Below are 144,179 nucleotides of genomic sequence, written 5' to 3'. Positions count from 1 at the left end.
GCCCTGCCCCAGGCCCCCGGCACTGCTGCCCGCAGCAGAGCCAAACCAGGGCACGGGGGTTACTGACAGGGCTTTAGCAGCGGGAAGAATTAGCAGAGAAGCTTTCGTGGCCTTGGATCTTAATGAGATTCATTTCCAAAAAAGCCCAGGGTCTCATTGCAGTTTCCAAGCAGAAAGGGATCACCTGAGGACTTTGAAAGGGAAAGAAGAGGTACTTCATTAACACTACAAGAGCAGAGCTCGGCAGGAAGGGAGAGCGGAGAGTTGAGCCCAGGCCACGCGCATAGCAGGGCAGCATTTTGCTCCATCTGTGGTATGGAGGTTCGAGTATGCTGGATTCCAGGTTAAAGGAATACACACTTATGTATATTCTCCTATAAGCAAGAGAGATGCCACTTAAAGGTCACGCTGAAACTGGCCTCTCTGTGATTCCCTAGGAATAAAATAGGATTTGCGGCTATAGTTATTAGAGAAAAAAATACCAGAATTGCTGTTTAGGCTGCACATAGCCTGGGATCTGGTTTCAGGGGCTTTGCAGGGACATTCCATGCCACTTCCAAGGACTTGTTAAAAAATACTTCATACCAGCAGAGTTCTGTGGTATTTTTTTCCAGCTAGTCCTGCAGGCTACCATGGGGAAATTCACTAGCAGGATTTCTGTAGGACTCTGACTCACACAGGAACTTTTATTACTGCTTTTAAATATTTGACTGCCTTTTGGCTGCTGGCAGAAAAGTTATTAAATGTTTTACCAGACGTGGCCAGAAATTCTTTATAAAAACATCTTGGCCTGGCATAAAGCATATGTCTCTACTTATCTCCGCAGCATGTGCTCAAAGCTTTCACATGTCCCCTGGCAGTGGAGGAAACTTGGGACCTTCATGTTTCTAGGCTGTGAATAAACAGAGCATCCAATGTCCTGTGCTCGTGTGAGTAAATCTTCTGGTATGCAAATAGTCCTTCTGCAATAAGCAAGATATTCAAATTTGCAGGACTGAAGAGGCTGGGGCCCCAGTACAGACTCTAGGTTATGGTTCATATGCACAGTTCTGTGGCCTGATCCTACCAGGATCCATCTACTCAGCCACTCCACCCGTACGCAAGGGATTAAATTGAGTGAGGAGTTATTACTCTTGCAAGTAGTCCTGTTAATGTTACTAGGTCGGGTGACATTTTCAGTACTACATGACACATTTTTTCTTTCCTCAAAGCCCTTTCCCCTCCATCATTGTTTTTTCTCCCTTCATCTTCCTCACACAAATTAAGATGAAACAAAGAAAAAGCATCCCACAAACCAGAGCAGAGATGAATTCTGTCCCAGTGCTGCATGGAAGAAAACAGGAATAAAATCACTGCCTGTTTCTGCTTTCACAACAGCAGTAAATCAGGACGTTCTGCTAAAGGGGCTGTTCACCAGAAGTACTTGTGCCTGTATTTTGTTGCTCTACTCCCTGATTATTTTGCCATGTGATACAGTGATCAAAAGCAGTGGGTTATCCCTAAAAGTGCCTGCTGCTTACCTGCTTAGATAGCTGTGCTTCAGGAAAGTAATAAATACAGCTTCAACTTCTCTGCATCCCCCTGCGGGCATCCTGGAGCTGAACACACCTGTAGTGGTGATAAACGCAAGTGGGTAAGTGGAAGGAGAGAGGATCTGCGTGTCAGGGGCAGAGCAGGCTGGAAGCAGCCCCATTCCTACTGCATGGAGTGGCGGCATGCCCAGACTGTCCTCCACTTTACAGGGGTTACTTCTAAAAGAACGACGTCTGGTACTGCTAACCACCTAACCTCGGCAGCTCAGATTTGCTGGAGATTTCATGCTCAGGCAGCCAGGCTGCTCTGGGCTCCTTCCTATTCTGGCACCAGTGCTGGAGTGGAGCAGCTTGGAGCTAGCTCAGGGCTGTCCCCGCAGGCTTCGCTGTAGGCAAATCTCGTGTGTTACACAGCTGTCGGTGAGGCTGAACTCTGGTGTAATGCAGAGGAGGTTCAGGCCCAGCCTCTGATCTTCACCATTTCACTGCAGATTAACCTCAAATTCCCACATGTCAGTGGCTTCTGCTTGGGTGCAGATGGCAGGATGGGGCCCCACTGGGCTGGTGGTGCAGAATGACTATTTGAGGATTCCAAAAGGCTCACAGATGCCCTCCTGGGTGCGAACCCTCCCTGCTCCCAGCCACGCGTGTGCACCGCACCGCCCCACGCCGTCACCAGCCGCATCCAAACCATCGCTCTTCGCACTTGCGCGTTATCGCTAACACCCACGCAGGCCCACTGGGAGGGAGCCGCGAGCCCCGCCGCATCCATCTACCGAAACCTGAGGAGCAGGACGGGTTTGGTTTGCAGGCTGTTTCCTCCCACAGGTCCGAAAGTGCCCTGAGCAGCCCTGCATGTCCCGGGGAGCCAGGCAGGGCAGAGCCCGGCATTAGCAAGGGCCGCTGGTGCCCTCTGTTGTCACAAAAAAATATAGGAGCTGCTGGGAGCACGAGTGGGACGTGCCACCCAGGACGGGGTGCAGGGCACCCACCTTTTTGGGCTGCAGGTGGTGGAACAGGGCTGAGCCTGGCAGCTCCCAGGGAACAGCCCGGGCTGACTGCAATTAGAGCTCAATGGGTTTAGCTTTACATGTGGGCACCCACATAGGGCAAGAATGGCTGCTTCTCACTCAACTCCATCTCCTAAGGGATCTGCTGCATCAGCCAGGGGATCTCAGAGCATCCCAGGATATTGTTTCTACCTTCCTAAACAGTTACAGGGATGCATCTGAAACAGTTCACGGAAATCACATCCGGGTTTCCCAACTAAATAGTACATGTGCAAAAGAATCCTCTTTTTCTTTAAAAAAGGAGCGCAGCATTGCGGCGGGTGCGGGCTGATGCCTCAATACGTGCAGTAGCACTGAGTAATCTCTGCTGAGAAAACAGTTCAGCCCCTGCTGCCCAGCTCAGTGACAAGCTGCCAATTCACACATTGCTTTTCACAATGCAAAAATACCAGCATGTTCCAGCGCCAGCTGCTCTGAGCATCTCCCTGGTCTGGGCCCAGGATCATACCAAGTACTTGTGGGGCTGTAAGTTCCCTGCTAAGGGAACCTCACCCACAGTCCTGGTGCTGCTCTGTCCCTCCCACCTTCATCCTGCAAGCCAGGCCACCAGCCAGAGGGACAGGCAGCACTTTCCTGGGCTGGTTGTGGGATTTCAGAGTGCCTTCCTTGTCACCCACATCTCAGTGCACTTGTTCATCATCAGCTGAAGCTGGTGCCACCATCTGCTGGGTGAGACTGCAGTAGGGAGAGGACTGGCAGGCAAATCAGGTTTGAGTTAGGGTGATGGGGCCAAGTCTGAGTTCAGCTACTCAAACAGCAGGGTGTCTTTGTGTCAAAGGTACTGAAATTTCCAACACAGGGGGCTACAAGGGGGTGAACGTGCCTAGAAAACCTCATCTTAAATATGTGGCTTCTGATTTTCTTATGGTCCTGGCCCAGAGACCCACAGTTTGGGCTCTGCAGCCTGTGGCCCCAAAAGACACATCTGACAATCCAGCTTACAGCGCAACTTCCCCCCATCCTCTTGAGGAGCAGCATGCCTTGCACCAGCCTCCAAGCAACAGCAGAACCCCGGGCATCACTCAAGAACAAGGTTTTGGGCTCCATGAAGCTGGTTTGCAGCCTCCCACCCCATTCCCAGGTATAGCAGGCAGCTTGCATTCCCTATTTACCTACTAACAGAGGCCCAGCCCTGCTAAACAGACATCCATGTGTCTTGGAGAGTCCTCAGGCTCAGGCGCATTTCAAGGCTTGCAGACAATATGATGATACAGCCGTGACCTTAAAAATTAAATATGAGAACAGGGTCTTAACTGGAGTAGACAGATTTGACTCTATTCAGAGCAGAACCGACATTGGTAAGAAGTGGCTGGTTTCCACCTCCACAGCAATGGTCAGCTGTAATTTGTGTGCACATCACAAGGCAGCAATAGTTAATTATTATTTTAATACTAATTTATTTAGCACCTATCACAAAAAAATCTCCTTATAGTCTATAAACGTTTGTGTAATTAAGTCTTAACATTAACTGTTATTGGAGATAAAAGAAAAAATGCTACCTGGTCAACTCAGTATAAATTTTACTCTTTGTGAATTATCTCGGGAGAGATGCAATTTCTCCATAATTGTTATTAAAAATAGTTGCAACAATTGCAGCCTCTGATTGCTTGTTAACATCCTGCTAATAACACAGCTCAGGAGTTTCAGATGTAGCAATTATGTGCTGTATTTCTGTAGTTTAGGAATGGTATTAACGACATACAGGAAATCTCTCCTAAAAATTGCATTGCTTCCTTCAAACACTCCTGCCTCCAAAGACCTCATCCTGAATATCTGTGGGAATTACAGGCTAAGGAGTGACAGTCACAGCTGAGGCAACTCACCAAGCCCTGAGAATGAGTATCAATCAAATACAGGGCAGTGCTGTGCCTTGAGCACAGATGACCCTCCCTAGAAGTCAGAGTCTTATCTGAGAGGGCTACAGGACTCAGTTTTTCACCAAAGGCAAGTTTTTCACACAGGCTGTCTTAAATTCTGCATCATTGCCCAAGCGTTCAGTCACACAGCAGAAATGCAAGGTAACACAGCGATCTGCCCTGTTCCCTGGGTTCTCACCAGAGTCTCCGAGAGCAGACCTTACGCTTGTCGTGCCAGCTGCTAGACTGGACCCCAGCCCTGCCAGGTGCTCCCTGCAGACAGAGCCTTTCTGCACGGGCGGCACTGCTCGCAGCGGAGGCAAGCACTGTCAGCCTGTACAGCCTGCCTTAGGAACTCCTAGATCAGCACAGTCTATTTTATTTAACAATCCCATTTCCTTTTCCTGAATTTCTGGAAAGAGCCTGGCATGGCTCCAGGTTTTTCTCTCTAAAGTGCAGCCTACACATGGAAATAAAAACATTTAGAAAGGGATTGGCCATGCTAATCGGCTGAACACCTCCAGCAGTGCCGACACGCTCAAGGAGCGGAAAGAGGCGTGGAGCTTCACACCTTCTCCTGTAACCGCAAAGACAGTCTGTTTCCAGCGCGAGGTATGTTTGCTTGTGTGTTGTCTCTCCCAGATGCCTCTATCGGTCCATATGGATCCCCTGCGGGGCTGCGGGCAGGGACCGCCTGGGCTCCCAGGCCAGACAGAGCTGCACACACACAGAGGGATAACGAGGTTTAGGAAGGATCGATTTCATGACAAACCCCGTGTAGGAGCACAGCACGCGCAGTGCTCTGCCCACTGTAGACCACACAGATACGCAGAACTCCTTGCAGTGGCCCCAATATCATTTAGACCAGGTAAATGCTAATATAATAAATAACAAGTAGCTTAATTGCATTGTGGAAATGGGGGCCCTGATCCTGTAACAAAATCCTTGTGGACACCCCCATGCATCTGCGTAAACCAGGTAGGACCATGCAAACTGCTACAAGGACGCTGTTGTGGTGTTACAGTAACATCTTCAGGATGTTTGTGGCTCCATCTGGATCCGTATCCCCTGAAAGTGCATTGAAAGTGTGTCCTCCAAAGGGCTCATCCATTGCAATAATTTACAGAGGAAAGATGACAGAGGAAAGCAAAACCCTGGCTAGAACAGTGCAAAGAAGGACCCAGAGTTGCACTTTCATGGTCAAGGTTACTCTCTGTAGTTTGTTTGGACTTTCAGGGTCTGAGGATCTGGGACTGTTCAGCCTGGAAAAAAGAAGGCTCAGGGGCATCTTATCAATGTGTATAAATACCTGCTGTGAGGGTATAAAGAAGACGGACCCAGGCTCTTCTCAACGATGCCCACTGAAAAGACAAGAGGCAATTGCACAAATTAAAACACAGGTTCCACTTAAACATAAGAAAGTACATTTTTACCGTGAGGTTGGCCAGACACTGTAATAGGTTGCCCAGAGAGGTTGTGGAGTCTCCATCATTGGAGATGTTCAAAACCCAACGGGACACAGTACTGGGTAACCTGCCCTAGCTGACTGTGCTTTGAGCAGGCGGTTGGAATAGACAATCTCCAGAAGTACCTCTAATCTCAACCATCCTGTGATTCCATGAGTAGAGATTAAAATTATAATTAATAGAAAATAAAAATATCACAAAAAATTGGAAGAAGCTGTTGAATGAGACATGCCACAGGTACTTTGATGGATGTTTAAGTGAAATGTTCTTGGCTTATAGATGTTACAATATAACTGTGCTGTGCTTTTGTGTCCCAAAAGCCAAACAGGGACCAAAGGGAAGCGAAAAAAAGGAAGCTTGTAGTCATCAAGCAGAGGGCTTTCACCTCTCAGGCTGCTTTCCTTCTGAATGGGACAGTCAGGCCAAGCCATTGCTAAACATATATTTTTAGGATGATGATCCTGAAAATTGTATTTTTCAAAATAAAATTTCATTTTACAAGAAATCACGTACTTCTTTCAAAGTAACATGCTAAATATAGCCTTTGGCCAGTGCAGTTTATTCTGTTTGACCCTGCATTTCTCCTGGAAGGTAGGATTTATATGAAAACTCAACATTTTTGTGGGCTTTTAGATTCACAGGTTAAACACACAGTAAAAACAGATATCTCCCCATTGCAGGTAGAGAAAAGCACAGAATTCTTGGCATTTTAATCACCCCATGAAGATCAATGGATGATTTTATGCTTTTTCGTGGAGAAGGACAGGACAGGGGAAAAAAAAAAAAATCACATATATCGATTCCTAGGCATCAGTGAAATGAATAATAGGGTGAAATGTCCTACGTAAGTTCTTTGCAGGTCTTGTGAAAGCTGCCTGCCAAGGAAATGTAGATGTGCATGTAGGTTGTGATTATGCTAAAGAGGCACTAAATTAGTACATTACATGCCCCATTTAGCACTACTGTGCAAAATCTGAGAGTGCTAATACATTTTGTTTCTAGGGTCAAGAATCATTAAAGAATGGATTCATGGTCATTCATTAGCCAGGAAATTAAAGTTTGACAGCTGCTTTTCAGTTCTGATTTCTCTTAAATGGCAGTATTATATTAGAAGGCTTTTTTTTTTTTTTAAACCTTCCAGGCTGTAGAATGGTGAGCGTCATCCCTAAAGCACAGTATCCCCAAGTCATCCAGCCAGACTCACGTTTTAAGAGTGCTGTACGGCTTTGGGGATTATTTACAGGGGCTGAAAATGTTGCTATTTGCTACTGAGAATGGTTTCTTGCTTAGCTATATGGTTGTAAAAGATCTGGGTTTGGAGTAGCAACTCCGCTTCTGCTAGGTTTGCATTACAAAGGAATCACACATTGTGCAAGCAGAAACAAGGCCCTGCGGTCCTGTGTGGGCCACCAGTCCCAGGAGAGCAAATGGAAGTTACACGTGCATATTTAGAGAGAATGAACCCGTTCAATAAAACAAAAGGAGCAAGTAAACAAACGGTCCTCTCAACTCTCAGCAGGGCTCAAGGTAGGAGAAACCCTGCTTGCCCACTAAGGTAGGCACGTAACACAGGGCTCAGGGAAAGTCCTTAGTAACCCTGACAAATTTCCTTGGATTAGGGTCTCCATTCTGCAAAAGCCTCTGCACGTGAGAAGCCTCCCTGAGCTCAATGGTACAACTCATGTGAATACACACCATGTTGCAGACACAAGTGCTTGCCAAACCATCATCCAGCTGACAAAACGCATAGTCCAAGGGAGAGATTAGCTGACACTCGATATGGCTTTGTTCCCCACTCTGTATCAGCAGCCACTGCAACTATATAAGCAGAGACATTCCCCTTTTCTGTTTTCCAGTTTGCTCCTACTAAATTTATATCAACAACAGGAAGGATCTTGTTTGCCCAACACAATAGCCATCCTAATGAGAGCCAGGTTTTACACCTCCATAGCATTGTTCTTCCTGACACGCCTCAAAGCATTTCATACACTACAGCCAATATTTGAGCATCCTAACTGTCCTACGGAGCTAACCCTGATTTCCCGTGTGAGTGCAACTAGTTACATGCTGATCTCTCTGAAGAACTGGTACCTCTCTCTGTAAAAAAGCAGTACTGAAATAGCAGCTTTGCATGGGAGAAAAGCTTAAGGAGGGAGGGGAAAAAAAAAAAAAAAGATACTCTCAGGGAAAAAAAAAAAAAAAAAGAGAGAGGGAGAAAAAAGAGAAAACCCAGCAGCCTGGAGCCTTCTATTGATCAGAGCCCATGGGCTGCCTTTGATTAATAATCTCAGCATCAATACCACAACTGATGTAATACCCAAATATGTTGCATTAAAAATACCAACATCCAATTGGATTGATCTGGTTATTTGTACTACAAGAGACACTCAGACCCAGTCAGAAGAATAGTGCTATGACTGACTGTATTACTAAATAGGAAAACTTAGAAAAAAGTTATTTCACATTCCACTCACCACAAAACACTGTCCCTCCCAAGCAGGCTAGCAAATAACCCCCTAAACTTACTAAGTGCATCTGAAAAACTAGGACACTTACAGAGCAGAAACAGACTAAATCCAATAATTTATTCATTAGAAATTATTTCCTCTTTTATAAATTGGTATAATCGAAAGGCCATAATTTATAGTGATAAAGCATTGCTCAGTTCTAAAGATCCTGTGCTCTTTGATAAATTTATGCTGAGTGTGTTTCCCTTTTGCTGAAATGTTGCTGTCCCCAGAGAGCAGAGCAGCAGACATGGAGCACTACCAGCCTGACTTTGGGTTTAAGTGCTTTACCCAGTCCTGTCTTGGAGGTCTTCTGCACCAGAACGACCTGCCTCTACCCTCAAGGATTATTCAGATGCCCTAATACGCCTTGCTGTGACTGTGCTCCCAGCCCCAGGGGTGACAAGGTGTAGAAGCTGGGCCTCGAGCATGGTCTAGTTAGAAGGAGCTGAGTAGGGATCCTGCCTCTGTGTGATGTGATCCCGGGGTACCTTCAGTGCGTACTTCAGAGCCTTCATGGTGTGCAATGTTTCTTGGACCCCATGAATATATTTCCACAAAATGCAGCTGAATGGTCTGTCATAACCAAGTGACTCCAGGAGCTGCAGCCCTCCTGAGAACGCACAAGTACCCAGAAAACGCGCAAATATCCAGATCCTCAAACAAAACCACAGAGAGCTGCTGACATGCAGCTTTAGTGCTGGCAGCCTAGACGCTGCTTTTTCAGTCCCTGCTCAACACAGTTGTACTTGCTGGTACAATCACAACTGAGCAGAGATGGGGACCCAGACAGCCCCTGCTGTGCTGGGACCAGCCCGCAGAGCCCCACAGTCGGATATGGGCATGTTGTGCCCTCTCCTGTTGCTGCTTTCTGCCGCTAGCCCCATCACGGCCATCTCACTCTGACAGCATCTCCGGGCCATGTCTTACAACACTGGCAATTATTCTTTCACCAGGCTGCGAAAAACCAACTCTAATTAATGTCTTCTGGAGAAACCCCCTCCCTGTCACCCTAGAAAAGATGCTGCAGGAGGCAGATGTGCAAGCCCAAGCCAGCGGGGCGGAGAGGAGGGTGCTTGAAAATGCTCCATGAGTCTCCTGGGCCGAGCGTTATCTCCTGTTTCCTTTGAGATCCCACAAGAGACGGCCTTCCCAAAGCAACCTCTGAGGTGGCCCGTTCGGCTTTTGTCTCCCTCAGCAAAAAAATTTCTGCCCCAGCGGCTCCGAACAAGGCTTCCATTAACTCCGTCCCCGCGAGGGCAGCACGTGGGACAAAAAGCCCAACACTGCGTCCCGGCCCTCAGACAAGCCTGGAAACAAACGTTGCAGGAATTTGTCAGAATAAAATCACCCGCTCGGTGTCACCGCATACATTTACCTACCTCAGCGCCTATTCATGGCCCTTCCAAAAGGGCAATATTAACAGAGAGAGATCGGACACCATCTCTATAGCAACACCACCCCGGAAAAATTACTGTTGCCCCAGCAAAGGGAATCCCTATTTTAGGAGCCCCACCAAGTCCAGGGGTTAGTCCTGATTTTAAAAACAATTCCCCTTCGACTTACTTTTGTTCCTTGCAATGAAAACATTTAAGCAACAAGAGAGCGGCAACCTGAGCAGAAGGAGGGCGATCAGAGGATGCCTGGTGCGGAAGGGATGTAGCAGACCTGCAGTGTGCAGCGCTACAACACGCACGCCTGTCCATGAAGTAAATCACCAGCCTGCTGCTCGGGGACCTCGCAGGCAGGGAGAGCTTTTCTGGTGCTATTAGACTTGCAGCAAATCCCATGGCACAAAAGTTATCTGGATGCTTCACCTGAAAACTAGGATGAAAAGCGTAGATAAGAGTTCCAGTTTTCGTTAAATCAATAATCACCTCTTTCCCCTCCAAAAAAGTTCTTGAAATTAAATAAAGTGCCTTTAAATAGTGGTGAAAAGAAAGGCGAGAAGAGCAAAGAAAGCTGTTAGAGACCATAAACTGCAGGAGGAAAGCAGGACTCATTGAAATGAGAGCTTGATACCGCAGAGGATATTAAAGTCAATCTAGCCAAAGATCCTATAACTCTTTAAATCAAGGGGGCAGATCTGCTGTATGTGGGGTAGAAATGAATGAGTATTTAAGTATGCCTCAAATTAGATGAGTACAACGCCCCAGTTTGTGCATACAGAGATGTGAGCCTGAGAGCAGTGGCTGGGTGACTAATGGGAACAAGCATGAGAAACGGTGTCATTTGGGGAAATCAGCCCACGCAGCCTCCATGCAGGGTTTATACATTGCAGAGCCAGCAGCAACTCCATCTGCATGCTTTTTATGCTAGTGGCATATTCCAACCTTTAGTCTCTGGTAATGCTTTCAGTGTTGGAAAGCATTCCAAACACTTGGAAGTTTGGGTCTCAGGTGATGAATTTCTAAATTTAGTATGCAAGAAGCAGTTCTGGAAGGCAGGTGGTCCAGCAGCCTTGCAGACACTTCCACTTCATGATTCTTGACAATTTATGACATTGATCTGCATTAAAACTAAAGGAGAAAGCTTGAAATAGCCCCATAATTATGCTGCAGGGAAGCCTTAGATGACCTTCCATTAACACCTGCTCTGCACTAAATGCTGAGCATCAATTTACACTAAGATGAAAACTGGGCTTGTAGCTATGTTTAATATGACAGAGTGCTCAGCACTGCACTGCTATCCTGGCTGCAGATTTGTCCACCTGCACACCAATATCCTAGTGAAGATATCCTGAGTGATGGGAAAGGGTCAACAAGCTCTGCTGGAGGGGTGTTTGGGTGGACATCTGGAGGAAAGACGCTGAAGTGCACATCTGAGCTGTGGCTTCATACAATGACTTTTTCCCACTGAAGTAAAGACTTCCAGATCTAGAACTATCATAACCTACTTGTGGCTAATCTGCCTGTCCAAGCTCCAGCTGGAAAGTAAACTTGTCCAACTGAAATACTGCTGGAAAGGTTAATGCTTAGCAAATGAGTTTAAGTCCTGGGAAGGCAGGAGCTAAGTCAGTTCAGATAAGTAAGGGGAAGTCTACTTCTAAGATACATTTGTACAGTTATATTTCAAGTATGCCTGCAAATAATATGTACTGTGGGATGGCTTCAACAAGTAGAAAAGATACATTGTAATATATTTGCACTTGATGGGTTCACTATTGACAGCATGCAGAGGTGCCTTCTCTCCTCTGTGGCTCCTTACGCTCACAGATACACCAGATTCCTCGCTCTGCTTGCTCCTCTACCCTTCCCAGGGCTCTGGGCTCCCCCAGCTCCATAGCACTCGGCCCAGCATCAGCAAGAAGCTCCTTGCCTGGAGCTCTGGGACCCCCAGGGAGAGACAATGGAACAGGTAGAAAAACACTGCAGTAGAAAACCCCACTGCATGGCTCCTAAGACCTCATATCCATGGCCAACGCACAATCACAGTTCATAACAGCAAACAGCCCCCTCCAGATACCGGCCAAAAACTTTTAAAGATCAGTACGGTCCTAAGACATGCTCCTTTCTTGGTCTCTGTTTCTGCCCTGCCAGATTTACTGGATAACCTTCTCTGTCTGCGAAGTGATTCTCTCAGTCCCAATGGTAAGAAATATTTAGAGGCTGATGCTGCATGTGATAAACAGCACAACCCTTGGCAACAGCAAGCCAGACCCTTCCCCTCAGCTGTGACTGCAGCTTCTCCTTATTAAGGTCTTTATGTCATTAAGTGGCCCCACTGGGAACAGCAGAAAGCACAACTGGGAACATTAATGAAGATCTACAGCATTACAAGAAAAAGCTCAATGAATCAATGCCTTGTGCCTTATTCCCATGGCTGTGACCTGTCCCCATTAGTAAGAGGAGAGGGTTTGAAACGGGAGAGACCTCCCCTTCTCCTCTTTCTCCCTTGAGAGGTCTGCACCACTCAGCACAGATAGCTGCTTGCAGGCAACAAAGGTGATTCTGGCTGACTTGTTGCCCTCATGCATCCCTTGTGTCAGTCCTCACCCTAATGGTGCAGACACCAGCAGCTGGGACCAACACTGGCTCTGTCACACATCTCTTCTGTCAGCTGGCGGCAGCTATGTTCACTACGAAAGCAAACACCCACCTTCTCTTGTGACAAAAATGAGCCATCAGGTGGGCACCAGGGCTCAGAAGTGCAACCAGAAGGAAATATGAAGCAGAAAGCGAGGATTAGGAGATTTTAGGCTGCTTTAAAAACACCCGAAAAGCATGCATAAGACACCGGCTTGCACAGATGAGAAGCAGCTCTTACCTCCAGAAATGAAGATCTGAGGCACATGTTCAAAGTGTTCCATAGGAACCCAGGTGCATGGCTGGGGGATTAGGAAAGGGCTTTACACCTGCCCACATTCACTCACAGCTGGGTTCATACACCGATCAAATAGCTCCAGCAGCGGGAAGGACTGGGCCAAGGAAGGGGTCAGGGGGATGAAGCTTCATGACTCTTGCAAGGTGATTAAGACAGACCCACATCAGACACAGCCACGAGCAGTCATGCTCTGCAACTGGCACCAGCATCTCTTGTCCGGGTCCCCTGTCCTGCTGCATAGCTCTAGGGAATGAGGACTGCTTGAGAGGTTCCTGCACCAATACTCTGAGGGCAAGGACTGTCTGCGGGAACAGACCTATGCTTTTCTGCACTGAGTCACACCATAGGCACATATGGGTTTCTATCTGCAGCAATAAAGATTGGTGAAAAACTTGGAAACTTGATCACATTTTGCCCATCTTTCATTTATGTGCTTAGCAAATAAACTGGCAACCCTCAATTGCTCAGTTATGTTAAATTCTATACTTAGGGTCATTCAGCCACAGGGTAGGGAGGTACATGCATGTACCTATCCATGGCACAAAAGCAGCTCCAAGGCTGTCTGCAGGGAGTTATTCTGCTACACAGGCCCTGGTTTTCCCTTTTCTTCTTAGTACCTAGTATTGTATTTTTCCCCTGAGAGTAGTGGCAAGGACTATATGAAATGAAATAATTTTGCATTTCTTTGCAAGGGATTTTTTTTGTAGGGACAAGAGTCCCCTCTCCACCAATGGTAATATGAGAGCTCATAGTTCATGTAGGACAGCACTGAGGAGACACAGCAGTAATAAGGCTTATACAGAGGGTAGATCAAAGCGGCTGTGGACATTTAGACCTTCCTTGGCAGGAATCTTTATGGCATACTTGACACAGGTCCCAGGACATTGATAATGATGCTCACACTGGTACCAGTCAATCCCATACACCTTTCCCCAAGATCCTGCTTTCTTGCAAAAAGGATTACCAATAACAGTTGCCTGTGGCAAGGAAGAAACAAAAATTATGGATTTGTCTGAGCTCCCTATGAATGTATGTCAGGCAGTCACAGCCACCCCCTCCTAGGCCTGCTATGCTTTTGATAGCAAAAAAAAAGGGGAGCTGGGCTACGTGGCTTCCTTGTGAGCCTGCTTACCCCGCCACAGCAAGGTAACAATTTACCTGTGAAAACACTTAACACTTCCCCACCTTGCCTTTCCTTAGGCACAAACCACAGCTCCCGCTCTGTCCAAACCCTTCTCCTCCTCACCAGCCCATCAGTGCCCCTTAGTCCTCCAGGCTTCTCCTCCTGGCCCCCACGGGTGACCAGCACCATGGATTCAGCCTTGATATGGGCAGGATGTGCTCCTGCAACTTGACTCAGTGTTACTGACATGGTGGCTATGTCTGTTCCTCACAAGAGAGCTTTCCCCAAGTAATCTGTGGGGCGACTAGCACAGCCAGTATCAGGAAGCTGCAGCTAGGGACTGTCTGGTACCACACAAATATTTATCCAAGTGTCTGTGATGGGCTTGTCCTGGCCTTGCCACCAGGCCATTTAACCTCAGGGATTTAAGACCTTAGAGAGTATCGGCCTGCCAGTACCTTCCCCTCGGATGGAAAATCCCAGAACAAGACAGTGCAAAGCAACCCCCTTCAGCAGCCAGCAGCTCCCGATCCAGGAGGGCTACAAATCTCCCTGGAAGGAGAGGACATAGGGGCTTAATCTGTTTTGGCCTCTCTGCTGAAAAGCACTATGAAAGAGCCTGTTGGCAACAGCTCATGCCAAAATGTGCCTTTAATACCACTACAGTGACCAGTGCTGTTAGCAGTGGTCCCCCTGCCCCTTCATAAACACTTCGAGAACAAAGTGCAATGCCGGGTCCAGGAGCCCAGCTCCAGCTCATGCTGCCTCATTATCTTCTCAGCCTTGTTTAGTCTTTGTCTCTAATGTAGATGGTAAACTCTCAGGGGCAGTGACCATGACTTAGTTCACTGAGTGCCAGACAACTGCTGGAGCTCAGTTAATGATGAGACAACTCCCATAGGCCCATTGTCTTAAGAGGGAGTTTTGGCTAAGTGAAGACTTCAGGGATTTGCCCAATAATAAGTCAGCAATGCAGGATGCACTTAAAGACACACTCAATGTGCCTTTGCAGCAACATCCTTGGGAAGTGAGCATTTGTACTCCAGAGCAGAACTGCGAGGAAGTCTAATATTAATTAGGAAGCAAACTCAAGGGCCCTGAATAGGCCCTTGTAACAAAAGATCTTTTATTGAATAACTGTAGAGGAGTGCAATGCCAAAGTTTTCATGCCAAAGTAACAATAAACAAACTGCAATTAATGCCTTTAAGACCAGTCTGTAAATTCAATCTTAGCTTAAACAAAACAAGCAGCTTCTAAAAACATCTTTTAAAAACTGTAGGAGGAAAAAAGAATGAATATAAACTTAAATAAAATACACAGGTTGATTCAACCTGTTTCAGCTGATAAACGGCGTGGTACTTGTTCTGCACTAAAGTGACACTTGACCTCTATATATCTTCTTAATGAAGTCAGCAGAGAAAGACACCCAGTGAGCCTTTGTAACACTGCAAGCGAGTTGCAAGCTGGGCTTCACTAATGGGAGCTGTCACTTGGTTTTTTCCAGGTCACAAACTAAGAAGAGCAATTAAATCAAATTGGAGGCTGTACAGATTGGAGCAAGCCTCAATAGACCAGGTACCTAAATCATTAAAGACATAGTTCTTTTCCATGATAAATTGTTGAGGAGAGTGAAACATGCTGCTGGTCATTAATCTAGGCTAATCAGCTTGAAAGCTGGGTTGTTTTATTTAGTAATTAACTGGTTATTTGAAAAAAATGATACATGGCCTATAGAGCTGCCATCCAGCAGATAATAATGCAGAGCAGTGGGGAATCTCTTGAGGGCAATTCATGCCTTTTCAATTATAGCCATTGGCAAGCTCTGAAAAATGGCTCTAGGTTTGTATTGACACATAGTAAAGAAACACACTCCAATGAACATAGCAGGCATCTTGTTGCATGCTGGTAATTGCTCTGGCCTGCCCCTTACACAAACTGCACTAAAGCAAACCAAAGATTTTGGACATGTCCTTCTTCCCATCCCTTGGATTTAGAGTTAGTGTTTGTCAGACTCTTCTGCTGGAATTGAGGAAGAGACCTGCTGTGTGTCAGTGCTCAGGTCTGCAATAAAGGGGGTCCCAGCATACTCTTTCACAGGCAGGGGCTGCATCTCCCCACACTGGTGGAGAGTAACCAGTTTGGACTTCTCCAGAAGTGCTCCGTGGGATCCCCAACTGGCTGAGACCGAATGGAGTCTAAGCAAAGAAGCTGAAGCCTATCTCCTGGGAACCTGCTGAGCAGGGACACCAGTTGATCAATTCCTGCTGTCCCACATGTTTATTGATGCACAAAATACACAAGACTGGCTGTCTATCTTTGTGCTGCAGCAAAATCAGAGTGAGAGAGTCTCTTTGCAAGAACATACTGTAGGAATGGTGTGGTAATGCTCTGAGAGGAACTAGCCAGTCCCATCTGCCACATCAGTGAAAGGTCAGTGTCTCTCGGACCCAGCCGCAGCTATGACAGGTTTTTTTTCACACTCAGCTCTTCCAGCCATTTAGCACAGGGGCACCTAACTTCTTTGCTCTAGACATGGATGTATAAACAGCTTTCCTTTCGTGACTGCGACAAGTCTTTTAGCCTCACCAACAATTGCTTCCAGGTGTGCACAAAAAGCCACTCCAATGCAAGGATCATGTAAGTGAACCACATGTCCCCAGAATGGATTTTTGTCCTTTGTATTTACAAAGGACAGGAGAGAGGTTAAAATTCTGCTGGAAAAAGGCCTCTGGACATAGAAGAAAACTCCATTAAGTTATACTGAATACATAGCCAAGAGCTCTGGCTCAGAAAGGTCCTGAACCACGAGTTGCTGGCAGACCACACCAGAGTATCATGCACACTTGTCCTGTTTTTCACTCTACCCTAGGCATATGCTGCTGGCAAATGTTGGAGACAGGATACTGGGCTACCCGGACCAGTGGTCTGATGCAGCACGACTGCTCTTTTGTTGGGCCTGTTCTCTCTCTCAAGATTCAGAAGAAAAGAAATGTATGGCTGACACAGCAACAATAAGAATCCAGGCTGGAGGGAAGGGCAGTACCATTAGAAGGCAGGTAAGCACTGTGCAGATGGATGGGCTTGTTGCTCAGTCACTCCATCTAACCAACTGTACTTCAAAAAGTATTTCCTCTTTTGAGAGCCTTTCATGGACATTTTGGAGGCAGGAGGAGAAAAGAAAGAGCCTGTTCAACGGGGCAGGAAGCAGCATCCACCATGCAGAAGCAGCATCCTCCATGCACACAAAGCTTGCAAATACAAGCCACGCAGGGTTATTAAACCTGGTCGTGGGGGTCAGGAGAGCCCCAGAGCCAGCAGCATCCCACAGAGCAAGCAAAGCAAGCTCCAGCCAGCTTAAAAAAGCACCCGTTAATGAAAAACTTTACCAGGAAAGCAGATCACATCAAGGCCACACAGAAGCCTCAGATCCTTTAAGCTGCACTTTGAAGACCAGTGGTGACAGACCGACAGATAAAGGCAAGGTCACAGGCCATCAAGACCCCCTCCAACATACCGTGCAGCTGAGTTGGAAAAAAGAAGAAAAATCATTGTTGCTATTTGACTAAACATTATAAACTAAAAATAGCTGAATATCTCTGATTAGGAGAATTCCAAGGGCTTACAATCCTTGCCACTTGGGGTCCAATTTTTCTCTCTTTTATTATGGGCATTAGTTTTTGGACAATACCAGGGCTACAGAGGGCATATGTTAAGTTAGTCTAAGCCTGCACCACACGAACCTTTGCACCCTGTATGCTACTTTGTCAAATATTTCTGTCTCCAAATGAGCTGTAAAGGTTGCAGTTTTTCTGGCAGCAGCCAGCACAGCTCCCATTAACACGTTTCACAAGTATAATTTTCAACAGTATTAATAATTGTCCTCATAAAAGTCCATGAGAGGAACTTAATGGACTAGACTGTTTTTATTTCCATGAAATTCCTGCTCTTTTAAAAGCTCTCCATGCCTGGATTTAATATTTCTACTTTCAGACCTCAACCGTTTCCAGGCATAAACTTTCTTACTTCAGTTGTGCTAGTGCTAAATGAAAAGCAAAGTGTTCTAAAGTTCTGCCACACCCCACAAATTGGGTTGAAAAAGTCAAAGATGAAAGGGGTGCACCTGCCAGTCACCCTCAGTTGACCAGGCTGGGACTCTGGGGAATCCTTAGCTCTAAGCAAGGATTTTTTGACGGCACCAAAGACCTCATCAGCCTTTGGGAATGCCCACTGCAGGGTCTATCCCACAAGGGGTGGCAATCGGCCGGATATGGCCACAACAGACGTAAAACCATGATCCAGTTCCAGACCAGGATCTTGGGCCTGGGGTCAGGTAGTAGAGGAACAGCAGCCAGGATTGCTGAGCTCCATTTGCATGTTTGGCTCATTCAGCCACTCCTAGTTTCCATCAGCAAAGCAGGGTACTATCTCTGCAGGCACAGAATGCTCTGATCATTGAAAAGCAATGGCACAAAGTATTCTGGCTGAAGCTGGGAGAGTCTGCTTAGAAACCCAGCTTCAATACCTTTGTTTAGGCAAGGAGGGAACAGAATTACTAACCTCTAAGTTCAACATTCAGCCATATTTAACACTCTGGGGAAACACATCCAATTCATGACAGCTCCTAATTCAGCAGATGAAAGGCAGAATGAGATCTCAGTGCTGAAGCTACAGCACAAACTTCATAAAGTAGGGTGGTAATGTTTATCAGTGACTGTAATAAGCTTAGCAAACTTACCTGGTGACAAGATCCATCCCAGAGGATTGTTAAATCAGCCCTCAATGTTTCTTTATTGCCGGTCTCTTTTAGCCCAGCCGGAAGTCAGAAGTTTGGTGCAGTTGATCACAGTGACCCATTCTGGTCTTACCACCTAGAAACACCAAGCAGTAGGAATTGAAACACTTGTAACAAACTGCTTACAAGCAGGTAATGGATTTTTATTTGTTCCCTGATGTTGTCTTGGGTAATTTAGAGACATTATAAGAAAATAAGGAAGAAATCTAAGATGTAAAAATACTTTTCTTTATGAAGTATTTATCTTGCACTGGAAAATGGCCTTGTAAAAACAAACAAACAAGAAAAAGCACAAAACCTGGGACTGACTCAAATACTTCACGCCACAGATCACTGAACTCCTTTGATTTCCAGTGTCAGTGGAAACAAACAGCAGGAAAAACTTCACTTAATTCAGAGGACATCCACCCAAGCAGTATCAAGGAACCTTGAAAATCCAAGATTAACACTGAGGGAAAAAAACAAGATGATCAGTGGTGTGCCTCTGAATCTCTCTCCTGTTGACCAAGCGAACACCTCACCTCAGGTGTATCTTAGACATAAAAGGTCCGCTTTCAGCTTATTATAAATGAAACTGAAGTGTGTTATCTTGAAAATGTTTGCTTGAAAAGTTATACAGCTAGCTGGCCAACCCTTTTCTCTTTATTACCACCTAAACCCCTCAGTTTTCCATGTGGGTGTTTGATTGGGACAATCTTTTCTGAGTTAATTCTGCCCTTGTTCTTCATTAAGAGTAACTGCAAGCAAACTTCACAGCACTGTAGAATCACGGTGTTGACCAAGCAAAACATAACTACCAGGAATGACATTCTGGAGGACCCGAAAACCTGAATACTGGCAAAATTACTAAATAGAAGAGGAATTCCACAAACACTTGGGAATTTACGCCATAGTTCTCCCAAAAGGTTTTTGACTTAGACTTTGCACACCTCCTCAGTTCCCTGTCATCTAACACGATGCGAATCCAAGGGGATCCTTTTGTTTCTTGACTCTAAATTAAGCCTTACATACAGGAAAGCTATTTCCAGAAGGACTCAGAGAAAGGGGATTTCAGACACAGCATACTTCAACAGTGAGGCATTTCCAGAGAAAAAGGCCCTACCAAAGCACTGGTTTTAGAATTCTAATAAGCAAAAAAGCCACCCTTGTATTTCTCATCACCCACGTGGGTTTGCACAATTAAAACACAATAGTTTCTTCCAGGGCTTTGTTGAGGTCCGGAATAGCCCTATGTAAGTGTGCAGTGTGGCATGCCGTGCCTATTCTCTTCTCTCTGCAGGTCTGTCTGTCCAAGGCAGCTCCTCTGCTCCATGCAAACCTGTTTCTCCCTGGCTGTTGGAAAGGAGTTGTGGTTTTACTTTGCTGCGCTTAAGCAGTGTTTCTGATAATGTCTAGGATCAGGTGTTGGTAAACTCCAGGAAATACTTAGTTCAGGTCACACTGGAGCCTTTGTTCAGTATTTCCTTAAAGCAGAAGGCAATTTTCACATTAGCATTTATTGTAAAATTATCAGGTCCAAAGAACCTAACAAATTCTGGAAAAAACCTCCTGTGATACATTTTGGAGGTCCATGAATGAATATTTTTGATAGAGAAAATGTCTTATTCAGAGATTTCTAGCTACTACTCATTCTAAAATCAACTGTGCAGGTAACAACCAGTGCAGCAAACAGTTCCAGGCTGAATGCTTACAATACACTCTGAATATGGTTTAATGCACATTTCCACTTTCTCTGAGGTGGAGTTGATGGAGGCTGCTTACAGTAAATACTGCATGGTTCTTCTCCATTATAAATTCCTGATTATCAGTGGGTGAAACAACATTACCAACATGTAACTGTTCATGATAAAGTTTCTTATGCTAGTTGGCTGATCCCAGATGATTTAATTGTTGCTGTTGAATATAAAGTGAAAATGGTGAGAATCTCTAGAGCTTCGTTACTTAGGAACTGGACTTCAGATTTATTAGGAGATAAGTCTAGTTCTCATATTTTCTTAACAAAAAATTGCCCTTTTTGGGGTTAAGAGACAGTTTTGGATTATTTTGAAGAATATATTTGAAGCCATCAGTTTCTGAAGGACCAGAGATAATGAACTGATGCAGTCAATATGGGTAATCCCAGGTTGTCGTATACATATATGCAGTGCCAGAGGAGGCCACACACTAAACATTTCAAATAAATAGACTAGTATTTTAAATGGCAACATAAAATGTCATCAACTTTGTTTTATAACAGCACTCAGCTGTCCATCTGTACAGGAATGCTAGTTTGTTACCATGCAAAAAGTCCTACTCCAAAGCCTCAACAGGGTGGTGGGCTGCTGCCTGCTGTGTTTGGTCTGATGAGCTCCTGCTAGCAGGGAAGCTGGAAGATGCTGCCTCACACAGAGTCCAAATTGTTCATTAGGAGGCTGCCATTCCCTTGCCCACAGGAACTCACTACTGCCTCCTCCTGAAGCACCAGGCTGTCCTTTCCTCCCATTGCTTCCTTCACCTGAATAGCCCACAAGGTCTGGCTGAGCCTTTCTGCTTCCTTCAGAAGGGAAGCCAGGATTTACAAGTTACTTGCAAGCCTCATTCCTAGTGTAGAGTGCATAGGGATGTATGTAATCTCAAAGCAAAAATTACATGAGCTGAGCTTATTGTATAAAAAGGGATAGTATTAGCTTTGAACATGTGAAAAACCCAGACACCTGAACTGGGTAGCTGGCTGGGAAATCAGCTTCTGCTGTACACAGAAGCTTTGGCTGGCTCAGACAGAACAACTGCCACTTCTGCCATCCGCATTTGCAGGTAGATGCAAAAATACTGCAGCTTTACAGGATGGACAGGCTCTTCTCTCTCATAGGGCTGATGGCTGCTAACTTTCTTTGTCCATTTCACAGCTATTGCTAAAAAAAAAAAAAAAAAAAAAAAAAAAAAAAAAAAAAGAATGCTTGCTTTTGCAACATTAAGAAACAGGTCTGACTTCTCCCTCCTGGGATTTCAGTCAAGGCTAGCACAGTGAAGGCCTTGTTCTCCCCTGGAAGTTCAAGACAGTTTTGTTAAGGGGAAATAGAGGCTTCAGCAGCTGCTTTTTGGTAAAAGGAACCTTATAGACAATAGGTGAATCATCCCCAAAAGCAGTCACTTGACATCAGCCACAAAAGCTTCCAGCCTCATGATCAACGAGCCCCTCTGAACTAATACAGGAAGAATTACGATGGTATTTTCCTGAAGCATGGAGCTTTGCCTCTCCCTTTTTGCTGGGAACACAATTACAATCCCATCTCCCACTCTCTTCAGCTCTGAATTACCCAAGACAAGTCTGCAACATAGCAAAATGTGAACAGAGATCATAGGACTTGTCCCATCTCAGCACCTGGTGGTGAAATCCATGCTGGCTTCTTCCTTTTTTTTTTTTTGTGTCCTTAGACTTCTTTTTAGCATGTGACTCCATTAACCTCAAAGGCAAAGCTGTTGTTTTTTTCTGAGACACAAAGGAAAAGGAAGCACCATTAGTTCAACCCAAAAAGGCAATAAACACCACATGCTATACCTATTTGTGTATCCACTAAGGGTATAAAAAGCTGTAGATTAATTTTTGAATACATCTGTGGAGGGGACCAATCCTGCAAGCTGGTGAGCACCCAGTCTACAGAAGCACTGTCCCATTGTCTGCAAAGGCTCTCTTGCAGATTCACCTCCTAACAGTGTTTGGGTTAATGTTTCATATGTAATATCGCAACTGCAGGTGTGCTGCTAGACACTTTTCAAACAGATTCATTGTGATTTAGGTTCTCTACCATTTTAGCTTGCAAACGGGCCTAAATAAAGATTCCATGCAGTTCACATGCAAAACAAACTGTAGGTGAAAGCGGAGATGTGAAGCAACGGAAAGGCAGACCTGCTTTAATATTCACCCTTGACCTATGTATGAAATAAATAACAAAGCTCTAGTGAACACAGACCAAAGGTAGCATGGAAAAAAAGTCTTTGTTAATGACACCATTCTTCTGGGGCATGTCCCCACTGAATCGCACACAGCTGAATTACTCCAGTCTGATCCAGACCGATGACTGACGTTAGCAAACGAGTGAGCCAGAGATGCTAGTGAGGCAGAAGGGAGAAACCGTGTATTGAAACTATGGAGGCTGGGACTCAAATGACCCTGGACCTTCACAGAAGTCATGGGGAGGTTTAATTTTGGAGAGGACAAGGAAGAGGCAAGGTGCAGTGCTCTGCTCAGGTAACAGAATACACGCGATGGAAGTTTTTTTTCTCAGCTGCTTTTTGGCTCATAACCATTTTGTCTCTTCTAACGTGCTGTCATGGAAAAGAAAGAACTGATAGGCTTGCAACATAGCATTTCCCTTCTAGAGGGACTAGCATTCATTGTACTAACCCACAGGCATTTTTTTCTGCCAAGTATTATTCTTCACTTTCAGACTCTTGAAGCCTAGCCTGGACTCCTCAACATAGACCTACAGCATAATAAAGGAGGGTGGTACAGATAGCTTTCCAAAAGAGAAGAGAGCTCCTTCAACAGCAGCCATGCCATCGCCCTCCAGTGTTTTCAGGAAGAGAGTGGCTTGTTTCAATATCAGTTTGAAGTAACCATGGCAGAGACAGGATGTTTGGTTTCAGAGAGCAGGCAGTAAGTTTATATTGTCAGAGCAAACACTTGGGACTCCAAATCACAACATCCCTTGTTGTTTACAGAGTGTGTTATGCCAGAATCGAAGGCGAAGATGCTCTTCACAGTAACAAAAGAGGACAATGCCATTATCCTGCAATTGTCAACAGTGTTACAGTGCTGAAGACTTTAGTTCAATATTTGCCAAGCAGTAAAATGAGCAACGCCTGTCAGTTTGTTGACCTAGATGCATCAGTTACTAGAAAAACTATATTGAGCAGACAGCAGTTCAGTTTCAATTGTTTGGGACCAAATTCCAGCCACAGAACTAAGTGCTATCGAGTTACATTCAGATTAACAAGAAAACTGTTGAAATCTTGTTTGGATGCTGTCACCAGGACACAGCAAACAAGCATCCTTATGTTGAGACACTTTCAAACCCAGGGTAACAAGTTTTGTCAGAGCCAGGCACTACAACTCTTGCAGACTGAAATTCCAAGGGCGATTTAAAATGCTGTAAACATCCTTCCTGGAAAGGCTGAAAACATTAAAAAACCAAAAGTGACCTTCATCTTAATGCAGAATGATCACTGTGGCTTCATTGGCAGATGCTCTGCAAGCTTTAGGCTACAGCAAATGTTGGCACAGTGGTACATTTGTACCAAGCCATACTTTTGTTCAGTCACCTGTGTCTCAGCGCAGCCAGAAAGGCTTCAGCTGGCTATCTCTGCTGGGAAGGCTGATGGACCTGGGAAAGCGCCTGCCCCTGCCTTACACCAGGGCAGATAAAGGGAGGATTAGTACTCCAGTTGCACCCAGTCCTGGGTAAGTGGCACAGACTCTAGACTGACGGCCGCCTAAATGTCCTTCCCTTGCATTCAGTGCGAAACCTCCCACTGCCAAATGACTTTATTACAGATCTGCAGCTGCAATCCGTGTACAGGAGAATGACAAGCCAGTGGAATGGGCTTGTGCTAGATCACAGGACAGAGAGAACAGTACTGACACTAACATTTCTGCAGAGAAAAAGCATGCAACAACACTGAGTTAAAGCAAAAATCAAGCATGTCCTCCTCTGTTTACTGCAGGCACTGTTTCAGGCCTCAAAGGGCTGACAACACTCAGGCTTCAGCTAAAGAGCCGACAATCATCCCTACTGTACGACGCTGAACATGCAACTTCATGCCTGCAGGTGAAGTCTGTCAGAATCAGGACAGGATCAGCATTCATGAGAATCCCTCTTCACCCACACCACAGTAAAAGAGTGAGACAATTTTGCAAAAGCTTGATTCGTGAAACCTGCTATAGACCGTGCCTTTGTGCTTCACTTGGGAAAAGCTGGCAAAATACTTTTCCCCTTCTTGCCCAAGGAATCTACCTTTCACAGAGCATCCCCTGCCACTCACTCTCTTGTAACAGAGTCCTGCATCAATCACATACTGTGACTGCTTAGAACTGCGTGGACTTTACATACTGGGTATTTTCTAACTAGCAAGCACACCGTAACAGGCATGACAAATACCTAGTATATTAAAGACAGAGGCCCACCAGTTGGCTTCAACCCATGCTTTCCTAAGACAATGCACATATGTCACAGAGATTCCTCTCCAGCTTATCCAAGCTCTCAGAAAGGCTTTTCTTTATGTTTTAAAAGAGGCCTCGGATACTAAGATACCATTCTGCTTTCTTAAGTAATGTCACAAGACTTCTGGTTTGGCCACACAGTCGCTCTTTAGAGATGAAAAGGAGAGTCCGTGCTTCTGCCTGGGACAAGTAGCAAAAACACTGCAATCTTTTTTATAAAGAATGGAGGGGAAAAAAGAGGAGAGAAAAAAAGATCAGGAACTGAGTTCAGTCACTCTGGGAACCCAGCCTTTATGTACTGTTTACCAAAAGGATGAGCTGGGGAAAGGGGTGAGGGGCAAATGTGTGCATTAGGTCTCACCTGCTGATTCTCAGGAGTCATGAATATTCTTATAATCCCCGTCTCTTGGCCCAACAGGCTACAAGCCTTTTCACCACAAAGCTCGATTTCAGCAAGGATCCGGGAGTTGCTCTAAGCTTCGGCAAGTGGTATAATATTCCCTTGTTTCCACATGAAAACAGCCTCTTGCCACAATGTTTCTTCTCTGTTACTCATCTACTAATAGCATTTATCTTTCAGACTAGATTAGATACTTAAATAAATTCTGTTCTGGGCTATGCAGAGAGACCAGTCAGCATGTTTTTTTCATTGCATACATATGCATGCATAGTATATATATTGAGATACAGGTATAGTTATATAAAGCATGCTACACACTGGTAGCTAAAATCAGGACAACAGAAACAAAACTGAAAAGGGACATGAGCAGTAGTGTGAATTACACCATATATTTTTCAAGCCAGACGGCACTATTGTAAGCATCTAATCTGACCTTCAGCACATCACAGGCCAGAGAATGTCACCTGGTGTGGGCATAATTTACATGCCAATAGGGCAGAGGAGGCCAGAGAAGGAGTTTGTGCTGGCAGGAAAAGCAAACAGGGTGTGTAAAAACATGTAACAAAGCAGTGTAGAGAGATAAACCTTCACGAGATAACCTCTGGCTAGCTGTACTTCCATAAGCTTGTTGAATTCTCATTTTCAGGCACCGGGCAATGGAAAATTATTTTCTTTTACTGAAAAGGAAATGTTATCTCCTCCAGCTGAACGGATGGACTACGCATAAACTGACAGGAGGGAAAAAAGGCCCTTTTAAACAGGAAGCTCTTATTTTCCTTATGGCAAGAGTATCCAGTGGCAACCAATCTTGGGCCATGAAACAAACATTTAATAGCTTAAAAAAAGCTTCTTTGCAAAAAGATCTAATTGATCAGAGCTGCCAGATAAAAGTCAAGATAAAAATTAATCTTTTGTCCACTGGTTAGAGCAGAGGTACTACATGATAAGAACAAAAGGGATAGCATTGCCTTCCTGGTTATTGGTGGGGAACTTTTAAAAATGTTATTTATATATTTTTGTGAAGGGCCTTATACAGTTAACATTCATGCTGGTCCTGCTTGTGAGAAAGTTGGAAAGGCCTCACACAAAGCTATACATCATCAGTACTGGAACCTGTGAAAGTATAAAGCATTTTAGCAAGAAATCCAGGGGGTGGGGCAGGGAAGCTATTCTATTTGGATGAAATATTTAGTCCATAATTAGTCCTAAACTACAAAATAATTTGCACATGCAAATAGCTTTCAGGTTAGGTGGATTTGAGATTACAACTGTTAGATAAGCTCATCTTCCACCCGAGATATACAAACATACCACAGAGGAATCACAAATGAAGCATGAACAGGGTTTGTTTGGGGGATGCCCTGAATCTGTGCAGAATGTGGAAGTTTGCTTTTCAAGCCTAATACTATGTATTTCATAACATGTCATTATTAATGTAGTTCTATAAGTACATGCAGAAAATACATTAATATGCATAGGCATCAATGTGATAGACAATATCCCTTATGTCTGTACATTCAAGTTACAGTCCAACAACATCAAATCACTAACATATCTACATTTTTTTAAGGCAACACCCTTACCTGGGGTATGACAATCCTCTTTCATTCCCTTTATGTCTGTGTCTCATACCAACTCTGAGGCCTGATGTTCTTGCAGATTTGTCCCAGTGTCTGACTTGGCTTGTCGAAGCCTTCTGTAAAGCATACACGCAACACAAAGTGATAAGCCAAAATGATAAACAGGCCTCTCACTAGATTACTACTGGGCTAAGTAGATGGAGATTGCTGTGCATCTCCCATTTTCCTCCCAGGTGTATGCTGCTGTGGCAGTTCAAGTTACCCAGAACATTTCTCTTCAGCAGAACACCTCCATGAATACCGAGAGTGAAATAATGTAGATCGGTTCCTGTTGTGGTTTACTTACGATTCTACACTTCAGACAACGCAAACTTATTGCTGTGTACAATTAAGACTTGGAGGGAGTAATATTTTTGTGTTATGTTTGATACCTTAGGAATCCATTACTCGGGACGTACGAATGACGCTCCAGACATCATGGCATTGACAGCGCAGAGGACAAACTTACAACTATGCAGGATAGCTATGGTGGTATTCCCACCTCACATTTTGCTACCGGTCACATTCCTCCAGCCTTCCTTCTACAAAAGAATCTTCAAGGATGCACAGCTCTGGCAACTCTGGCATGAAAGGTCTCATCGCTCCTAAGATTCAGTCCTGGTATGCAGGGAACCATTGCTTTTCTTACCATCAAAACACACAATCCAAGATCAATCCCTAAACAAACCAACATGACTCTTCAAACCTAAGAAGTTCTCTGCCAATTTCAGGCATAGGTCTGAAAAACTCCTTTGCAATCCATTGTTGTTAGTGTATGCTGTACTCAGTTTTTGCCTCAGCCTCAACATCTTCCCAACTAAAACATGTAAAGCTGGGCTGTTCAAAGGTCGTTCTTTGTTTGCTTCTTGCCTGCTCTTAAGACAGACATTTCAAGGCATGACAGAGTATATGCACACTGGGGGGGGGGGAGGTGGGGGTGGAAGGGAAAAGGTGTCCAGGTGTTTAAGCAATGCCAAATGGGAAAGAATTCCAATTCACTGCTTTCTCCTTTAATCTACCAACTCCAAGGGACCAAGCGTGTCATGACTTGTACCCAGAACACTTTCCGCTCGGGTGAGTTCAGACAAGGTCTGCATTAACTCCCCAACCTGCAAGAAAATTATTTGAAACAAAAGGTTCAGATATGTCCCTTTCCCTCCAACAAGCCTGGAAACAAATGGTACAGGAATGAGGTCAGAAAGGAATCATCCGCCTACCATACCGCTGAATTCATTTACCTACCTCAGAGCCCATTCAAGGAAAGGGGTGGGATGGGGAACAAGGGATGATATAAAGCAGAATGAAGCTCTGGGGTCGCTCGCTACATTACAAGATTTGACAGGCCTTTGCCAGCCTTCAGCTTCTTTGTGTCTTTCACATAATAGAGAAACACAAACTGAGCAGCCTGTGGTCTGGGGGTTGCACTATTAGACAGAGCAAACCCTTTGCAAATGCTAATAGTATTGTAGCATCCTGTCAGGCAGCAACACAAAAAAGGATGTTGATTTTCACATGAACCAGAACAGACTCATTGTAACGAAGGTTGCAATGAATGTTCCATCTCTAAACATCAAAAGCCATAGGCAATTGGCTTGTGGAGATGAGGCAAAATACTGCTTCAAATGTTCTTAAATATAGGGGGCATACTGTTACCTTAATGCTTATTTCATGAGGCCAGCAAAGAGAGAACAGTTGCTTGAAATGGAAGTGAAAATGATCTTTGGTTATGATTTCTGCAGTGAAATAATTTCTAGATCTAAAGAGGCTTTTGTTGTGCAATCTACTGTTTTCCAGCAGTCTGGAAGAGATGCTTCTTTATGAAATATGAATATGCAGAGTCAGTTAAGGGTAGGTTATGTAATTTCCAAATGGTAAGGTTGATAGTAATAGAGAACAAACAGGATGTGCTTATCCTTCGCAGTTCTAAGGATGTGGCAGCTGTCAGGCTTGTCCAGTGATGCCCAGCTCTTTTTTGAAAAAAAGTCTCTCAAATATTGAAGAGGATACAACACTTAAACTATTTCTGTTATAAAATTTATTATAAAATACCCTTTTAATCCAAACTTCACATCTTCCCATATATTAGGAATGGTATAATCCAAGTTGTTAATAAACGCACCACTCTGATGAACCTTCAAAAAGTTAATTGTTGTCCTTGCCAGTTGTCACTACCACGGATAGGTCAGAAATCTGTTTTAAAATCAGAATGTGAAATCACCAGACAGGTTAGGACGCACTGCTCTGGAAGCCCTCTTAGATCCTACAGACTTCCAACAGCAGCAAATGAACAGCCTTCTATCAGTGTTCTGCAACACAAACACACAACCATTTGTAGCTATGAACAGTAAGCAGCTTTTCAGCAGAAATGGCCAGAAATACTTCTGGAATTGGCTCTAGAACAGCTCCCAGACCCTATTCCAGAATCAGTTGCACAGCCAATGGCAGGCTCATTTCATCTCCAGAACCATCCTAAAACCCCATCAAGAGTCAATTTGAGAAACACTACAATAGCTGCTAGACTGAACTCTCAGCTTTATTGCCACAATCACTTCTAGAGCCATTTCTGGAAACATTTCGCCACTGACCGATGGCACCAACTCAAGAACACTTATCTAGAGTCAGTTTCAGAAACACTTCTAGAACAGTTTATGAGGTTGGCTCTAGAGTTGTTTCACAAACTATTCCAGAAGCACCTTCAGAACTATTTCCTGAATCACTTCTACAGCCAAACCTAAAATCATACCTGTGATTTTTAGCATTTCTTACAGAACAACAGCTTGGATAATTTCACCTTCTGATGTGCCACAGCACTGAGGTGATGGCAGATGCAAGCAAGATTTGTGTATGCAAAAATCTGCATGGGTTTTCTATTCCAGCACCGTAGCATAAATAATCATTACAATCTCTGTATCCTTTCAGCTTCTTCCCTTTGTTTCTGTATAGTATTTTACACTGAAAAATTCTGGATGACAGCCTTGCTCTGTAAAAGGTCTGTGATCACAGCCATATAGAACATATACCACTTTTGTCAAAGTACAGTGTAAGTGTTAAGAGTTACCAGACTACATAGGACCTATCTTGCAAGGGCTTTACAATGCATTTCATTTATCTTACTGAACAAAAACTAGCAAGTGATTGGTCATGGTCTTAAATATTTCTGCAAGGGAAGATGGATTAGTGAACCAATTACAAAATAGAACAGGATCCAATAGCTCTAAACTGACATAAAAAATAAAATAATCAAGTACCTTGGAGATCACTGCAAGTCACTGCAAGGGCATCATACCAAGTAAAGTGATAGAATCCTCCAAGAATTAAGATTGCTTGAAATCTTCATGTCAAGATGAAAGTAGTTTTTTTTTTTTTCTTTAAGCCAATTATTAAGCTCTATAGAAAAATGTATTTATTTCCATTATGCAGGTGATCAGAGAGTGTTCATAAAACATCTCCTAGCCTGGAAGTCAAGCATCAAGAACCATGTGGGTACACAAGACAGCAGTAACTGGAAATACAGTAGTTCAGGCTAGCATAGTAGTTTGCAATCAGAACTGTAGTCAAACCTCTACTTTCTCTCCAGGCTTTGGAAATGGGCAGGTTTCTACTTCTCAGTCAATGCAGTTCTCTAGTCAAATGCTTCCTGAGGAAATTAAAGTAAAAAGAAAATATGGGAAGCTAGTTTATTAGCTGCTGTTTTTTCAGATAGCCATACATACTAAGTTCTTGTGAGGTACCCCAATATCTGAGTAATCTTCACCACTGTACATCCCATCTGTGTGAGGAAGCATGACTGGAACATTTCCTAAAGCACCTCAAGACCTAGAAACACATTCCAAATAGTCAAAGAAAACTCACACCGCAACTCCGCAAAAACACAGAGGTATCATCACAGACTGAGTTCATATGGCACCACTTCCACTGACATAAAAATATCCCACAGACATCTTGAGGACCAAATCCCACCAAGAACAAAGAGTTCTAACTGACTCAAGGGGCCCTGGGTCAGGCTTAGAGATCCCATATTTCAACATTTCTCAGCTGAAGTGATGAAATCTCTTGCATCTTTTTTAATGCAATTGTTAAGAGTTACTAAGTTACATTTAAGATACACAAAAATTAAATTCTCTAAACTTTACCTTTGGAAATACACCATAACTCAGTTCAGGTTCAAAATATACTCAGTCAAAAAATTGATTAATATATTCTTGATGGTGAAATAGAACACACCAGCATGTTTGTAATAACTAAGAACTTCACTTGACATTTTCACCCTCTAACTTAACTATGCTTGCTTTTGACACTTTTATACATTTCCACATTTTTCATCTCTCTCATGGTCTCATAACTTAGGATGACGTTACTAGTAGCCACTCAGAAGGAATAATTCTTGACATTTGAAAAAGCACCATTTGTACCTTCTTCATGAAGAAGCAACAGAAAAACCCTTGGCCATTAATATTTAAGCCTTGGCTCAAACATCTCATTTCATGAAAAACAGAAATAACTTATCATATCTACATGACAGTAAAGAACATGCTTTGGAAATGAAATATCCATTTATGGAATAATTTATACTTGCATTTGCTGATCCCCTCCCTAATCTCAAAAAGCCACAGAAATTACAGATTAGTCTTTGCTCCTTAAAATAAATTGCTTTATGCAGAATCTGAAGGTAGTATATGTAATACAGAAAAATACTCTGAACTTGTGCAAAACTGTTTGGAATAACATACTTTTCAGTATCACATTAATTTTAGAGACAGTTCAAATGATTGTGTTTACTATCTAAAAATTGTAATAGTCGGCACATCCTTCTTATGCTGCTTAACATAACTACTAATAGCACTTTTTAAGCCTATTTTTACTTCTGTTAAGTGACGCTAACTTAGTAGTGAGATAAGCATAACTTGCCGTAACTCTCAACTTAACATAAAATTCTATCAAAACAGCATAAAATTACCTGTTACATATTTGTTAAGACCATTTTTGGTTAGTTTAATCATGAAATCAAGTTAATGTAGAGTTATAATTCTTCACTGATCCTAACATGCCCATGTCTGCATTTAAGCTTTGTAGAGCAAATGTGCAGCACCTTCAATACCACAGTTTTACAGTGAATATTTTTTTTTCAATTGATTTTGTAAGATTTTTCTTCATCTAAAAGAAAAATAAGGAAAAAAGATATATTCTGGAATTCATGGGTTGGTAAGCTGACTACTCTATAATTCTCAAATCCATTGTCCCAGTAAGCATGTTTATTTTAAATGCACCTGAAACTAACACTCCATAACCAGGCTTCATTTATACTTTGAATATCAGTTCATTATCTAAACTTGCAGAGAGATAAACTCTCAACATAATGATTTTTCATAAGACATCTTTGTCTAAATGTATTACGCAAACAGTAAGGTAATCATTAATTTATATAGTAAAAGATAACACTTGGTACAGTGACTTGGTGCTGACACAGCACTTCTGAATCAGACATTTTAATATCATTAACAGTATACTTTTTCACAATTTAACAAATGAGAAAAAGAAGGCCAAAGTGACTTCTGAATTAGGTGCAATAGCACTGCCTTCAAAACCCACATTTTATTATTCCTTCAGTTACATTTTTATTCAATAAATACCTAGTTTTCATGGAATACAACATGCTAAGTCTTAGATGAGCAGCACAGAGAAGTTGGAAGTAAAACTATAGGAACATCACACTAAAAGAGATGAACACTGGGCCACTGGATGCGACATTTTGCAACATTTACATTACGCAGAAGTTTCAAACAGTGATCTCTAGGTAAATGCAAAAATTCTTTTTGCTGTTGTTTTTTGGGGGTGTGTGTGTTTGGTTTTTTACAAAGAGGAATTTAACAGAAATACAGACATATTTCACTTGCTATACAACCTAAGGACTCTGCCTTCAGAATTGTGCAAGCTTACATTTCTGAAGTTATCTTCAGAGAATGATGATGATGATATAAGCCAAAACATTCAGTTAGATCACCTTGAAATATTTAACCTCTCAACACCATTTTATGAATAACTCCACTTTTTGTCCACTTGACTAAATAATTTTTCTGAACATTTGGGGAACATCTTACCAAATTTTGTATTGTTTCCTCTGAGAGCAAACAGAAATAGTGTCTGCTGGAAAATGTTCAGATTCCTCTCTTAATTGCCATGCATCAAAATCAACAGCCTTTTCAAAATGGAAAAATAAATTTTTCAATGTACATAATCAGACAACTGCAAAACAAACTGTTTCAGGCCTAACATCTTCTTCCACAGAAGTATTCAGAAGTGTGTCCAGATCATTTGTGGCAAAGTGTGGGCAGAAAAATATGGTGGTGATTAATCACCAGGCACCTATGATACAGAGCCTATATCATGCTTAAATTTGTCAGAAGTGACATTTCTATGGCAAAACTGAAAGGCAGTAAAAGAAAGACTACTTACTATTTTTACTATACTGAATGATAGAAATCAAGCGGGTGTGGAAGGACCTTGTGCATAACACTTATAAAAGCAATTTTGGTCTTACAGTAGCTGTTAGAAAAATGAAATTAATTATATTTTTCCTTTTTTAGTTAAGGAGGTTGGACAAGTTGGACAGAGTATCTTTCTACATTTCACACATACTCAATCAGGTTACTTTGTACCTATGGTGAAGGGAGGAGCTAACAAGGAAATCACAGTCTGTGCAACCCCAGAAATGAAATGTCATCGGCTATGATTCAATAGTAACAACATATATTAGGAAAGAACGGGTAAAAGGAGCAGCTGTTGACATTATTTCCTGAGCCAAACCTTTTCAGGTGTCAGTGAACAGCGGTCTGTACTTTCACTTGAAAGCACTACAGGAATTGCTTGGATGATGTCTCTCAAGAGTTTAAGAGTTTAACAAAATCCACAACTTCCTCTCAAGAGCTCAATAGCATGCTTTTAAATCTGTACCAGAGTGATCAGAGAATGCTTCAACACAAAGCATAACAAATATAAATGGCATTACTTAGAAGGGCATTTTAATGTACATACAAATACTAAAACTTTATGTCAAACTCCCAGGATCATTTGCAGGCAAGAGAATGATAACAGATAAAATCATTTTATGAATCTGATCCAGCTCTACCATACAAGACAGATGACAAAAATAAGAGCTTTTTTTCCTGAAAGGAAAAAAAAAAGCCACCTTAAATGTACAACTTCATCGAACTCCCAAGCTATCTCATTGACACACAAGTCAGATTCTTCTGTCATGTCCATGTAGCTTCAAAAATTAAAAGAGCAGGTGGATTTTAACTGAACTTCTCAATCCCATGAGACATTATTTTCTTTCTCCTCCAACATTTCAGGATGCTCTCCAAAAGATAAGAAAGAGAATGGGACACAAAAGCCATTTCTATTCAGTCGTCTTTGTGCAATGTATCCTGGAAAAGGGTGCATTCTTGTGTAAGTTGCTGTTGAAACAAAAAGGAGATTATTTTAAAATGTGTGCAAATATATGACAGCACTTAGGCTTATGTTTTTGAGAATTAATATAGAAGAAATGAATTTGGAAATTATCTGCATGCAAATATTTTTGCTAACAGTACACAGAGCCTTTAAGGGGAAAAAAAAAAACAAAACCGGAAAACAAACCAAAGTGCTTTTATAGACAAGAAAAGTGTTCTCTTAATTTTGATTCCAGTTAGTTATGCCTTCTTTCTCTTAACACAGATAAAAATAATGAACTGAGAGTAATCAGATAGCCTACAGTGTTTCACAATATCTGAATAACTAGCCAGTAATTGTATTTCTACTAAGTTTCATATCTGCTTGTGGCATAAAAGCTGAAACTATAGTTCTGCAGATTAGAAGCAAGAAGCAGCAGTAGCCAGGCACTGGAATAAAACAAAAAGGAATTTTCACAAAGTCTGTATGAAAACATATGCATCTAAAATAGATGGATAATAATTTTGTACTGAACAATGAGAAAATCATAGCAATCTTTTTATTATCTAAACATGATTACCTGCTTGAACAGTCTACTTTTCCTGATGGAGGGCTTCTATGAAGGCTTCAAGTTTTTCCTGGATTTCCCGAACTTTTTCTGGAGGAATTAAAAACATCAGCGTTCAAATACCTACTACTTAATTGAGGACATGCCCAGAAAGGGAAAAAAAAACCCCAAACAAAAAACCAAACCTGCAAACATGAACAAAAACTAATGCTGTCATCAATATTACCCTATGCATTTATTTTCTTAATTACTAAGATTTAGAACATTTTTCTGTATCAGAAGAAATGAAACCCTGTCCCATTTGAAGAACTTCTACAAACATATTTTATGATTATCATGCTAATTTAATAATTAAAAAATTTATCAAAGCAATCCAATACTAGAAATCTTGTATTTCAAAAACCTGAAATTTCCATTAGATCATGCACAGCAGAACTACTGTACACCTGTTACATATAGGGAGTTGTTGTCTTTTAAATAATGCCCACTAATCCCTTTCTCTTTTAACCAAATATCCTCATTCTCCACAGCAAGTGTCACAAACACTACTAATCATTCTAAAAAGAGTTGAAAGCTAGTGCCCTTTCAGCAGGGAGAATTTCAGGGAACCAAATGTCACTATTCAAGACACCTATTCAAAAGGGCACGCACAATGTTAAGAATGTTTAAAACTTGCACTTTATTTCCTTGCATTTCAATAGTAACCAGATGGATGTGGGCAGAATCTTATTTCATATAAATACTAAAGCTGGGAGTTTATTTCTCTACAAAAACACGACTTGAACACAACTACAAATAGTTACTGAAAATGAAAAGGCAACATTGATTGGAAAAAATTCAGGGGTTTAAGCATTTTTCCACTCTTTTCTCAATTCCATACAACACTTGTCATGGTATAACCTATTTGATTTATTCAATTGCTTATGAAGCAAGACTTAGAACATAGCTGGAATCCAAAGCCTGCAAGATTTCCTGTCTTTCTCTCACCACTTCCTCATTTGAAGCTCCTTCTGTGTGTGATTATAGCCATGAGAAACACACACTTCAGAATATGAAGGAACAGGGGAGAGCAGTAGGACAGACAACAATAAGTTAGATAAGCATAAACATGGACAAAATTTTCTTTTTTCAAGCTAAAAATACTATTGGATTAAAGCTGTATGTTCCCTTGTATGACATATAAGGTTTGACTTTTTTTTTTTTTTTTTTTTTTTTTTTTTTTACATCTTTTATTAATGTTTTCTTCTCTTTAGCAATACCATGTTATAAACTTGCTTTGCTGAGTTGAAATAGCAGCAAACCAGGAAGAAAAATAAAACTATCAGCCTTAAATGGGATACATAAGCATGAGTTGAGAAAAAAAACAAATAACCTCCAAAGAGAATGCTCTAAGAAAGTACCTAAGGGAACTAAAAGTTTCATTCAGTAACAAAGTGACAATCCCACTGACAGTTATGAAATCCATTTTAGAGTAACTCTAATAATAATGATAATAACAATAATAAAATCTCAACAAAACCCTGTAGTCCTGTTCTAAGAGAAGTAGAGAATTTTAGTTAGTATTTGAAATAAAATATGGAAAATATCCTGCATGAGGATGAAGAAATCTCAAACATATCTTTATCATGCAATTCTTAGGTGACGAAGGGCAAGCCACTTATATTTTCAACACTTCAGTGTCCCCTTCCCCAGTGGTGCTTATCTACAAACACTATACTATACTATAAGTACAGTGAGGCTGAATCACACTCTGGGTCCTAAAGAGAACACCAAAGAACTTTCTTGAATTTCAGCTGATTTTGTTTTTTTAAAGTACATTGATATTAAATTAAGATTACAGTCAGTGTGAGGGCAGAAGCTGTATCTTGGAAGTTAAGAAACAGCAGTACCTGATTTTTACAAGGAAAAAAACCCCAACCCTCAATTCAGTTCAGCAGAGAATCTTTGAAAGCTTCCAATGAAAAAAAGTAGTCCCATGATCACTTCTCCTTACTAAGCACATTCAAAGCGTTTTCATTACTATCTTTTTAAATAAAAAAGAATATGTATTGTTTGCATGTCAGTATATAAACCTCTTTGTGTAATGAAAACATTAATTCTATGGCATTTATTTAGGCAACTACTTAGCTCTGCTTCCAATACTGATGCTCTGTGTATGTTTACAAAATTAGCCTTTGAAATAATGTCCTATTATCTTGGACAGAGTTGACATACTTTTGGAAATTATTAATCCTGGACCTCACTCTCCAAATTGAGCAGCAGTTGCCAGTGATAACTGGAGATTAGATCTCATGACCCAGAAGATCTCTTCATGTTGTGCTTTCAATAGCTTTATTTTTTATATGGATTTTTTTTTTAATTGCTACATGCTTTCCCTAAGTATGTTCTGTATATTGATCAAGCCATTAGACTCAGTGAAAGCAGGCAGATTTAGCTGTATTAAATGCAAACACTTTCCCTCCTCAACCTCTTGCTAATGAAATATTCCAGTCCTGAAAATTAATCGCATCAGCAAAAATCTATAATTATTATTTCATCCTTAAAAAAAGGTTTGTGCCAACAAAAATCGATTTTAATTTTCTGATTAGGGCATATTAAAATAACAGGATAGCAAATATGTATTCCACCAGAATATACTGAATCAGCTGTGTTTGCTCAGAGAACAGACATACTAAAATTGACTCCATATTATGAGCACTTTATTAGTTTTTATACTTAGACTGAATTGAAATGATTGCTTAACTGTAATAATTATGAGGTCTTGAGGTAATTTAATATTTTGAAAAAACATGCTGCCTATTCTTAAAAAAGAACAGTTACAATGACTGCCAAAGAGCTGCAATTATTCATGCTATGCCCTGTATTCTTAGCAGTAGTAAAGCCTTTTGCAGCAGCAGACCCCAGCCAACTTTTAACATTTTCCCACAAGTCCATTCTGTAGCATAGAGAAGCAGTCTGCTACATTGGTTTACTTTTTGAATAGGCTAATGGCAGAGTTATGTATTTACACAACACTAATCTTAATAAACCAGTAAATATCAATGCTCAGGCAGAACTCTTCTAATGAGTGCAAGTGCAGGGTCTGCAATTCTGGGATAACTGCCCATAGTTTCAACAGCACCATGTGACATTGCATTTGGAACAATTAATTGTTACAATTCAAGAGTCAGATGTTACCCATCTTTATTTGGGGAAGTTCTCTCCTCTGTGAAATGTACAAGCTGTGTACCCACATTTGCAGGGTTTTGATTGACACCTAGATCAAAATACTAGTGACTTACACTTGTAAGTTATAGTACATTTTGTTTTGAGGAACGTTTATCAATGTGCCAAACCCAGAACATCATTTGGGTTTCAGGTAAGAATACTTAATATATAAGTAAATTAAGGGATAGACAAAGATGACCTGTTGCTCTTTCTAGGTTTTGTGATACTGTGTTTTAAAATGTACAAGTAAGCCACAGATTAAAAGCATTCAGCTTGCTAGCAAATTATTTTTCTAACAGGCTGAACTACCCCAGCACTGTTATACAATGCTCCAATATCACAGAAGGCTGTTGAAGTACTATACTCTTATTATACAGTACTGCAGAATTTTAAATACACACTATCGCTTAAACTGGATTCTAGAAAGACAGCGTGGTCTTTGGAAGTTTAATGCAGACCTGAAGTTACAAATACATAATTCTTCCAGCATCGGCTAAACACTGATGAAAAATCAAATGAAATCATTGAAGACTTACTGTAACTAAACCCTTGTTTCCATCTTTAGAATAGTAAAATTCACAGGCCTAGGGGCAATGAATGGCTATTCTACTTCCCATTTACCCCGTGTTTACCTAAAAGATAAGCTGGTTCATACATCAACTCATTATGCCTCTTGATCTGGTCATGAATATTCCCATAATCCTCCCTCCATATCCCATAAAACTTCACTGACAGAATGAGGAAATTCTTTATTCAGACGTCTTGAGGTGCTCATTTATGCTCAGTCTCTCCTTATCTCCATATGAAATGATATTGCTACCTACTCATTTTCTTTTCATTAATCCTGTGATCCTAAATCTAAAAGGCTCAAAACCAGACTAATTGATCAGTAATGAGGATTTGGATACACTGTGAACACAGAAAGATGCAGCCACAGATAAAGTTTGGTTTTACTAATATCATAAGCTGTTCAGAAGGGAAACCCCTGAAATATTCAGTCTTACAAGGAGTGCTTGCTTGCTGATTGCTGCCTCAGGTAGCTGAGCTGACCTACTAATTAACAGTGCAGAAGCTGGGGAATCACTGCTAAAATGAAATAGCTAAAGTTATCAAACGAATCTCCTGATGTAAGGCCAAATAATCTCAAAATAATATTAAACACAAATTACAAAAGCAAAGTACATTACTGATTTATTTCAACCATGCTCTAAGTAGCAAGAAAAAGTTTTCTAGGTATTTTCCAACTGCATTAATTGGTTTAATAAAAGATGTGGCCTCTGCCCACAAAGCCTGTCTTGCTTATGCTTCTGAAGATAAATGAATTTTGAGACATTCAAATCATACATACTTACCTGTAAAAACCCCAATGGTTTTAGCACAGAATTTTAAAGACGTTAATGTCTGTCTGTGCCACAACAGGGAGAAAACTGCATGAATGTTTTAGACAAATCAGAAAGCTTTCCCTTCACCTGTTTACGAGTTTGCCCATAGGACATCAAATTTCAGTTGCAGCATCAAGAAAAATTGTAAAAATCTTTCTGGACACAGATCCATCTTTATTTTGAACTTTGATGAAACTTATAGCATGAAATAACCACGATAAAAATGTGTTAATACCTCATTATAAATCCTCCTGTTCTACATTAAAGTGATTTCTACCTCCAACTAATGTTTACATGGCTTTGATACTTGAAAGCTCAGGGTTGTTACTCCTTTTGCTCTGGATTGTGCTTAGACTTTAGTCCCCTCTTTTTTTTTTTCTTCCTTCCTTTCTTAATCCTTTCCTTGCCTATAAACATTCTTACTGCTTGCTGTGCTACTTCTATGTTCTGGTTAATTAACCATAGAGGCAGAAATGTTGAATTTACTGCTGTGAATGCATCATCTTTCCTCTAGTAAAAAGGAAAGCCCAGTCTGTAGTCAGATTTCATCAGAATGCCCAGAAGCACACCATTAAAAACTGGAAATGTTGATCCACAGTTTCCTATTGAAAGTCAAATTTAAGCTTCGGGCTACCTAAGACACAAACCCCATAGCTTTATATGACCCCCAGTGAACAGTCAGGTGGGGAAGGGGGGGGGGGGGGGGGCGGGGATCACCTCTTTGGAGTTCAGCCTTTTGTACCACATTCCTCGATTTTCTAATGGCCATGCAAAAGCTTTACTTCTTGTTGAAATAGTATGAGGCGGCACGCTCCCAGCCACTCCAAATAATGCCCCAGAAAGCAGACTTTCCACCCACAGTTACAAGACCTGCATCAACATGCTTTCTCATGTCTCACACAACCACAGCCTAACAGCTACTATAATTTACTGATCATTGCAAGGTCATGTCCTGCTGAATTTTAGAAAATCCTTTGAAACTACCCATCACATTTTTTGCCAGTTTCCCCTTGTTCACATACCATATTTTCCTCTGGATGAGGCCAAGAGGAAAGCTAAGGTTTTTTTTTTTTTGGGGGGGGGGGGGGGGGGGGAGAAGGCAAAACCACCCAGGCTGCCCTTAAAGAGACAGAATATCATTTATCAGCTGCAAAGACAGATTTATAAGTAGAGGGCCCCCTCTGTTCCTTTAAGGCTGCAAAACAGATGGGAAGTGAATGGACAGTCAAAGGGTCAAGAAAACACATGGGAGGTACTGCTTGTCTGCTGTATGTATGTTCCCAGCATAAGAAAGAGGTCAAGATTGTAACTGCATGGCTGGGTGCTGGAAAGGCCTTTCTTTAAGCTGCTACAAAGACAAACGCTTTTCCTCATCCTGCTGTCAAACTGCTATAAATATTGGTTTGTCAAGAGTTTCAGCAGCTAAAAGTTTTTTAAAAAAGGCTGAGCAGGAGGATGAATCATGTGAATGATTCTTAAACAATTAGCTCATTAGTGTAATAAAAGCACTGCAGAACCCTAAAAAGTTTAAGTGGAATTTATAATAGTTCATGTAGTAAATCCATGAATCATTAAAAATATACAGCCTTTAAAATGCAAGCTTGCAGAAAATAGCTAGCATATTCTTTAGTTACTAGTAATTAGACTGAATGAAGATGCTAACTGATGCTATATCGTAGTTGCTTTTCTTTATTTTTTAGAAAACGTTTCATATATGTATTGCAATCTATAATGAGATTTGAATTTGCAGCCAGTTTAATTTTGTTCTTTCTATAAATTCTGACTTCAAAGCATACTCACTGGAATGGGATAATTATGATACAAAAATGTTGTAAATACATTTGTAAGTCAGGCTTCCCTGCTCAGATATATAAAGCTAGACATCCACTATTATATTCACCAGTTACTGACAACTTTTCTACTTGCCTTAAATCCCTTTGCCATCCTAAGATAAAAGGTATTTTAATCTGAGCAACCTCCAGAATACCTGTACTCCAGTTATCAGTTTCAGAAAGACAATGAGAAGGACAGTGACCCACTCTAACCATCCAAGTGCATCAGGTGAGATGCTTTCATTATTAGAGAAGATAGTATTTCAGTGTCCTCTCAGGAATATTTATTTTAAACCCTAGAACAAGACAAGACACTAAACATACTATTTTAATTTCACTATTAAAACATCCAAGGGTAAGTCAACATATCAGTTTCATGGATATGAGTTCATCAACAACTGCCTGCTGGTGAACTGCTTGAAAAGCCAGGAGAAAATGTCAAGGAGCCTGTTTCTTACAGAGACACATATATAGTGTTCATTTTTTCTTTTCCCTGTTGTAGGTGAATCTACCTCTAAAACAGGAAGAGATCACCTCCAGATTGTATATTTAGCCTGCTGTAGAAACATAATAAAAATCTTAGTCTTAAGAAGTCATTTTAGACAGAAAAAAAAAAAAAAAAAAAATCAGAGCTGTCACCACTGAAGTCACTTTTGTTGGAAGTAATTATGAATCCCTGCATATCATAGCTGAGCAAAGCTACCAGCTGCCTGTACAAAACAGTATCACCTTTATTTCAGACTTAAGATAACCAGGCAGTAGTAGATGAGAGCTTGTCTGAAAACACTTCAGCTATTTTTACAAGGTATTGAGCATCGGAACGTTATTTTAGCATTACTAACAATGCTTTTTAGCACCAGAAACAGGAATTGTGCATTGCGCTGATGAAACTGTAGCTTACTAAACAATCAATGTCTTGATCTATAGCTGCTTCAGATTCACAAGCAAGACCTCTGCAGCTTAATGAAACAGCTTTGGCAACTCATTTACCCCTCCTCAGTTAAACAGAACAGAAGTTGACTGTATTTCTTGGAGCTGTCCCTGGGGCTCCTCAGGCTGGCAAGCACGAAATCTTCCTGTCTCTGACAGAGCATATGAGAACTGAGCTATGGGGCTGAAGCAAAACTGACAACTATGTAGACTACTGACTTTATACAAGATATGTTTCTATGGGCTATTACACATCAGCCTCGCCTGTCTACAGAAAAGAAACTAAGTATTACCAAATCATGATGTGAAGTCACAAACAAGTATATGTTTCTATATTGTCATTAAGGTTAGCTTAATGTACAAATTATTATTAACCTATATTAAGCTGCAAGTTTATGAGAGTCACAGTGTCTGCAATAGCAAGGTAGGACAGAGCACCTCTCAGTCCTCTGTCTCTATCTTAGATTTTTAATTAAAACTGTTCTAATAACCCAATCTTTTAACAGAATTTAGCTGTCCTGCTTACTGGACAGCTAGAAGGAGCTTAGTAGCAAATGACAAGGCAACCTCATAAAACAGACTGACGTCTTGAATCAGACTTACGGACACAGAAAGATTTAATTTAAAAATAAAAACTGTTAAGCTAGAATGAATCAGAACATGATGATGCTCATTATTTTGGGTGGAAATAGCGAAAAGTATAGAGGCAAACCAGAAATATTACCCAATGATTCATCCAGTGATGTAAAAAAAAAAAAAAACAACTTAACTTTTTCTTATGCAGAAAGGACATATACAGCTATAAAGGTCAATTACTTATGTAAGGTCTACTGTAACCTTAAGGCTATAAAACTGTAAAGAGACTTTAACATAAGAAATAACTGATATATGTTGGTTTTCCACCCAAAATAAAGCATACTCAGCAGTTAGCTAGATAATAAAATAATATGCTATCAGGACTATTTAGGTGAAAGGGTCTCTAAAATATGATGTCAGAAAATGAAATGGTGATGAGAAAGTTTTAGATCATAGTAAGTTTCTGGCTATCAAAAATGAAGTTCAAGTCATCATGCTCTGAAGAAAAACAGGTTGTTCTATTATTTTTTCTTAGTTTGTTATCATTCGCTAGCTGAAAAGATTTCCCTCCCTTTTGTTTTTATATAGACTTCCAAATTAGAAGCAAAGTGGAGTCCACTACAACATTAACAATGTGCAATATACACGACACTGACTTCTCCAGCTTTTGGAAATGTGAATATTACACTCCACAGTTCTATGCTAGTTCAAAACAAATACATACATTGGTCAGTTTAAAAGTTTGCATTTATACAAATAGTAACCTGTCCATGATAAGTACTTATTTAAATTTTGATTAATAGGTACCCTCATAAGCAACCAGTACTAAAAAGAAAATAGCATCCAATTAGATGTTTTGATCCTTGCATCATTAAGGAAATTTTAGGAAAAAAGTAAATTTGGCAGACAACACCAGAATGACCCTCGAGTACAAGAGACATAGGTCTAGGGTAAGATTAACAGGCATTAAATATGTCATTACTCATGTAGCAGTTTATCATTGTTTTTCAATGTCAACCTTAAGTGATAGGCTTCTCTTAGTCAGTGACAAATGTGCTGAACTTTGTAAGGATCCATTTTAGAACCTGGACATCAGTGCCTAACTCTTCATCAATAACTTTAAGAAATCACAGCAGACAGACTTTGGTCATCTGGGATTCTTAAGTTAAGTAAACCATCACTCTATCACAGGAGGTTTACAAGTGATGTATGTTCTCCCTTGAGGATTACTTCCCTCTCTGAGAAGATGAAGCTTTTTAAAGCACGTTCTGCCATGACACAAAGCAGGAACTACCTTATCTGCACTTTGACACAGACCGTCCTACACATTCTTCTGGTTTTAATTCATTAGTTTTGTGCAGCTGCCCCAAAACTCAGAGAGGGGAAAAAACCACCCCAAAAGCCTCCCTATAAACATTCAACCAGTGTCTTTCATGTCAAAGCACACTTGCTTGGGTTAATTTCATAAATTATCTACATGGAATTAAAAATATGGCAATCATGCAAAAATCATTAATTTGCACTCTAAGAAAGTACCAGAAAGTTAGCAAATCTACTAAAAATAATGGAATGCATTGCTGATGACTTGCTCATGTTCAAAGGTAGGGGAAATTGAAGACACAGCTGCACAGACTGATTCCAAGCCCATTGGCCACTGACTTCCTGCACCAGGGAGCACCAGGACCTCTACAGAGCTCAAAGGGAGCACAGGAGTCAGACTGCCACCAGCACAAGCTTGAACTCATTAGACACAGACAGCCCACACGACCACTTTATTTGACTGATTGAGATTTGGGCAGAAATGAATGTGCTCTAAATGACAACCAGCCTCTGATAAGATGCAGGCTATATTAATGTCCTGGGGGAAGCTGCTGGCAGGGGACTGTGAAGAGAGCAGCTACCCTGGCACATGCTTAGCAGAAGTCGGAGATATGTTTGGTGATTCTCAGGGGAAAGGGCTGCTCTGCTTCTGTCTGGTTAGAAGGCCACAACATTTCCTGGTGTAACATTCTGCCAACTCAGGATCAGACTAGCTCCTCACTGCTATGACCGACTGAAAGGCGCAAAGCAAGACTACTGTCGCTTCTGTGAATTGTCTCACAACTATGAAGTGATTATATTTTTACTTAGGTAGCTTCTAAAACTCCAATATTTAAGCATCATGGAAGAAATGACAGCACAAAATAACAGTAATTCTGCAGATTCTAATAAAATTACTCCTCCTTTTGCATTTCCTAGGATGCTTTCCTCTTTCCCATGTCTGTCTCTGAGCAGCAGAGCCGACATCTGGGCTCTACATTCAAATATCTTCAAAATTATACCTTTTTTTCTTTATCTTGTAAACACTGAAAACGATGTTGGTTCTGAACAAGCACCTTAAGGATTGATTTAAGGACTACGAACCACTGCCTTTTGAGCTGTTTTGTCTGCCTCTGGTTTCTACAGGAAAATTACCCAAGATCTGCTTATTTGAGAGATCTTTCCCACTACAGCTGAGCTTTACCCCCTATGAAATGTTGTGACCTTTTAAAAGAGTTGAAGCTCATAATAGAAGAGAAAATGGAACCAAAGGCTTTAGAAAGCCAAGTCAAAGCATGATTTTAAGGAGCACATGTAATCAGCAATGTCATGTAGGACAGAGGTCAAATCAAAATAGTGTTGACAGTCACCTCAAGGGACTGAAATTTAATTAGGCTACAGTAATGACCACAATATAGGATTAGTTTCACACAACATTTTTATTCTGCTGCTAACAGCAATGAAAGAAAAAAAAAAAAAAGTAACCACAGAGCAAGTCATTATCTGCAAAGTACTGCTCACAGATTTTATCCCCAACTTTGCATAAATGGGTAACAAAAAAGGAGACTTGCTTGGATTTAAATCAGTTTGTTACATACAACAGACATGACAGAGTCCACTCAGCTTAGCCAAATACACATCACAGGAATTCCAGATCCTGAGTCAGCAACTTGCATATGGAAGTACCAACCTTAGCTAACATTAGCTTTCCAACTCCATTAAAACTGCAAGTTTATTATACGCATATATGATATTAAATAATTCATGCTCAAAGTTTGCAAAAGGTTTATATTCAACACTAATGGATTCAACAGAAGAGAAAAAGTTAAGAATTTAATGCAGTGACTTTAAAGCAATGACTTTAGATACAAAACTTGAAAATATTTTACTGTAACACTGGTTTATTTAGTTTTTCTATGTTTTAGTCTTTAGAAGAAAATAATTAAGTTCTGCAAACTGTTATATTTCATACCTTACAAATGTATGACAGAATTTAAACAAATGGCCCTAAGCTATCTTTTCTTCATGTGAGGGCTCACTCCTCAAAAGTTTCAAAAAGCTTTTGTGCAGAATGAAGCCTCAGCTAGCCCACGACACCTGTACAGGTGTCAATATCACTGACAAATGAACTTGGAGGCTGACCCCTTCACATTCATACCTAGTAATTTCAGGATCAAGTTTCCACAGGCATTCCGCAAGTCCCTTCCCACCTCCTGCCAATGACTCTCCCTGTGTAAATGCACGTGGTTTTACTTATAATTTGGTGAAGCTCTGGGTTTTCTTCTCCTTTCTTAACTTGTGAGGGAACAGGATACTGGATGAATAGTATGCTGACCTAGGAAAGATGCTTTGCTTGTACTACACTTGTATGTGTTTATCCTGTGCACATAAAAGATGCCTTTGCAACATTCATAGTTTAGCTGTTTAAAAGGAATAAAGGAGAAGAAATAAGTGAAGACAGAGCATATGTATTTCTTTGGAGTCTGTGAAATTTCATCTCTAGTGAAGTCAATGGCAAAGCTCCTGCTGACTGCCTGAAGCTAGGATTCACCATAAGTATTCAATGTACATGTGCACCACCTAGCATGTTTTAAATGCTACTGCATTATGGATATATGTAGCTTAGGTTTAGGATAAGACACTGGAGGATCCCATTTCCTTTCCAAAATGGTTAAAGCATTCAGTTCATAATAGTTTTTCAGTAACAAAGCTTACTAAACTAATACTTTCCATACAGTTGCTAATGAGGAATGTGTAACAGATAAAGTGACCACCCCTTACAATCTTCATAAATTATATGTCCTACAAGCAAACAAAAAAACCCAGAGTAGAAAACAAGAGGGACAAGGCTAGGCAAGTGCTTCTTCCTCCCAGAAGAAAAAACCTAACATCCAAGAAACCAATACCAACTGCCTAAGCCATGCACATGCATCAAAAAAGTGAGAAAAAGTAACCAGAGACAGGAGGCTCGGCACCAGCTCTGCTACATGCTCATCCTCCCCACTCCTCCTATAAAGGCCATTCATTGCCATCTTGTGTTGGAAAGTTGTATGGCAACTTAATTACTGTACAAAGTTCACAATATTGAGGAAGTTTGCTTTGGCCCTTTATATAAAAAAGAGCAAGTCCAGCAGAGTGGAATTCTGGAAACAATTAGGTAGTTCTGGGAAGCCTTTCACTAGGAGCTCAACATTAAAAAGAATTGCCATGTTAAAAAGTAGCCTACAGAAAGTTAAGATTTATCCACATGCTACCAATTTTGCATAGAACTATAGAGTATTTCTGCTGAAATTACTACTCTATCATTTGTGTTAAAAATAAAAAAGCAGAAAAGATATTATTTATGTTGAAATCAAATTCTTTCACCTATGTATTAATTTTTTCCAGAAAAAAAAAAAAGCATTACCCTATAGTGAAAAACATAATTAAAAAGATATAGTTCTAGGGAAGGTGTGACTTCAAAGAATTGTATTTTATAAACAATCAACCCACTTAAGCATTGCCATCAAAAATGCCAGCAGTTTTACCATTTCAACAAATTTTGCAGAAAGCCCCCAACACTTTAAAATACATTTAAAATTTAAAATCTTTTAGTAAGTTCAGAGGCAGCCTGCATGAATGTTCAATGTCAGCCACTTCAGAAAAGTTAAACATGAATACAGGAGAAAACAGTATGAGGTAGTAAATACTAGAAAAGATTACTGATAGAATTAAAGGATATACACTGACTGATCCATCTTCTAAGGTATTACAGAAATGAAGACTAATGAATATTTTAAAAAAAGAGAAAGTGGAAAAGCTTTGTGTATAGCTACACACACTTGCGCGTAACACAGCTGTAGGCATTTGGAGGGACTGACTTGCCACCATTAGAGACTAGATTCTCCCTCCAGCCACAAGCAGTGCCTTAAAGCCTGCAATACAAACAGGGCAGTCCTTAAAAGAGGCATTTTTATGAGTGGAAATTCTCCTTTTAAAATATTGTTTACCATTGTACTTTTAGCTCCCTCTACCCCATTTTACTTCTTACAGAGCCTAGCACATCGTATATTTAAGATACTGATTTAACTAAGCATATAGTAAAATACTAAGTTATGTGGAATATAAGTTTCAGATAAAAATATTTTGTCCTTCAGCAATGAGTACAATCAAGATGCATGTGCTAACTGGAAAGTAAATGTAATTCTTCCTGTTGCTGATGAGGCTATCCAAGATAGGGTGAAAGATCTGGGTATGTTCTTCAACTGACAGGCAACTTAGGTAAAGAACTTCAATACACACAATGCACCAGAATTGCGAGGGAATGTCCTGGTTTTGGCTGGGATAGAGTTAATTTTCTTTCTAGTAGCTGGTATAGTGTTATGTTTTGGATTTAGTGTGAGAAGAATGTTGGTAACAGACTGATGTTTTCAGTTGTTGCTAAGCAGTGTTTATACTAATTCAAGGATTTTTCAGCTTCTCATGTCCAGCCAGCAAGAAGGCTGGAGGGGCACAAGAAGTTGGGAGGGGACACAGCCAGGGCAGCTGACCCAAACTGGCCAGAGGGATATTCCATACCACGTGACATCATGTCTAGTATATAAAACTGGGGGGACTTGGCCTGGGGGTGATCACTGCTCAGGAACTAACTGGGCATCAGTCAGTGAGTGGTGAGCAATTGCATTGTGCATCATCACTTGTTTTGTATATTCCAATGCTTTTATTATTATTGTCATTTTATTATTATCATTATTAGTTTCTTTCTTTCTGTTCTATTAAACTGTTCTTATCTCAACCCACAAGTTTTACTTTTTTCCTTCTGATTCTCTCCCCCATCCCACTGGGAGGGGGGCAGTGAGGGAGCGGCTATGTGGTGCTTAGTTACTGGCTGGGGTTAAGCCATGACAGGGAGGTTGTAAACAACCACATTAAAGTAGGTTCCTACCAATTGCTGAATATGCCTGAAGTATCCAGTTAGACATTTAAGAGACAGACAGCAGTTTCCTCTTGTTTCTGCATCCTCAGCAAAACAGTAAATATCTCAACTGTACCTACAGTTTAAAAACATGGCAGGGAAAATGACTAGGCTGATGGGCTCTGAACTGGCTGTTACTTCTCATGGAGTCCTAGCAGATAGTCCAGTGCAGCCATCAGCTCATTGCTCAGCAGCAGGCAAAACCCAAAATGGACTACAAGGAATTACTGCAAAAAGAAGAGATTAAAATGCAGAAAGCATCATAATGCAACTGTATAAATCCATAACGCAGATACATTTTGAATATTGTATGCAGTTCTGCTCTTTCATCTCAAAAAAAGTTTAGTAGAACTAAAAAAGGGGAAAAGAGTGGCAAGGCTGATTGAAGCTATGAAACAATGTCCATACAAGGAGCAACTACACAGATGAGAATTTTTGAACCCAGGAAAAAGAAGCACAAGTGCAGGTAGCACAAACATCTATGATGGCATGAGTGGTACAAAAAATGAATACAGAAAGATTACTGAATGTTTTTCACAGTGCAAGAACTAAGGAGAACCAAATGAAACTAGCAGGTGGCTCAAAAACAAACAAAAGGAAGTACTTTTTCACACAATGTGTAGTTAAAACTCTGGAACTAATTGCCACAGGATGTTGCAGATGCCAAAGTTTACATGAGTTCAAAAGCAATTAAGAGAAATAAACAGGAGAAAAAAAAAAATCCATGAATGGCTATTAATCACAAATATATTACCTCAGGATTAGGAAATCCTGGAACCACAGATTGTTAGATGCTGAGAGAGCATACCAGGCAAGTACTACTGTATGCTTAACTTGTTCTTTTGCTGTTCCCTAAGTATCCACGCCTGCTCATTGCCAGAGACAGGACACTGGGATACACGGACCACGGGCCTCTTTCAATGAGAGGTACAGAATACAGGTATTCTTATGGATTGATTGGATTTTAGGGCATTTTAGAAGTCACTTTTTCCAAGTCAGCTATTCATCTTCTGCTCTGCCCCTTTTTGTATCTTACGAAAAGACATTTCTTCCAGATGGTCTCTAGTCCTAGGGCTTCTTTATTTCCATCTTTGTAATTGTTCACTGGTACAAGTATCATGATGATGCTTATGATAAGGAGTACATTTACATTACATTTAAAGCCCTTTTTTTGAAGAAAAAGGAACCTTTGGTACATTATAAAATATGTAATTTGTTAGAAACCGTTCAAAAGATCTGTTTACGCTCTTTAAAATACCTAGAATAAGAGAAGCAAACACTGAGAAGCAGCAAGACTCAGGGCCTAAAGGTCATCAAGGAACATTCATATACAGGGTTAAAATACCATTCAAGGCTGTAGAACACAGATAACAAAACCTGCTCAAATAAGTTTTGAGTCTTATATGAGCTCTCATTATGAGACTAGGTCACCCCATGTTAGAAACAGTTTGACATTAACCAGTATCCTGAACAAACAATAAAACATTTCCAGTGCTTCAGCATTAAAAGGCTGATGTAACAGAAGTGAGACAGTGTTGCTGTATCATCAGCATCAAGAGGAAGTGTCTCAACCTCAGGGTATATAAATAATTTAGATTTGCAAGTACAGTTTCGAATCAGGAAGTAAATCCCAGCCTCATATTTACCAATTTAGACTGGAAACTAAAAGACCATTTGTAACCATCAGAGGAATGACATCCTGGAACATGTTTTCAGTATGAATAGTGAGCCCCAACAAGTTAACTGATTTAAAGATGAAGCTCAAGATATGCGAATGAGCTGGGTTATATAAACGCAGCTGCCTGAATCGGAGAGAGACTGGACTTCATGATTCAGGAGATCCATTCCATTCCTAATTAAAATACAAATACTTTATGAATGGATGTTGTGGGAGTCAGGATTTTTTTTCCTTAAGCAGAGTCCTGATCATCACTAAATGCTGTAAGAAGGAAATTACTTGTATAGCTATCTGAAAGTTCAATGCCCTATGCTATCAAAGTCTGTCTCAGGAGTATAAAAAACCCTGCACCACAGAAAAGCACTCTATTCACTAAGGGAAAGGCAAAGAAATCCCTTTTTCCTGTCATTTGCCCATAAAAATTATAACCACTTAGCAATAAAAGCATGCAGAGAGAACATCGTTGATTTGACTACACAACTAAGCAGTGGTAGTACCCATAGGCACAATAAAACAGAACATGTCATCATACATCATTTTGTACTGAGTAACAACTATTTCCTTAGAATAATGTGTGTGGGATCTGTGACCTCCTGAATCTGAAGAAATACAGTGCAGTGACAGTGTTTTCACTACATAGTAATTTATGAAATGCATACTACAAACTTGAAGCATATATCCTAATACACAGATACCTAGGATTATAAACACACAGATGGGCTGCTCTTACAGCTTTAGTCTTAGTTTGCAAAGTAACAACCCCAGCTGTCACTGCTGTGAAATGGGAGGTTATTCCTGATGCTGGTGAGAAGCAAAACTGACAATGCAAAAATTCCAAGTTGATTTCAGTGCAAAATAAAGACAGATTATCTCAAACATTATGTATTTGCTAGTGTTCCTTTACTTTGTTTTGAAACATGAAGTATTTAAGGATAAATCAAAATCACCAAAGTTTTACTCTATACCAGTATTTGCTCAAGAAAAAAATTAACATCTTGCATCAAAGCAAGAAAGCAAGCAGCACTGCTCACTAATAAAAAGAGATAACTTCCTCATTAAATACCTGTGTCCCACTATGCAGGCTACCACTAGTTTTACCTCAACATATATATGGAGAGAGGAAAAAGCCTTATTTTGTAAAACCAATTCCACCCACCCTATAAGAATGGCTACGTGAAGGTTGATACAGGGTTTCAAAAGGAACACAGGATGTTTGGAGAGAATTATGAACCTATCATAAAAATTATATAGTCACACCAGCTGTTTCACAGACCAGTCAAAAAACCCAGACAATATGCCCTAGATTCACTAAAACTCCTACTCACAATTCCGAAATACCATAGCGACACTTTCTAAAGGACAACAAATACCGTAACTGATTGGGATTTTAATAACAATACTTCCAATAAGATAACACTTCCAATATAACCAAACTAGCACCACCAAAACTAAATCTTTAGATTTTTTTAGTTTATTGTAAGCAAAATTTTTGTTTCATATGACATTTTGGATGTGAAAAATGGAACACATAATTTGTGCTTAAGAAACTAACAGCAACTGAAGGCTTCTCTGTTCCAGTGAACCCTGGATATCAGAACATTGCTAAATAAAAGTAGAAACACTGACCACAGCATTCATTTATTCTGAATTAAATATCCAAAGTCATATTTTAAGAGAAAATTAGTTTCTACATCAAACACAAAATTCTAAGAAGAAAGGTCACCTGTGATGTCAACATGCAGATATTTATATTTCTACATGAACTCTATTTATCACAAGCTTTTTCTCTTTTCCCTTTTGCATAGCATTGGTTTTTTCCCCCCTGCCAGTCCAGGTGTACAGCTGTGGTTTAAGTGGAAGTCTCACAGAACAATAGCAGAATGCTGCCAAAACCCCAACAATATATGTGCAAGAGCAAGCCCCATCAACTAAAAGTCAGTCTAAACCTTATTGGATGTGCAGGTAGACAACAGGATTATCACCTTGGCCTGGACTGTCCCCTTAAAAACTTCCACTATTTAAAATCTTACTGTAATAACCACAAAACCCCTTAATACTTTGAGTGACTCAAAGCATTAAACTACTGTAATCCTTCTGGAAGGTTAAATCTGCTAGGTTTTCTTCCTTGTTAAATCTCTTAATATAACAGTCATCTCAGCTTAATAAGCAAAACATATCAGATCTTCATGTCTGACAGGTTTTGCTTCTGTATACATGGCCTAAAATGAACTGGCCAGTAAGTCACAGGCTTTTCCAGCTAATCTGTATTAAAAGTCAGTATTTTTGTGGGAAGGCTGCGTATTTCACCCAATAGTTAAAAAAACAATGGGATCAAAACCTCCTTACACAGTCAAAACTGAATCACCCAGAGACAGGTCTCTGAGGTGTGGAATTAACCATGTACTAGAAAAACAAGAACTTCCCTTTACAATATTACTCTGTTTTAACTACATTTTTCAATATATTTATTTCAGTGAATTTACATCTAGTGTAAATTATGTTGTTTTATCACACTATACTATCCATGTCCACCTTTGAAGCAGTAAGATCTGACTGTATTTAAGAAAAATTTTATTTGTGATATTAATTAAATGCTAGCACATGAACAACCCATATTACATTAAGTGTTCTCAAGGACATTGGTCAGAATTTGCTTCATTTCAAGCTAGTTCCAAAACACTACAGAGTAGGTACTTACTGAGATCCTCTGCAAGCTGGACCCTCTTGCCAGTTAGGAGCTTCACCTTCTTTTCATTGTCCTCAGCAAAATCTTCAAGCACCTCCTTTACATTCTTCTCCAAGCGCCTTACTATAACAAAAACAAAAACAACAAACCAACCGAAAAAAAGCGAGTGGTAACATTTTTGCACCTGTAATGACCTAAGGACAAAATTTTGGGAAGGTCTGTGGGAGACGTAGTATATGTTACCAGACTAACTAGTCTGGTTGGAGAAAAGGCAAACTTCCGAACACAAGCCCCTTGTTTGGGCCCTTAAGACAGGAAATTCTTTGAGAAAGACTTTAAATTTCAAAGGATATTTTTCTCTCTGAATTAAATTATTGGATGACTTTTTTAGGAGGAGATAAAAATGTTGTAGACTGCTTCGCTGTCATTCAGAAGTTTCTTCTCTGAGACTGAGTGTCCAACAAATCTTTTATTGTAAGCATCCTCGCTGCCTCCTTTTTAACAGTTACACTTTCACTATCAACATCATCCTCATCAGATGAATCAAGGCCAAGTCAATTAAAGGTGAGAGATGGAAAAAGAAGTTAATGATGACAGCAGAGTGTGGTATTGAAAAATTGATGACACACAGAGGGGTGTTGCTGTATATACAAGGCTAAGAGGAATCAAAAGCTCTTTAAAGCAGTATAACATCCATCTTAGCACTCATATCCTTGCCCTTCATACTTAGAGGGAGTACCTCCTAATAAAACTTCCTAATTTTCAGCCCAGCAGTTGTCAGTGAGGTAGGTGGTTTGAAGAGGTTTGGCTTTTTACATTTAGGGGCAATTTCTTCTCCATGGAGGGTAACTTGTATCACATGACAAGGTTCAAACGTTTTACTTGCATCTTCCTCAAGAAGCAGGTTGAAAACTATTTTACAGATCAAAGGTCATTATTAGTAGTTGTACCATGGCACTAACTGATTGCTATATAAATGATGCTTTATAAGGAAGCTGCTGTTCTATTAGCTTGTCTAGATACTACATGGCATATTTTGCACGGCTTTAAAAAAATCCATTAGAATTGATTTTTTATATCAAACATTTCTAAATTAAAATCTACAGCTAGCCTGACATGAGAAAAAAGAATATAGTCACTATTTGTTGAAATCCTTTCTGCTTGAAAAAAGATATTGACAACTGGCATCACGTAAGCTGAAAATATTTTAAACTGGAGAGTGTCTTAATTATTTGACATTCTATTTACACTAAATACTTTAATGTAAATAGAATGTCAAATTCTATTTACTCTACATCTTTTAATTACCTAACCAGGACACAAAAATCAGCCAGCCAGGCTAAGCATGAAAGGAACGCATAACTAGAGGAACACTAAAAAATGAAACAAAAAATTGTGTAGACAAACACCTCAATTCACTATGAGCCTTACCTTCAGTGTTAGTAAGCTGCTGCCTCAGCGTGTTTGCTGTAATTGCCAGCATTCGCTGTATTCGCCAGAAGAGGACAATATCATTACATTCAAGCTGAAATGAGGGAAGTTGTAGTGTCAGACACCTGATGTCCAGTGAACATCCTACACTTAACAAGAATCTCTTGACGCTTTTAGCGGCAACTGCAAACTCATGTATACATATCCTCATCTTGCACAAAAATACCACAGAATAACTGCTATAAGTAACAAGGAAACACACCAAAAATAATTCCAAAGAACTGTGTCAGCCCTATTTAATACACTGCATCACCTTTATATCTACCATTTTCAACAGAAAGAGCCATATCGAGGGATATCACAGAAAAACAATTTGCACACACCATATGCAGGCTGGTGAGTATAACCCAATGCTCACTGAAACCACCACACTTGTTCATAGCAAACACATTGGAAGACAACAGCTGAACTCCCTGCTGTGACTTTGTCTGACAAATGCTTCTGCAGATAGTGTTGGGCTAAGGGCTGTATTTGTTAAGAAGAGACAGTTTCTACACCTGCAAGGATAGCAGAAGGGAGCACTAACTTCACATTAGGACACCTTAAAAAGACAATAACAGGAACAGGAGGTTAAGTGTCATGGAGAGGCAGCTCTCCACTCTATGATCTCATTTTCTCTTACCTCTTACAGGCAAAGGTATTTCTACAGTACTAAAGATTTCTGGCTCCATGGGAATCATTCTTTGTCACAAAAAGAAAAACAAAACTCCACAGAAAGTGAGGAGCTTTACCTTTCCAGTAATTTCTTTTTGATTCAAAATATAATGGTAAGAAAACCATATATTCTTTCCTTTGTGCATACTGTCATTTGTTGCACAAGCTTGGGTTTACAAAACTGGAAAGTCATGTAAAATATCTGTTTGTAGGCTCCATAGGTTTTTTTTTTTTTCCTGTTGATCACATGTGGCTCCAAGCATTAACTCTAAATACTTATTTATCATACTTACCCATAAAACCCCCCTTACTTAATGTTTTCTGAATTTTTTGTATCAGTGAGGTAAATAAATATCAATGGCAAAGTGGGAGAAACGGATACCAACAAGCTGTACAATACTGCTTTTAACGGTGTATTTTCAATACATGTTGATAAGTAACAGATGTTTAGGTCATGGCTGATACCTAGTGGTCATTTTATATAATTACCACCAGGATGGCATTTTATCAATTAAAAGCCTGATGTAAAACATATCCAAGATCACCAGCTATCTCACAGTAAAGGATATAAAAGAAAGGTTAAGCTAGTTTAAAGTATTTGTAGAATTTTTGTTTTTCAACTGAGATGGAAATAGTAAGGCAAAACACCAGTGTATATCTGTTCTTCAATTTACCTCTGAGTCCACAAAATGCCTCTGATAATAATAGAAGCCTCTTCGACATAGATTGCAGTGGTTCAAAGCAGTCTTCAGGAAATACCTTCTATAAATTTGGTGCCATGTGTCTTTAATCTAGGAAAACAGTACTTAAATTTGACTAAATAAATACATACACTCACTATTGTGCATATTTTGATGATCACAGTTAATTTTAAAATATAACTCCAAATTCCACTATTGCTGTCACATAATATATGTTTAAACATTTCTCAGCAATTTGTCTGCAACTGGGATATGATTAATGTGTTCGTTACATTTGGCAAACATGCCAGATGATTGTCAATTTAAAAATCTACTCTTCCATGCTTGTAATCTAACAATGTTTAAAAATATCGTCTGCAGCCAAAGTACATTTAAACTATATACTACAAAACAGGACAAACTGTTCTGCTCTTGGCATGATGCCGTCTTCACATTAACGCTAAGAATACATTTTTGAGTGGTACCCATTTATTTATCAATCAAACCAGATTAAAGCATAGAGAAATATTTAATGGGTCTTATGTAAACAAACATTTGTAACTTTTCTTGATTAGGCTTATGTATGTTCCAGTTCTTCAAAATTAGATAGAGAGAGATATATATATATATACACACACAGATATGGCTCTTCAAAAAAAACCATAAAACAAAACTAAGAAAATCTGTTGCTTAGCTAGAAAGGAAACTCAATTTGCACTCAGTCTCCTCATGTAGAGGACATGGATCACTACTCTGATCAAAAAGGTATGGTAAGTATAGGAAAGGGGCAACAGGTATTTAAATAACTCCTCTACCTTCAATAAGTACATGTTGAAAAGGTAGCCAAAGTTACCACAGAAAATGTTAAAGGAAATCTACATCTATTACTTATTAATGTTTGAATCCTCTTTTATTTAAAATCTTACATTTAATTAGACAAAAGGTCTAATTATGGTTAAGAGCCTTACGCTGCTATGAGCTAAATCATTTTCCAGAACATTTTAAACGTACAATACATTCCCTCAGGGCACTCTAAAAAACCCTGCCTTTTTCCAAGTATTCTTACAAAATTTCCCTTTATTCAATGTACCTATGAACTTCAAACTGCACAAAACCACACTGAAAGTTTAGGCACGCACATTATGTTTTTATCATATCTTGCTCACAAAGGCCTTGATTCCACTATATAACATCTGAACAATAATTTTAAACAAGCCTTGCCGTAATGCAGGCAAGAAAATCTGCTCAGCAGATTCTGATTTCAGTCTAAACTGACAGATTCCAAAGAGTTGTACTGCATTTGTCTGACAGCCAACAGAAATGTGTGAATTGCGTGCAAGCAGTCATTTAGTAATTCATTTGGAAACATCTGGATTACAAATTCAGTATTTAGATGGAGTCTTTTGTATGCTACCTAGAAGGAACATTCAAGTGTTCACAGGGGGCTTCCTTAAGTTTTGCTACAATTCTGCATCTTACCAGACATGGGTCCACTGTTATTCCTCTTGCTTCAAGATTCTTCCTGACAGTCGTCACTTCATCATTTGCCAGATAAGCTGCATGTTCTTCATTGCATTTGATTAATTTCTCAAGTTCATTTTTTGTTTCATTACGAATATTCTAGGATAAGAATGATTAGTTACAATTAATTATTATAGACTCAGAGATCATCAGCACCTCCTCAATAAACAGTCTACCTGCTTAATAAGCCAGAACAGAAAATACCTTTAACACTATTAACTATTACATTTAAGTGACTCAAAAGGGTATTTGTGCAAAGACACCTCACATATAGTATTTTAAAATGGATAATCCACTTCCAATTTTTCATATTTTTTTCTTTTCATTATGCACAGAAATGCACAAGAGGAAGGGAAGGGTGGAAAAAAAAAATAATCATAGGTGTTAGCCTCCTTTCCCCTCCATGAACATCCACTAGCGGGGTTCACATTCACATATCACCTGTGACACCGATAAGTATTGTAATTTTTGCCTAACAGCTAGCAAGAACTCTCCATGGATTCACACCTTTAAGTTGATATTCATTAAATTCAAGCAAGATAGGTTGAAGTCACTGCCTTTCTCCCATACCTGGCTGCATACAGCTGACTATAAAACTCCTTCCTCTGAAACAATTACTTTCTACTGTATTCTTTTAAAGTCTACTTACTTCTTTAAAGTATGATTCAGTTTGAGAAGTATCTAGAAAAAGTAACATAAAAAGCCCATCATCTCTGGGCATTGAATGGCAGGTGCTATTTAAATTCAAAAGAAATTTCAGAAAGCTATGAGCAAATGAGAAGAGACGTTATGATGAAAACAGTCAATAAGAAGATACAACTGTGACTAGAATGCTAGTGATAATGCTATCACGTACTAATTAAATCCAAATGGAGCATGATAGGAAACTGCATGTGACTTCCTGAAAAGCATGCTTAGAAAGTATAAAAGAGAACAGTCCAGTTCCCACCCTGTTTTCATCAATTTCTTTCTGCTGGAAGAACTTTAACATTCAGGTCAATGGCATAATAGTAGAGATATAATTCAGCTGAAGAATGGAAAACAGTTTACAAACCACTATGTATCTGCCATATGAAAAAAATTAATGGAATTCTCTGTGGTGTAATATTTTAAAAATGAGTAGTAGAAGTAACTGTAAAGTATTTAAAAGCAATTTTTTTTTTTTTTTGCAATCATCTAAATAGTGTGAAGAGGGTTGGTATTTTTGAAGATTTACTGAGTAATAATCAAAGTTTTCTAAAGGTAGTGAACTACAAATTCTACCACCCCCCCCCCCCCCCCTTTTACCTGTTCTTTGGTGCGGCCTATCCAGTATAACCATCTTTTTTTCCAGTCTGGACCCACCATATCTTCAATAACAGACTCAGCTAAAAAAGGAAACATGATATTAAGTATCACTCAAAATATATGTAACCAGCCAAATTTATACTTCTAAAATTAGGTACAAGATCAAGAATGGACATTTTATGCCTAAGAACAACTAAGATATGCCACACTGAGTCAAGTCAGATGTCTTTCACTTAAAGCAACAGTTGATGTCTTACTAAAATTTAAAAGTTACTGCCAACCAGTAGAAACTTCAAGGAATTACAGAAAAAACGTAACATCCCTCCACTGAGACAGCCCTCCGGGTTCCAAGTCAGGCATTTAAAAAAACCTTACTTTGTTGCAACTTGCATCAAAATTAATTATGCTTGGCAACCATAAACGGACCAACCACTTTTCCTGAATTTACCCTATTCTTCTACATGTGTGTTTGGATGATTTTTTTGACTCTACAGGTCTCTATTGATTATCTTTCAGTTGCCTCATTGCAAGAGCAAGAGCACTAGCTTTTGAGGCTGTATTTTGCTAAACGTTTCTGTCAGTATCGGTACCCTTTCAAACTGTCACCACTATCTCAGTTGTGCTGCTACAAAAGCTTGCACTGCAGTGAAGTGAACCAGATCCGGAAATTGGCCCAGATTAAGAAGCACACAAGAGTGGAATACATCACACAACTCACTGTCTTTGAGCCGACTTTGGAGCGTCTCTTCCATAAAATGAATAGCTGCATCCCACTGTTGTTTATCAGATATTGACCGATCTTCTAAGGCATTGTGCTGGATCACTCGCTGTAATACAGAACACCGTTTTAGCATACAATACATAATTTATTCAGGATTTACTAAAAAAGGATTTCTGACATTATCTTCATTTTTTTGATGTCCACAAAAACAGCATGTATTGGGCACACAGGATTAATTCAAGAGGCACCTTTTCAAAGCACTGCCAAAAATGTTTTCTTGTGCCTTTAATTTGAGTCTTTTCTATAGCCTAGCATAAATAACGTAAAAAATACAACAAACAATATGAAATCCCTCCAGATTACAGAATCTATAAAGATGGTAATGAAACGCTGTTATTTTGTGTGGCTATACTTTACAGAACAAATGAGCTGATGCTAAACAATTCTCACAAGGCTGTCCTTGGGCAGCCAGAGGATTATGGAGGACTTTTTCCTGAACCAACAAAACCGATTTTATTAAATATTATTTAGGGCAATAATTAACAAGAGGTAATAATAAAATGAATCGAGAATCACTGAATTAAAACATTATATAGACAAGGAGAGATGGACACATCTCCCTATCATTTTATGATTACATTGAAAGAATGTTAAAATACTGAATAAGCAACTTCAGTAAAAAGATTTCAACAGCATTTAGTCAACAATGCAAAAAAAACCCACTACGTTTTACCAGGCTATCCTCCGCTCTCTCATTCCATTTATGTCGTTTAATACTTTCTTCTTTGACAGCTTGTTTCAGTTTATCAAAGATATCATCATGCTCTTTTCCTTTTTGTTCTGTCATGAAACGGGAAAATTCTTCTTGCAAAGTCTCCCAAGCCACCTAGAAAGTTAGTAAACAATGCCTACTGAAATGGACCATTATACCATGCACCAGCTGGTAAAGGAACATTTATGACAATTCTTGCAAGTATGAAAATTTGCATAATTTCTGAAAACAACATACAAGCATAAGAGTAAGTCATTGACTTTTCCTTTGCTGCCTTATCCATTACTAATGAAGTCAACATTAAACACTTTGCTATGTTGTAGCAAATTGAATTCTGTTAAACTTGCATAAATCTATTAAATATGAATATACCTAGCTTGAAGGGTTTGTTTAACCTCTTAAAAGGAGGGTTTTTTTTGGTGTTTAATAGGGAAAATTCACCAGAAGAGCTAATACAATGTTCCTGCTGTATATGCTTCTCAACATCAAGCTCTTGCTAGCCTTTTCTGACATGTAAGCTGGTTAGAAGAACTACAGTCAGCCCTTCAAACCATCACCTTACTTCTCTGGAGCTATGCTTTCATTTCAACAGGCTTTGCACGGTTGTTTTTTTTTTTTTTTTAAATATTTTTTTAAATAACTAAATTCTTACCTCTACTGCTTTATTAGGCAGTTGCTTGTCAGTCCACTGCTTCAGTTTGATGTCCACAGTGGTGTTAAATGTCCCTGAGTTCATAGTCTGTGCTGCTGGGAGGTATATATTCTCAATCACATGAGTGGATACCCTTTCCCATAAAGTTTTCTGAAGAATCTCCTCCCTAAAATGGAAGTTGTAACACATATGATGGCTTCTAATACAAAAGTGTCTAACAGGTATGCATTCAATTTGTTAGAAACACTGAGAAAACAAGACTACAGAACACAGGAAGTACTCCTTAACATCAGGACACGACTTCAACCAAAAACTACTTGGAACAAAGGATGCAAATACACAATGTTTTCAGCAGCAAAGACAGCTTCAGAAGTTGGCCTCTACAACTCTTATGGCTGCCACTGCACTGCACAACAGTCCCTTGCAGCCTTTAATTATACCAGTATAATAATCATGTACAGCTGTGTGTGCATATGCATGGCAGGTGAGGGAACGACAAGGGGGCAGACTGTAAAGCATTGAAATGATTTGACTAAAAAGTCTGCACTCCCAAAAAAGCATGTGGGTTTTGTTTCTGTAGTGTTCCGATTTGTTTGTTGGAACATGCTGTAGTTTTCCATCTGTGATTTTCATTGATTGTTCCCAGATTTGATAAACAATGAAGCAAGTTGAGAAGTCCAACCTTTTACCAAAATGTGTATTGAGATTCATTTACAAATGTGCCTTGACACTATAAAACTAAGCACCACTTTCCCATTTATGATGTGTTTCAAGAAGTAACAATGGAAACAATCTAAGTTTAACCTTTTTAAATTACAATAAACTTACTCAGGAAACTTTGCAGCTGCAGTGAGACAACTCAGCTGAGCCAGTGTGACATGCAGTCAGAACCCACAAAGGCAGTCATGCTCCTTCTGCTCTTGCCACAGTCTCCAGTACAGGTTGTGGGTTTCTTGCAGATTAATTTTATGCTAGCTCAGCATGCTAAATCATTTTACCAACAGGTCATATGAATGCCAGATTTGGTAGAATGGTGAGAGCTAAGAGCCAAAGTATAAAAACTGCCTTTTTTTGGTGGTACCTGACTATCCGATTCACTCAAGCTCTTTTCTTTCAAATGGGCTGAAATTCAGGACACAAGCCTCATCCCTGATAATGCCCCTAACTCTAATGGGCCGTCTGTGGACAAAGACTGAAGAACTTGTCATAAATATCAATTCTCCCTCCATTTCAACAGCAGCATAATTGAAAATTTCTCTTCTGTGTTTAAAGCCTCCTTTGAGATTTAAAAATTTTGAAGCTGTCCTTCTAACATACCAGTATAAATGGGGATCAAAGCCACTAGTTTTTCTACTGTTGAAACAGATCTTTGGCATATTTAGGGTAGTAAAAGTATTTATACAAAATTAAAAGGAACTCAAGCACTTAAATGTTTTAAGAATTCACTATAAATAAAAACTAATATTGCCACCAGTAAAAAAATGTTTTCCTTAAAAAGCTCTGTTCAAAATAGGATGATTTGGATAGTGTTCGGACAAAGATCAGTTATTGATCATTCTTGATCACCATGAAAAGAACTGGGGAAGTAGCAAATTAATTTCACTTACAGGGTGTGCTGGAAACCATCTGTTATGGATTTTACCACTTACAAATGCACTGTATGAGAAGGGCAGTCCTCCAATTAAGAACAAATGCAATCTCATTCCTTCTTTACTGACATGTCAATAAAAATACACTTTTGCTTTGCTTAATCCAATCAAACTTAATTGGAAGGAATGGAAATTTTAACAGGATAGAAACATTTGCATTCATCAAATGCACTGCTGTTTTTAGGCTGCTTAAAATGGCTAACAGAAGCACTTTTTCATGACTTAGGTTTCCAGTTCTACTTTATAGCTCATTAAGTGTTATAAAACTAGAATCACCCCTACATTTTAACTTTCAAAAGAAGTGCACAGAAACATTCATGTCATGCACCCACCCAACTCACAACATAAAATGAAGCAGATAAGACATGAGCCAGGGTACTTCAGCATCTATTACACAGCGAACAGCAACAAACACCGAAGTGGCAAACGAGCATTGCATTTGGACTAGAACATAACTTCAGACTAATATACTGCCTACAACACCTTCTCTGAACACATCTACATACCCAGAATTATTCTAATGTCATTAAGAATCAGACATTTCATCTTGGTTTCTAATCTATGACCAAGTAACAGTTCAATTCAGGTCACTGAAGGCAAAGGCATTAAAGAAATCTTTTTTTTGTGGTTCTCAGTTGTGGTACAGGCTGTCATCAAAGTAATCCTTTACATTGGTTATTCTCCTCTCAGCCTGCATCTACAGTGGCTTTACTCTGCAGCGATGCTACACTGTTAAAATACTTAGGCTAAGCGCTCTCTCTCACACCTCTGTCTGCCTTAAAAAGAAGGGCAGCATAGTACAGTGCTACCTGGTTGAGGCTACCAAAGAGATCCACAGGCAGGATGAAATTCTCAAAGATCCAGACCAGCTCTTTTTAGAGCCATGAATTACATAATCTTTCAACTTCCAAATCTCTGATTCACAGAGATAAACTTTTTTCCAAGGTCATATATATTATCTTGATATGCACAACGATAATCCCCAAACATCAAGTTAAGAGGAGTTACTGATTCATACTTCAAATGAACATCTGAAAATACCTTTAGTATGAGTGTTCCTTTTAATTTTTGAGGAATATCTATTGTTCATTATACTGTATAAAAACAGAACAAACCACAAACTGACATCATATAATTTTTGTCGAGGGATTATACAAGTATTTGCTGATTCAGAATAATGAACAAACAGACTACTTCCACAGGGACAAAGGACATAATAATACATTGTCCTAAGAAAAACAGTTCTTATTTATATCCAAGAATTTTGTTTACTAAAACTCTTTGTATTTTAAAGACAAACTTCTGCTAGTTAATTAAAAAAAAGGAAAAAAGAAAAAATTACCATACCAGTGCTTTGGTGTGACCTGAGTCAAACTTATGACTTCATCAAGAATCTCATTCTTTGCTTTTTCAAACAGTTCATTCTATGCAAAAGGAAAAATATGGAATAGTAAGATTTTAAGTATAGTTTGATCATGTTTCCATACAAAAAGTAAAAAACCAAAACCTTTTTCTTATGGCCTTTAAGCCTAAAATGATACCTTCTGGTCATGTTCTGGACAATGTATGTGCTTGTCATAAGCTACCCTGGTTTACCATACATCTTCCCACCCATCTCCTGCACGCCTCTGGCCAGGCATGGCATTTGAATATTCAGGATCTCTATAAAAGAACTAGAGAATGGGATCATAATTGTTTTGTTATTCTGTCTGAAAGACCAGGGAACGTAACTTCTCTTTGCCAGTTCTGTCATGTTCACAAAGAAACACTGACCTACTCCTGCGGGCAAGTTAACTGTATACTAGAAGAGTGAAGGACTTTTTAAGTGTTGAAGTATCACAATTTTGAAGGATGCTATTTCATAAAACATAATGTTACACCTTCCTCACATTTTAAAATGTCAGTACTTAATGTTAACTTTAAGAAACCTTTACAAATGAGATTAAATGGCATAAATGTTAATCCATAATCAACACTTTGTAGCACACAAATTAAAGCAGTTGTGTAATTTACCCTGTCAAGCTCTCGCAACCGGGGGTAATTGTTCTTCCATTCAGTCTCAAGATTGAAACGTGTGGCTGCAAAAATTAGAAACAAGGCCTTAATTTTTTTTAATTGTCTATATGCACTTCAAGACTATCTTAAAAGTTTAGTAGCTCCTAAAATTGCCACAAATCTTGCTTATGACAAACCCTCCAAGAACATTAAGTGCCTCTGCAAATGAGCAAAGTTTTTTGCTGTCTATGCTCAGATACTCTGTTTGCAAATTACAGGATTCATGCATTGAAAAAATGTAGTGGAAAGAGAGCCATTCAGCTTCCAGCTCTGTGCAAGTCAGCCCTGCCCTGGCTGAGCAGATGGTGTCTTTATATAGGAAATCATTTCAAACAACGTCTGAATCCAGTGGAAGGACTGTGTTTTGCCCACAAAAAACCCTGCATTTTTTTCTTCATACTTATTTACTCCCTTGGCTTTTAGAGCAAGTGGGTCCTTCATACCATGAATTATTTTTTTAATGTGTTTTTGTAAATATTAACTGAGGCAATTACCAATTCATGAGAAATGTTGATCATATAAAATACATAAAACACAACTGCCCAAGCATGCTGGCAAAATAGTATTATATGTGTGTGCAAGAATGAACTGTTTAGCAGCAAGCTGCTATTTCACTTGGTTTTTTAAAAGATGTTTACCTTTAAAAGCATCTGCTTGTTGCTCTACAGACTCTCTCACCATTTTCCAAAAGCAATCTGACACAGCAAGACTCAAGTTCTTTGTTGTTACCTGGTGTGCCTTCAGCATACATGTCCTGTAAAGAAAGATGGCTAGAGGAAATTCTTCTATGCATACCCATGCTTTCTGGCCCACATTTTCTCCTCACAAGAATAAAGCTCTGCTTTTTATAGCAGAGAAGCAGAGAATAACATGTCAATGTGGACCTAACCCAAATTCCAATCTCTTCCTCCAAAACATTAAATGCAGATAATCACCAAAGCAAGAGGAAGAAAAATAAACCAACAAAACAAGCAAATTAAAAACCCCACCACAAATAAATATTTATTCTAGAGGTTGCAGTGCAGGTACTGCAGGCCCAAAGACCATGAAGCTTGCTTTCCTGAGAAATACAAGCCTGTGAAATCAAAACTCTGCTCAATGAACGTCCAGCAGAACACAAGCTAACCCTTTGAATACAACATTGTTGTCACACCAAGATGACTGATATTTAGAGGCACTACAACTCATATTTGGGCTGGATTCACTCCTCCCAGGTGTATAAAGTGCCTAGACATACACCGGGAACTTAGTTCTTCTAGAGCCAATGGAGACACACAGAAACATCTGAAGAGAGGCTCAGAACTGCAGTGGAATCAATAGCTGCCTGAAAATTCCTGTCTCTCTCCATTGACTTACAGTAAGCATTAGTAAACCAGGCTAACTTGGTCACCTCAACAAGATACTTAATTTAAGCAGATTAAATCTCAAAAAGTATTTCCACATCGCAATTGTTTTTTTAAGTTCAACAAGAAAAACTGATGCTAGCATTTACCAACACAGGCTCATTTTAGTAAAAGGAATAAATAGCAACATACTTTAACAGCTTTGAATTTTGAAAAAATTCCTCTTCATATTCTTTAATAGATTCAATACTTTCACTGCTGTTTCCTGGAGAAAGAAGAAGAGTGCTGCAACAGTTCCATTTAGACAGTTTTCTCTGCTATCAAGGAGAAAATAAACAGAACCAGAACTCTCCTTACCTTTTCCAGTAACAACTGCAAAATAACCCAAAGCTTTCATTGGGAAGAGTTTGCCTTCAATTATTTGCTGGATCTATGAAAATAAAGGATTAAAACAAAATGTGGTTAACTTTGCACATAGACATTCTTTCCTTCAGCAGTTTTAAAGCCAGATCTAGTTCTACCTATGCAGACTACTATAAGAAGCAGTTTGTCATGGGACTATGAATTCTACTGATATTTAGAAGAAAAAAAAATTATAAAGGCATAAAACAAATAAGACATAACATAGCAAAAGACAAATAAAGTGAAAAAGCCTATCCCAGAATATTCTAAAGCCTTCAGGAAATGGAACTTGCTCAGGTCACCTGCATGAAAGGAACCAGTATTATAGCAAGCTGTAGCCAAGCTTTTTTTCAGATCACTAAAAGCAAAGCCTGAGAGAGATGAAAACAACAACCACTCAACACCCCCCCCCCCCCCCCCCCCCCAAAATCATCACACTGAATACAGAAATAAGCACTCAAAAACATCTAGAACAGGTAGGTGAGGTCCAATATTTCTGAGAGCATCTCAAGTATTTTTCCATGTGTGACTTTAGCCATCACACTGTGAGAAAAACAAGTGTCAACTCACCCTGCTTGGGCTAGCCACGTTTTTCTCAGCAAGATCAACTTTAGTCAACACAAAAATTGTCCTTTTTCCTTGGGGATCCATTTGGCTGACTAAGTCTGTGACAATACTGCGTTCTGCATCCACTGATCCGTCTAAAATAAACAAAACAAAAGTTATATTTTATGGACTATAATCTAACATGCAGTACTGAAGATATAGTAAGCACCAAATAAGTTTTATGCTACAACTTAAAATCAGTAAAGTTACACTTATATTCAATTTTTGGGTACACACAGTGAAGATCTGCTTTGTTCCCAGCATCATTAAAATTAGTTTCTCGTAATTGTATAAGTTTCGAACAAGCACCAGCTTGCTCAAAATATTAAACTCTATTATTGCCTGTTGCCTCCAAAAACACTTCTGAAGATATCTTGAATTTTATTGTCACCACCATTTTTAATGACAAAAAACCTCTTAGCAAAAAGTTGCTTTTTGCCACAAATAACAAAGGTGCCTTAATTTATAAATACACATTCCACAGCATGCTGTTCTGTACACTATATAAATTACCACAAATGGAAAAAAAAATATAATCAGGAGAGTCCCCAGAATAACATAAGAATCACAATTAAAAAATAAAAAAATCCTGCCAGCTGGATAACCATCTAGACTCTTATTACCTTGAATACAAAGGATGATGGCATTAGGATTCTGCATGTAGGCCTTGCTGATGCTAAAGATAGTTTCCTTCGTATCTGGAGCCATACCTGATGTCACAGTCTTTAATATGTATATGGAGATATATATTTAAAGGAAAAAAGAAAAAAGAAAAAAGAAAGATGTAAAAAAGAAAAACAACAGCTAATGTTCTCACCAATACTGCTGCCTCACTTACATGTCTTAAAGATTTTTTAAAATTTATTTATTGCATACTTACACTAATGACTCCAGGTAAATCAACCAATACCATTCTCTGCAAACCAGGACCTTTCACACTTAAGGAGATGGTCTGTGAAGTAAAATTGAAATTAAAGGTTTATACACACACCTACTTTTTATGTAATGACATACACAAACACACATATATAAAATTATATAAATGCATATTTACACAAACATATGCTTTAAACCAGCAACAGCCTGTAATTTTAAGAGAGAAGTACAATTTTATATGCACATACTTGTGATATAAAACTGACTTTAACAGTCCAAATACACCCTGTATAGTGCAGAATATTAAGTATACACAAACTGTATTCACCAGTCTCCTATTTTAAAAATACTCATGGAAGACATACATGTACAAGTATTTGCCACTAAATATTTGATGTCTTACCTCAGTGCTAACTGTGCACCCTTCCTTCACACTATTTCTCATTCTGATTTCTATTTCATGTCTCAAAGCTGCAAGCTGTTTTGAGAAGAGCAAAATATAAAACTCCTTATAATCGTGATAGAAGAAAAATCACCAACATAAGTAAAAAAGTTTACTTAGGGATTAAGATCTCTCTTTATAAATACTATCTCAAATGCATGTCGAATAACTAAGTCTGGTAACTGAGGCACTAAATGACAGATTACCTGCAGGCCCCTGCATAGTCCAAAAAATGTCTTGGCACAAGAGCTCCTCCTACATTTTATCCACTTCAGTGCCAGCCAAAAAACACACTAAGAAATAATTTAATAACTAATATAATGCCTTGCTCCACTAAACATATTTCACTCTAATTAAACAGGGGCTAACAGCTCAAAGACACAAATTTTTTCAGAGAATTAATAAAAGTCACATTAACTTCCAGTCATTTCTTTACACTTACATCCTCTTCCTTGGTCAGATCAAACTCCCGAGAGCTGTCTTTGAATAAAGCCACATGGTGGGGACCTTCACTAAGGGTTACCTAAACAGTAAAAGTCTTATATGAGAAAGTATGGTAAAAACACAGAGAAACATGAGAAGTACACAGCATATGTACACTTCCCACTGCAGACATACAACTATATGTAATGCTTGTTTAACACAGGACTACTTATGGTAGGAATTACTACTACTCTGATAGTATATGCGGATCATATATAGGCCTGCAGAAGTTTTGTCATTGACTGCAACAACTCACTTGCTTAGACGCCATTTTATAAACAAATGTTCACTTATACTTCAATTAACAGCATAATCAGAGGGACAAGAATATGGCAAATGGTGATTCAGAGATTATGATGTTTCTTACCTTAACAGGGGAACGTGTCATCATCTCCCCAGACCCTCGAGGGAATATGCGGGCTTGGGCAATCATTTCTAACACACTGGTTTTTCCGGCACTTTGATCTCCAACCACGACCACCTTTAGTGAAAGTTTAAACAGCCACTTGCTTTCAGCAGGACAGTTTGGAAGCTTAGACAAAAGCTGACTAAAAAGACGTTAATCTGTATCAACACTGGCTGTATTATGTTTGACAACAAATGCATTGGTTTAAATATGGAATCTTTGAAGGAACACTAACGTTTAGTCACACAGAAAAATTGTCTTGTGCTTAAGACAGCACAGTCCACAAAGCGCCCTGAGGGCCTAACCTGCCAGGCCACCTAGTGAAGAGAGGAAGGCCTTGCTGTTCTCACGGCAGGCAGGTCTTCTCTCCTTGTACAAAATCCTTTCAGCAGGCGAAACACTGAAGACTACTCATCTGGTAGATGCTGCTTCTGCCTGGAGAAGGCTGAGTTCTGACGTAGGTCCTGTCATTTCCCCATTTGACTGGCTTCCTATAGAAGCCACCAGCACTACAGGCGGTTGGTTGCGCAAGCAGGAAGCATTCCCGGCTCTCCCCTGCACCAGCGGTCAGGCTGGCCGAATTATCGTGCTCCCCCCTCCAACCGCAGCACTGCCGAGGGGACTTAGCCGGGGCACCTTACCTTCTCAGCTCCACTGGTACACACTGGGAAACAACAGCTGTTTCACAATGCTGAGAAGGCTGGGGTGCCCAGACTGAAACCATTTAAAATGAAAGGCTGAGCACAGCAGCAGTATCTGTATCTAGATAGGGTTTTATCTATAAGCTAAGGCAGACTTAACATAGTTACATTGGTTATTTTCAAAATTCTCTTCTTGCATTTAAAATGGAGAACACGTCTTAAGCAAAAACCCTGGAGTTACAAGAAAACAGCCTAGCACTAGCTTGGGATTATCGTGGAGTACAATTAAATGTTCTATTCAATTATAAGACTGGTGTTTCAGCAAAAAAACCTTGAATTTTTCATCTACTTACACGAGGTAGGTGATCTTGAGTGTTATAACTGGCATCATAATCAGACAAGATGTCGAGTACTTCAGAATACATATCAATCAAGGATTTCTACAAAAAAAATAGAAAACACAGCCAATTAACAGAACAAAGATTGAGTTTCAGACTACTTCATCTGTATATTCTGTAAACTCATCTGTAAAAATGTGTTTATTCTCTCCTGATGGTCTGAAACCTAAACAGTCTATATTGCAGCACAGATCTCTGTTTTATGAAGTACAATAGCAAGTAAAGTCAACCCTTGCCTTCTGTGGATGAAAATACTACAGCTGCAGACACATCTCACTGAAAAAGCAAAATGAGAGCTCTTACATACAGCGTAAGAGAGCAACAGTGCTCAGACTTCACAGTTTCCAAGTTAAGAAGCTGAATTGAGTTTCTTCCATTAAACATCTAGACTTAAATTTTCAGCTTGATGAACAGTAAGCATTAACAAGGGTACAGAGCTATCAACCTCATTCTGTACAAATAAGAACTCCTTATCTTCCAGTTCCCAGAGGAAAGAGGAAGATCCATATTGGTCAGCAAGTGACACAGAGACAAGCAGAAAACATCTGTTTTTAGAATGCTGAGGATGTTGGCAGACAAAAGCAAAAGCTTAATTAGTTCAAACCCCCTAGATTTATACAGGGCCATTAAAAGATGTTTCCTGACCCCGTAACTATATTCCTACCAAACTCAGTAAGACCCATTACAAAGCACAAAGGTATCAGATTGTGTGTGTAAGAAGAGTTGGAAGCATATTTATTAGCAAACACAGTGAAGCTACATCAAAAAACCCAATCCACGTTTCCCACTTAGGTAAGTTATTTAGTTAGACCTGGTAACCCCTTTGTGCTCTTCAGCTGAAACCATTTCCAAAAGTTATATAGTTCAAAAAAACTAAGGATATATAAAAGCCTAAAATGTCAAAAAATTAGCATAGATATAACAAATGTTAGAAGTTCATATATGAATTAACAAATACAATTCAGAATAGCATCATGGAAAATATGGCATAATTACATTTCTATGCTGATTTGTAACACGTAAGTACCTTTAACTTCCTCTGATGAATTCCCTTGTCATCTCTTTGCAGTACCAATTTTCTTAATTCTTTGTTCTCCTTCTCTAATCGCTCAAGCATTCTTTGGTATTTGAGCTACAGAAGAGTGGTACAAATATACTCTTGTAATTATGGAAATAGTACACTCACGTGAGCAAAATTTTACCTATTTTAAAATATATTACCCTTCAGGCAAGTCTTTCAAAAACATAGAAACCTTTGTGGTCACTACAGTTTATTGAAAATACAAGGCCATCAAGAGAAGACTGTTAGATTTTTTTTTTTTTCCCCAGCAACACAACACCTTTGCTTCAAAGGTTTTAATAAGACCACAATGTTCAAACTTGGGTATACATAAATCGATCTTTAAGCATCTTATGCAAGCATCATTTTCAAAGGAGCTACACATATGCAGTCAGACAGAAATTAGCATCAGTGGGAACTGGCTGTTCAATCAGAAAGATCACAGGGCTTAAATGTGAATTTGCAAGCCTAGTTTAGACCCCTTCTTCAGTATACAACTTCAGTTCAAGAAACAATTGTACCAGCTCAGTCCTGTTTAGAAGGAGATTATGGTAGTCCTCTGAAGATGAGACATGAATGAAATTTTGATACCTACTCTGAAAATTGTTTTCTATGATGTGGAAATGTATTTGGCCTGAGTGTACTTTTAAGAACAAATCATATTTCAAGCTGTTATTAAAAAAAGGCAAGTAATAAATGCTTTCAAAACTAGCAAATATAGAAAGAGGTTACAAACCCCCGTATTAAAACAATGAGGCTGAGCCAAAGAGCCAATCAATTTAGAAGCCTATAGATACAACAAAGGATTAACTGTACATTAACTTAAGAAAAATAAGCAAGCAAACCAAAGTAATTACTAACATGACTAATATGCATCATCCCTGAAAAAAGTCTAGCTTAAAAATAACTAGTTCTGCCTTGCTAATTAAGGAGATTAAAATTTTGTCGGAATGAGTTTTGGTGAAGTTCAAGTCAATTCATGTGACAGGAAGGAGTCCCACCTTATACCACACTTGCATTGAAAAGCCCCATTAAAGTGCAACACAGAAACCCTTACAAGTTTGTTGTAAGGCAACACACCTACGAGGAAAAAGCGTTGCTGTCTAAACAAGAACTGTAAATTATATAAGTGAGGAATCATGGTTCCTGCTCTGTAAGGACTGCCTAAGGGATGAAATACTTCTTTGTAAACCAGACCTGCAGCTGCACACTGTATTGCCCAATATTATGAAACCTACCCCCTAGAAGGGCTGGAAATGTTCCTTGGTTGAGCTGATGCAGGGAATTCTTAAATCATCTACTGAATGCAAGACCAAATTTCAGAGAACATTAAAACAACTTTATTTTTGTGACTTTGTTCTTAAATAATGTACGCTCATATATATTTGCATCCTTGATAGAAGATACTAGATTTAGTACTATTTTAACCTTGTCAGGTTGTAGGTGTAAGTCTTATGTAAGGGGAACAAAGTAACATGTATGTATTCACTATATACAGAAATACATACTAAAAAATGGGCTTTCCAATTGTCTGTTATTGAACTCCTAGGTCCTCTGAAGTGAGGCTATGCACTTTTTTAAAAGGCCAGTTTGAAAAGCAGTGATCCTAAAGCTGATCCCTGCAGATCTTTTCCTTTTCCGCCAGCTAATGAAGCAGGCTTCTCTTTAACAGAAATAACAAAAGGAAATAATGAAAACAGGATTTCACTTGCAAAAGCACATCTTCTGTCAGACTATATTAAATTACAACTGAACTAGATGGAAGACATTCAGAAATTGAAAGTGGCTTGGGTTTTGTGAAGCAACATTTTTTTAGAAACATATATTAAAAAAATCCTACCAATAGCTGTCATTATGGTTCAAATTTTCACTTTCTGATTTTTTTTTAAAGGACATCACTCTGAATTGCACCACCCTCTTCAGCTTCTTAAAGGGATTAAATGTTCTCTTAAATCCCAAAGGGAGGGCAGAGAAAAAGCTTTTAATGTGCCCATAGCAATTTTCATATCAAATAGTCCAATCATAGAAACAGCTTTAATTGAAAGAACTGCTTACTGCTTCACAAAACAGATTTTGATTAAGACTGCACGGCTTACATACAACTCTAGCATCATACCTGCAATCATTTTTCTTGATGGGAGAAAACAAAAAAGATACTTTGGTTCTCCTGAATGCCACTGTACTATAACCTGAATATCTCATCCCACATATCCCATAAGATGTCTATTTTTCCTCTTCAACCTCTGATGTTTGGTCAGCAAAGGCACTTAAAAGCTTCTTTACTAGAAATATTTCCTAGATTAAGGGATTAAAATGTAACTCCTTAATAAGTAAACTCATTTCCTTTCTGCAACAAATGTGCCATTTAAACATGTAAGATATCACAGATGTATTTAGTAGCATTGAAATTATAAAAGAAAACTGTAGAATGTCAGGAGTAAAGTTAGTATGCAGAACAAGTTAAAACTGGAATATCACCATTGTATTTATGTAACACTCTTGGGCTAACTTTACATTTCAGGACTATATAGCATTGAAGGCAAGGAAGGTATTTTGGGAAAGTATGATTACACATTTGCCCTATTCTTACACTTCCCTCTTGCATTCTGTCAGTTGCTATCAGAGAAAGAACAGATCAGACTGACCTTTGGTCTGTGCCAACAGAGTCAACTCTGTGTTGATAAACTCAAAGATTGGAAAAAACACTGCATTTTTACCAAACATTTTGTATCTCAGGTATGCTTTTGTCTAGTAAATCTGAGTCTGCTGCATGTAAATCTCTACTCAAGACATCACTAACTCGGAAGTTACCTGAGTGCGTAAAAGTTCTTCTTGAAGTTGATCAACCTTCTCTTTGTCAGAAACCTACAAAGAAAAATAATCATGGCTACTAACATATTGTTTAGTTTATCCACCACAAGTAACCAAATCACAAACATGAAGTTTCATTCCACATAAGAAAACTGACTTTACATGCATTTTAAAGCAAGTAAAATTCTTCAATTAGCATTTGAGATTTAATGCTGATGGAAAGTTCCATCTGCAACAGGAAGTTCACATAAAAAAAAAAAAAAAAGTCAGATTTCCAGTACATGCAAATGCAAAAATTAACCCTTCAAGACTTAATATTAGGAAAGTGGGCTTAGGGAAAAGCAAACTCTGTATGTTGCTCAGAGTTTTCTGGCCACTGCCCTAAATGTAATTTTAGTGGTCAAACTCTCAGGATCCCGTACGTTCATTTCCTGAATCAGCACAATCTTCATGGGATACAATCACTAAAACACCTGCTTGCTACAGAAATTACTTTTAGGTGAGTATTCATTATTTCTGAATCTTCACGGAGATTCTTATTTTATATTTGTTTTTCTGAATTATAATCCTAAACATGCATGCACAACTTCATAAATTGTAGTTTGTCAGTCTTGAAGGGTTATTTAAAAATTATTTTAAATTATTTAAATTACATTAAAAACTGGAAAAATTAGGATATTATAATACACAACATTTTGAAATTCAAGGCACAAATGTAATAAGATCAGGCAATTAGAGCCATTCTTAGTCAAATATTCTTAAAATACGTTCATCAAGATGTAATAAACAGTTGTTCAAAACAATCCCTTTTTAATAACACAAAGACAAAAGCGTAAATGGCGCAATACAAATTCAAATGATGTAAATATTTACAAACAACATAAAACTAATGGCTGACTGATGAAATACTAAATTTAGAAAAAATTATAATTAAAACAATCACTGAAAGAATGATATAGGTAAAAGCTTCAATATTTAAATAAAGCTCATGTAACATTTACAACTCAAGTTAGCTTCAGATCAGAAAGAGCATATTATTTAACATGCAGAGGACAGCTGTCATTTAGACATAAATCAACTTAGTTACTATAATTTCACACCAGTTGTTACAGATTAAACAAGAAAAAAAATCCACAGTTGTTCATAGTGTTTGTATTATTTAGCTATTAAACCTGTAATATACAGAATTGTGCCTGCACTTTATAGGCAGCAATCCAAGGTAACACTTCCATCTATATCCAATTATTTTCTTATTCATAAACAGCAAAGAGGAAGTGCTGTAAATTGACTTCCTTTTCATTTCTGTTAATTAGTTCAGTGATAGCAAAACTGCATCAGAAACAGGGTTAGTTTAGCACACAGACAACTTGATGCATGCAGCCACAAGGTGATATATGTAAATAAACATTTACATATACACACACTTCAAACACCTCAGAGACATAAGGGGAAAATAAAAATAGAAGGGCAAAGAGAATGGTGTGGAGAGTCAGAAGAAGCAAGAAAATAAAGGAAAGAAAAGGAAAACAAAGTGTTTCCATGTGCTGCAGATTTTCAAAGCAATTAACATTTTCTCGCTCTCTGTTCTTAAGCAAGCTGTTCCTGAGAGTACTTCTGGGGCCTTGATGCATCGTTGAAGCACATACTTACAGACAGATTACTTCTAACCACAAGAGCACCGTCTTTTACATACAGTATACTTATGTTAAACACAGTAAGCAAAAATATTGCACACAGCTACATGTTGCAAGATCTGAAGCAAAGAATTATCTAGCACTAGATGATTAATTCTAAACAAGGACAATTAGGTAAGTTATGACAAAAATAACAAACAGCTCTAGAATGATGTATATGCTTCAGCATTTGGTTCAGGTGTGCTTTGAATGTTAGTACATACAGTATTTTGAACATGTAATTCATAATATTGCTAAAAATTTTTAAGTTGCCAATAAAAGCTAAAACTATCATAACAATCTGAAGTACTAACAGTCACATATGACTAATCTATGATCTATAATTTCTACTCACAAAAAAAAAATCAGCTATTAAAATATCTCTATACAGGCACATCAATATTTGTTTAATCCAGTTCAGCATGGTTTGTACATCAAGATTCCTCCTTCTTTCCCCATTGCAGCCACAAAGTTATGAGAAAAGAAAACTGTAGAGCCATTTTTGATCAAGGGTTCCTGCACACAAAGATGCAGATACCTGTTTACTAAGATTACCAGAAGCTCCTTATAGTGTTACTCATTTTGCACAGCGGTTGCTTTCCAATAACCTTTGTCACACATTGTATAAAATAAGTACGTGCCTCTGAAAATTCAGTACCTCTGAAACCACAGTTACTGATTTTGTATATTCTCTAACCAGACTATAAATAATTCTAATTGATCATCTACAGAAGAACTACAATGATTTCCAGTAATACGAATGAAAATATTAAGGCCCAGACAAAATGCATGTAAGAAGCAGCCGTGCACAGTGCAGCTAGACAAGTCTAATCAATTTTACTGCTAAATATTTATCAAAAGGCTGACAAAAAAAATCAACAGGAAACAATTACATTTTTGTTTTTAATACCCTCTCCTGATTGTGAGATTGTTCTTTCTATTATCCAATTTACAACTGAAGTAGATTTAATGTTGAGAAATTAAAATGGAACATATGCAAGTAAATTGGGCAACAGAACTTCCAAGAATGGAAATGAAATGTTCATGTTCTCTAGTAGACAGGCAAGCAAGCCAATTCAGTTAAAAAATAAACAAGGTTAGTTTATACCCTTAGTTCAATGACTGTAACAATTTCTTCTTCCAAAGGAGAATTTGTATCAATGATTGGAACGTTTAAGTTATATCCTCATATCAAAATATTAAAGAAAATAGTTTACCATCTTTTTCATTTCAAGCAAAAAGATTAGCAAGACAAACAAGACACATTCCTTGTCATTAGGCATATATGCCAAACATCACACTTGAATGCTAAATTAAAACTTTTTATATGCAAGGGCAGTTAGACTTTCAACACTCAGAAAACACAGAGTACCTGCCTTGGAGGACAGGATAACATTTAGAAAGATGCCATTACAGCTATTTCACAGCTTGGGAATTGTAGAATTAGTTGCAAGAAAGTACTAACAAGGTAGAACTTCAATCAGAAACAGATGTAATATCAAGCTCTTTTTTTTTCCTGATTGCATTTATTAGGCTGACAAATTTTTATATATCAAATATTGTATTGCCTTTCCAGTAATTTTTACATCTTCATACATTTTCTTATAAACTTCAAGCTACTATTCCATACTCCAGCTCCTTCAATAAACTGTATACAATCTGACAGAGGCTGAAGGAGTCACCTTTATTAAAAATAGAGTAACTGAACAAATAGAGAATATTTAGACCACTGAAGACATTTTTACTCTTTTCTGCTAAAATACATATCTGGAAGGGAATGAATGCGAGGACATTTGTAGGACACCTATTGAGATAAAATAATCTCAAATAATTGCATTTCTATTATATTTTGTTATACAATGCCTAGATTCATAACTGAGGACAGAATACATCAGTGTTATTTTAAATCCAGACAGAATATTAACTAAATAAATTTGAAAAATGAAATATGAGGAAAGATTGCCTTTCACCATTTTTTTTTTTAATTAAAGGAAGATTAACAGTTTAGAATAGCCAGGGGTGTGACTCTAAACCATTAAAAAATAATATGGCAATAAAGTAAAATATTTCAGTTTAAAATGCTACTATAGTTTCAGAGAACAGTGATTTCCTCTGTTGATGGACTAAAAAGCATGACAATTGCAGCTACGCAATTATGTCTAAAAGTTTAATTCACATTTAATGTCTTCCTCTTTCTGTGACAGTTATCTTCAGAGGTACAGAAGATTAAGTTCTGTAACCAGTGCTCAATTCCAAAGCTGTTGAAAAATATGAGCAATCAGAAAGACTTTTTTGGGGACACAGAAGCAGCCAACAAAGCAATGTGGTTAAGAATTACAGGTTGTAACAGATTAAACAACTAAAATAACCCAATTTAGGAAGCACTTCCAATTCATCTCAGCCATATAATAATGAATAAAATGATCAGAGCTTAAATTAAGTAAGTAAAGTGATGTGCATATGTTCAACAACCACAGCATATAAGTATAAACTGTGCTTTAAGAGGGAAAACAAAGGAATACCTTTGATGAATATACAGTAGAGACTGTATTAACAGCAGTATTTAATTGTCTGTGCAAAATTGTTTCTAAGGAGCTGCTGTCATTTTGAGATTGGTAACAGTACAAAGCATGAAAAAATGTTTCCAGATACACATTGCCTGTAAATAGCTATACTCTTATAAGATAGAGCTACCGTAAGCAAGCAACAGTAAACAGACTTGACATTTATTCACATACTTTCCTTAAATGCCTTTTTAATGTATGAACTTTAAATAACAGTTTTTATAGAGGCAGAGAACATACAATTTCAAAGTGACACAATGTACCTGTTCTGCTTTTAACACCATGCTTTAAATGCAACTTGGTTAAACTGAAACAAGACTATACATCTGTAGTGAAGTTGGCTGTAATAATTATTTGGGCTCATGATTTAATTCATTAGATTTTTCCAACTCAAATGCAGAAGGCTGAAGTATTTGATTAGTGTGAATACAGTACATACTGTCCCTTAAGCCATCACCTTTCGCTTCTGCTGGGAAGAGCCCATGTTATATTGGCCAGCGGCTCTGCGTGTTTCCTCTTCGTGCTGCTGGATTTGTTGTTGTAACAGAATGAGTTCACCAAGCAGGCCCTGCCATGAGTTTGTAATAAAAAGGAGAGGAAAAATTTGGGGTGTAAGGAGAACAAAGTTAAACCAAAGGGCATGACAAAGACAGATGAAAAACAGGTATGAATGGGTCAGTTCAAACAAAAGTGAAATTTCATTAGCAAGATCTCTTGCTAACTAGCTGGGAGTGGATATAGCCAGCAAAACCATGTATTTTGCAAATCCAGGTAGAACAAAACAATAAACATTTACCTACATTTTATAATTATATTCAACTTTAACTAAGCATCTAAATCTTAAAAGAAAATTTCAACTATCCTGGCTTTAAAATATTCTCAAAGGTTTCAGGATTTCATTTCAATTATTCATACCAGAAGTTCTTAAGTATCAGCAATTTTTCACAACTTAACCATGCACGTATTTAAAGAGAGTGTTTTGGATATTCTATACAAAATTGTGCACGACAGCTGTTTTGGATATTCTATACAGAGTTGTGCACGACAGCCAATAGGCTCAACTTTGTTAGTTGTATGAAAGTTCTCATTTTGTTCTTATTCCCAGCAACTCAGACAGTTTATAGAAAGATTAGTTTGCCTGCTACTTAACTTTCTCAAGCTAGGAGAAGCAAAATAGTTTCTAGAGCATAAAGAAAGAAAAAGCCCCCTCCACTTCTGCAACACACCGCAGTTTGAATTCATGCTGTCATAATCCTTCCTGATCACTTCAAAATCCCTGCAACTCGATGCTTATTCCTTTACTTATTCAGCATTTCCATGAAGCTTAGTTTTCTACTCTTCTCCCTCCACACCAAATATTATTATAACGGCAAGCTGTCTTTCAAGATTGGTCTACAGTTACTATGCCAGCATCTACTGGAACTTCATGTACAATTTATTTCAGAGAGTATAGACAAAAGTATTAATGAACTATTTAAATAAAGCTCTTTAAAAAAATACTACTACATCTTCTTCTAAGAAAACATTCAGTGAAATGAAAGGTTTCAAAAACGCACTTCAGGAAAACAAACCCTGAAATAGAACTTCGGTGTAAGAATTTAAGACATCTACCATCAAGTTATACATTTGTTGCATGAAAAACACACACAGGCATGTACACATAAGGATAAACAACACAGGAGAGAAAGGATAAAAGAGGAGAGACAATCAAATGACCAAATACAAACATTTGTTAAATAGTGATTTGTATTACATTTCAAGAACAGAAAAATACTCACACTTGTATTTTACTGAATCACTTCAAGATTTAATAATTCTCTATATTGCCAGACTAGCAAACACATTAGAGCTGCGCCAAGAATTCAGGCAAAACAAAAGATGTCATTTCTATACAGCAGCAAGGAGAGATAGCCCCACGACTACACTTGGTATTAGAGGAACAATAATAGTATTTTGCCGTTTCACAAACAAGGAAACTCTCAATATGACCTGACACACTCCCTTTAAACATTATGCTATCAGTCAAGAAAATAAAAGAAAAAACACTGAACAAAACCTTCCATGAAGGCCTTTCAGCATTTAAACAGGAACTGTAACAAATGTTTGAAGTCAGCAAAACTATTTAATGTGCAGCTACTTTCTAAGACATCTGGTCCATGTGACTTACTCCATAGTAAAGTATGAAAAACCCTTTTCAACTACAGTTACCCCACTCAATAAAATATCCAAGTAAAAAATACAGTGATTTAAAAGGCTTCTCAATAACACTTTCTTCTTTGTATATATCAGGCAATAGTCTTATTTCCTTTATTTTCTATTTATTACTTTATAGGTTTGAATTAAAAAACAAAAACAAAAAACCAAACCACAAAAAACCCCAAACAAACCTTAAATAGCACAGAACTATACACACAACACCGAGGCTGGTATGAACCAGGACACAAACAAAAATATTTACATCTCTCTGTCACTGGACACTATCACTGTTCCTCCCCCACCCCTAATCAATCATTCCAGTGTAAAACTGTATTTTTTTTTTTTCAAAGAATTTTATCTAGAAAAATCAACGTTGATCAATTAATGGGATTTAAAAACCCAAGTTGTTTACAGTCATTATATTATTTTCATTATCAAAGAAACAATGTAAAGGGGAATAACACTAGCTGACACACACAGCAGCACAAACCTTGCAAAGTCATCATGACAATCTCGGTGTACAATAAATAAAAAAAAGGCAAAACAAGTACTGACATTGTTACTCCCTATGCTTTAAAAAAAAATACATTATTTTACATTAAAAGTTAATATGCTGTACTTCAGTTGAGTATGACTATGCCTTTAACTTAAACGTTCCTCATGACTAAAGTATTTGTGTCCCATTTTCACGAGCAACCAAAGCCCTGTCTTTTTGCATGTCTTGACTCTTCCACTATTTCCCATTGACTTCAGTGTGACTGTTCATGAGAAAAGCTGAGCCACAATAAGTCCTTGCAGGAAAAATAATTAAATGCTGAGGGATGTAAAAGGGTGAGAATGATGAGGAAGGTAAAGATATCAATTTCTAAGAATTTGAATAAATGTCACAATTTTATCCAGAGTACTTATAACATGAAACTGGGAATTAAGTTGGGAATATAACAATGCTATGAATAGAAAAGAGAAAATTGTGGAAACTTTATTGCATAACTTGCAAGACAGAACAAAGCAAATGAGAACATTTAAAAAAAAAAAAATCTAAGTCAAGAGATATTCCCTACTAAAGCCTCTTTTTCACTCTCTAGCAGTAGCTGTAGTGAAGAGCTGTAGAATTACTGTGCTGCTTCTTACACTGACTGAAAGTGACCCTGTGTCGGCTGAGCAAGGCAGCCTACGTGCTGCCAAATCCTCAACAGTGCACCAGGTTCTTCAAGGCATGAGATTTAATCAACGCACCAAAGGCAGAGAAAGGACTGTGTGGTTGGTATTAAATTATTTATTTATCTGGCTTCTAAGCCTCAAATCAATACTTGAGTCACATTTTTCACACCCACTTCATCACAGCTATAACCACTATAATTTTTTTTTTTTTAAATTGGGCTAAGCTTTGGAGTTTGTTTGCTTTAATAGGAAGCTGAAGCTCTTTAGGAAATTTTTTTGGAGACAGTCAATAGCGCAAGATAATTTTCTAAGAAGGTAACACTGCTATTTCAAGTGCAACCCTGAGCTAGTCCCACACATACAATACACTGAATTATTTTACTACACTAAAGCTTTTATAACTATCTTCTCTTTCTCCAAGAACAAAATTTCTTATTTAATCCAAGTAGAAACACATTTAAACTCCATTTATTTAAATTACTTATCTGAACACTCCAGTAATTTTAATTTAATTATCTTTTTAAAAAATTGTACCTTTTGTATTAAATGAGAGATTATGAGATAAACACATTATCTGGCAAGAAGCAGTACAGCCTGATTCAGTGTTTGGGACAACATTCACTCTCTCAAAGTCATCTTGTGAACTAACTGGTTTCTTATTCATTCTATATGAAGTTTTAAAGACTCATCTGAGGACAATGCCCAGTAACAGTTCCAAAGAACATTCCTCCAAATGAGGAATTCCTAGATTCCCTTACCAGTTACTCATCTTTTCACAATGAAACAAAGAAAACCAGCTCATCAGACACATTTAATACCATGCTACAGCACTTTATGCATTCATACAATCACAGTTCTTAAACTAGTATTGGTTGGCAGTGGAAAGCACTGAATGAAAAAGGCCATCTAACCCATTGTCTTGAAAATAATAATAATTTTGCTTGCCAATAAACTAAGTGATTATGCTTTGTTAGGTATTCATATGTGCCTTGTTTGAAACATTACAACCAAAATTGATCATATTAATCAGCAAACCAACAGTTTCTAAGCGTAACGTATCGGATATAATTGGAATAACAACAATTAGTACACCAGACTAAGTTTTCTAAATCATACTGATTTAATATGGGCTGATGTTCTCCGTGCCACAGCAAAAGGTTTGTTGGCAACATTAAAATGCAGTTGTCACTGCATTCGAAAAAAACCCAGCATAATAAGTATAAGTGATATTACTGGTATTCAGTAAAAATCTCAGTTAATTTAGTTATCAAAGACAATAAACTAAGATGGCCACTTCTTCACAGATCAATAGTAAAGTATTTTTTATGTTTTAAAAAGTGAAACCAGTGCTAAGCAATCACTGAAGAGAAAATAAAATATATATATATAGAGAGAGAGAGAGTTTACTGACAAAGGAGAAACAAAAAGCAAACTGAATTCTCATGTAGAAATCAATCACTGTTCTAAAGGGAAAAAAAGTTATAAAAAGTGAGTTTTGTACAGGTTTCACTATATATTGCCATGCAGAATTAATGTAGAATAAATGTATACATGCCTGCATATACAGAAATGGCTTGTATGTAAAAGCCCCAGTTATACTTCAGACAATTTCAGTTGCAAAAATAAATATATAATAATTTAGAAATTCCCCAATATATATTGTTTTCCTTCAAATTTTTAAAGAATTTTAAAAAAATATACACAGGAAAAATGAAAAGCCTTTAAAGAATGAGCAACATTACAATTTAGGAATTTAATAGAAATAAGATCTACTATTCATGAAAGCAAAAAAATTAAACTTCACCTTCTTTACTTCAAGGAAAAAAATGCTAAAACTTTTAGTTATCAAAATACAGTAACATTTGTTCCATAAGATAGTAACAAAAATGTGATGTATGCTTTGTCTAAATAAAGAAAGTAAAAAGACAGACTGCTTTAAGAAATAGAAATTCTTTATTAAGGCAGAAATCCTTAAGTAAGAATCACAACTGTGAAAATGTCAACAGAAATGAGGTTGCAAGCAGAAATGCTTGAAAATAACTATAAAAGCCTAAACCAACTTCAGTAACAAGCTATAACCTCAAGTGCCACTGAGAACATGCCCTGAAAAATTGCAAATGCACACAAAATACCTAAAATTACATTCTTATTACAAACCAATTTTCTTAAGAATGCAATTGCTAAAGATTTTTATGACTGCCTTGTATTTTCCTTACACCAAAATGTTTATTATTGTACTGTTTATATATTAAAAACAACAATGCATACTCAAGTAATTTTCAGGGATAAAATCTGTTCAAGCTGCTTCAAATTAACATCTGCAGCTAGCTGCTGAAGCAGTTTTAAAAAAAATTACCTGTTGTCAAGACACTTAAGTTTTGCAAGATAGTAATTACCTTCTTGTACTGTTTGTCATTGTCATATCCCTGGTCAGTAGCTCTGAATGCTGTTTCTCCTGGAGAACCTAGGACATAATTACAGAAACTCATTATAACATGCAAAAGGCACTTAAAAATTCTGAAACTACACCTACTAAAGTTTCAACTCCTATGAATTATTAATTCAATAATCTTTGAAGTTACTATTTAAAAAAATTCACCTCAAGAAACTGAAAAGTAATTCAGTTTAAAACTCATCTGAAAATTTTATATCTAGTTTGTGACTCCGATTAGTTACATCACAAAGTAGTAGGCAGCTTCAGTTAGACTATTAAAGTTCTGAAAACACTGTAAAATTAATTATTTCTGATAAACATGAAAGGATAATACAAATTCCATTGGTAATACTGGAACGAGAAAAAAAAAAATTCCTTCATACTGTAGTGACATAGATTTTCAAAACAAGCTTCTAGAAAATGCCTGAAATAAAAAGCATCTGCTAGGGATTGTGGCAGAGAAATAACAACTATTCATCTATTCATTCTTTCAGGGGAGGATCCAAGTATTTTTTAAAATAGTTGGAAAGTATTTGTAATTTAATATTAAATTGCTGCAAATAGTTGTGTTTACATTGATATTCACTCCTCTTAGTATAGTAGTGTTTTAACAGTTTGCTTTAAAGAGGCAGGTTAAGGGCAGTAAAAAGGGCTTTTACACACCTAACAACAGAAGTAGATCAGAAGCTCCTATGACTTCACTAACCAAATTGTAACCTGTGAAAAATCAGCAGAAGAGGGGAAATAAAAATTATAAATACAAAACAAAATGCAAAACAAAGATGAGGGATCTTTGTCTCATTTGGAGGACCACACAATCATAAATGGCAACTATGCCCATGTGAGTATGATAACAAATAATAGGCAACATCTCACAATACCAGTCAATAACACCACAATTTTAAACAGCCTAAATTTTAAACAGCTAAAATACATAGGAGATTGTAATCTACTTGTCACTCTGTTGAACTTGATCCCTACTTAGGTGCTCGCTGAGTCTATAAGATTAATAAACTAGTTCTGCCATTGACACTATTTTAAGAAAATGAAAATACACTTATGCACACTGATATGGGAATATTTTCAAACACACTTAGAGCAATGACTATAACACCTCACAGATATAATCTTTCATGAATACAAATTTATGTGGTTTGATCATTATTGAGGTATATAATAGGAATAATCTTGCACTTTATTACAACAATGACTAGGTGAAGTTTTGAGCTGTGCTCATTAGCAAGTCAGATATGATGATCAAATCCACCATTTTTAGTTTTAAAAAGCCCACCGATCAGAAATGTCTTATTTAAGTCTCCTAAAACCTGAAAACCATTAAGCCTACTACTACCTGGACACACTGAATGGACAAACCATCGCCTTGTCTTTCATGAAGGATTTAGAACTCCTACCTACTCCTTTAAAATGCAGTCCCTACCTAAGCTATATCTTCAAGCAAGTTCTTCTGGAGCTACATCCAGATGGAAAATATCATTCAACCCAAAAGCATATCTTCATTACAAATCTCTTATTTCACATGCTTGCAACATTAAGAACCATCATTCTTAATAATCCAACTCTTTTCTCCTGTAACAGCTGTGGTACTGTTACTGTCCAGTTCCACTCTCACCTTCTCCAAACTCCAGCTCAACATGTCCGGCCTCCGTGACTCACTGAAGCAATCTAGCTTTCAATCTGTTTGGAGTTGTCCAAGAATTCTAGTTTTATATTCAATTTCACATTTTGGTTCTCTGTACTTGCTACTGGAATTCTTGCTTATAAAAATACATCACACTTACCTGTGTCCATAACACTTTCAGATGACACACTCAATGAAAATGCATGCATTTTCAGGATCCGCTTTCTTTTAGAGTCTAAGGACATACCTGTAACGTCATCTTGTAATAGCTTATGTTTTCAAAATTAAAACTAAGATGAAAAATTATTCTCACCAGGAGAAAAAAATCCTTTCAGTGAAGTGAAGCTCTCTCCAATCTTGTCAAAGTCAGGCAGAAGTTTGGCAAGCTCATCTGCATCAGGAATGGCTTTGATAAGTTTTTCTAGGAAAACAGTACAACAAATAATGAGTAGGGTTTTTTTCCTATTATTTTTGTGAACAAAAATGGGTTAGGCTGTAAAACCTAGCAACTGTTTCAGGACATGGCTTTTTTTTTTTTTTAATAAAGAATTAAAAAGTTTCTTTCTACATGCACCTCCCCCCACTAGTGTTGGGAAAGATTATCAGATCTGAAAAACCAATTGCTTTTTCAGACTTTGAACTTCCTGATAAGTTGGTTGCCTCAGGTACTTTAAAATTGTCTAAACTTACTGCTGCATTTCAGCACATTTCATACATTACCCTCTCACATACTTTGTAGAGGGTGTTTTAAAATTACACGAAACTGTAACTATGCTCACCTTTTGTACATTTTAAGAAAAGCTTATTTTTCAATTTCATAAATAATTCAATTCTGTAATCCTTTAAAAAAACCTAACTTATTAGCTTTAAAGTACTATAAAAATGTACTGTCCACAAACAATAAAAACAAGAAAACATATGCCTCAGTTACTCAGTCTCTGCATTTATCTATGCAATGCTCACAGATGTAGCAAAATCGTCATAAACTTTTTTTTTAAAAAAGAACACCACCTTACTACCCTACACATATAAGAAGTCACTCAGTGTTTGTTTTTTAGATTTCTATCTTTCATCTAAAAATATGCAGAAAACTACAGTAACTAGAAGGTTCAGGAAAACAGAGTACGTATTTCTCATTTTCTTTTCTTCTGTATCTTCAAGATAATTTTGTAGATAGGTAGCTTCGCTATTCTACATTTTCAATTGGTCTTTTACTCATACATATCTTTTACTTATCTATTAATAATTTTTACTTGTAAGTGTCATTCATATAGAAAGAATTGTGCAAAATCCTACCAAAACACGTGTAAATCCCCTTGATCATGCTCTAACTCCCCTTTCAGTGATGGGATTATATGGCCGTATGAAAGGACCAAGAACATTCTCAAACGAAAGGATGAATTACGGAATATCAATGCTAACCAATGCTTAATTTCTTCCTACAAACACATTGGTACAAATACCTTGGTAAGACACACACCAAACTCTAACAAAACAAGTGCACTCCAATTACAGCTATAAAGATACTACTGGAGAGAGGCACTGAGGACCTACACCCTTATGTTTAAGTTTTACATATGCTAGTCTTTAGATAGAGTAACATTTTAGTTTTTGCGATACCAAAGTCAATATGTTCATCAAGCTCCCAAATGAAGTCAGGAACAATCCACTTATATTCATCGAGATCTGGCATCATGTCCTTCCACTGATCGTATGTCTAATACAAAAAGGAAAAAAAGTAGTAGAAATAGAAAAAGAAATGTATGTAGAGACACATATGAGCAATCTGTTGAAAAGTAATACCTACATACAAAACATACTAACTCACCATCTTTTAAATATGAATAATACTACTCAATCTTTTAAAATCTATGCTAGTTCTCTAAACAATGTTTTCCATATTCACTCATCTTTATTGTCGTTAGTTAACCAAACAATGAAATATTGTATTTCTGTGGATATACCAAGAACTACTGTTCTGAAGTATATAATAATAGCAAAGACAAAATGCATAAAATAGCTTCCACAGATAAATACCTTCTTAGCTGTATAACCACCACCTACAGCAGATCCTAATATAAGATAGCGAAGTTTGAGAAGCCTTGATGCTAGTCTAGCTAGCCAAAAGTTCCTGTGGAACTGGTATCCATATTTTACATTTAAAAGTTTTGTTTTGCGTAGGGGAAGACGATTAAGAGAAGAGAACAGCTGAATTGATATCCTTAACGGAGGTCTTTGAAATTTTGAACTTGGATAGTAGGGATGATGTATACTTCGGGAAATAAGATGCAAGTTTTGAAGTGGTGATTTTCTTTTTATTCCATAGCTGCTATTTGCTAGACTCCGGCAGATGACACTAAAAGAAAAAAATAAAAACTCTTAAGTAACAGATTTCCTCAACACACCATTAACTCAATAACCTCTTCAGAAGCAATTCACATTACATTTTAGCTGGTTACAGATAAATTAGAGCATCATTCTGAATAAACAATTTCCAGCTATCATTGGTATGCTACCAGGAAAATAAAAACCTGTAAACATCGTTAATGGATATAGCATTTCTAGTGATTACAGAAATAAAATCTTAAATACCATTTATGAAGCCTGTTATGAATTAAATTTAACTTCTGCACTGGATTAAGGCAAGTAACATGTCTGTGGTAAAACAGTTTGGGCAAACAGGAGCTAAGAGTCCAAAGACGACTATGATCAACTTGCAACATAAAAGAAAACTTGACAGTTTGGCCTATCTCATTATTCAAAATGAACTTTTAGAGAACATTAAATTTGTAGAGGATTTTCAAACTTCAAAAAACCAATACACAGACAAAGTTCCTTTGCAAAATACATTTGTCCTTTTTTGGCAGATTCTTCTTTGGAGTTGAAGCATGTACTTAATGACATCTTTCACTTCCTTTCACTCCAGTACTCTGCAGTTCAGCATTATTGTTTTGTCTTAGGTCATGCATAGACAAGATTACTTCTGGAGATGGCTGCACCATGTTTGTTGAAGACTTTAATAAAGTAATTCAGATTTATGCAACAGGGAAAATTTCAGTCTGAAAGATGAAAGAGCTCAGCCATGAAAAGCACGTGTTAAAACACAGGACCCTTATCAATGCTGCCTACGTTAAAACAAACGCATAGTGTGGAATAAAGCTCCTTGTATATTTTCAGTTACATTATCTCCATGCTTCAACATTTTGAGGTAGCTTTGCTAGTTTAGGGAAAAGACAACTGCTCTGGAAAAAGCAATTTCTTCTGTAACTTTTTAGCCTCACCATATCAGAATGGTTAATATTAAATCATTACCTGATGCAAAATACGAGTGAAGTTACAGTTCTTGAAATTAATGCTTGTTTTTTCAGGGTTTTCAATATTATCAGGGGCATTTACTTACAAAGGGGACAAACACGAAAGAAGAAAGTGCTTCACACCAGAAGGCAAATTATTCATCCCATAATCTTAAATCATTTAAAATTAACAGATCTTAAAGAGAGTGAATCATATGAAAGAGAAAATATTACAGCATTTTCTAATAACATGCTCTATAATCTATACAGTTCTTTGCTTTGAGATTTTCCATGTACTAGGGGTGACATTGTCTACGACAGGCATATTCTTAATGACCAAACAAGTGGAAGACTTTTTTATAAAGGCACTTTGGACTTTTAGAAATTGAGCTTTTGGAAGATAAGTTAAGAATCAGAATTATGCAAGTTGAAACATTTTCCTCTCTTAAAAGACTAATTCTCCTGATGATCTATGTTTAGAAATTTCCTTTAGTGTAACAGAAAGCTCAAAAAAAGGAAACTCCACTGACTTTTATAGAAGTCCTCGTTCATAAAAGTCACTATGATTTTGAAGGGTATCCTCTTGCTGCTATACTAAACTATCTAGAAGGTTGTGCCTTTGCAATAACAAACTTGGTACCTAGAAAGAGGATAATAAGCAGAAGCAGAATAATCCTGAAAGTAGTAACAAGTTTCTCCTCTTTGACATGGAATTACAAGAGGCTCAGAAATTAACCACAGATAGTATCAATACAAAAGTGGCTACATAACAATAAAAAATGAAGGTGCCTCCACACTATAAATGTTTTATCTCCTGCTTTTGAAGGCAGTTTTTTAAATCAGGGTGTGATAAGCCTGTACAAAGCAAGCTGATGACTGGGCCATTATTTCTTGTTTTGCAGTCACTACCATTACACAGATATTTAATATTTTCAGGAGAGACAAGGTGGTAGTATATACTATGGCAGCCACTTCTCATTATTAGTCTTCACCTAGGTTAAAGGCATTTTGTAATATTATCTGTGATTGTTCTTTTAAAATACACTGTGTTTTACAGCATTCGTTCTGTATGTTTAAACTGAAGGAAAAATTGAGTTCCACCAGAAATTGTTGTGGCAAAAACTTGATCAACAATTGCCTTCTGAGTGCTATCACGTATTTCAAACCCTACCTGCTTTAATTGCACACATAAAATCTTTAATTCATTAAAAAAACCACTACTCCATCACTGTTGAGAGGAGGGCCACGAAGATGATCAGAGGGCTGGAGCACCTCTCCTGTGAAGACAGGCTGAGAGAGTTGGTGTTGCTCAGCCTGGAGAAGAGAACGCTCCGGGGACAGCTTATAGCAGCCTCCAGTACCTAAAGGGGGCCTACAATAAACCTGGAGAGGGACTTCTTACAAGGGCATGTAGTGGTAGGACAAGGAGTCATGGCTTTAAACTGAAAGAGGGTAGATTTAGATTAGATGTAAGGAATAAGTTCTTTACTGCGAGGATGGTGAGGCACTGGAACAGGTTGCCCAGAGAGGCTGTGGATGCCCCATCCCTGGAAGTGTTCAAGGCCGGGTTGGATGGGGTTTTGAGCAACCTGGTCTGGTGGAAAGTGTCCCTGCCCATGGCAGGGGGTTGGAACTAGGTGATCTTTACGGTCCTTTCCAACCCAAACCATTCTATGATTCTACCAAAACTTCAATTTTCTCCTTTCTTCTCTCCTCCCACTGCTAAAAACTCCTGATGAATACTGACAGAAAGAATCAATCACCTCAAGATCTTCACTAAAAAATGCAGTTAGACTGAAAAGGGAGCCAAAATAATGCCATTAGATGAAACATTTCAGGAGTTCCAAATTTAAAGCCTCTGGAAAGCTGTTTTTAACAACAATAACAAAAATTAGCCTTTCAGACATGAGTAGCTCCGCCATTAGAATTTGCCTGATTACAGGCCTGCAACCTGACTACTCTTGCATTGCACTGATATTATAGATACCTCGTAAAACAAGAAAGAGTGGCCCGTTACTGTTGATAGTCAAGCACTCCACCTGGAAGTCATACCTAACATTTTACACACATTGCTCCAGTTTAAGAGTTCAAAAAACCCCCACCTCAGCTGGAACAAATTTTCTGTAAAAACACGTTATATACACTTTTAATAGCTATGACTGCAAAGCAGTCTTTCAAATGTAACCCAACAAAAAGCACTGTTGTGTTTTCTTTTTCATTCAGCACTAGACCACACTTATTTTGCTACTACTGCTCCCAAATCTGCCAAGTAACACTGTGACATTACTGGCCATTCATTTTAACCGCTCCCATCTGGAACTGTGTAGAACAGTGAAAAACAAGAGAAACGTAGGGTAGCTGCTGGGGAGAGCCAACATCTGGACACAAAGGCGGCCTGAACTCCCTCGGGCAGGAATGCAGGAGACACAGATCCCTTCCACATCACACCCCCAGGTCCCAGGGGAGCTGAAGGACGGGGAGTTTCCCCACCTGGGAGCAACAGGCCCACCCCAGCAGGCCTCAGGCTCACCCCCGCGCCATTCGCACCCCCCCTCCTCCACCCTGCACCCCGACCCGCCGTGCTGCTCCGGCCTCTCCCCCCGGACAGCCCTGTTCCCACGGATGCCCAGGGCCTACTCAGCCGGGACGAGTGTTACCACCGACACCGCGCCCGGGGCAAAGGCCCCCAGGTCGGAAGAGGCGGGAGGGGGTCGCGGCTCTGGCGGCCGCTCGCTCCGCACAGCCGCCGCGCCCCAGCGGCCAGGCCCGCCGGCGGCCCGCCGCGCCCGCCCTGACCCCTGCCACGGCCCACCCCGCTCACCAAGCCGCCGCCGCCCGCGTCCTCCACATCCTAGCGGCCGAGAGGGGCCCGGAGGAGCCGGACGCACCGCGGCCGCTGGCCGGGGCTCCCGCGCCTGGCGCCCCGGGCTGCCGCGGGCAAGGGCAGGTGGAACTGCCACGGTCCCGGGCTGACAGGGCTGCCGCCGCTTCCGGGCACCGCGGTCCGTGGCGGCCGGCCCGGCTGAAAACCGCGCGTCCCCGCGCAAAGGTTCCGGACGCGGCGGCGGCGAGGGAGGGAGGGTTTTGAAGGGAGGACCGCTGGGGGCTTGCCCGGCCAGGAGCAGCGGAGAGGCGGGGGCGGGGTGGGATTATGGCTCCTCCACAGCCGAGCCTTGTGTTCCCCCTCACAGCCCAGCGACGGCAGGGCCAGGCCTCAGTGCCTAGCCCCTATGCCCCTGGGCCGGCCCAGGGCATCCCCAGCACCCCCCGGGCGGCCTGGGCTCGCCTCCGGGGCCTGGCCCGGCGGGTCGGGGCCGGAGAGCGTGGTGAGGCCCAGCCCCGGATGGAGGCCTGTGGTCGTACCAGGGTCTTCCGCGCCGCTTGAATAAGATTTCCGGATGAGTTCCCAGCTGTTGTTGCGCTGAAGAAGTGCGTGAAATGGGTGGCAGCGCTGCCTTGAAAGGTGGAAAACACAAGGTGTGTCCAAATGGGCTTTTCTGAGTTGGGGGCGTGGGGGGTGCCGACAGGACCACACGGAAGCAGGAGGCAGAGGAGGAACCAGGAGAGTTCAGCAGATCTGTCCATCTGCCCTCAGACAGGATTGTCTCTAGTTATCTCATTTCTGAGAGAAGCATGCCCCACCTGTCCGTAGAGACCACAGGCGTTGGAGTGTTCACCTGGCAATGCCAGTGCTTGCTAACATTAATAGGAAGTTTTCCCCCGTTGCTGATTTGAATCTTTCTGGCAGCAAGTTAACTCTATCCACAGGGGACATGGAGAATATTCTTTTCTCCATTTACGTGTTTGAAAACTGTTGTCATGACTCCTCTCAGTCTGCTTTTCTTTAGATTAAACAACCCTAAGTCCCTCTTCTGTGTTTTCTGACTCCTTAGTCATTCATTCTTCTCTGTGCTGTCCTGTGGACTGTGACCAGTTTGTTCACAGCTTCCTTTCTGTAATATGCCCAGAACTGGATATCACGTGCTGAGCTAAACAGAAAAAGAGATTTGGGGTGTTTTATAGGCCAGGCTTCTGTTTATGCAGTGGCATTTTTCAGAGCAAAATAAGTTGCACAAGGATGATATAATACATACATGCATTTTCAGGACTGAGATAAAACTTGCAGGGACAAGGTGAGGCACATGTTTTTCTCTTGCATGCTTGCTTTTAGATTTATCTTTATTTATAAATTTAAGGGACTATATTTTAAATCTTACCTTTGCTTTGTATTTTAACTTGACCAGACATTTTTGTGATTTATATCTGGGTTTTTAAGCAAATTTCAATTTAAAAATAAAATTATGATACTCCATAGGACATACAAGCAACTTTATAAACTAATATGTAATTCTTACTTTGAACAGTAGAGGGCAACATATAACTAGAGGTTCCAATTCAGGACGCTTTACAGGTGTTTTCTCCAGGAGAAAGTGAACCTGCTTAAGAAAATTAACAAATTCCACCATCTTCATTGGTTCTGGATTAACAGATTTTGCTGGAATATTATGACAGGTTGCCGAACTGTGGAAATATTTTACACCTTTAATCTGTTTTTGATTTGTTTTCAGTTGTGAAGATATAAACCTCCCTAATAAGGGTGTTCTGTAGGAGCAGAAATTGTCAGTAGGAGCTGGATTAAGCCTACAAGTAGTGAATAGATTGGATGAGCCTTGATTCCTCCCTGGAGACCCAGGTTTGGTGGGATACTCTGCAATGCAGCTCATCTCTCTTCTCTGTGAAAGGGCAGCCAAGGACTCCTACTGCACCCTAGTCTTCTATAGACACTAGAAAGAGCAAGGCTGACATCTGGGGAAGCAGCAAAAGCTGATCAGGCAGAAAAAGCATGTGTAGCACTCCTGTTTTCCACCCCTGGCACCTCCCAAAATAATGAGTCATTTCCCAGAATCATCAGCCTGACTTGGAAAAGGTATCTTTGCAGTTGTTTCCTGTCTTCTATAGCTTCTAGATAGCAATGCTCTGTTTTCCTGTATAATTGGGTTTATCAGAAATTGACTTTATTGCATTCTTTCTTTTTAATTTTTAATTGAAAATTGTGATCATCATGTAATAACTGGAGTTCCTGTTGCTGGATTTCAGAAGAAAAAAAAAAAAGAAAAGTTTAGAGGCCCAAAGCTAGCCTCAGAGTGGCAGTTGGGGGAAGGAAGGGGTAACACTGAAGCTGGGCTATGGAGAGCACCTTGTTCGCCCCTGATCTTGTCACAACAAATCACCCTTAACACAGCTTAGTACAGTTACAGCCTTTTCTGTCCAGCCTCTGGTCTGGGTTCCTTTTGAAAGCGTGCTAGGTGTCAAGACCAAACAACTTCGCTCCAATGCAAACTGCTTGTCACCAGCATTTTACAAACATATCTGTCCCTGTGCTGGGCATACATGCAAATCTGGTTTGCAGGTCTGTGCCTGGCTCACATTATTAGCAATGGGCAACTTTTATTGTATTAATTGATCTAGCTCCCTCATTTTCTCTTCTCTCTTCCCTCCATTTCTCCCATTTCAGTTTCTCTGAGCCTGCCTACTGCAGGATAGGCAGTGGCCTTTCCTGATGCTTGAGATGTCTGGGACTTGTAAAAGTCCATACCACATGGAAGTAAAATGCTAATGGAAAGGAACTAACTTGGCACCTCTTGATCTGTTTCAGTCACCACAGAAATAATATTTTAGTTTCCTTAATGTATTTGCTGGAAGAACAGGTTTTGCCTTTCCTGACCTCATTCCTGAAATATTTGGTGTGTAACTTCTTAAAAAGTAGTAAAGGACAAGGAAATAGTAATGAGAATGAGAATGAATCACAAGACTAATAAACAAATGCAGCCTGACTAGCAAAAAAAGGAGGTGATAAAACCCTCAGTGCTGTTTTTCTGCCAGCTTCCTTTTGGCTCTGATTTGGAGGTCAGAGACATTTGTATCCAGCTCACTGACATCAGTGGGGAACTCTAGTTTCCCCCACAGTGAGTAAATAACCTCAGTGGTGTTTTCCAAAGCTATATGGTGAGGTCAGAAGACATTCTGTGATGATATTCTTAACAATGAATAAAAATACTGGTTACAGGTGGTACAAGGCTGGATCCTAACACACAGGCAGTGCATAAATCCACGGGCACAAACTGGGGCCTCTGTTTACAATGCCAGAGCTTGAATTTTTCTCCAAGGCATATGTGGGGATCACAGCTGGACACTTAGTTCAGGCTGGTTGCTAAGAGTGTTAACAACAGCAATGCTTATTTGCCTTCTCATTTGGACACACTCCTGATCTCCAGTGATTCTGTAATCTCTCGAAGAAAAATATTCCCCTCTTGCCCTCCCCTGAAAGTTGCATGCCGACAGCACTTGCTTGCACCTATCAATTATGCCCCACAGTCATATCGTGGCAAACAGCTGTTAAGATCTAACTTTTTCTTTCTTGCAGTGTCTTTGAGTGAATTTTGCGTGTACCCTTGCAGTCACAAAACTCCAAAAACAGAATGAAGGGAGGAGGGATGAATGTTACCTGCTAACCCCACAGAGAGGGAGGAGCTCCATTCTTCAAACATCAGCAGAGTTATAAGGAAGGTGTGTACTTAGAACGCTTCCTCAATGTGGAAGTTCAAGCACACAACGCTGAAGACGTGTCCTGAGGGTGCTCTAGAAAGTCTCCAGAGGGTCATTTCATGGGGGAAAATCCTGCCAAGAACCATTATGCACAGCTTAACCAGGGAGAAGAGAATGAGATGGTGAGTCGTATCTCTGTCTAGGTCTTTCTCAACTTGAAGCAGCAGATGGCACATGTTCTGCAATAAAATGCTACAGTCTGTAATTTAGTTATGGGTGGTGGGGGTGTTCCCATAGCAGAAGCATAGCGTTAGAAAGGGATATAATTTTTTTTAGCAGAAAGAAAATAAAGTTGTACATGTCCACTGGGTTTAATTGGTTATCCCCTCCAACAGGAGGATGACTCAACAGATTATTGATATGGCATTATAAATCTAGGTGGAGGTGGTCTTATATGAGCTTGAGGGAAGGGCCGGAGCGGTGTTTCTAACCATTTGACAGCTGAATCTCTAGGGTCAGCTCCAGTTAGATGAGGACTGGGCACCTTGGCTTTCTCTGGAACATAAAAACACATGTGTTATGTTAGCATAAATTATTAGCAAATGCAGTCTGTTGAATTGGCAACACTCTTCCAGCCTGAGCGCCTGTATAAAGCTGGATTTCTAAATACAGAACTACTGTATTTCTTTCCAGAGTTTCCCAGGGAGGAGTATGTTTACATGCATTCTGTAACATGTGGAAATAAGTCCTATGTTTACAAAAAATATTTGATCTACTGCATGGTGCTTCTCTTAAATAGTATGCTCAGTGTACAACTGTAGTAAATTAAGTGCTGCTTAGCTGCTTTGGCATTACGGTGTGTTACAGATCAGCTATTTGTCACATGCATTCTGTCCGTCTAACAGATTCTGCTGGAGATGTCAGACCCATGATGCAGCTGTACAGCAACCATTCTCATGCATGTCTGATAAATGCAGTGCTTCTCAAAAATTCCCATGCTGCAGAGCCACTATAGCTCTGCTATGAGTGTGTGTAGGATTTCTGGGTGTACAACAGCCCCAGAAAGCTAGTGAAACATGGTCACTTACAACCTGTCATGACTGTTCACTTCCAGAAATCCTGGAGATATCTTTGAAATCTACTCAATGAGAACTCTGTTTTAGTGAAAAAGAGACCATGTCATGGAAAAACATGGACATTTGTTATCCCTAGATACAAATGTAGATTTTCAGTCAGCTCTCTGCCATCCAGGGAAGGAGAGGTGTCATATTTTGCATAGTGCAAACCTTGGTAATCTGGGATGTGCTGGAGAATGCAGTACAGAGTCATCCAGCAGCATGAACTGAGCACTGCAGGAAGCGCAAAGGCACTGGTTCTGAGGGTGGGGACTAATTAGCTCAGTGCAATGCAGAACCCAACTGGCTCTGCAGCTGAATCAGTAAACCTGCTCGCAGCACCCCGCTCCTGGCTCTAGCCCTGGTGCTGATGTGCCACTGCTCCCCAGCTCCAAATGGCTGGTGGTTTAGTGTTTGTGCTCCACCCTGCCCCTGTCCTTCTAGGACCATAAACACCCTGTCATTCTCTTCCCACTACTGGCACTGTCACTAGCAACACCAGAATTGAGCCTGAGCTAATTAGGTTTAAGTGGACTGTCTGGTGCTGTGTAGAGCCACACTATTGTACCCTGTGTGTCCAATTCCAGCTGTGCGCTACTGGGACACCCAACTTGTGCTTCCATGGAGCCAGCTATCCCAGTTTCTTACCAGTATCATACTGAGCACATGTGCTGTGAGTCCAGTGCCTCAGGGATCTGCACTGTGAATATGAGGTTTTCCATGCACATGGTGTGTGTGCACAGTGTTGAGTCAATTTGCACTGTAAATCCAGGGTGTCTGGCAGTTGCCATGCTCTCCAAGCCTGCAGTGAGCATGAGCAGTGCTGATTCACCTGGGATTCCCAAATGAAAATCACAGAAAAGATTGATAAAGCAGTTGAGTAGCAGGTGCAATTAAAACCATAGCCAAATTGTGCTAGATTTGGCAGGTATGTATGTGTCTTTGTTACATATGTGTGAGAGAGAGAAAAAAGTTGGGAGTATGAGAGAGAGGAAGATATCTGTGAGGGTGTCTGAGGTGCTGTAAGAGGATGAGGAAAAAACTGATGTGTGTGTAGAAAGAGAGAACAGCTAGTGTGTGTATTTGTGTGAAAGAAAGTAATATGTAGGTGAGAGAAGTTGTGAAGAAAGAGACAAAGAAGGCTATGTTTAAGCAGAGGAGAGAAGGAGAGTACATGGGGTAAAAGACAATTATGTGCAGACATTCTTTCTTTGTCAAAATCATGTATTTTAAATTATTGGCAGCTACAGCAAGTGGCACTGGCACATAATGTGTGACTCAGTGACCCTGCAACATTTTTTTTAAATTCTAAGCCATGAAAAATATTTTTGACATTATTGTTAAGTCAGTTTAATCCACCTGAACCAAATTATTAACAAGCAGTTCTTGACTCCTCAAACAAGATCATATCACTTGGTGTAATAATGTAACAGCTGACATTGTGCAGGTGCCAGTTCTTCCAGAGTGAAATAGTTCAAGTAATTTTGAAAGCATGCAAGTAGTTCATTTGGACTCTGGACATGCAATGCTTTCCTGTGTTGAACTAGCTGTCCATTTTGCTGAGGAAAGTTGGGCAGCTTTAATGAGAAGAAATACTTCTAAGTTTTCTTCAGTGTTTCCATTTCTTGGTACAGCTGAGATGCTAGATAGTCCTGTATTTAAGAATAATCATGCTGACTTAGGAAATCTACCCTGTATATCCTCGTGTACATCTTTGGGATTACTTTACGTGGCTGGAGCACATTTGCTTGAATGAGAGTTCACTCTCCTGGTAACCAGCTAAAACTTAGCAATGTATATTCAGAGAATGAGATAATCTCTCTCTCTCTTCGTAACCATTTGTAGCACTGGAAAGATCTCAGTAGTGTGGAGCACTCTGGACACAGCAGCTTGCCTCAAAGAGGGCTAATAGGTATGGTAATAGGAAGGCATTTATTTTAGGAATTAGCTTGCTTTTTTTTTTTCTTTCCCTTCAAAAAGATCTGCTTGAAGGTGTTTTTGAGAAGTAATTGTTGGTGGAGCAGAAAGAGGGAGGAAAACCACAGCTTTATGCCCTCTGCCAATTTGATGCTCCTCTCTGTACAGCTTGGGACTAATCATTCACTTTGCACAAACCCTAAAGTGCAAAGCGTAAGTCTTGCAGTGCAAAAGATTGTGATGGACTTTGACAGGCTGCTGCTTCAGGAAGGATTTTCCAGAAGCCTGTCTTAAGCATGTGTTCCCCAGTTGCTTATATCTGAAGGAGTGGGGCAACTACAGTCAGTCAGCTGGTGAACCCCAGTTTGCTGCTGCATATTGGCAGCTGTATGTCTCCTTTGGGTTGCCAAAATTCTGAAGGGAAGCTGATCCAGGAATTTTATATACTTTGAGTTTGAAAAATTTAACTCTTAAAATTAAGATAGAATCTGAAAGGCACAACCTTGTTCTCAATGGAACGATAGTTGCTGCTGGCTTCAGAAGGAACAGAAACAAACCTCTGATGAAACAGGTTCTGGTTGGTAAGAATGAGATTCAGTTATTAAATTCCTTGTGAATCTTAACCAGTCTTTCAAGTCTAATCCTATTATCTGTTGTTATAGCAACAGGTTGTTCAAATAGGGTACTTGGTGATTGTGTTGCCAGAAATATGATAGTACACAGCCACTGTTTAGGCTCCTTGCTGGTAGCTACAGGCCTTGTTTTCACCAAAGAAAAGGGTGCCTGAACTTGTTTGACTTTTGCATTTAAATTCTGCTGTGCAGATGACCTGGCAGTTACAGGCAATTTTTCTTTTAAACATAAGTAACAAAGACTTGCTGGACACTAGAGCGATAAGCCTTTGAGTGCTGGCTTTGTATGATTGTAAAAGCAGCTAAGAACCTTTCTTGGAATAAGCACATTTTCTGCCAACTGAGCAGGTCTGGCAGCTTTTTCTGTCCAATAATCCATGGCCCCTCCCTAGACCCTTCACTCACAAGTTAAACCATTTTGTTTTAGTCACTTTTCTGACTGTTGGGAGTCTCAAGAGAAAGGGGAGCTTAACAGATGAGGAAACAAAGTTTTACGATACAGTACAATTTATTAAAAATTATTATACAGAGATGAGCCCTGCATACCAGCCTCTTTTGTAGACAGTGCTACCTTCTGTGAGATAATGAGAAGCCCTTTGGAGTCTTACAGATAGCTAATCTTAGCTTTGTTTTCCACCATCTTATAGTCTGGTGCCCTCAAGACCCCAGGTTATTTGGCTGTGTAATGTTATATATGCCAAGTGCACACAGAGCCCTAAAAATCTGCTCACACAGTAGAAAAGTTGTCAAGGTGCAAATCTGTATTCATCAGACCTATCTTCAAAAGAGGCATGTCTGCATCAGCACAGCCTCTTTGTGTAATGAAATACAACCCAGCAAAAGTTATTCTCTTTTCCTTAACAACATAAAACCAACTTGACAGACATGTTCTTACCGGTGACATCAACACCAGGATTTCTGCCAGCCCTGGAAATATTGTTTGCCGTAGTGGACTTGCATTTGCTTGGAGATCTTTGTAGTATAGGCCTAGTGGCTCCTGAATAAGCTTGAAGAATTTCCAAACCGTAATTACTGTAAGGCATCCACGTGGCTAGATAAACCTGCTGAGGAATCTGCATCATGTGTGTGCCTGTTCCCCCCTTCTTCATGCACATTGTAGATACCTCTGTTGCAGGTCTAATATTCACCTTTTTTTGAGAAGATAATGGTTTTGAGAATTCTTCTAAAGAATTCCACTGTTGACTTATTTGACAAGTGAGAAGTATTTGTACTAACACCATTTCTGTTTCAACAGGGAGTTATTTATGTACTAAATGTTTTTTTATGAATGCAGCATTCATTTCTGTAGTCCTTCCAGCTGAAGGCAAAGGGTCAGGAAAAACACCTCAACCTAACAGAACATTTTATTCTGAAGTTAAGTATTGAAAGGTTCTGGCCCAGGGAATTTTGGCACAGGTTAGGTTTGGAGCTCAGTCTATTTCCCTGTCTAGTTTTACTTCTGAATGATGTGGCCCAGGTAACCTGCTCCAGACATTTTCCAACCGTGGGAAATGCTCTACCTTTGGCTTTAGACTCCTGCATGGACATCCAGATACAAAACAGCAGTTAACATCTGATGTTTATTCTTTCCCAGCTTACTCCTTGTAGAGCTCCTGAACACCTGTATTCAGAAATGTCACATTCATCAAGACACAAACCAATGAACCTGAAACAACGCTTGTGTTCATAGGGCAGAATGTGCCCTGGGTCAGAACAGCTCAAGGGTATCTGTCTACCTATCTATCTCAGGAAAGTCCCTTGCGAGAAGCAGCAAGATCCAGCAGACAGCATAGTGGATGCCTTTTTTTCCCAGCTGAGCTGTTTTCCTTGTTTTCTTCTCTCCAAGTTTTCAAGATGAGGAATACTGATGCATGCTTGGTTTTGGGAAGTGTCTTGAGATCTAAGGAATCAAACCAGTTTTTGAGGGGAAACTATTCTGGAAAACAAAGGCATGGAAACATATGCAGGCATAGGGGGACTCAGATACATATTTTGATATATAGGTGCATGATTTCCTAGGCAGAGAAAGACAGAGTCTGCCCTAGCTCTATGGTTATGTTGTCATATCAGGCTTGGAGAATCATTCAGCATTTCAGAAGAGAAGAACACTGCCAACAGAAGATGATCCCAAATGACTGCCAATCACATGCTGAATGCCCACCTTCTCCCTTCTTAATTGCATTAACTACAGCCTTATTGACTTCTCAGACTTTGGGTGTAAGGCACAAAAGCTGGAAATTAAAGGAGTGATTCACTGGCAGAACCAAGATGCACATGGCAGCAATCTCATTCTTCCCCACCCTGATATTCATGCCCATCCCAATTTGAAAATATTATTCCAGTTATTCCAGGTCCAGCCATTTAGTGGGGAAGTCCGAAGGCATGTTCTTTTAACAGTTCTTCCCTTAGGCATCTCTGTCTCCTTGGGAGTTCCTTTGCTTTGCTGACAAGCTGTAAAGTCTGGATCCAAGCATCTGGATCTTGCTAGTAAGCCGTTGCTGTGAACGGTAAGTTCACATAGTTCTATGTACTATTCTGTATGCTGGTGCTGACACTAATTTTGTAACCTTTTTGATAAGGATGCAACTAGACAGAGGTGAATGCAGAGCCTTTTACCTGTTTATAGGAGCATGTGGATATTAATAGCACAATTGCCACACCAACTACCTTCTAGCAACCTTACCTGCTGCTGTCCTCCATGAGCTTCCTTCTATCTTCTGCAGAGTTGCCTTGTTCTCTTGGACTGCTCAGAGGTTATAGAAACCTTTGAAAATGCTGAGCGTGTGCATCGCACGGTGGTATAACAAGGTCCTGTGCAATGCAGGCCACTTCCCTGTGTAGTTTACCATACTTCTTCCCCACAGTTGCCACTTTCTTTCCTTTAGAAACCCCATGGAGATTAACTAGGAAGATAGAGTCTGTCTTTTGGAGAATGACATAGAGCAGGTAGGCCGAGGTGGTGTGGAACCACTGGGTAGGGCCTGCGTTTCGTGTAACAAGCAAAGACACCAGCACAGAACCAGGAATTATGCATTACTCATCCTTCCAATTACATTGCCTTTTCTTCTCACCTTATGAATGGATCTTGCAATATCTGTGGCTGCAGATATCTGATCTTCAGAAGCAGATTGCACAATTGCTGCAGATATACTAGGAAGAAGGAGATTGAGGAATCTCAACCCTTATGTTAGCAAATTCTCCTGGTCACCCCATGTAATTGCAGCCATGCAATCTCCCATCTTAGATCAGGGCTGGGTCTCCTTTATAAATTCACTGTATACATTTCATTTCACCTTTACCAAGTCCGTGCTAGCACTACTGAGAGGGAATTTGGCCATGGTACCAAAACCTGGCAGCTCTTAAACTGTAATGCTGACAGTCATCCCTTTGAAGTTTTGGGCAAGTCACTTTGCCTCACTGTAACTATTTCCCTGCCTTTAAAAATGGAATAATAATACCTACTCATAGAGCTACAGTGAGTAGCTTCCTTAGGCCCTCTGAACATGTAAAGCGTTCTGCAAGTGTTCATTAATTGTTCTTACTAACAATTGTTATTATTATTTTGGGATGTTAGGAGAATGGCACATTGACAAGGTCCAAAATCAGCATACTGGAGCTATGATGGAAGATGGTAACAGCCCTACAAAGGCTGTGTCTGTGCCAAGCTGTGCAAAGCAGCTCCAGCTGGTGCAGCCACACAGTGTCATTCAGCACCATGCAGAGACACTAGCTGAGTCTCTGAAGTGTAGGTGCATTAATTCAGACTCACTGCTATGGCAGGACAGCAGTAGTGCTTCTGATTCTGCAGCAGGCACTGTCTCAGCTGCTGCAGTGGGTCTGCACCACTCTCCATCCCCTAGTGCAGATGTACTCAAGTTCTTCAGCTCTGTCACCCAGGGACCTTAAAAAAGCTGACCAGGCAAATCTGTGTTCCTGACTTGGGGCCTAAAGGTTAGGGTCTATATATTTTGATATCATTCCAACTTATGCACACACATAAGAGTGTCTCATGCTGAGTTTCACAACTACATAAAACTATTTTAGAGGTTTGGTCAGACTACAGCAATCCAGATTTTGTGAGGATGAATGAAAACTGTGGAACATGCAAAATTTTTTTCTAGTCATGTTTAGGACACATAAAGAAGCCAAATACAAATTCTATGGCTTGTTTTTCCACAGTACCATACCAAACAGTACCTACGGGAGAACAGTGAAAGATGGGAAAGTGTAATATTCCAGGTGTTTTTTTAAGAGAATAGTAATGATTTTTTCCTTGTCTTTGCTGTACAGGAGATTTTTGGCTACAAAACTCAAGGCTGCCGAAAGGCCTTGTGCATTGCTGGCTACATCTTGTCCTGTGGGGCTCTGCTGCTGCTCTTTTACTGGAAGCCAGAGTGGGATGTGTGGGCAAACTGCATCCGCTGCAGCTTGGAAGAAGCGGACATTGTTCTGCTTAGAACAACAGTAGGTGCCTACTTTAATCTTTAAATTAGTCCCTAGTATGTAGTTAATTGGAAGATGAGTTAATTGGAAGGAATCCAGTTAACTGAAATCTCTTACATTGCTGATTTCCTGCAATAATATCTTATGTCTACCATCATTGATCTAAAGAACTCTCAAGTATTCCACAAATTATATGTAAGATGATGATTGGAATGGAGGGTAACAGCTGATCAGACAACAAGCTGAAAGAAATTGGGGTGAAAAAACCTGTAATATCTGTGGTTTCAAGACTGTGATACTTGCTCTCAGTCCTTTCTCCTCCCTTCCACCACCCATGTCCTTTCTACATTGAATATCTGTTCTCCAGAGTCTAAAGCATCTGTTTGATTGGCAGTGTCCAGCAGATCCTTTTTCCTTCCCTTGGCTGTCCTCATGAAGCTGCCTCTCTCTGCCAAAATTTAGCTAGTGGGCCAAACCTAAGATTTGTCTAATTCTGTCCCCAGCAGTGTCCAACAGTGCATGATGAGGGATCAGTATAAGGAAGAGGGCAAGCTTACACTGCTTGTTTTCTTGGCTGTATGTTTCCATTTTCCATCAGACCTTCCCCATGTCCAATAAGCCCACAATCCTGCAGTTAATACTTTCAGGGCTGTTATGTTTTGCTTGTAGTTTCCTAATATAGGTTTCTATCTGTTGAGGAGTGTACTGAAGCACTGCAACATACACAAACCCTGATTTCATTTCATGGAAGCTACTGCAACACTAAAAGAAGCAAACTGAGACTTGACTCTGAATCCCAGCTGAGCCTGAATACTCCAGGAGCTGGCAGGGTTGGTTTACTTCCAGAAGTTTGATTTGTTCTGCTTCAAAGATTGCTGAACAATGGCAATTGCAAAATGGATCACTTGCTACCACTGTGTTTGAGCTGCCTTCTTAAGTGAGCAGAGCAGCATGCAGTTAAAATCTTGGGTTTTGAAAATCACAGATCTGCCTATTGAATATTGTATATTGAAACAATCTGCATCCTAATAGGCCGGGGATACTTTTTTTTTAGAAGAAGCATATTAAGTTTAATCTCCCTTTCTAATCTTCAGTTCAGTTTGCATTTTTAATTACCTATTCTTGTGTGTCATTTTAAATGGATTTGCCATGCCAAGCACTTTTCAAATAAATGAGTTTTTAAAAGATCCTTTATGTAATTAAACAAGAATTTAATCATATTGTTATCAGCAAGCTCTCTCAAAGTATGCTCTGGGCAATTTCAGATATCCTTTGTGGTTCTTTGTGTTAAAATGTCAGTTTTGGTTTTTTCCCTACGTTCTAGTTATGTCAGTTCTCAAATGTGATGGCTACTGCTAATGAGAATACAAGTAATCCCATCAGCTTGATCCTTGGAATTCTCTTTTGCTTCACATAAAACCTTCATTCATAAGTCATCATCATCGTCTCTGCAATTGCAGTATAAAAGCCTATTAACTAACTTTTGTTGTTGAATTTTGACTCACTTTAGTTCAAATAATGAGCACCTGTGCTATTCACTGCTTCCCATCTCAATCTGCATCTCAATGTCTACTAATTCTGAAATTTAAATTAAAGATAAATATCAGAAATAAATGTTATTCTACTCAAAATACCAGTTTAAGAAGAAAAGTGCACAAATAAATAAGATATATAAACATTATTTAAGTTCTTTTTTGAACGCTTAAATTATTCAAAAGGACTCATGTTTGGTACAGAATCTTTTTTTTCTGTTGTCATTTCCAAATGAAGTTTAATAACTGTGTTTTCAGAACCTAGCTGGCTGAGGTAATCAGCTTTTTCCACCTGCCAAACTGCTCACACACTGAGTATGATATATCAGTCAGTCTCATAATTGGCTTTAATGCACGTGGTTCAGTGTTTAGGACTGAAACTTAACATGAGGGTACTTATTACAGCAGTTGCTCTAATCTGTAAGACCGGACTACCAACGCTAGGCATCATGCAGTTCCAGTGTTGAACTTATTTTGTAAAAAATAGCAAGATCATGAACTCAGTTTGTGGCAAAAGCTTGTCTAAAGTACCATAAGTTAGGCATGGTGCTCACACTCTTGTTCCAATGAAGTGTTAACACAGGGATGACTGTGAAAAGGTATTGGCACTAAAGATCCATTTTGCAGTACAGCTCTACGTTCCTTTTGATCTTCCCTTTACAGTATGGTCACCGCATCTCAGATTGTTCTGCACTGTTTACTGTCCTAGATCATGACCTGGGTGTTCACATTCCATCCTTATCAGCCAAGCACCCGACCTGCAGCCAGTGAATTGTTTGCAGTACTTGCATTTTGATAGGACCATGATTCCGCTCCCATTCGGCTCATTTATCTATCAGTCACAGGTGCTGGGAGGCCCCTGTTGGTTAGTTCTTTAAAAAAAGCTGGAGCAGTGCTCTAGAAAGGCCTACTGTAATCATTCACTCCAAGATGATAGTGAGTTTGGTCTGATTTTGAGGGAGATTGTGACACTTCTCTTTCATGTTCATTTAGGATGAATTTCGAATTTATTCTCGTAAGACTGTGACATGGATCTCTGTGTCTGCACTTATCAAAAGTAGATTGGATTATCCAGCTACTGCTGAGGAAGACTCAGTCTTCAGCAAAGCCATAATGAAGCCAAGTTTGCAAGTAAGTAAAGTATTCCCTGCAGCATCTGGGAGATGATAGCAAATCTCAGCCACACTTCACGGAGTGAAAGTGAGCTGTGAAACATATCCAGCTAAGAAATTTGCAGCATAGTGAGCTGTAGAAAAACAAGCTAAAGATTTTGGAGAACTGCACTCACCTCTAAAAATCCTTTCTTACTCCAAGGTGGGTTATGAAAAAAGAATCCTCACTACTCCTGAGAGAAGACCTACATTATAAGTAGGAGAGCTTCAAGACACTGGGGTTGGCAGTGAAGAGTCAGAGTTCCAAATCAAAAACTCATTCCTGGCATAGGAGTCAAGGAATTTAGGGGTGGCTGTGTTTCTGAAGGGAAACTGTGAGGAACCGAATACCACAGCTCCCACAGTAACGTGAAACCACGGATGAATGCAGCTGAGGGGGAATAGAATAGAAAAGTGCCTAGGCAGAGCTGCATCAGTATTTCCAGAAATGTTTCATCAAGGAGGGTCTTAAACACATTTTGCTTTCTTGCCTTTGTGTGCACCAATTTATGCTTTAAAGTACATTTACTGGAGTCAGGTCTTGCACTGTTGACTGTTCCTACAAAAAAGTATCCTGGTCTCTGCCAGTTCCATAGCTTTGAGATCCCAGGGAGGCACTGGGGAAGAGGTAGACAATTAATTGATCCAAGCAGATCACAAGGTCTCTCGTGAGTTGAGTAAATATGATTATCCCCATTTTAGAACAAGTACCAGACAGTTCAGTTAAATGTCTTGCTTAGCATTACACATTAAATTGGTGTGAGCAATAGGAATGCAATGGTACATTTGCTATATCTGGCTCTTAATTATAGATACTAGATCACTGCACTGGGGAACCCATAAAAGAGCTATTTTCCAGGAAATAGATTTCTAACTTGTTAGCATTTATTTTTATATCTACAGCAATTTTTAGTAGATATTTTCATTATAAACCTACCTTTAGCTACGCAAAGCTGTTGCTGTTACTGCTGTTTTGTGCAGGCATATATTAATGTACATAAGAAAGTTTAATGCCAGCTAGTTTAATCAACTGGCACAGTATGAAAGTGAAGACTGGTTTGTAACATTCTTGAGAGGATTGAATTAGTGACGTAAAAAAGCCCAATATAGCCTCAGATAATAGGCCCTTTGAACACCACTTTCATATCAATCAAAACATCTAGATAGAAAAGAACAGATTTCAAAGCAGCAAAAAGCAAACAGTTTAATCCTTCACTAGCAATTCAAAAGCCCCTACTTAAAAGTCAATTATAAAACCTTTTTGCCATTTAAGCTACCTAAGTCTAGAGTAATGTGTAGTGCCCAAGAGCTTTCCAAGGACCTGTTCTAGCAGTGAGTTAAGTCCCTCATTTCCCACTCCAGTTTTTAGCATTGCAAATATTCCAGCTCCTATTGCGTGAAATCCTAACTACAGACCTCTTGTTAGGTTAATGACTGTGGTTATAGCTCCATTTTGAGTCAGTGTATGAGTTGAGTATAGATTTCATTGGCCTATAATAATGCTTATTGCACTGGGTAGAGAGAGTCCCCTAGAGCTGTTTTCTGTATTACTTATGTGTATAGGTGTATAGCCTTGCCTTCTTCCAGCTGATATGAAGCACCATTATCTCTAATAGGCTTTGTTATTGTTGCACAGGACAGGACAGACTCCTTTTGCAAGTTATAAATGGCAGCATGTGTTCCTAATGGATAACTGCTCTGCAAGGGCTTAGCATTAGCAGTGACTCAGGAAGTATCCTGGGATGGCCTTTCTTGTCTGTTAGCATATCTGTTCAGCTGAAGGACTTGGCACCATGCCTGCAAACTGCCCAAAGCCCCCTGCTTTCCTCAAAGCCAGAGAGAAGATAAGGGAGCTGTTGACTGAAGACAGGCTTTGACAGCTGCCTGTGTACCCCCCACTGCATCAGTGATCTCTTCCCTTTGTTCTGTGAAATGAGAGTGAGGACTGTATACTTTGCTTCACGAAATGGGGAGAGAAGAATGCTGCATTGTACTTGCTTGACCTAAAGATTTGTAAAGCTTACTGGAACCTGCACTGAGGTGGGGATCCCACTCTATAACATAACTAGGGAGTTAGTATATGCAATCCTGTCTTCTCTCCCTCCCTGCCCCCCACATAGTTTGCTTTATCTGTGCTTAACCCCAGTGAGAATGCCTAGTATAGATCTGTGAGCAGGCCTGGGAGTATTTTTGTTTGCTGTGTTGCATATATTGTTGTCCCTGTTTTGTTTTGCAGGTGAAAAGTATCCAAGTACAAAGAATCCGCTATGTCTGGAATATCTATGCAAAACAGTTCCAGAAAGTTGGGTGAGTTCAATACCCTGGTCACAGAATTCTCTGAGGAGGTCAGGCTTCTTTGTGAATAATGTCCTAAGGAAAACACTCCCTTTATATTTTAGAGCCCTAGAAGACCACCACACTTGCTCAGCTATACATGCCAAATTTGGTTCTGGTCTCACCTGCAATGAACGGAATGTCAGGTACACATTTTAAAACACAAGTACTTAACATATGAATTTCAAAGAGATGTAAATTCACTGCTGTTGGTGCACTTTCCTTGACTTGTGTATCCATTACACAATATGCACATAATTTTAGATGCAATGGCCATGCATGAAAAATTGAATGAAAAGGGCTAGAGAATGTTGTGTATTCCTTGTCAAAGTTTCTGAAATGCCTCGGTATTCATCACTTATTGTTCTCAATCAGGAAATAACTATGTCCTGTAACTAACTCTAAGCAGTTCTTATTTGGTGTAAGAGAAAGTCTCCATGAGATAATGCAGGTAAGTTGTGTGTGTGCTTCTTCAGTGGGGCTCCATGTAATTGTATTGAACTTCTAAATCTATTAGTTCTGGTCATTGAATTTATTCTCACAAACTACTGTATCATTAGACAATTTACAGAATAGGTATTCCTGAAACTGCTAAATAAAGAAATGATCTTCAGTTGATTGAATACTGAAAATCCAGCTCCTGGCCTTAACTCGTATTGACTCTTACATTTAAATCACCCTTAACTTTATGCAAAATTATTTGGTTTTAGATAATTTAGTTTTAGGTGCAGAATTCCTTTGTTTGTGGTGCTTCAAAGGAATTTTTGCATGATGGAAATGTTTGCCTACAAGGCTGTGTTACACCTCTTGTCTTTTTAAATAGATTTCATTGGTACAGTCATCTTTTCTGACATAAGCACTTTAGGGGCATTTAATGTTTCTTTCTTGGAGAAAGGTCCTCACAGCCTTTAAACTGGGATCGATACAAGCTCTCAGGACTATTGAAAGCTGCAGCTTCTTGAGTGAGCTACATTGTCACTATTTTATCCGTAAGTGATGTATCTTTATCCCATACAGGAAAGTTATATGTGGGCCAAACACTATTGATGTTCCAGTGATCCCTATTTGGAAACTACTCATCAAAGAGGTTAAGCATTTCTGTTGCTTTTGTTCTCGGCTACTTGGGGAGGCAGAGTGTGCATATAGAATATAATGGATTCTATGCCTGAATTAGCTTCCCAGTACTCACTCATCAAGTACACTCCTTTTTCAAATCCTGTTTAAAGCTCTTCCATGAAATCACCATAAATTCATTGATTCTCCATTGTTCCTTATCCTCCATCCCCATGCCTGTATGGCTGCTTCATATTTGTATGTATCTGTGTCCTGGGAGCTCGTTCTGTTGGCCTTACAAGGGTCAGTGAATGTTTACAAGCTGCACTGGAAGTCAAACCTTCCAGGCAAAGGCTGTCACCTGATCAGCAGAGATTAAGTGAACAGCAGTAGCTGGCATATGCCTACAGCTGCAGAGAGATCCAACAAGCTCATGACTCTGGACACAGCACCATGTAAAGCACCAGTATCTTTTTCAGACAGGAACTGGCTATATGTGACCTAAACAGAGTGATTGTGGAGATGTGCCTATGGTATGTGAGCTCCTTCCTCATGGCACAACTTGCTCTTCTGTCACCTTTGTTACATTTCTTGTAAAGAAGCAAGCAAAACAAGGCTTGGGCTGAGCCATTCACATCCCAAATAACATCCTATTGGTCCAGATTATTTGGCCCTTCTGTCAGATGGAAATGGTCCAATCTGATTAGACTGAAGCCACTGCTAACGAAATTAGAAGGGGGGTCGGGAGACACAACACTTAACTCAATAGCTTTTATTCCAGCCCACTTCTAACAGGTTGGACTGGCTGGGTATACTGGAGCCATTTAAGTGTGGCCAGCTCTTGAGTATTGCTCTCTCTCCAAACAGGTCTTAAATCCATTTTACGTGTTCCAGCTGTTCAGTGTGTGTCTGTGGTTTGCTGAAGATTACATGGAGTATGCCACTGCCATCATAATCATGTCTCTTCTCTCGATTTTTTTGACTGTATATGATCTTAGACAGGTGAGACACCTCACCTTTTTCCACAAGGAGAATTTATTTCTTATGTCTGGGAAAGGCCAGGATGTTACAACATGCACACGTACAGTCCTATGAGAGTTACTCAGAGGTTTAGTCTCGTGACATTGTGTAGTAGCAGGTGCAATGGCCTGGCCTCCTAGTCATCATAATCTCTGTGTGGTTCTTTACCCACATCCTCCCTTCCCCATTCCAGTGCTTTGCTTTGTAACCTTTTGTTACACCTTCTCCATAATTAGGGTGGGGATTTTCTTTCTCTGTATGATTGTATGGTTCCTGGCAGGGCCAGACCCTAATTTATGAGGGGTCTCATAACCACAAATAACAAAAGGGAATAATTGTTAGTGGATGAATTGCATCATGTAAGTAAGATGTAACACTTTTGTGTGTTCTTCTTTAATTTATAGCAATCGGTTAAACTGCACAGACTGGTTGAGTCTCATAACAACATCATGGTCACTGTCTGCAGAAATAAGGAAGGTGACTCCTGTACACTTCTTTCTTCAATGTGTTTCATTTCTATATCAATTTATATCAAACCCAAGAATGTATAGTATCAAATTCTAGAGCGGTTTCCTCTTCTGTCTCTCAGCTCGATTAACTAGCTTCTGCAGATTGGGTTAATTTGACCTAGAAGTATGTTGTGGCACATCAGTCATATTCGTAACTGTTTGAGTGCAGCCTTAGCAAAAAATGATCAGGAAAACTATGTTATTTTTCTTAAAGCAGTGCTGACAAAGCTAACTACATAGCTATTAAAAGGCTGTGAGTCCACCTAATCACTCCATGCAAAATCTGTTCATTGCCATGGTATTTAGACCACAGTCCAAAAAGACAGTCAAACTAAGAAATGTAGATCCAAGCTTCTTCAGTTAGGTTAGCGCATTGGAACAATAACCATTGGTTGGGCTCCTGGGGAGATAAGAAGGAATTCTGCAGTTCAAACTGATGCCTAGGCTTTTCTAAATATTGGAGGTTGTATTCTTAGGTCCTACTTGTGGTCCTTTGTTTATCAGCCATTATAAAGAAGTAACAATCTATTCAGCAGGTAGTTCCTTATATTTTTTCCCCTTACCACGGAGAAATATATGAAGCACAAAGTTTGCATTACATGTCACCTACAGGTTTCCAAGAGCTGGAATCACACCATCTTGTTCCTGGAGATATGCTGGTTTTGAAAGAGGGCAAAACCCTTTTGCCTTGTGATGCCATCCTGATCAGCGGGCAGTGCATTGTCAATGAAAGCATGCTGACAGGTACAGCTCATCCCTCCCAGGTTTACCATTAAAACATCATCATAGCCCTATGGCTTCAGCCAGTGACACAGGACATACAGTGTCATCATGTATCACCGTTGTTATGAGATAGTCTATAGCTAGCTTAGAAGGGGATTCTTTTGGGTGTTTGCTATAGTAAAGTCTGGATTGTAGTTAGCTTCAGCTTATCTAAATAGACAAGATGGACTTTAGGAAGGGCAGTTCATCCTTTTCTTCCTTTCTGGGGTGCAGAATTTAGGAAGGCATCCTCTGATTAGAAAGGGAAGAGTGGACGGTGAAGAGGAGTGAGCAGGACAGGAGAAGAAACAGCAGATACGGAGCAAAGCTGTTCCCAAACATGGCCCACGGTCTGCTCAGGCTGTAGGGATTTCTCTTGGTCACTCTGAATATCTTGTTGCTGATTGCTGCAGTATCTGCAACCTGCTGGAGTGTCTGTCTAGCCCTCCAGACACTCAGCTCCATGTTCATGTGATAGCAGTGGAGGACACACTAGGTGGGAGAATTCACCGCAAAGCAGGATTTTTGGTGCAGATGTTCATAGTTCTGTTTCTTGTCTTTAAATTTGGTCTTGGTCTGAATCAAACTGAAACCCACAGTTCTGAAATTTCATGTAAATGAGAAATTCCAGAAACCCCTTTCATTTAGAAAGCTTCAACTGTCAGAAGGCTTCACCTTAGTATCTGCTTTGACATAAACAGGATATTTGTTAGCTGTCAAGCATTGAGCTGAAGGCTCTCCTTTTTACTAGGAAGGGGAAATAGGGAATGTCATGTTTAATCTGCCTAAGGGAACAGTGTAGTGACCTGCATATGAGGTTCAAACTAGGTAAACAACTTGCAGCCATCAAATAAAGTCATGCAATACCAGTTCAGATCTCTGTTCAAGTCTGTATATCTGCAGCCAGGGTTTGGAGTCCTTGGACTGCTTTCAGTTCTCAAACTTACATGAAGCTGTTGTAGTGATGCAAAGGAGAGCTCTTCTCTGGCAGAGTCTATTTGCTTGCTAGGCTTCAAACTCTTAGTCACTGAAGATGTCACAATATAAAAGTAACATTTCTCTAAACTGGTTTCTCTAGTAAATACCTTTAACTTACCATCTGGATGTCTAGATACTCTGCTTAATTTAAACTCAGCAGGCTGATTTTAAGGTGTACTGCAGTTTTCCTCATCTGAGCTCATCTTCCCTAGGGGAAAGTATTCCAGTAACAAAGACTCACTTACCCCAAGCTGACAACTTCAAGCCCTGGAGAATGCATTGTGCAGAGGATTACAAAAAACATGTCCTTTTCTGTGGAACAGAGGTCATACAGACCAAGGCAGATGACACAGGAGTAGTAAAAGCTGTGGTGCTGCGGACTGGTCAGTCAACACTTCAGTTTGGTTTTCCTTTCATGCTTTTTCTTACTGGAACAGTCTTATTTGTCCAGTCACATTAAGTTAAAGGTGTTAACCCAAATTTACAACAGTCAGATGGAGAATTGATATCCTGGGCTGGGCTAAGCTATTATGCATTGTTTCTGTTTGCTTGGCATAACTTTTACAAAAACCACTAGCATATGATTACAAAGAAGAATTTTGCTTTGCTTCTGAAACATTGAAAAAATCCTCCTCCTTAAGACAAAAATAACTTTTTTCTATATTCTGCAGAGTAGGTCACATATACTGAAATGAAAGATCAGGGCCTTCTTTCTTACATTACAGAAATTATGAGTCATTTTAAAGGCCTCAATTCTTTGTAGAGAACTTTTGGAAATGTTTTCCCCTTGGAATGATTTTAGTTTGTCATTCCAGGTTTCAATACAGCCAAAGGGGATCTGGTGAGGTCCATTCTCTACCCTAAACCCATGAACTTCAAGCTGTACAGAGATGCCCTCCGGTTCCTGATGTGCCTCATAGCATTTGCAGCCATTGGAATGATCTACACAGTGTGTGTATTTGCACTCAATGGGGTGAGTTACTAAATGCAGGAGAAATGGTCACACCCAGTTTCAAGAGACTTGAAACTTGAGTGGCTTCACATACATTGATATTTAAAAATGTGGTCCTTGTCACTCTCCTTTTTGCCTTAGTATATGAGGCCATTTTACAATGTGATTGAATTTTTGACAGTACACAAGCTCTCATACATTCAATTCCACGGTGCCAAAACCCACTGTTTCCCAATAGTCATTTCTTCTGATGTCTTAGCAAATCCTATGCAAGCACTGCATATCGTATCAGCAGCCTTCTGTACACCAACTGCCTCTGTTTGTATGTTGCCTGCCCTGTGCTTGCTGATACATGTAATTACCAGTCCATGTTAATTAGCATAGTGCTTTCTAGAGCTCTGAAAATGGGAGATCCCAAGACCATAGCGCTCTGCAAGTAGCTTGTACAGAGTTTTTGTGGCACTTTTTGTACATTCCTAGAAAAATCACCAGTGAGTCAGGGGTTAAATGGGACACAGACTGATGTGTCATTGTGAACACGCAGCTTTCCAAAAACTTCAGTTTAGATCAAAGACCCATCTATCCCTCTCCACTGTCTCTGAGAGTAACTGGTATCAAATGCTCATGGAAACTGGTTAGGAAGTAGGGCAAGTATAGAACAATTCTTCCCTGGTGTAGTCTTCTAACTTCTTGAAGAGAAAGGTTTAACAGTTCAGTAAGCTGTCTTTTTGTATCTAGATTTAATAGCCACTGAAAATCTCCCAGAGTGTGGTTTAATATATTTCTGAATTTTTTATGCCTTGGACTTGACAGCACCTGTGGCAGTGATTCCCACAGTTTCATTATGTACTGCATAAAAATGTTCTTAAAGCTGCTGTCTAAATCACTGGGCACTGTAGATTTTTGTTTTAGAGAAGTAGCAAATAGCTGCTTTCTGTGTGATGTTTCCTGTACTATTCATGATTTAGAGATCATTGGCCACCCCTTCAGCCACCTTTCTTCCATGTTACAGAGCCCTGAACAGTACAGGTGTAAACACAGATCGCTGAAATTTACTGGTGTTACAAAGAACTCCCTGTTTTCTTGTGCTTTTTTTTTTTCATATCTTTGTATAGTCATTTGGCAGGGGGTGGGGTGGGGGTGGAAGGGAGATACCTTCACTTAGTTATCACTCAGCTTGATATCCTTGAGAGCTTTTGGGGAATAACTTTTGCAAAGCCAACTGTCCTGTATCAGTTGAGTCATCCACATCTCCACTGCTTTTTTCCAGAGTTCTCCAGGAGGTTTATGGGGCTATTCCCTCTCTGAAGACCGTGTTAGCTCTTATCTGATGTGCCATATACATCAAGGGTTGATTAATTCTGTATTATAATTTTAATCAAGTTTCTCAATGTAGAACTAAGACTTAATGTGTTGGGAAGCAGCAAGGGACAGCTATTCCCTAGGGGAAGGCAAGCCAGGAACTGAGGGTGACCAGAGGACAGGTAGTGCCCTTACTGACCAGATGAGAGTCACACAGTATCTGAACATGGTGGGGAGAGCTGGGGAGAAAGAGATGAGGACGAGAGAAGGCTGCAAACATGCATAAAGGTGTCCATCCAGGAGACAGTGCTAGAGGCAGGTACACCTACTACATGGCTCAGACAGGGACTGAAGGTCCAGGCCTGAGCTTAAATGGAGCTCCTGAATCCACGAGCAGAAGGGGTGGGTGGAGGTGAGGCTAGTGAGGGTAATTAAGGCCTATTAGTGCACCTAGGGCCCTGCCATATTGGTCTCTAAATCTCTGGATGGTTTGCCTGAAACCCTTTTAAAAACAGTGCACTCATTCTCATGCATTAAGGTCAATGTAAGAAATAGTTGCACACTGTAAACAGTAGTTCTGCAATTTTTAAAGCCTAATTGCTTTAGAGCTTCTTCAAAAACTTTCAAGAAATAATTTCATGCCTTAATAATTATCTGCCAATGTAAAGTCCAAGTCCTGAGTTGCAAGGTTGATTCTGCAATTCAGCTTTTGCATCACTTTTCTCCTTTGGAATAATCTACAATCAGTTGGCTCAGAAGATTAATTCCCCTTGGGATATCAAAGAAAGTGTGTTTAAGAACATATCCTGGTGTCTGCTTTGCAGTTTTTCTTTTTTTTTGTTTAACTTCCCTTTTGTAATATGTAAGATACATGCTGATATTATCACAGCAGCTGAAACTGTCTTGTCAGACTGTCTTGGTGTAAGATTCAGTCACATGGTATACTAAATGCTTCTGTGAGTGTGTTTATCTAAAGGTGGTAAGTGCTTTATTCTAACATAAAGTAGATAGAAAATATTATCAAACTGGTGCCTTCTGTGGTCTGAAACAGTATCAATGAAGGAAGAATGAGAACATGATGGAAATTCAGCACATCTGATGCAACATGATTTATGGTCAAAGTTCCAAGCTCAGAAGCAGTAATAATAGAACTCTGTGATGGTTTGCAGATCCTTCTGAACTGCAAATCGGCTTTAGTTTGCAGTGTCTCAGTTCTGGGACCCCAGTTTGAAATGTATTCAATCCTTTAGCAGTGATATCAACTGCCAAGAGTAACAGTGCCGACATTTGGCATATGGGCAGTCAGTTTTACACCGACCTCTAAGCTCCTAAATTAGAGATTGCTTTTAGAAATGTAACTTTTACTTCCATGTCTCTTCCTGCAGGTAAAAGCAATTTCCTTTCACAACTCCTAGAACATAAGATCAGAAGAAATCATTAGCTCATGCATTCTGCCCTCCTTTTCAGCACCATCCCATATGTCTCACCTGTCACCCTAACATGGAGTCCAGAGCTATGCCTGTAGGCAGTTGGATGAATGCCCATATAAATGGCAGATTCTTGTGTGCTGTATCATGGGAAACTGAGCTTGACTGAGGGTGCAATAACGTAGCTGGCATGTTTGAACTCATGTGCTTTGGAGGAGACTGTGAGATCTGCCTGGCAGGTTTGTTGGCATGGAGAATGAAGGAAGGCCTGGAGGCTGCTCTTTAGCAGTGGTGTAGCCTTAAAGCCTTTGGTTAAATTGAAGCAATTAGTTTCTTAGGGAGATGAATACATGATGGACCATGGGCAGAAAACAGCACAGCCTGAAGCACCTGCAGTGGAAGGGAGGAGGGATGAAGAGGGCTACACTCAGACAATCCAAGCAGCACTCCTTGCCACCCTCTTGCTGATAACTGCCTTTGGTTTAATGACAGGAGGAGGCAGGAGAAGTGGTGAAGAAGTCTTTGGATGTTATCACTATTGCTGTCCCCCCAGCTCTGCCAGCTGCCTTGACAACAGGGATCATTTATACCCAGCGGAGGCTGAAGAAAAAGGGCATCTTCTGCATCAGCCCACAGAGGATCAATATGTGTGGACAGCTGAACCTCATCTGCTTTGACAAAGTAACTGCTATGTGATGGTTACTCTTTTACTAGTAATGGGAACCATGCTAGGGGTGGGAGACTGTGGGTTTTGATCAAGCATTTCCACTGTATTTTAGAAACACACTGACCAATCTTGCATATTTAAGTTTTTGTTGTCTGAACAGACACTGTTGTGAATTGTTGTTTTTCTTGGAATCTAGGAATTGGCTGGTAGCACTTTTGCTCTGCACTGTGCTGGCATTTTCTGGACAGTAACTTCTTAAAATAAGTCTTGCTTTTTATTCTTATTGGAGCTTTCATGTGGGAAGTTAATTTAAATGTACATTTTAACTTAGACTGGCACCTTAACAGAAGATGGCCTGGATCTTTGGGGCTTGCTGCCCTGTGAAAGAAACTGGTAAGACTCCTTGACACACCAATGGCATTTAAATTTGGTGGGATAGTGACTGGATTCTCCTCCTAGACATATGAACAAATCTGAAAGACAATTAATGTCAAACAGCAGTTTGAAGTTCCCCATGTTTAGATTTCCAATATTATTTCTGTAGCCTCTGGAGGATGAGTTGTTTGCCTCATCCCAGGGGTCCTGCTCCACATGAAAACATGCAGCCACTGTTGTCAGCATTTGGCAGAGCATGCCCAGGCAGGTGTAGTCTGCAGTACACATGCTAGGTTAGATCTCAAAGCTGCAGCTGTGCCTCAACCGTTTATGACAGGAAGTCACTGTTACCCATGAGTTTGCCGCTCAGTTCCTTCAGTGCCCATTTACATTTCCAGAAATGTGCATGCACAAAGATGCTCAAACTTGTATCAGCCTCACAGCTCAAGAGTCCTTGCACAAGCCTTGAGGAACATATTTTATAAAAATCTGTTCCTCTGTCCATCCCAATGGATTCCTTAACTATGTAGAATACACCTATTCTGAGCATGTGTATCCCAGCCTTTAACAGGTGCATGAGAAATAGCTCATGGGCAAGGATAAGTTCCCAGAAATATGCTTGTGGTCTAACCATGGGACAGGACTTTATGATTTTTTTTTTCTGTTAGTCATATGCTGTTTGGTGTTCTCTGATGGTAATTTTTATGTTCTCTTTCGCGTTAGCTTCCAAGACATTCACAGCTTCCCTGCGGACCACAGCCTGCCTTGGGGCCCAGTGTTCAGAGCAATGGCGGTTTGTCATTCACTAATTGTTTGGGAGGGCAAGATCCAAGGAGACCCACTGGATGTGAAAATGTTTGAGGCCACTAACTGGGTAAAGCTATGCTTTGTTTGTCTAGGCAAATAGTGGTGGGGAGTTTTGGTGTTCTCACAAAGAAGTGTCCCAAGCCCTCCCATGCCAATAGCCACTTCCCACACAGAAGTAAAAAAGCTAAAACCCAGAAGAGATACCACATGCTCAGGCTTTTGGAGAAATCTTCCTTGTTTCTGCCTAGAGCATTCACCTAGGGGTACTTTGAGTACTTAGCTCATTTGACTGGAAGTGGTGGATATCATGCAAACCCCACTGGGGTATCAACTCTGACTGTGGTGACTGCCAGATAACAAGTCCCAGATGTGATTTATATGCAGATTAAGATTGCTTTTACAGAGCATGTAAGAGACTTCTGCAGCTTTGAACTAGATACAGGACTGACATTTGTTAAAGCTCTGTCAATGTGGAGATATTTCTGCCATGCTCTGTCAATGTGGAGATATTTCTGCCATCTTCAGGTTTGAAATCCCATGCCCCTATGAAAGCACTCTGCTTTCAGTCTCTGTCCCATTACCTGCAAACAGTCATCAGTGTTGCTATTTACTCTCTGATCAGTTGGTGGGGGGGATGGGGAATGAGCATTTATGAAAACTAAAAGGCTGCAAATCTGAGATGGGTAAGAAGAAAACAGCCCGTAATTACCTGGTGGAAGGTATAGCCACAAGACATTGCTGATGCAAGGTAAGAGATTCAGGGCAGGATTAGCTAGTTACATGGGTGACAACATCCATAGTTAACACCTGTCTGTATTGTATCTGCAAAATACGTAAACCAGCCAAATTTCAAGGAATAATCTACCCAGTAATGACAGGAGTTAGAGGGTGTTTTTCCTCAGGGAGATCACCTTGCCATCTCAGCCTTAGGCAGACACTCATCAAAGTTATAAATTAAACAGGAATAATCCTGTTAAATGATACCTGTGAAACAGGAATAATTGTGTGTCCTTTGACACCATAAAATATTTTTGTTCCTCACAGTCATCTTGTGATGATTAAAAAATCCAGCCTATTTGTGGAATACTTCAAGAGCAGAGAATGGTGCTTTCTGGGTCTATGTTATATCTAAAGATTTTTGCATATTTAAGTGGGTTATAATGAATAAAAGATTTATTGTCAGCAAGAGGACATAATCTATTTGCTGTGCAAGAGTACAGCAGTATCTTAGTGAAACTGGTGAAGCTCTGGATTTGATTGCCAAGGGAGGCAGTGGGTTTTCCATTACTGAAGCTTTTTAGTGTGAGATCAGACAGACCTCCCTCAGGAATGAATAAGATACCTTGTTTTGAGGGAAGGAATAGCTCTAAATGATTCCTTGAGGTTCCTTTCAGCTCTACTGGTGCTGTGATCTGAAAGATTTTTGTCTTTTCAATACACAGGTGATAGATGATTCCAGTGGACACCATATTGAAGGTCAAGGATCCACACGTGCCACAGTTGTTAGACCTGGGCCTAAAGCCAGCAGTGTAAGCTATTTTCAAGATGCACATTCATGATCAAGTTAAACTGTCAGTGTAAGAGTTACCTTTCAGTAGAGAAATGCTTGGTTGTCCTAGTCCCAGACAGCTCTTCCACACTTTGTCTTTTTTGTACTCCCTGCAGAGAGATTGCGTTGCTCTCTCTGATTAAAAAGAGATGCCTGGGGGAGCTTGCTGCTCACATCAGAAGCAGGGGGATGCTGGATGACAGATGGTCCAGCTCAGGAATTTGCCTCTCCTGGTGGCTTGAGACTCAATCCAAACTCAGCTGAGTGGTGAAGACCTCTAAAAGCACTTGGGACTGCTGTGGAGTCTGGTAGCTGATGTCAGACCGTTACTGGTGACATACACAAAGGGGGGTGCTTTCAGACATCCATTTTCCCTTTGCAAGACCAGTATAAGACCTAGCAGGGTCTTGTTAAAGAAACAGGACTAGTGAGTTCCTTTCAGTGAGTTACCTCTAATAGTCTGATAAAACTGTCAGTGAGCTTTTCCTACTGCTTAAGCTAAATATTTCTGTACAGATTTCACCTCCTCTTTATATACCAGTCCTTTCTGTCCCACTGTGACAAATCAGCCCATTATACACAGTTAGCTTCTTAACCATGGCCCAAAGGACAGACCTAAAATCCTTCGGCCTGGGTTTAAAGTCCTTGCTGCAGTATCTAATCCACTTGCTTTTCTCCTAGGCCCCAGTGGAAGGAGTTGCTATTTTACATCAGTTTCCATTTTCTTCAGCCTTGCAAAGAATGTCTGTCATTGCTCAGGAAATTGGTGGGGAAAAACAGGTCTTCACAAAAGGGGCTCCAGAAATGGTAGCCATGTTATGTAGAGCAGAAACAGGTAACTAACATTTATAAATGCTTCCTAGAAACATATATGTATAAGTGACTTTTGATGGTGCAATGCAGTGGAAGGTTCAAATGAGATTTCTGGGTCTAAGACTTTATACTTAAGCCTGAAAAGTTAGAGTCTCTCTGTTGTGCTCCAAGTCTAAGGCTAAGCTCCCATACAGCCCTTCTCGGCAAAGGAGGACTGCTAAGAGATAAAAGCAAGTACCAACTCTTGCACAAGTTGTACAGTCTATGCCAGAATAGATATTTAGAAAAATTGTCTACTGGTCCAGCATACCTCAAAAAAAATTTTTCTTTTTTCTCCAAGCTTTGGGAGGGCAGCTAGAAGAGCACAGCTCTTTCATGACACTCTAAGAAGATAAGTCTTTGCAGAATAGTTCAGGATCCTAAGTACAAAGTGATGGAGGAGAGGCAATGATTTTCTTATTGAGCAAAGTTCAGTTCAGCAGTTTTCCTTGATCTCCTTGGCTTACTGGTAGACTCTAGGTGTACTTGCCCTCTGGGACAGGAACCTTCCCTGCTCCAAGGCTTCCTTTTATTAGAAAGCAGTCAAATGCCCTGATGAACTGTCTTTTCCTCTTTTGTACAGTCCCATTGAACTTTGAAAGCAAGCTTCTGCTCTACACAGCACAGGGCTTTAGGGTCATCGGACTGGCATGTAAATCTCTACAGGCAGGGAAGCAATCTACTGATCTAACAAGGTAAGCCATAGACTGCTTCTTATCAGCTACATTCAGCCATAGGCTAGTGGTGCCTCACATAGTACCATTACCACATAACTCCTGCCAAGAGCAGAGCTGTGTTAGATTCAGGCCAGAGGGAATCTGATTTAAATCTGGATATAGGTCTGTCTGAGAATGGGTAGAGGGCGCTTTACTACCCCATGCTTATAGCCCATGCCCAGAATCCTTACACATTTCTTAACTTCAGATCAACACAGGAAGTATAACTCTAGTACACTCTGAAGTCTAGTACACCCCTCCCTCAGTCCATCATTTCTACCAATCTCCTTGCAGATTTATCCAGGCTTTAAGCTGCAAGAGGAGTCTCTTTTTTTTTTTTTTTTTTTTTTTTTTTGTTATCCTGGCTCCTTGATTAAGCAAAGGCAGCAGATGACCCCCATTATACCGCCTGTTCTTTAGCCCAGTCAAAGTCAGCAGACTATCTTCTGCTGCTGTCTTGGTCCAATCCTTTAGCTTTCTAGCTTTAGTTCTCTTTAGTTTCTAGAGAAGCCAGCAACCTCTTCTGCTATGCTCATGGTATTTGTTTTCCACAAGCCTCACACAAGAACGCCTACACGTCATGTCATAACAGACCTATCCAACCCAGTGAGTGAATGTGTGTGATATGGCCCAGATTTTGCAGTTGTGTGTGTAGTTATAGCATGCGTGATGTATATACTGCCAGGAGAAAAACGAAAACTGGAGGTCAAACACAAGATCCGCCGTGAAAGCAGTGACTATTCAGGCATCACCTGACCCAGCTACTTTGACTGCCATGCAAATGTTTGACGTCACCTCCTCCTTACTACAGTGGCTAAAATAAGTGTTTGAAAGCTTTTCTTTTTTTTGGACTCTTCAGAGTCAACCTGTGTCCCTGAGAGACCTCTAGTTTATGACTCAGGGGTGGGATTGTTTACCAAATTCTGTTCTCAACTGCATGTGTTCAACTGAAAAAAAAGCAATAGCACAGGTGTAAAGAAAAGAGTAGGAGAGAACAGCATTGGAGTTCCCACATGCTGTTTGCTCAGGTCCTACTGTCAAGAGTAGCAGATACATTTACTAAGATCTGGTTTTTTTGTTGTACACTCCTCAAATGAGAAGGGCTAGTGGGCGTGAACTTTCCAAATCAGACCACCACAGTTTGGGAATCCTGCAGGAAATTCAGGGGTTTTTTTCATGCTGGCTAAGGATGGTGCATGAATGCAAAACTGTCCAACCTATCCATCAGGCTTCGTGCTGGTATGTGGAGCAGGTAGGTCAAAATTGGCTCTTTTTTGATTTGGTAATTAAGCAAACATGAGCTGGAAGCTGGCTATGTACTAAACTCATTCTTCAGAACAAGGAAGGAAGAGAATAGAAGGATGAAAAATCAAGTGAAGATCTTCCATACACAACCAGCACCAGTTGCTGCCAGTGGGAAGCAAGCCCTGCTGGTGTTGAAATAGCAGCACAGAAGACAGACAGCCTGGGACTGCTGAAAACTAACAAGTTATTTTAATTCTTTTGAGTTAGGTGGGATGGTTAACAGTTATAATTGGCTATCAGCCAATTCAATGCAAAAAAAGGCCAAAGGCAAAAAGAATTAAATCTGTCTGTTCTTCACTGTTAGGGAGGAGGTAGAATCTGATCTGACATTCCTGGGTCTGCTGATAATGGAGAATCGATTAAAGAGGGAGACAAAGCCTGTCCTGGAAGAGCTCAGTGCTGCCCGCATCAGAAGTGTTATGGTCACAGGTATCTAAAAAGGGTGGATTATTTATGTGGCCACTGGCCCAGTCAGGGAGTTCAATGACGTTTAAGTGAACAGTCTGCTGCTTTGTCACCACCACTGATAGGAATGCACAGACATTTGTATCTTTCAGACAATTATAGTCCAGGAAGCATCTGTGTTGTAATAATGATGTGAGCTGAACCATGCAGGCTTATGTCCCTGACAACTTCACCAGGCTGTGTCAGATACCTAACTCTTAATCTGTCCCACTTTCACCACAGATCAGAGCCTTCCTGTACCTCTGATGCTTTCCAGTGAGCCCATTTGTTCTCCCTGGTAAGGCTATCAGATGACAAGCACAAAGACATGTCATGCAAGATCCCCTCTTTATAGGGCCTCATGAAATCCTGTTGTCATAAATGAGCAGAGATGGAGCTTGGATGCCAGGACAAATCACTGAACCTTATGACATCTGGTAACTCATTTATCCCATTTTTTTCTTGAAGGGCTGGTTTGGATTTGGCTAGGATAACCCCCAGTTTTTCCATGGTCCAAAGACATTTTTCCAGGAGTCAGACAGATCTTCTCTTCTTGGGCTTCACCCCTTTCAGCACACATCTTACACCAAAGCCACCTAAGGCCAATTGATGAGAATCAGTGATATTAGCAGCAATTTAGCAGTGAATCCCTTATTGTGTTTTGTCTAAAACACATAATCTAGGAGCACTTTCCCCATCTGGATTTCTTCAAGCTGAAGATGAAAATATTTCATCTCCAGATGAAAATATTTAATTTCCAGATGAAAATACATTTAATTATTGAGACAGACCTCATCTGCAAAGTTTTGATCTTTATCAAAAACTTTCTTAGGCACAGACACTGAAATCTTACTGATTCTTGCAGATGTGTTTGAAAACTTGGAGTTCAGGAAAAGGCTAATGTTTCCTCCATAAACAATTCCTCATTACAGAAATTTTTAGATAACGCTCCCCTTGGTTTTTCTAGGTGACAACATTCAGACAGCTGTAACTGTTGCCAAAAATGCTGGGATGATTTCTGCAACGAACAGAGTGATTCTTGTGGAAGCAAACAAAATACCTGGATCTTTTTCAGCATCTATAACCTGGAAACCACTAGAAGAAAACAAAACTGAAGATTACAGAGGTCTGGTGAGCATATAAGAAGCAAGTGTTGTGCAGCAGGAAAACAAATTAAGCTGGAATGCTTTAAATAATGCAGTGGGATTATAGTACTGTAACAGAGACCAGTCTTTCACCATCATCTGCATGTCAGAGTGTTATGTGCTACAAAAGCGTTTAAAAAGAAGGGATCTTTATAAAAATGTACTCCCCTAGAGCTTCCTTCCTAGTATATTATGTTGTGAACACATTTTTGCTAGGTTTGAGAAGAGCTTTGCAGAAACCCAGGAAAGATTTGTCTCTAGCCCTCATGCTTAGCTGATCCAGTTTAAAGCATGTTTCCTTTCCCTGCAAGGTAAATTTGATAGTATAGATGTGGACTTAAAATTTGCGGAACTGCACTGAACGAACCAGCCCTGTTCAAGCAGGTAGAGAGCTAGCACTTCCCCATACCTGCAGAATTAAAACACAGATTAACTGTTGAGAAATTGCATATACACAGTGAAACATAAGCTAGCTATGCTAAGAAATTATATTTCATCAAGCATCTCCACGAAGAAACTGAGACAAAGACCAGTTACTCTCTCACTGAAGAGTATGTCTGAAGGTACTGACCCTTCCTTGAGAAGTATCAGTCAGGCAGATGGTAGGGAATCTCTGCAGGGGCTGTTGAGGGGCTCCTTCCTACCAAAGCTCAGCCTGAGCAGCATCTTCACCGTATTTCACTGCAAAAAGGCATGCCTAGTGTCGTGGTTTAACCCCAGCCAGCAACTAAGCACCACACAGCTGCTCACTCACTCCCCCCCACCCAGTGGGATGGGGGAGAAAATTGGGAAAAGAAGTAAAACTCGTGGGCTGAGATAAGAACAGTTTAATAGAACAGAAAGGAAGAAAGTAATAATGATAATGATAACACTAATAAAATGACAGCAGTGATAATAAAAGGATTGGAATATACAAATGATGCACAGTGCAATTCCTCACCACCCGCCGATTGACCCCCGGTTAGTCCCAGAGCGGTGATCCCCCCCCCCCCACTCCCCCCAGTTTATATACTGGGCATGACATCACATGGTATGGAATTCCCCGTTGGCCACTTTGGGTCAGCTGCCCTGGCTGTGTCCTGTGCCAACTTCTTGTGCCCTTCCAGCTTTCTCGCTGGCTGGGCATGAGAAGCTGAAAAATCCTTGACCTTAGACTAAACCTTACTTAGCAACAACTGAAAACATCAGCGTTATCAGCATTCTTCTCATACTGAACTCAAAACAGCACTGTACCAGCTACCAGGAAGACAATTAATTCTATCCCAGCTGAAACCAGGACACCTAGCTATATGCTCTTTCTAGCCCCGCTCACTCACAGTGCAGCCCACCAGATTGGCACTGTTGCATAAATGCTATCAAATGTGGCAGTGCTGAGGGCCAGCTTTTGAGACATATGAAGCACCTAGTTCACACTGAAATGACTGTCATTATATATCTAAATCCCTTTCCATATCCAGGCAAAGGCAATGGGCCTTGAACCCAGGTCTCCCAGAGTCTTCACAAGTGCTCTCCCTGTGGTATGTCCTTTCCTTTGCCTGTAGTAGTGCTTGTGTAAATGCACATAGTAGCTTTTGAGGGCCTGGGAGCAGCACTCATTCTGTCTTGTTTTATAGCAGGATGACAGTCCTCCTACGACTGAACGAAGAATCAGGCTGGCATTGGCATCAGGCCAGTATCATTTTGCCATGAGTGGAAAGTCGTACCAAATTGTAGCACAGCATTTCAGGCACTTACTTCCAAAGGTAAGATCTCGATTATTTAACTGGAGCAGGCTTGCTATTCAGTAGATTCGGATTGTCCTGATATAATTAGCTGAAGAGATCTGTACCAGGACATCTTTTGGGAACAATTGTAACCCTGAAATACTTACAGGCTGGATGAATCTCTGATATTAACATATGGGGAAGGATCTGAAAATCCCTGGATTTTTTCTGCACATGAGAGGAGCAAACCTACCTCATGGTGTGAGGACATGACTTAAAACATTTGTGCCCACATGCCTGGCCCTTGCACAGCACTGATTCTGTCATGTTTTGGAGAACAGGAGAAACCATGGTATTACACAGCATGCAATTCAGCATGACTTGTCTGTTTCATGGAAAGGATAGTCTCAAGAATTATCTTCTAGTAAATCCCTGCCTGGTAATCTGTGTTCATCAGGTAACTCAAATAACCCACCAAGCCTCCTGTCCTTATTGTGATTGTTACTTTTTCAAAATATTAATTAAGATACCTTTTATCTTTGATCATCAGCCTTTCCTACTTTGGAGTCTAGCATCAGGTGTTTGGAAATGGGAATTTTTGGTGGTTTCTATTCCAGATTATCACTGAAATCACTGTGACTCTTACCTCAAGTGCTTAAAAAATCACTTCTTTTTTTCTCCTTACAGCTCCTGCTGAACGGAACAGTTTTTGCTAGAATGTCTCCTGGTCAGAAATCCAGCCTTGTAGAAGAGTTTCAAAAGCTGGAGTAAGTTCATAATGAGCACTAAGAGTTAGGAAGTGTTTGATGAATTTCAAGGCTTGAAAACAGTCTAGTAAGAGCTAGCTTTTGTCTAACACAGCCTTTCCTGGAAGTGCACAAAACTGAAACTTCCACAGACATACAGCTTGGCAATTAGATTCCAAAAGCCTGTTGAGGAAGAGACACTGAATTCCATGTTGGTTTGGCAACACATCAAATACCTAACGCTCCCATGATTCTGGGTTTTGTTTGTTCACATCATCCTTCATTCTTACTTCTGTTTCTGGGCCTGAAGGAGGGGCACTTGTCTACCCAAGATTTTTAGGAATATCTCCCAGCACTACAGCTTCTCTGATGGTAGCAGTCTTTTTACTGCACTATTGCTGACTCAGTGTGATAGGTTAGAAAACACTGCAGCGCATTCTGGATTGGTATGCCCTGTGCTGCTCACAGTCACAGAGGTGTATTTATATTCTTGAGTCCCAGGTGTATTGTTGCCTGTTATTCAGCTGTTTCCCAAGTCTTTTGAAGACCCCCACCCTCACCTCAACTAGCTAGCCCCTGGCCTTGCCCTAGAGCAGGCTAAGCTTTAGGCTGTTTCAGATTATCAGCCTGGTGTGAGCAGTTGTGAGCACCCCAACCACTGTCTGGCCTCCCTGGACCACCATCAATGCCTTCCAGTAAGAACTTCCCCTGCACTGAAATTCAGGCCTCAGCAGTAAAAGACACAAGTGAGTCACCTTCTGAAGCACTAGGCTGATTTTACTTGGATGCTGCAGATACAAGGATTTAGTTTTAGGGCTTATCATTTCACAAGTTTTTTTCAGCCTCAGGGTGGGGACCTGTCTCCAGATATCCTGTTCTCCTTCTCTCTCTACTGCAGCTACCTCTGTCACTCTCTGTCTGCTCCAAGAGATTCTGACAGGTCTGGACCCCAAAGCAGAGTCCCCATTCATGTCTGTTCCCAGTGAACATGAGGTACCAGTGCCTGCAATCCTTCCTTTCTGAGCAGGGCTGTCACCACTAGCCCTTTCCTCTGTTGTTGTTGACCTTAAACCCAGTGAGGGTGGGAGACTGAATCCATGGTAGTGAACATAAAACTTCATGCTAAAGTATTCTTCAGTCCATCACAGCAGAAACTCTTTACTGTAGGCACATCTGAGGTGCAAGCCCAAGGCCCATGCATAGTCCAGAGTCCTGGGCTTGTATTTCAGTCTTCAGCTTTCCAGAAGGGTTTTTAACAAAAAGCTTGCATGACTTGCATAAATGACTCGCATGGAGGAGGCTCTGATTCCCTCCTGTTTATAAGGTCTTACTTTCCCCAGAACTGAACTGTAGGTCACTTTATTTTTTAGTTACTTTGTGGGCATGTGTGGAGATGGAGCCAACGACTGTGGGGTAAGTGAAAATTCTTTACAATATATTTATTTAAAAAGTGAAAAATGAATGCAATGCCAGTAGAATATCACAAACTGAGCACATGAGATGTGAGTGCTCTGCTTATTCACAGAGCAGCTGTACTGGCAGCACTACTGATTCAGACCCGATCCCACAGTGTGGTCCTTACCATGCAAGAGCTGTCCTAGGCAGATATTGTTGCAGTTTGTGGTCTCAAGGACTGATTAATTTCCTTTGCAAAAACCACCAGAGGATTCTCCAAATCCTCCACTGGGGTTTCTGTCAACATCTTCAGTGTCTGGGGGTGGAGAAGACTAGGGTGAGGAGGAGTTTCCATGGGGAACAGCCCTACAAGGTTTTTGTAAATGCACATTTTAGAAGTGCAAGAAAGGTGGTTTTTTTTCCAAAAGGAAGGGTCCATGTTCAGGAGAGACCCGTAACTCCCTTCTGGGCAGGTTCATTTCTCTTTATGACTTCACACATCCTTGTGGAAGTGAGAGCAAAGCACTCACTTGCCCTAACACAAAGTCCCAAGGATTGTCCTGGGGGAAGCAAGCAGAGAACCTAGACTGTCTACCTAAGGTGTGACTGCAAAAAAGTGCTGACCAAGGAGGCAGAGCCAAACCTCTCTGCTGCAGCTGGTAGTGGATGGCTTTGGGGTCTGTGGAAAATGGACTTTCCCATGCTGTCGTCCCCATTTTTCTTCTGGACCCGATGCCTCAGCCACATCCCACTGGAGGAACCTTTCGGGTGGAGCACACCCAGGGAGTGAAGAGGGCCTGCTGTTCACAGAACGTATCCTGTAATAAGGGGTCACTTCTTGGCTGACGTGTCAGTTGCTGTGTCTTCCTGGTTTGTGAGTGCTGAAGAAGAATGTGACTTTCAGGCTTTGAAAGTGGCGCATGCAGGGATATCGCTGTCAGAGCAGGAGGCATCTGTGGCTTCACCTTTCACATCCCGAACTCCCAGCATAGCATGTGTGCCAGAGCTAATCAGGTAAGCATGGATTTTTGCTTCCTCTTTCATAAAGGATACAGTTTCCACTCCTCTCAAATACTAGTGTTGGGTGTTCCCACCAGGCCCGAATGCACGTATCTAGAGAAAAATAAATGTCTTCAACCTTGAAATTGCCATTTACCTAGTTCCTGTCTGAAATTCCTTTAAGATATATTATTTCCCTCAAAACTACAGGAGGAGGGCATCTACAGCTGAGCTTTACATCATTAGCAGTATTTTAAATGCAAAAGAAATAGCAAAATGAACAATGTTCCATAAAACCGAATCAAATGTCCACAAATCAACCTGTACACTCCAGGTTAGGCCCTGCCTCTGATAGCCTATGCATGCAAAATGTTAGCATCTGTTATGCCAGGGTCCTGATTTTGCATACTGGGGCAGATGAATAACCAGGGAGAGTGCGTTACCCTGGTTGGATACTATATGTTCACTGCAGGAGGAGAGGACTTTTTAGTTTGAACTCACTGAGCAGCTGCTTGGCTTTGTATGTTTTTCCTCATATGGAGTTGTTACCTGCACTATTAATGTCAGCAAGAAAACTCACTGGAGTGAATTGTAGTCTTGGGAACATAGATGACTGGAATCAAGCTCTTTTGCTTGCAGCCAGATTTCTGCAAGTGAAGATTTTGCTTTCATTTGGGCCAGATTTTATTTATTTCACCTCCCAGCAAGATGCTGGCAGAGACTTCTCTACTTGTGACACATGCCTGGTTTTTCAACAGCGTTTGGAGAGGACTGGCAACAGGAGCAGACCCATCACCTAATTGCTGTCCTTTATTCATGTCTTAACACAGGGAAGGCCGTGCTGCCCTCGTCACTTCCTTCTGCATGTTCAAGTACATGGCACTGTACAGCACCATTCAGTACCTTGGTGTTCTCCTACTGTACTGGGTATGTCTGGGCAGCATGTTGGCTAGGACAGGATGAGCTACTACTCCCTTCTAGGAGAAACATGGCATAGAAGCCACAATAAAACTAGGGTATGGAGCTTTACCTTTATCTGAGCTGCAAACTTCTGTGGCATGATCATATGGTCCTCCTGTATCCTCAGCTGAAAACTGGAAAGATTCTTCCCATTAACTTCAGCAAGTGGGCTTAAGATCCAAGCCGGGCAAAAAGAAGGTGGAGATACTGAACAGTATTTTGGATGAGGGCATATGTCTGTGAAAAGGGAGAATCTAGTGTAAGCATATGCTGTTGCAATTTATTTAGCATTTAAAGCATGAATTAACTTGACAGTAAGCAAAATCCCCTGGAGTGCCTTAAGCCACTTTTGCATGGCTTCTTCCCAAATAGAGAGGAGGGCTTTGCATTCAGAAGTCACCCAGCATTGAGAAAGCACATCTCTTCAAATAGCCGTCTTTTTTATTGCATTGAGTGAGCTAGAAGCATCGTTAGTCTGAATAATGCACAAAATGAGAGTATTCACTGCAGGGCCAATGATGACGAGTCTGTTAGCAGTGTGGTGGATTGTGTGGTCCCCTTATCTGCTGAGTAGCATTTCAGAACAAACAGCAGAGCATTAGCTCCATGAAAATAATACAGCTTTCTGGAAATGATATAAACAAGCCCACGGCAAATGTCTGATTTGTGATTTTTTTTTTTCTTTGTGTTCCTCTTTTCAGCAACTAAACGCCTTTGGGAATTACCAATTTTTGTTCCAAGATCTGGCTATTACCACTGTAATTGGTGTGACAAGTAAGCCCCTTAGTCATCCTATGTATTAATGAGAGAATGACCTGAAATATTTTTCACCTCCTTGGAAATGCATAATTCTATGTACAGAAAGGAATTAAAGAGAGACTACATAGAGTACAGGATGTTTAGATTGGTAGACGAGGCATCTTGTTTGAGAGGAGCTCTGAAATAAGATGGGTAATTCTTAGTGGTGCATTTGCTGAGCATGTAGGTTGTTGATAACTGGGATGTTATCTCTTAAGAGTAAAACCAGACCTAATGCAGTGGAAAGTCTATTCAGGCTTTCTACTGTTGACTTGGGAAGGCAGATTAAGATACCTAAGGATCCATGCCCAAATGAAAGTGTAGGGATTGACTGGAGTCCAACTCATTTTTGAAGCTGTGTAGGCAGGAGGCACGAGAGGAAAGAGAGATGAAGATGGAGAAGAAAGAAATGACAGATGTCAGGCACTACAGAGCAGGAAGTTGTAAGCCAAGAATAGGAGAGGAAACCAGTGCTGGAGGGGAAAGAGAAAGACGAGGTTGTTGAGACAGAGTAAGTGCAGGGAGGTTTAGAAGCAGGAATGGCAAGGGTAGGGGCATGAAAAGCATATAGCAAAACCACACAGCCGTCTTCCATCCCTGCTGGAACACAGACAACTGGAAAAGGCCATAACTAAATCAAGCCTAAAAGGGTCAGCCGCAATACTGGGTGCCAAAAGCTACCTTGCTGTAAGTTGCCCATTTGGAATACTGCATCATGGCTTCTGTATAGCTCTTCTACTCAAAGTCTGGATAACTTTGTTAAACCTAAGAACAGAGGAAAACCTGTTGGGTCAGCTAATGCAGTCCTCTACCAGCTCAAATAACTGTGCACTAGGTGCTTAGTCCAGGAGGATGCACAGAACATGGGCAGCAGAAAGTCCCAAGCCACAGTTGACAAGTGACAGAAAGAGAACAGGAGAGCTTGAGCATGTACTTATATCCTTGGGCCTGACAGCAGCTAAATAAAATTAAAATCCAACGTTGTATTTTCAAAAAATGCCTCATGATAGTCAGATGCCATTAATTAACCTCTTCAGTGGCCAATAAGATTTTGTAAGAAAACAACTCTGTATTTTGTACTTGATATAGTATTTGTGTGTATTATAAAGAATATTATAGACTGTAAAAGTGCTGGCCATTGATAACAGTAACATACAGCAGCACTGCTTGTATTTTGGACACACTAGTAAACATGTCTGTGCATGTTTCAGTGAGTTTCACAGGTGCCTATCCAAAGCTGGTTCCCTACAGGCCTCCTAGCCAACTCATCTCGCCCCCATTGCTGCTCTCTGTTGTACTTAACATCCTCTTCAGCCTCAGCATGCAGGTTTTCGGGTTTGTGGTGGTCCAGGAGCAGCCTTGGTATTCCAAGACCGATATATACAGGTAGGTCCCCTTCTTGGGACTCTGGGTGACACAGGGCAGACCTAGTGGGACAGGTCTGCATGATGCTATTGATCAGCTTAACTACAGGCCTGATCAGCAGCTGCAGGCAGACCCTGTGATTCCCCACAGGGTGTGAACACATTAACCAGTGTTACCTGCAGGTCCCTAAGCTCTCCAGCAAGTCTGCTGTGCAGCACAGTGCATGTGGTGAGAATGCTTCTGTTGAGCACAAAGAGGAGTATTTGATTGCAGGGAAGACCAGGGTCTCCAAGTAGGTTTGAGCGCAGCCTCTGCTAAGTTCAGCAAGTTCAACCCAGTGGGCTAGATTGAGGATGCTGCCAGTAACCTACATCCTTGTGGTAGCAGGAGCAGATCATGGCTGTGAGGGAGGATTCCTGATAGTGGTAGTGGGAGCTGGGGGAAATAACCAGGACAGTGATCATTTGCTGACCAGTGTGACACTCTTTTTCAGCGCCTGCCTCTCAGTGAACAACCAAATGGAGAATTCTTCCTCTATTTCCAGCCTGGGGCTCCATGGGATGAGAGATGGAGCCCATGGGCAAACAGACAATGGCTACAAGAGCTATGAAAACACCACAGTGTGGCTGCTAAGTACCATCAACTGCCTCATCGTAGCACTAGTGTTTTCCAAGGGAAGGCCTTTCAGGCAACCCATCTACACAAACTGTAAGTATGGGGAGAGAGGGAGGGGTCTGTGAATAAGTTAACTCAGGAGGTCAATTCACTTGGGAAAAATTAAAACTTGACCAAAGTGATGCCAGCCAAAAAACCAGGAGCCCAATATTAGATTTCTAAATGACTAAAGGCCACCTTTACCACAGAAGTTGTAGTGCCAGTGGCATCCTGTGACCAGCAGCTCTCTGAGCTGGCCCCACACTTTGTGCTTCTATACTGCTAAAAACTTGGCCATGGCATTTGGATTTCTGGAACAGACAAATAGAGTTTGATAAATACTTTTAAGGAGTAGCAGGAAGGTGGTGTTGGCTGGCAGCAGCATCATGTTACTTAAGGCAGCCTGAATGAGACATCTCAAGAAGAGCCAGAATTAGGTGGTCTCACTTTGCTTTAGTCTTTAGAATAACTCGGGAAGAACCCTATGCCTGTCTCCCCAAAGCATGCTGGTTGAGCAGTATTTGAGAGAACTCATGTTCAGGGCATTCTTTTGGGCCCATCTCAGAAGAAAACATACAATGAAATCTGTGCATTTGCAGAAACCCTGTTTCCTATTCCAGAACCAGAGACGTTTAGCATTTGATAACTCTATGACTAGTAACTTCTTTAAAGAGAATACATCAAAGGAGGCAATAACTTGAAGGAGCTGTAGTGAAGTCTAGTAGGTCTGTTCTGCTTCTGAAAGACTGTCATGTGAAGAGAAGATGAGCGCATGTGATTGTGGCAGTTCTGGAAGTTGCAGTGAGGCAGAGGAAAGCTGTTCTTTTTCTCTGTGGGACAAATCCTGCAGCTGTCCCAGGCAAAGCTCTGTTCAGTTCTTTTTTTGCTGAAGAGTTAAATTAATGCTGCAGGTTTCATGGCTTTGCTGTTCTGGTACAGTAATAGTGAGGTGGGGACATTCCTCCCGGATAGCAGAAGAGTGGGTCATCAGTCTCCCAGAACCAGGCAAAACCAGAGTGAGTGGCTGGGGGGTGAAGTTTGGTGCATGCCAGCTGAAGAGAAAATGAATTTACTCATCATTGGAACATTTGCCTACGGGTGGGGAGGGCAATAGATTCTCCATTACTTAGACTTTTTAGATCCTGATCAAGAGCAAAGTCTTGATATCACTGAAATTGAGGGCAGGGTTCCTAATCCTATCAACAAGAGCAAGACTACATCCTGGACATTTTTCTGAATAACAGGAGACACTGAGCTCAGTGAGACTCACTGGAAGGCTCTAAGGCTTCTCAGACGTAAGAAGACAGATTGAATGTTCAAAATACTTTTAGCATTTTAAATCTGTGGCTACAAAGCTTGTCCCAGCCTCACATATATCTGCTTGACTGAATAAAGCTGGGGGTTTTACTCATTTTTCTTTTGCTGAAAGTTCCTTCTTATCTCATGGATTTCCTTTTTTTTTTTGGCTGTTTGACACAGAAAATGATTACAATCTTCTGTAGTAAAGGCAAGCAGCTGAGACTGCTAATAAACCTGTGGTTTTATTTGCTTGTTCTTGTCCCTTCAGATGTGTTCATACTGGTGCTCATAGGGCAGCTTGGTATTTGCCTCTTCTTGGTGTTTGCTGATATTGATGATCTCTACTCTAAGATGGATGTGAGTATTGTTTCAAGGTGGGTTTTCTTCCTACTGCCAGTCCCATTATAAGTGCACTGGGATTGTTTTTAACAAAAGGCACAGACTTTTGCAGGGATACATGACACCTCTAAAGGCAAATCAAATTTAAAGAGGTGGATTTTAGATGATGGGATTGAAGAACCTTCTGGAGATATGGTAGCTCCAAACTAAGATCTGTGCATTCTGACACCTGGACAGCTACACATGTACTTTTGATTGTTTCAGCGCATTGTCCATGCAACAGAAGATGACATCACTAAACTTACCATGCTTGGTATGTTGGTGGCTTGATAGTTATGAAGCCAGGAGAAGAAAGGGGCTAGGCCCTGCAAGTTTGAACTAAAGCACCATGCACTTGTGTATCTCAGACTGTGCTACTCTGCACACAGATCCTCTTGCAAAGAAGCTCTGCCAGTCAGCACTCACAGCAGCTCTCAGTTCTCAGTCCCCAATATTTTCAGGCTCCCTGTTTAAATTTTAGACAGCCCACAGTTTCCTAAAGCAGCATGTGAATTTAGAACAGTTGTAGAGAAAGACAATGGGGGCTGTCATGGCAATAGAGGATCTATCTTGATCCTTGATTAATAAATACCAATAGGGCTTGGCTTATTTAGTCTGGCAGAATGCAAGCTGGGAGTTGCCTTGTGCAAATCCATCCTAGGGGAAATACAAGGGAAGGATAAGATCTACATCAGCCATAGGACAGGGTTGTCAGTGGACCTGGCAATTAGTATGTGGAGGCTGGGAGATGTTAACCTCCTCCACTGTGACACTCTCACCGCCTTGCAGTAGGAGTCACAGGAACAAAACAACAAAAGCAACACACAGCTATTTTTTTGGTACATTTGTAATCAGGAGGATGAAGTGTGGTGGCTTTGGATAACAAGTACTGAACAAGATGCTGTTTCCAGTCCCAAACCTTAGCGTGACAGTTAGCAAGTGGATTTAGAAATGGAAATAATGAAACATGGAAAGAGAAGCATAGACAACGGGAATGGACCTGGGTTTTGAATGCCTAGCAGCCTAGCTAAAGCTGTCTTAACATGCAACTGTTTCCAGAGCAGCGGCTCAGCAGGCAGACCCAGTTAAAGAATCTGCCACGAGGTGGCACTTTAAAGCAACTCTTAGTCCTGTTGTGGACTGTGGTGACACAGGACATTGTCAGCACTGCAGCTGTGAGGGGCTAAAATGCCCTTGGGGAGAACTGCAAAACTCCCAGGCTCTCTGGAGGGAGTACACTGGATTTACTGAGAAGAGAAAAGGAGGGAGTGGCAATAACAAAGTCTGCAATAGCCTAGCCCTGGAGAAACTGCTGATCCAAATTTTGGATCTGAGCTGCATCTCCAGACTAAGTTGAGTTACAGCCAGAAAGCCAGTGCTGCCAGCTGTGGGAAGCTGGAGCTGGGTTTGGAGCTGAAATACTCCAACTTTGAACTATTTCCTATACTAGAAAGAAATGAAGCATTTAGATTTCCTGTTGCAGTTCTGGGGTATGGTTTTCTCATCATAAGTCTAAAAGTGTTGTTGCAGTTTAACCCCAGCCAGCAACTAAGCATCACGCAGCCACTCACTCACTCCCCCCGCCCAAGTGGGATGGGAGAGAATCGGGAAAAAGCCAGTAAAACTCATGGGTTGAGATAAGAACAGTTTAATAGAACAGAAAGGAAGAAACTAATTATGATAGTAATAACAATAATAAAATGACAATAATAATAATAAAGGAATTGGAATATACAAACCAAGTGATGCACAATGCAATTGCTCATCACTCGCCGACCAATGCCCAGTTAGTTCCCGAGCAGCGATCAGCCCTGACCAACTCCCCCCACTTTATATATTATGCATGACATCACATGGTATGGAATATCCCTTTGGCCAGTTTGGGTCAGCTGCCCTGGCTGTGTCCCCTCCCAACTTCTTGTGCCCCTCCAGCCTTCTTGCTGGCTGGGCATGAGAAGCTGAAAAATCCTTGACTTAGTATAAACACTGCTTAGCAACAACTGAAAACATCAGTCTGTTATCAACATTATTTTCGCACTAAATCCAAAACATTACACTATACCAGCTACTAGAAAGAAAATTAACTCTATCCCAGCTGAAACCAGTACAAGTGTCTTTATCAATAATTCCTCAAGACAAGTAGCAATATTGGCTCATCAGCAGTGTACAGCCAGTGTGGGATTCTCACTTTTGATGACACAAAGCTGGTGAAGGGTCTAGAGAACAAGTCCTATGAGGAGCGGCTGATGGACCTGGGGTTGTTTAATCTAGAGAAAAGGAGGCTCAGGGGAGACCTTATTGCTGTCTACAACTACCTGAAAGGAGGTTGTAGCGAGGTGGGTGTCAGTCTCTTTTCCCAGGTAACAAGTGATAGGACAAAAGGAAATGGCCTCAAGTTGTGCCAGGGGAGGTTTAGATTGGATATTAGCAAAAATTTCTTAACTGCAAGGGTTATCAAGCACTGGAACAGGCTTCCCAGGGAAGTCGTTGAGTCACCATCCCTGGAGATACTTAAAAGACGCTTAGGGACATGGTTTAGTGGTGGACTTGGCAATGTTAGGTTTACAGTTGGACTCGATGACCTTAAGGGTCTTTTCCAACCTAAATGATTCTATGGTTCTGTGACACAAGCTCCTACCAGTGTCTAGTGTGTGCACATGTTGTTGAACAGCTTCTCCTGCTTTTTTCTCAGCTTGTTTGCACCCCTACCACGTGGCGGATCTCCATGGTGATAATGCTTGCAGTCACACTTGCTGCATCCTTCCTTGTCGAGGTGAGCATGCTTCACTGAATGTACCTGTCAGCACTAATTGAAGAGATGAAAGGGTCAGGTCTCACTCTTTCTCCCTCCTCCTCACCCCAGCTTGGGAATATCTAGTAAAACAGCAACCATTGCTGCTACCTTGCTCTTACTCTCTTTCCTCAAAAATCCACATATGAATGATCAGATATAAGGGAATGCAAGGCCCAACCACCTTTTCTTTCCTCTGGTGACTGGGATTTATCAGGCCTTGCCCCAGGCTAGAGATCTATGGGCAGTCTTTGGTGTTTTCTATTCAGATCCTGGACTGTCAGGAGAAGCTGGTCCCAGTTTTCTGGTAGAGAGCTCTGGTGGAGCTAGTATGAGAAGTGGTCAGTAAAAGGCTATTTAAGGGATGTGGATGAGCAGGACAGGGTGGGAGATCTGGGTCTCCACTACTTGCCCTGTGTGTGTCCTGTGGATGAAGAGGAAAACTGCTGTCCAGGTCCTCCAGAATCTTCCTTTTGCTCTTACTTTTACAGGAAGCTGTCATCGAGAACAGACCCTTATGGCTGCTTCTGAAAAAGACCTTCCGGTACCACTCAAAGAGCCATTACAAGAGGCTGCAGCTAGTGTTAGAGCAGGACTCAGCCTGGCCACCTCTGAATGAAACCTTCTTCTCAGATTCTGTGGCAATATCAGTAGAAGGAAGTATGGGAGGCCATAGCAATCCAACATTTGACAGCAATGAGGATGCACCGTGAAGGAAACTGCAGAGGACACATGTCCGGGGCAGTTGCAGTTGGCTGTAGAAGGACTATCTCAGAGATACAAGAGGAAGGATTGACGCATCACTGCCCCCACATTCTGAGACTAACCAGCTCTGGCTTATTTTTAAATTAACTGGAAGCAGAAAAGCTGGCTGCAGTAGCATAAAGCCACAACAGCATTTCTCCTGTCCCCTTGCCCATGTATGCATGGCTGCCAGCTGTAAATGGAACAGCTTGCTGAATATTGGCAAAGTACTCATGGTTGAAACGCCCCATTGCTGCATCCCTGTCTTGAACAGCATTATGCAGTCCATAAAGGTAGGGGCTCCTCCAGATGAGAAGTAGCTAATTCAGATACCAGCACTCTGGGGAGATCCTCTTTGAGAAAACAAGTAGAGCTTACTCCTGATAGAGGCTGCTGAACATAGGCAGGTCCTGGGATTCCTACAGCTTTCAGGGTTTCAGATACTGCTACCTGGTACCTGGTGTTTTTTCCCCTTCTGGCAATCCTTGGCTTTCTGAAGCTGGAAGGAGCTGCAAATAGCCAAAGGCTTCTAGAAGCATCTACTCCCAGCACCATTATGATCTTCCCATGATGGGAGCAATGCAGAGCTCTATGGCTAGCTCACTGCACCAGGCAGCCTGTTTGCCCTCTTCTCAGTTTCAAACATGTGGTACTTGCATTTTCTGGGTGAAAAATCTATTGACCTACAAAGCAGAATGATTCCATTGTTTAACAGTTCCTTTTTGGGGGAAGTATTTGTTTGGGATATCAATTTTAAAAAAGTAGAATGAAATACATGATAATTGCACATTATGATCTCACCCTGTCGGTCTGCAAGGATGTGGTGTTCCTTGTGGTATGAGTTTGCTCTACTAGAGCTGATGCTACACAGCTGGGCTGCCGCCTGGCATCAGCTCCTGGTTTACCAGTGCCAAGAGAAGCAGATACTGAAGGGGTTACTACCTCGAAGGACCTAAGGCCTGAATTAAAAGACAGGGAGCCAGCTAGGTCCGAGAATAATTTTATTAAATTCCATGGCATGCTCTTAAGTTGAACCATCTGACGTTTTGGCTCTGGTTTCCAACCATAATTGCACATGCTACACACCATGTGTCATTCATCAACTCGTATCCCTCACTTGTTAACCTTTGATGGTGACTTTTGCTGTGCTGTGCTGTGCTGCTTCTGCCATACATAAATGCAACAGCACTGCACATTTCTGCAGGTTTTACCTACTCAGAAAAAAGCACCTTCTACCAGCACATGTTCTCTTAGCCCTTTGATGCTAGGCTGACTTCCTGCTCACCGTATTTTGCAATCTCGGTCCCCAGCTGGGTAAAACAACATACCAGTCAGGGAGGCTTCAGACCAGGAGGAACGCTTTCTTCTTTGATTAAGGTGTGCAGGGGAGTTGTCCCCTCTGAACCAACTGCACAATCTTTTTTCCACAGCTGGAGCTTCCCCATGCTTTTTTGGGGTGGGGCTGAGAAGCACTTTAGGAGCAATTCAATGCTGGGGACTGTATGTTCCCCCGTATTCAATGCTAAAGCACTCTTGCATTGCCACAGAAACCCAGAGAATCAGGCAGGTTGGGAGTCATGGTAAAGATTCCTTTGGTCTTTTAGGGTGAAAAGTAGCTCTGGAAAACCAAGAGCAAATCAGAGATTGTGGATTGTTTTGATACAACATGTCTGTACCAGAACAGTGTTTGAAAAGAATTTGGCTTGAATCAAAAAATAACTAATACTATATTTCTAAAAAGAAAAAAAAAAAACCCCAAACCAAAAATGTTTCAACTTGAATAAAACATTTATTTGACTCAAAGCAATTTTTTCCCCATTTTAGACTGAGTAAATACCTTCCTACCTACTGCAGTTTACCTAGCAGGAAATAGCTGCCACAAAGCCACACAACTTGACACAAAGCAGAAATGGTTCACGTTTATTGATAAAAGTGTCTCCAAAGTTAGCATGAATTCCCACTTTGCAGCAAAATCCATTGGAAAGTGAAGGCTAGATGCTCTATGCACTCCTTGCAGCTTCAGGAGACACCAGAGAGCAGGTTGGTGGAATTATTCCTGCCATCCTCTGTTTGAGATACAGTAACATTTTGCTTGAAGACAAAATTTGCTGTCCTATTTATGAACTCCCACACACAAGAAATATGTTGCTGCATGTCATAAACTGGCAGCTGCAGTAGCACTGCAGATTGACAGTATAAAAGTATCAACTCGTGGCAAACCTGTGGCACTTGTAGGGTCCACAAGATAAAGACCTGCTTGCCTGCTGCTGAAATACAGCCTTACCTGCAAGCAGAATTCAGGTGCTAGGTGATACTTAACCTTTGCCCCTCTTTAAGATGTCAGTCTTGTGTTCCACCTTCCTGTGGAAGGCCAATGTCTCCAGCCATACTTGGACACATTTTATTACCTTCCCTCAGTGGCGTCAGCTACAGTTCAATCAGCAGAGCTATGCGGTGTGTCCCAGCTGCACTGAACTGCTTATAATAGCATAACTCAGTGCCAATTGGGAGACAAGTGATGTTAGGCACATCCTTGCTGCAGAAACCAGCTCACACGTGCACATGAAAGCCCCTGTGTTCTGCTCCCTTGCCTCTGGTGGAACATCAGAGGTCCCAGTCCATACCCCAGTGCTGGGCTGGTCCCTTCAGACTTGGACTGGGAATGTATTTAGGGTCAGGATGAGGAATAAGCAAAAATAAAAGGTTGAAGTGTGTTAGGATTCACATCTGCATTTTGCATTTTGAGGGTCTGTTGAAAGGATCTTACACTTCTGGAAATCAGGATTGCAACAAGCAGCTTCCTGCCTGCACAGCTTGTCTACCAGGCACCTGCCATGCTCCTTTTGCCCATCCTCACTTGTGCGTGCAAGAGAGGCAGGTACAATGTAGGCACTCAATTCTGTCTAAGCGGCTGAACTTGCTGGTTGGCACTCCCAGCTGACAGAACAGTAGAGAAACTGGATTAAAACTTAGCCATTTAATGAAAAGAGTTGTTTTGTAGGTGTATTATAGGGGTGTTTTGCAAATTCCGAGGCTGTGTAAGGGCAGAGACAGACTGACAGCCCTGGATATGGCTTCCACAGTCCCTGTCTGCAGTCCAAGCTACCCAAGCACAGCTGAAGAATCTCCTAGAGGACTGAAGCTCCAGGCTCACTTTCTCCTTTTGTGACTGGCAGTGGACACCAGCTGGAAAGACCCCCAGTGACCTTTGCCAGCAGACACTGTCCATCCTGTTTAGCTTTCAGAGCACAAGTCGTACAGGAGCATCCCATCCTTTCAATACAGACTGTAGAGCAGGAATGTGGACATGCTGGCCTATGGCTTGAGTCCAAGGCTCTAAGCAAGACAGGCATTCATCGACCAGACCAGTCTTTCTGCCCCAGTGACTGGGTTGTTGTGAGGTCAGGCAAGCATACAATTCAGGGAAGAACATGAGGACATGTGGAACTACCCATGCAAGGCTTGGTGGCCACATTGCCGTGACAGAGGGTGCCTCTGGAGGGCTGAAGGCACCACGGTACCATCTCCAAAAATTTGGGGGTATTGATATAGCACATGCCATGGGCTGATGATTGTCTTCCTCTGCCTGGAAGTTGTGCCACAGGGAAAGGGCCCCAGGAGAAATGGAGAACATCTCCAGGAACAGAACAGAAATGAGGGATGTCACATATGCACCCCTGTGCCCTGGAGGGCAGCTGGAACAAGTGGCGGATTACCAGCGCGTGATCTGTGGTGTGGGCTGTGAACACTGGAGAACATGTTGTGTTGTTACATACCAGAGATACTAAATGCTTGTTGTAGCTGCCTTTTAAACTTCTAGGGAGAGATTGCTCATTTGTATGGAGCATGTTGTGCCTGATCAACTGTATACATTACACAGAATGCAGCCTGACTTATTTGCTGAAAGAAATATAAATTTAGTTATAAATCTCTTTTTGCATCTTTGGGGACAGAGGGTGCTATTTTACTGCTCTCTGTAGATTATACGCTAGTTTCTTTATAGTTCAAAAGAACCTTTTGGCATGGCTACAGCTTCACATTCCCTTACAGCTGAATGGAGACCTCGTACTTGAGCGAAAATAGAGCTTTATTAAGTGCACAAAGAAGGAAAAGGACCTGAAGAGCAGTAAGGTGGGACTTGCTGTGCACCAATAAAGGAGGAGAGTTCAAATCGTGAAAAGTAAGAGGATGCAAAAGGCAGGCAGCCCCAGCATGTCCCTCTCCTGTCTCTGCCTCCGCCTGCCGTGGCTCTGGGCAGAGAGTTCTTTGCCCTCCGGATTTGGCCTGCTCAGAATCTGCCAAGATCCCCCATTCTTGACTAAGCAGCTGAAAAGGGACTGGAGCCATATTCAGAGCTGGAGTTGAACTGAAGAGATTTGGTTTGCCCTCTGGCAGGGTTTCCTCTCTGTTGCAGTCCAGTGAAGCTGGGGACACAGCCTTGTGGTTTGACTTGTCAGCTAGGAAGGCTGCAAATGCCTCTAGGCATAACCCCCTGTGCAAAATTGGGGGCCTTGCCTGGCATCTCAGGAAAATGGTGGCAAAGGCAGAGCTCTGAACAACCTCTCCAGGGCTCTCGCCTTACTCTTGCTGCCCTTCTCTTGCTCTCTGAAATACCTGACTCTGCCATGCATCTTCATTGCCTGCAAAAGCCAAGGCAGAGATGCAACAGACCCAAGCTGCCTTCCCCACACTACACTGCAGCCTCTCCTCCTAAGTCAGCGAGGTGGCCAGGTGAGGTACGTAGATAAGATAACTAATAGAAATATACAGCCAAGGTACTTAGGCAAGGCAGCATGTGTTTCGGCTCCAGCTGCAGGAATTGCACACAAAATGTCCAGATCTCCTCGAACTGCCCCTCGGCGATGCTGCCTTGGATGTGTCCCACCATGTTCCCCCGGATAACACACAGCCCTGTGGGTGCACGCTGATGCTGAGGGCTTTACCTGCGCTGAGCTCTGCAGCACTACCTGCCAGCCCTCTCCTCCCAGTCAGCATCGCCCTGGCAGCAGCTCAGGCTCCTTTGTTTCTTTGGGAGCATGGCGACGGGGACAACAGGATCTTCCTGGAAAGCAAGTCCCCCTATCACCGCTCTGGGTAGTGCTATGGAAAGGAGAAGAGAAAGGCTTTCAGGCAGGCTGTGATTCAAGTTTCTCTTGATTGTTCTCTTGTGGCGAGAGGCCAAAACAGTCTGTCCTGGTAAGCCGAGAGGCTCAGAACAGTGGGTGCTTGTGCCAGGTGAACAGACCTGGGGGAAGGGACAAGGAGCCAGCAGCGACTGTGAGATGCCTTTATCCATCCATTTTCCTCAAGACAAAGTACCATGCTGTGCCCCCTGACAACTTTCAGCCCATCTGCATGAAGGTCCTAATGTTTTGTTTTCTTTGCTGGTGGGCAGCATGTTTCAGAGCAATTCTCCAGCTCTTTCTTCCCCATGTGTGCACGGCTGAAGGGGGTACCACACACAGCAGCACACTTC

At 40.4% G+C, this 144,179-nt stretch overlaps 2 protein-coding genes and 3 long non-coding RNA genes across 14 annotated transcripts in view; 2 read left to right on the top strand and 3 right to left on the bottom strand.

Annotated features, from left to right (window-relative positions):
• Nucleotides 1-2,407, bottom strand: part of LOC115347678 — a 12,619-nt gene extending 10,212 nt beyond the window's left edge. For all 3 annotated transcript variants that reach the window (XR_005933483.1, XR_003925570.1, XR_003925571.1), the window contains exons 1-2: nucleotides 2,309-2,407; nucleotides 1,521-1,608 (exon numbers count right to left, since the gene is read on the bottom strand). This is a non-coding gene — a long non-coding RNA (uncharacterized LOC115347678). The remainder of the gene's footprint in view (nucleotides 1-1,520; nucleotides 1,609-2,308) is intronic.
• A 14,868-nt stretch (nucleotides 2,408-17,275) lies between these two features.
• On the bottom strand, nucleotides 17,276-18,672 carry LOC121233616. The gene is made up of 3 exons (XR_005933484.1): nucleotides 18,614-18,672; nucleotides 18,436-18,499; nucleotides 17,276-17,399 (listed from the first exon to the last, which is right to left on the bottom strand). It is a non-coding gene; the product is annotated as an uncharacterized LOC121233616 (long non-coding RNA).
• A 13,668-nt stretch (nucleotides 18,673-32,340) lies between these two features.
• Nucleotides 32,341-92,344, bottom strand: OPA1 (OPA1 mitochondrial dynamin like GTPase). 4 transcript variants are annotated; one of them, XM_030029260.2, is made up of 31 exons: nucleotides 92,160-92,344; nucleotides 88,083-88,401; nucleotides 87,666-87,762; nucleotides 86,359-86,466; nucleotides 85,070-85,123; nucleotides 84,369-84,436; nucleotides 79,073-79,183; nucleotides 74,379-74,432; nucleotides 71,535-71,639; nucleotides 70,463-70,549; nucleotides 69,430-69,543; nucleotides 69,022-69,102; nucleotides 68,541-68,615; nucleotides 68,142-68,213; nucleotides 67,885-67,984; nucleotides 67,226-67,356; nucleotides 66,611-66,683; nucleotides 66,446-66,518; nucleotides 65,549-65,664; nucleotides 64,869-64,933; nucleotides 64,203-64,279; nucleotides 61,207-61,372; nucleotides 60,516-60,668; nucleotides 59,780-59,888; nucleotides 59,062-59,141; nucleotides 57,733-57,873; nucleotides 56,248-56,364; nucleotides 54,860-54,953; nucleotides 53,441-53,551; nucleotides 34,897-34,974; nucleotides 32,341-34,342 (listed from the first exon to the last, which is right to left on the bottom strand). In XM_030029260.2, the coding sequence occupies exons 1-30, from the start codon at nucleotides 92,186-92,188 to the stop codon at nucleotides 34,910-34,912; spliced, it is 3,045 nt and encodes a 1,014-aa protein (XP_029885120.1). In that variant the 5' UTR covers nucleotides 92,189-92,344; the 3' UTR covers nucleotides 32,341-34,342; nucleotides 34,897-34,909. The 4 variants fall into 4 exon arrangements, with proteins under 4 accessions (XP_029885120.1, XP_029885122.1, XP_029885121.1 ...); XM_030029262.2 differs by lacking the exon at nucleotides 79,073-79,183 and having other exon boundaries at nucleotides 92,160-92,343; XM_030029261.2 differs by lacking the exon at nucleotides 85,070-85,123 and having other exon boundaries at nucleotides 92,160-92,343.
• LOC121233617 lies at nucleotides 37,756-43,037 on the top strand. The gene is made up of 2 exons (XR_005933485.1): nucleotides 37,756-38,242; nucleotides 42,233-43,037. It is a non-coding gene; the product is annotated as an uncharacterized LOC121233617 (long non-coding RNA).
• Nucleotides 92,345-92,454: 110 nt separating the features above from the next.
• On the top strand, nucleotides 92,455-142,653 carry LOC115347676 (probable cation-transporting ATPase 13A4). 5 transcript variants are annotated; one of them, XM_030029252.2, is made up of 32 exons: nucleotides 92,455-92,815; nucleotides 95,763-95,905; nucleotides 103,839-104,012; nucleotides 106,517-106,654; nucleotides 108,911-108,981; nucleotides 109,074-109,154; nucleotides 110,026-110,095; nucleotides 110,929-111,063; nucleotides 111,486-111,558; nucleotides 112,203-112,334; nucleotides 113,543-113,713; nucleotides 114,146-114,303; nucleotides 117,504-117,692; nucleotides 118,010-118,071; nucleotides 118,777-118,927; nucleotides 120,303-120,389; nucleotides 121,091-121,244; nucleotides 121,845-121,956; nucleotides 123,587-123,711; nucleotides 124,694-124,857; nucleotides 126,329-126,388; nucleotides 126,485-126,613; nucleotides 127,262-127,341; nucleotides 128,691-128,733; nucleotides 129,620-129,729; nucleotides 130,545-130,641; nucleotides 131,376-131,448; nucleotides 132,684-132,858; nucleotides 133,331-133,545; nucleotides 135,059-135,147; nucleotides 137,861-137,941; nucleotides 138,451-142,653. In XM_030029252.2, the coding sequence occupies exons 2-32, from the start codon at nucleotides 95,837-95,839 to the stop codon at nucleotides 138,670-138,672; spliced, it is 3,690 nt and encodes a 1,229-aa protein (XP_029885112.1). In that variant the 5' UTR covers nucleotides 92,455-92,815; nucleotides 95,763-95,836; the 3' UTR covers nucleotides 138,673-142,653. The 5 variants fall into 5 exon arrangements, with proteins under 5 accessions (XP_029885112.1, XP_040982937.1, XP_029885113.1 ...); XM_041127003.1 differs by having other exon boundaries at nucleotides 95,763-96,066; nucleotides 111,486-111,567; XM_030029253.2 differs by having other exon boundaries at nucleotides 92,456-92,815; nucleotides 95,763-96,066.
• The last annotated feature ends 1,526 nt before the right edge of the window (nucleotides 142,654-144,179 follow it).

This window comes from Aquila chrysaetos, chromosome 10, assembly GCF_900496995.4.
Source record: "Aquila chrysaetos chrysaetos chromosome 10, bAquChr1.4, whole genome shotgun sequence".
Taxonomy (NCBI): Eukaryota; Metazoa; Chordata; class Aves; order Accipitriformes; family Accipitridae; genus Aquila; species Aquila chrysaetos.
The sequence above is the reverse complement of the archived record's forward strand: the minus strand, read 5'-3'. Positions and strand labels throughout refer to the sequence as shown.

What these genes read in the sequence shown, in the direction of transcription:
- OPA1 (XM_030029260.2), bottom strand. Translation starts at nt 92,188, where the DNA reads ATGTGGAGGACGCGGGCGGCGGCGGCTTG. An exon ending in ACGCGGGCGGCGGCGGCTTG is followed by an intron (nt 88,402 to 92,159) that starts GTGAGCGGGGTG and finishes TTTTTCTTTTAG; the next exon opens with TGTCATCTGCCGGAGTCTAG. An exon ending in CCAAAGTCGGCTCAAAGACA is followed by an intron (nt 59,142 to 59,779) that starts GTGAGTTGTGTG and finishes TTCCTTTTTTAG; the next exon opens with CTGAGTCTGTTATTGAAGAT.
- LOC115347676 (XM_041127003.1), top strand. Translation starts at nt 96,004, where the DNA reads ATGGGGGAAAATCCTGCCAAGAACCATTATGCACAGCTTAACCAGGGA. An exon ending in AAACAGTTCCAGAAAGTTGG is followed by an intron (nt 108,982 to 109,073) that starts GTGAGTTCAATA and finishes TTTATATTTTAG; the next exon opens with AGCCCTAGAAGACCACCACA. An exon ending in CTGGGCCTAAAGCCAGCAGT is followed by an intron (nt 120,390 to 121,090) that starts GTAAGCTATTTT and finishes CTTTTCTCCTAG; the next exon opens with GCCCCAGTGGAAGGAGTTGC.